General features: G+C 39.4%; 2 protein-coding genes across 4 annotated transcripts; one reads left to right on the top strand and one right to left on the bottom strand.

Annotated features, from left to right (window-relative positions):
* The first annotated feature begins 43,772 nt into the window (after nt 1-43,772).
* RNF32 (ring finger protein 32) lies at nt 43,773-59,128 on the top strand. Of its 2 annotated transcripts, XM_065832222.2 has the most exons (9): nt 43,773-43,858; nt 44,876-44,937; nt 45,458-45,728; nt 49,922-50,064; nt 51,804-51,836; nt 52,285-52,409; nt 52,640-52,748; nt 57,599-57,757; nt 58,113-59,128. In XM_065832222.2, exons 2-9 carry the CDS (start codon nt 44,914-44,916, stop codon nt 58,353-58,355), a joined length of 1,107 nt encoding a protein of 368 aa, XP_065688294.1. In that variant the 5' UTR covers nt 43,773-43,858; nt 44,876-44,913; the 3' UTR covers nt 58,356-59,128. The 2 variants fall into 2 exon arrangements, with proteins under 2 accessions (XP_065688294.1, XP_071661422.1); XM_071805321.1 differs by lacking the exon at nt 51,804-51,836.
* Nucleotides 59,129-61,510: 2,382 nt separating this feature from the next.
* LMBR1 (limb development membrane protein 1) lies at nt 61,511-134,622 on the bottom strand. 2 transcript variants are annotated; one of them, XM_065830714.2, is made up of 17 exons: nt 134,326-134,622; nt 118,222-118,294; nt 114,750-114,789; nt 112,238-112,377; nt 104,874-104,977; nt 86,429-86,555; nt 85,924-85,992; nt 83,501-83,565; nt 82,278-82,350; nt 75,895-75,975; nt 74,892-74,968; nt 74,587-74,664; nt 73,650-73,723; nt 73,356-73,446; nt 71,869-71,935; nt 67,544-67,705; nt 61,511-64,885 (listed from the first exon to the last, which is right to left on the bottom strand). In XM_065830714.2, the coding sequence occupies exons 1-17, from the start codon at nt 134,386-134,388 to the stop codon at nt 64,803-64,805; spliced, it is 1,467 nt and encodes a 488-aa protein (XP_065686786.1). In that variant the 5' UTR covers nt 134,389-134,622; the 3' UTR covers nt 61,511-64,802. The 2 variants fall into 2 exon arrangements, with proteins under 2 accessions (XP_065686786.1, XP_071661421.1); XM_071805320.1 differs by lacking the exon at nt 112,238-112,377 and having other exon boundaries at nt 134,326-134,386.
* Between the last annotated feature and the right edge of the window lie 9,557 nt (nt 134,623-144,179).

Genomic DNA, 144,179 nt, shown 5'->3' with positions numbered 1-144,179 from the left:
TAGGACTGTCCAAAAGCAGACATTGTGAAATTTTGAATCATGGAATTTATTTTTACTCCATACGAGGAGGAAGATGCAAACATATTAAGATTTTCCTTTAAAAATGGCAGGCAAGAGATTCTAAAATAGCCTATAGCTCCGTAAAGCAGTTACTTCTCTGGGATATAGGAAACCTCCCCTCAAGGATAGGCTCAGCATTTATCCAAGCAAGGCTTGTGTCCTTCCTTACCTTTCTCCAGATAAACCTGGCAAGCAAGCTGCAGTATTCCTGTTCTTTATGATAATGCTGATACTGCTTGTATTAGAAAAGCTTTGTCATTAAGTTAAAATATGAGAGGAAACTTCCCAGGCTGTATCTGAAATGAAGCAGCTGAATATCTGGCAAAACCCATATATCATAAACTGTGCCTTTAAAAGTGATACTCACTTTTTCTCCTTATGCCAGAAACCTTAGAATTCCTTCCTTCTACCAAATTGCAGGAAACATCTTGTCTCATTAATGCCACTCTTTCTTGGAATCTTTTAAATATGTATTTTTCATTAAAATTCTAATTCTTGATAAACTGAAAGCAAGATCTGGTGACAAAGAGGTTATAATTAATCTAGCAAGAGCAGTCAGAGAAATCCATGTAATTGAAGGCGAATGTATGAATGAGGAGACTAATGCTACAGAACTTCCAAAGTCTTTTCTGTGGAATTAATACTACAGAGACCCATAAAAGATTAATCAAGATAAGCAATCAATAACTTCTCAAGTGCTAATAAGCACTGCCATGTTCAATGATATGTTGAGCAGTTTATCATGTTTAACCATATGAAGATTTATGGAAAATCCATTGTTAAAACCGAAGGATGAGGTAATGCACCACTTAGTAAATGAAGTGCAATTAAAATTTATGCTTGATATTACACATTCAAAAGATCTGTAAAAATCATTTTGATTTCCTCTTTTGAAAGAAAAGAAATTAAGTTACTAGTTGTGCTGTTCAGCCAGTAGTCCTGGGAGAACAGTGGAGACAGCAATGGTATTCTTCAAGATAATATCTGCTTTCAACTGAAAGGTGATGAAATAGCCTTAAAAATTGTTAAGCTCTCTTCTCACTTCATTTTACTCAGTGAGCAAACATTGCTCGAAGATTTTGAAAGTTAAATAGAATACCTATTAGGAACATAAAGGTCTCTGCTATCCATCAATCTGATAGATTTGCAGGTCAGATGAGCAAATGACTTAATGGCTAATTAATAGTCCATAAACTACAGGTCTTGACCTTAGGGTCACGGTGACAGAACTCCACGCTACAGTGTATTATTAATTAAAACCATCAAATTATGTATTTAGTAAATCAATTCTTTAACAATATTAAGATCTCTCTAATGTATTGACATGATTTGATGTTTATTTATGTGTTACCAGGCAGCAAGTATATTCTGACAATATATCATAAGCACCCTTAGTAAACTTGACAAAGTTACAGTACTGGAATGTATACCAATACTTTTCCTTGATACGTAGCTGTTGTTTGTCTGGTTTTAGTTTTGCTGGGGTAAGTACTTTGTGAGATTCCCCTCCAAAGCTCAGCAAAACTTTCAATTCGAGAATCTTTATGATTATAGACATTTCATACAAAAAATAAAAGGGGGTTGTATTTAGAATAGTAACACTGTGGACATCACTTTGTCTTTGCAATGTTCTGTACAATATATTTAAGCTTATACCTAGATGCATAAACACACACACACACATACATGTATATATATACCAAATAATTTCTATGCCCTCGTTATGGCCATTCCTAAAGCACAGGTGATTCATGTTTTCCTATGGCATGCAGAGAATGACACAGGGGAGAAAATACGCAAACTATACATTGTGCCAAAGAGCATACAAAATGGTAATCAAACTTTAGCAAGCAAGAATCAGATTTTCAAGACAAAGACGACTGTCACCTTGTAGGACTGAGGACAGTCACATCGCTAATAGAAGCTGGATGCAGAGAGAGAGAGAGGATTAACTTGGGTGTCTTCATGGACACATAGAAATACTCGGATGCGAAGGAATTGAATCCAAGGCTCTGGCAACTGATGGGATTAGTACTCTACTGATTAGTACTCATCCTATTTAATTTCATCACTATTGCTCACAAGAATGAGTGTATTCATATGTCCAGATAGACGTATATGCTTTGAATCATTCTCTGGAGGTACCTGCCACTCTCCCCTAACACAGGAAACTGAGGTTCCAACTCCTGGTGTCCTAAATCACACCTAAATTAGATGCCTTAAATAAACAGCGTGATTTACCTCCCTCCCTGGACAATAAATTATCCAGACAAATGTATCACTATAAATTAAATCATTATGATAGATACACAAAATTGAGGGTGTGTAGCACCTAATTAATTAAGTGGCATATTCATCTGCAATTAGCAAATAAGCTCTCAAGTCTTGGCATGGGTACTGTAAAGTGTATAAGGCCTGGCTGTGTAATTACAATGAAGTATGACTCTTTTTCATGATAGTTTCTTCAGGAAAACATATTCACTCTAACCTACATACACACATTGCTCTGGCTCACTCAAAACAACATTTTTCAAACAAATATATTATTCAGATGGCAGTGAAAGGATTATTAAGGTTATACTAGAGACATACTTTGCTGCAACATAACTTTTTATTCAGCTTTTATTACTAGCATTAGCTGGTTGTTTTTAACCAGCTTTGCTTCAGAGTGGTGTAAATGTTATACCACCTGTAACTGAATATATAATACTCACTTCAGGAAGAAAGAATTCCATAAACATTAACAGCCAAGGCAAGTTTGTTTGCAAAATGGGACCATTTCCTTCCCTGATAGCATAGCATGAGTAAAATATTCTATAAAGCATCACTCTCCCTGACACAGAAGCCCAGGTTCAATAGTGACAACTTATCAGTAGACTATGACAAATTGGCCTAGGATCTCCCAAAAGCTGTGATCAAACTGACTGGAAAAAGAAAACAAAAAAATACTCTGCAACTCTTCTATTGACTGGTATAGAGTTGGTTAAACTGCTTCTAAAGCAGCCTGCTTCATCCAGCATATTTTTTGCAATATCGACTTCTTAGCAGAACTCTCCTACCCAGCCAGCACAGCTTAAGCAAGGAACCATCTAAAGTTATAAAGTCAAAACATGATGCCAACATTTTCACTCTGAGCTTCACTGATTGTTCAGTTCTTTATCTGCAAGTCACACATGAATATGGAAGCCCACCACACACCACCTTGCTGAACCAAAGTGAAAATCACACTTGAATACCATGCAATCAGCGATAATAAAAAGAAATTCAGTGACATTTATATGTCATGCTGGATGTACGATCTTCAAAAGAAACGCTGCATCCAGAGCAACCAGAATTACCTGTGGCAAACACATTCCTTCCTGGCATCTCTAGAGCATAGGGTTCACTGTGTTTATAGTGATTGTCTTCATGTATCATTATATTAAATGTTTCAGGCACTTTCACTTACCTTTCAGAATTAAAGATTAATCAATTCCATGACTGTGGACATCTAAACAAAATCTATTGATCCCATTCATTTTTAAAAGCAAGACACCATGTTGCATTTCAATATATCATATTTTAAGGCTCATTTATCAATCACATTTTGAGAACTCTTGATATTCCATTGGAATTTAGGATACAGACTAAGTGTAAGGTTTTTGTTATGATGATGAGTCTATGGAAGCCACTATCTTGTGTATTGACAAGCTGTTGTTTGCATTGCGATCCACTCATGACTCTCATTATAAGCAGAGGCTCAACCTGAGAACCATTATCCATTTTAGTGTTCCTGCCAATTTCACTGGGACTGCACCCACTCTTTGGAAGTACTTTCACATGCAAGGAACATGAATTTCACATTATACATAGTCTTATGCTGCAAGTCTGCAGAAAACACGTTTCTGGGAGCAATTTTACTAAACTCAGTTATTGACTTTCCCATTTATAGCGGTTAACTTCTCCAAACCAAGACCCACACCTTGGTTTTGCTTCCTTAGTACTTAGTGTTGGTCTAGTTGGTTAATCGACAATATATTTCATGGAGCACCAACAGTTTATGGGATCTACACACTACATCGAGGGTCTCAGTAAGGGACAAATATACAATCAAATCAGGAATCTGGAGGCATTAAGCAAGGAGTTGCCACTCATTGGTTCTATTTTCAAGATTTACAGTGACATATTACTCGGTCCTGGAATGTTTACAAAGCAGCAAATGGAACTTTTAGAAAGTGAGTCTGTTCACCAATATCACCAATATTTCCAGCAATATCGAACATATTCCCACATTGTACCATTTTCTTGTATATGTATTCTAAATGGATTGGACAGAAATTGAGCCATAGTCCAAATGTTAAATAGACATACAGAGAGTATGCTGAAAACATGCCATTTATGTAGTAGTTTGCTGAAATAGGAATAGACTGAGTTAGAAGAAAGGAATGAATCATTTCTGGATGCTGCTTGGAACCACCAGCTTGGCAAGATGATCTCAAAGGAGGTGGCACATACCTTGAAACCACTCTTCTGTGCATGCATTCCATGCTTTTGCTCTTCAGCATTACCACTGAAGTGTCTTTCATAAGTACGAAATATGTCATGTAAATAAAAACACACATAAATAAATTACAGAGCTCCAGGCAAAAAGGAGCTTATATTATAATATCATAAATTATGAAGACTGTAATTGCTACAGCCAATAATGTTTTAAAACAGAACCATGCTGATAAATATGTGTGATGAGGCTGAGTAAGGCTTACTTAGTTTCAGAGTGGAGTAAATCAGTTGATTTAAGTCAATGTAATTATAGAAACAAGGAAACATGGTGAAGTCCTCAAAAAATCACCGGCTTTCTCCCAGGCCTTTTTTTAATACTGACAAAGAGCAATGTCAATGAGATCTGTGCAAAGGGCTAAGAAAATTTATTGAGAACCCAAAGGATACTGAACATCTACACTTCTTTTAAGTACCTTTACTATCTAGCTACTTCTAAGAAATCAATAACGTCTCACAAAAAAACAGAGTCAATGATTTCCTATTTATAAAATGCAAAGGAAAACAGAAACTATGGGCTTTATGCTAGATCATTTCCTGCAACGTGGTGGTTTAGATTAAATATAAAGTCTATCTGAACATACCTACCACAAATAAACACACTTTGTAAAACAAAAGAAAAATACAGTCCTGCCTGCCTAGATATGGAGTTTCTCGAAATTTATGCTGGTTCATCAAAACAGAGTTGAGGAAAATTAAAATCAAATAAAAATAATTTTAAAAAATTCTAAAATCCTACAGCATTGATAAAGTGAGATCAGGATTCAACTTGTTTCTGCTTTAATGGAAGACGTAAATTGATTTAATTAAATTTTAAATCCAAACTTCAAAGTGTAGACCATCACCCATTTTTCTCAGGAGGCAATTTCATCTGTTCTAAACATCAGTCTTTCTGTTTCTGTATCTCTCCTCCGCTGGCATAGTGGCAACTGCTTGGTGCAATAAATGTCTCTTATAAATCTTTAGAAAAGACAGAACTGATAAAAAACAGTGACACTTCTCAGTTTGTATTCTGAAGTTCTTCATTTGATTTTCTGTCAGACAATTTCCTCCAGGCTAATTACCTCTCTCAGTCTCTTTGTTGACCTTCTCTGCCGTACCCTAAAGGTTTGTCTCTCTACCTTCTACAGGTCCTGTTATGCCTAAGACATCTATATTTTTATGATATCATTAATCCTCAGGATCACTTAGTAGTGCACCTCAGTAGGTAAACTCTCTTTGGTAAAGGCCATTTAACTCAAAGAGAATATGACTGAATATGAATAATATCACATTTCTTTTCCTTATTACTTGTTTGATGACACCAGCCTTTTTATTGCTGAAATCCCCATCATTTTGCCTTGTGGAGCCCTCATATCCAGATCCTGAACCTTCTCCACTTTCTACATCTCCAGCTGTGTCCTGTATTTTCATCCTCACTGCTAAGACTCAATGTTCCATTTTCCATAACACATTCTCACTCTCAACCCTTCCAGCTCAGTTGCACTTGAAATTCAGATCCCTATGGCTTTGCTCTTTCACTGTGTCTCCTCAAATCTCCCACATCCATGTTTCTTCCTCTTTCTTTCAAAGCTTTCTTTCAAAGCCACATCTCTACTTTCATCTCCTCCTACACTTCTTAGCTCTGGCAAATCCATCCTTTTCCCCACCTTTCATGTATATTCCTCACTTTGTGCCACCCAATTTGTTTGGAACAAACTCAATTATTTATCAAATTCTCTCCCTCCCCTTCTTCATCTATGGAATAAAAACTTCACCATTACTAGAAATACATGCCTCTTGGGTTAGCATGGGTGCATAAAATCATCGGTATCTCTTGTCTTACTCATAACATGCCATTGATGTTTGGGAAAGTATCTATGGCTGATGTTGTGTTAAACAGGGTAAATCACAGTCCTGTTTTAAGAAATATTGATCTTTGGAATAAAATGATATCTAAGAAATAATCAGTCTTACCTCTAAGCACAGCTATGGAGTCCCTCACATTCCCAGCAACATTTAAAACCAGATACATTTAAAATTAACTTCCATATATAATACTTTATCAGAACTGAGAATTCTACCTATTCATATTTGTAAAAATGAATGTCTAATTCTCCCATGCAATTTACTCTTAGGGAACCAAAAGAATGCCTTAGGTATGCCAGACTCATTGAACACATGATACTTGTTAGATTTCTTTAGCTTTCTGCAAGTATCATGCTATGTGGTAATACCAAGAAGTTGTCCTAAGGGTTTGACATTAGTTCAAATCTCAGAGCTTTGATTGCCATCCAGACTAAAAGCATTCTGTAAGCATGCCAAATTAATAAAAATGCCTCCATGATACAATTCACCTGGCCTTGCATTACCTGTCTATACCCATTTACACCCAAAGAACAATGCAATTTCAATTTTGAGATTCCAGAGAGAGTTCAAAAGACATTTCACTTGGGAACACTCGTTTATCTCTACTACATAAAAAACCATAAAATTAGGGTAAGAAACAGCCCCTCTCCTGTCACCTGTCTACACAGGTAATGGTTTGTTTGCTACTAAGCCTAAATGTAATCACATTGTAGATTCCACATATCTGCAACATATGGGTCCAAATTGGCTCTTCCTACCACTATGCTTTAGCATTTCGTGTTTACTCAGCCCAAACTGAACTATGGATTTTGCACACTTTTATTTATTACTTTATTTAAATCAATAATGTGTTCTAGAAGATAGGTATTTGAATTACATTATTTGTCTCTTAAAACACATCCTGTATTTATTACCACAAAAAAAAAAAAAAAAAAAAAAAAGATTGCATATGGAAATGCAAATACAGCAAAACATATTGGGACCATCTAATTATACAAGGAAATGAAGGAGAATGCAAGTTAAGGAATAGTAGGGTTATACCGGTCAATCTAAAAATAAATCTGCAGAGGAAATCAGTCTAAAGGCAATGTGGTTTGTTGGTTTATTTTAAAGCAGGAAGAGAAGGGAAATTAAATAGGTTTCAAAGACAGAGAAAAGAAAATCCCACAGTGTATAGTGGGTCAAAATTTAAATGTTGGCTGAATCGAAATGTGCCATGGAAAATCTAAAATATCTTCTGTTCTCAAGTGCATTAAATATTGAAATCACTAGTGCAGAGTTGAATTAGCAGACCCATAAACCCCCTAATTCTGCAATGGCCTCATCCCTAAAACTCCAAAGACAGAATGAACAGAAGCAACAATAAAGTATTGCCAGAACCGAAACTAAATCATTTCCAAAAACAAAAGCTCTGATATTATAGACTATATCACCTGTATCTCATACATATTCTTGAACTATCATAAGTAGACATCACCACTCCACTCAGTCAAATGCTTTCTCCTTTTCCAGGTGTAGCTTACAATGGGATACCTGAGTTGCAGCTCTATAATTTCCACAGAAAAGCTTATCTAGTATCAAGCAAGTTCTTTCTATTCAAAATATTCCCCTATAAAATATATAGCCAAAGATAATACTATCAACTTTGTGTGTTGGTAGTCTGGTATAAATCTTAATGCATAGAATGGAGAAATAGAAGCCTGCTGTCAGGACACTGCATGCTATTGCAGATACGAATCTGCTTCAACTTCCAGCTTATCCCCAGAGTTCATTAACATATGAAATTGAAAATGTTGTGTAGGTTCTTATGCATGGCGGATAATCTTCTAATAATATTATTAATGTGTTGATATTAATAATATTGGCATATGGTCAGAAACACCTGGTTGCAAATATCACATGCGTTCCTTCTGAAGGCGAAAGATAAAAGTCTGTTTTTGAAAGGGGAGCATGACAACTTGAATGGAATGCTGATCTGCTTTCATAGAGTGCCAAATTTATCTAATATCAACTCCAGAGCTTCACTAAATATCATCTAGTCCCACTTCTAAGGGCACCTCTGCCTCTTCTTGGAGATTTTTCCCCATTTATGTTGCAGTCAATAAAAATTAATTAATCCTATTTCCATATGCATAGCTTGCTCTAAATCTTACTAAATCAATTTAATGTTCCACTAATTTTATTCATTTCAATAGGTTTTGGAGTCATCCTGTATTTTATTAATTTAAGACAAACATTCATTGGTATCAAAGATCTAAAATGATCTTATACTGCAATGCTATTACAAAAGATGTATAATGGCATCTCAAGAAGCCAAAATGTTTAAGTAAGACTGGAGACATCATTGTCTACCCATCAATTTAAAATGAGAGCGAACATTGGTTAGTTAAGAAAGAGTTGCAGAAGGCAAGGGGACAGTATAAACTCCTGATAGTGGAAAAAACAAATGTTTGTGTTGTATAGAAGTTTCTCTTGGCTGTTCCTATGTTGTCTACTACAGTATATTTTAGTATTCAGCAGCAACAGATATTTCTTTACATAGCTCACAAATCATACAGTTTCAATTCCATCATTTCTAATAAGGTCATAAAAAAAAAACCTTAAACACATATCAGAGCTAATGAGCTGCTTCAAGAGCACACTATATCGGTATAATGTGCTGATATTTCACTACCACTACAAACCAGAGATAAGCAAAGCTGAGTTTAACTTTCCTAACTTTTCCCCTGTTGACTTTCAGGGCTTGATTCAGCTGCCCAGACACAAGCATCTGGTGCCATTTGAGATATCATAGAGCCTCTGAAGCATCCACCTGACACCCGGTGCAGGATTTGAGAGACCTGCAGTCTTCAGGAATGGCAGCTGAAGGCCACCCATGTTATCCTAAGGCATCTCAAAAGGCACTGGACACCTATGGTTAGGGAACTGAATCCCACCTCTTGTGATTTTAGCCATATATTTACTAGGAGAAAGCTCTTGGGACATAGCGTGAGCTGTTATAGGCTACTGCATTGCACTCTTTTATAAACTGAGTACAGTCCATCATTAAGCTATTTAAATTTTTATCTCCCCACAGTTTGTAATGGGAGGTGGCTCCAGAACTTTAACTGCTCTTTCTGATACTTACAAATGTTGTTCGTGTTGCCAGCCTTACTCATGGATGATTACACCCATTTGTTTTAATGCCAACATTATCCTTTAGCTTCAATAGCAGGAGTGTTTTTCCTCCCTTGATTGGTTTACAGAGAGAAGCCATATACACTTAGAGCACAGTGGTTGCTAGGCTAAACAATGCTAGGCTTTAACAATGCTTTTTGCGATGACATTAATGCTCTTTATCACTACTGGAAATACCGTGTCTGAGACTTTCTGTTTGCCTTTTCTGCAGGCACTTTGGTGAATCACAGTCATCCTGTTGTTAACTAGTAGACTGCAACCTTTCTTCCCCCTTTGTCATTGTGAGTGGGTGAGCTTCCAGGTTACAGCAGATTTGTCTTTTTATTAACCCTAATTTATACTAAGATGCTTTATTTCATTTCTTTGTCTTCTTTCTCATATAGCCAGATAGGTTATCTTTTTACCACCATTCGATATATTCTTGTTTTGATAAAACATGAGCCCTCACCTTGACATTTAATCATTGCAAGCTCTCCATTCTTTCACGTAACTGAGGAAGGTCTTTATTAGTTCAGATTTACATCTTAGGCCAAAAAGAAAACAAGGTCACTTTCTGCTGAGAGGATATGAGCAAGAAATAAGCAGATGAAAACAGCTGATTATTTGCAGACAGACAATCTAGCTTCTTCTACTTGGGTATTTAAATCAGGTATCTAGATGAAGGTTTTGTGAACAGCATCTAGACTGGGCAGGGAACAATGCTAAAAGCTTTGACGAGATTCATAACAGTGGCATTTACCACAGCCTTGCATGTACTCCAGTATCTAAAGATGTATATATATGATAAACTGACCTTCCACTGTAAACTTCCATTTGTGTTATAGTTTTCCAAGGAGCTAATGTATAGTACTGGTTTTCCCCTTAGAACGAGACTATTTCCAAAACTTTCATCAAAATTAGTAGATTAAAAATATTGTGGGGAAGAAGATCCAGTACTGCAAGTTCCTTTTTCCAGCACATGGCAATAGCAGTTGCCTGCTGTTTAGTTTCTGGACCACAAGTCCAAGGAAGCCAAAGATGTCAGCAAAAGAATCTCAGAACCTGAGTTCTTGACCTCTCTTACTGACCTCGCAGCTTTTAAACACCCTGCCTTGCCCTTTAATCCTCCACCCCAATTATTTTATTTCATTTTTTTTTCTCGATCAATATTAACCTGTGAAGGTCGATTTTTAAGTCAAAATAAAATTATTCAAAATAATTACTGTTTTACTTTATTTTGTATCATTTGAAGCCTCACCTCAGTTCACAGGAATGTGATGGAGCAAATAATCCTGGGAACCATTTCCACTGATCTGAAGGTCAAGAAAGTGATTTGGATTAGTCAGTAGGCATTTATGAAGAAGAAATGCCTGACCAGACTGACAGCCTTCTACCACGAGATATCTGGCTGGTGGACAAAAGGACAGCAGTGCAGGTGAGTGGTGGATCATGTTCATCCTGACTCCAGGATGGCTTTCAGTGGTGTCACCCACATCCTTTCTACAGAGAAACTGATGAAGTACAGGCTAGATAAGTAAACTGTGAGATTAACTAAAAGCTTGCTGAACTGCTGGGCTCCAACGGTTGTGATCACTGGCATGAAGTCCAGCTGGAGGCCAACCACCAGTGGTGAACCCCAGGGATGGATGCTGGGGCCAATACTGTTTACCATCTTCATTGATTAATTAGAAGATGGGACATAGTGCACCCTCAGCAAGTTTACAGATAATAAAAAACTAGGAGGAGTGTTTAGTAAACCAGATGTTTGTGCTGTCATTCAGACAGACCTGCACATGCTGGAGTAATGGGCAAAGAGGACTTTCATGGAGTTTGACAAAATTCTGTCCATTGGAAGGAATAACCTCATCATAACCTGGCTGACAAGCTGGAAAGCAGCAGAAAAAGTCCTGGAGGGTCCTGGTGGACACCAGGTTTAACATGATCCAGCAATGAACCCTTGCAGTAAAGGCCAACAGCATCGTGAGCTGCACTAGTAAGAGCATTGCCAGCAGATCAAGAGAGATGATCCTTCCCCTCTACTCAGCACTAGTGAGGGCAGATCTGGAGTGCCAGTTGTAGTGCTGGGCTTCCCAGTAGGAGACATGGACACACTGGAGCCAGTCCAGCAAAGGGCCATAAAGTTAATTAAGATATTGGACCCTATGTCATTTAAAGTGAACTGGGATTGTTCAGTATGGAGAAAAGACTTGGGGTGATCTTATTGATGTGCATAAATACCTGATGAGATGGTGTACTCAAGGCAGAGCCAGACTCTTCTCAGTGGTATCCAGGGAAAGGACAAGAGACAATGGGCACAAACTGAAATATAAGGAATTCCATTCAAAAATAAGAAAAAACTTTACCATAAGGGTGACTGAACACTGAAACACGTTGCCCAGAGGTGTTGTGAAGTCTCCATCCTTGGATATATTCAAAATCAGACTGGATATTGCCCTGAGCAACTTGCTCTAGCTGACCCTGCTTTGAGCAGGAGGGGTTGCACAAGACAAACTCCAAAGGTACCTTCCAAGCTCAGTCATTCTGTGATTCTGTAACTCTGGAAAGTAAATACAAAGCCAAACATAACTTTTGACCAAATTTTGCTAAACAATAAAAATCGTAAAGCCAGAATTCCTTGAACTAGTGAAATCCCTACTTCTCAAAAGTCTACATCTTTCACTTCAGCCATACTGACAAGCCCCTTGGGAAGGATCAAACCCCTGTGGTTTCTATGTGCCCTTTTATTCAGATCTTACAGACATTTTAAAATGCAGATCTTCAAGACTATTCTGTGTAACTGAAGCATTTGACATATTATATTCTACATCACTGCTGAGATGTGACTGGCTCTACCTATCAGCTTGGAGATGACCCTGACAGAGCTGTTTGTTCCCTCCCAGCTACTTCCCTTCCACCAATAAGGTTAGAACACCCAGTCCAAAACCCACTAGAGGAGAATCCAAGCTAATTAAATGGACCCTTAGGTCTCTCACTGGTTACAATCAAGAAAAGAAAAAATTAACAAACATAGGAAATAACAAAATTTGGATTCATCTCTTCTAATTTCAGATGAGGCACCTCATCCGAGCTAGGTCTTTAGGTCCATCTAAAGTAAGTGGGATAGAGCAGCACCTTCACAAGAGGATGCAATTTGTCCCCAGGACAGGAGGCACAAGTTGCTATCTGAAGAAGCCTCCCCTTGCCCTTTCACTCTGTTACTCCTAAACGAGAATTTCAGGCAACAAAGCAGGTGAGCTGGACTCCCTATGCCATTTCCTACATGTTACCTTTGCCCATTTCCACATTGATATTACTGCTCTTCCCCCTTCCTCAGCCAAACACAAGTCCATTTGAATTTGCTTCCACTAGATCTCCTGACTTAGTAAATCAAATCCATTGTAAGGCACAAAAGCAAAGGCTTTCTTCAAATCCAAATAAATTATGTTCAATGTCTCAGGATTGCCTCTCAATCTGCTAGTGTATATAATGCATTTAAATGAAACGTATGCATATGAATGGTGATTGCTCCTTATTGAAACGCACATCTCTAAACACCCTGTAATCTTGTTCCTTACCAGGGTCTCCCAGAAATTATTCCAGCATAAAAGGCTTTCTTCTTCATCCTCAAACCAGTTTTAAAGCCATACAACACAAACCGTGACTCAAGCTCTTATAATGTCATTGTATTTATTATTTATTTCCTATGCTCACACACACAGAGTTTTAAGTGTTTTCCAAATGTATAAAGGAAATTCTTGAGACTGGAATTTGGTCACCGATTAAGAGAACAAGCAATATATGAGAGACGGAGAAGTGCATCCTAATATTCTTGTCAAAAATGAGCAATTATTTAGGGACTTCATCTGATGTTTATTGCCAAGAGTATGAGAGTTTTTCTTTTCACAATGATTTTTTTCGCAGCCAGAATTCTTCTCCCATCAGGCAGTCCCCTGGAACCATCTGATCTCCTAAATGAGCAAAGTAAATGAGTTGCCCTTTCTCTGTCTGTGTCTTATGCATTCAGATTCTCTATCCACTGATTAAGGCTCCGATTGACTCAAAGAGGCATTAAATCAGGACACATTGTCTTTGCAAAATATATAAAGGCTTTCCTAGAAGATTTCAATCATACCTAGGGACACATTTTTACTGAATTTCAACTGCTGTCAAACTGCAGTTGTTCCAATTTGCCGACTATCCCCGTGTCCAGAGGTAAATTTCACAATCCTATCGAAATGACTTAAAAACCTAAACTTTATTTCCCAGCTGATATAGGTATTTCAGACTCAAATCACATTGAAAACCTCCTGCCTCCCTAAATCCCTTTTGAAAATTGACTACTTCATAGCCCTTTCCCAAAGAAACCTACGCTTTCACTGTTAAATTACAGATCTCACTACAGTGTGTTTCAAACAGATGGACCAAATTTCAAAACCACAGGTTTTTCAAATTGGGTCCATCTTTTTGAAACACCCTGTTTTTATTTCCTTTCAAGTAACAAGGTGATATTTTTATTCAGAAAATAGAGAATTCATCACCAGGGGGGTGGATAAACATCATCTTCTAGAATGATGACACTTAAAATATGCTAGTTGCAGTATGATTCTTGCATGAACGGCTGATGAAAGAAATGCATTCTTTCCTGCCAAAACTAACAGCTGTATTATTAAAAATATTGTTAGGATTGTGCAAAAATCCAGTCAGATTACTATTGTGAAAAAATACCTCATCTGCTGCTTCTTTTTAATACAGTAGCAAATATACTGCCTGGTTTGGCTTCACGCCAGGATTAATTTTAAATTGGACCTCATGAAATATTTATGAGGTCCAATTTAATGGGATTGCTTTCCCTGGCATTAAGCCTGTGTGGATAGCATCTTAAACACTGGTGTTTTTAACAGAACCTCAAGACACACACACAAAAAATCCTTGGGTATTAATAGGCTTATTAATAAATTGTTTAACACTATGACAGTTCATTTGAGAAGTATTTTGACAGGCCCTTTGTAGTGAATCTTTACCTGTTTTTTCTCTGAGCCTGCACTTTGCACTCTGTCAAACAAAAACTGCTTAGCATTTAGCAAAATGGTAAATCATCATTAGTTGGAATCAAGCTGAAGTAAGTGCATAAAGAGCTAATCACCCTTAGATAGGTTTCGTGGGGAACTGACAGTGCCCAGAAAGGTACAGACACCACTCAGCTCCTCTGTTACTTCCTTGACTCGCTGAGACACCATTCACCTTTGCTTTCTAATTACATTTAATCGTTCAATAAAAACACTATATTGAGACATGTATCCTTACAAAAAACCTCACTGTTTTGTACAAAGAAAACATCTTGAATAATTGATAAATCATTTTCCTTCCCTTTTTCAATTAAGAGCATGGACCTAATCTCTAGAGCCAATTATTTCAACTGCATTTGAACCCATTTCTGAATAGCTGCTTCACTGCTTCTCCTCCATCAGTGCTCACAGCAGACCTCCAGCAACCAAAAATCACTGTGGACTATAAGAGTAAAGTCAGTACAGACCACAGCCAAATTCAATCTGTCTGTTGCTACTCAACAACACCATTGATGTGTGACCCCTGTTAAGTGTGAAAACAATACTGCAGATACCAAATGCCACCTAACTTTAGAACTTTAGAACCAAGTATAGAACTCACCTTTCTCCTACAGACAACTTTGAGAGGTCTGACCAAACAAAGGTGTATCTGGAGTGGGGGGCAATTGTATTCTGCACCACCAAATGGAAAATATATTCATATAATAGAATTGTTTTGGTTGGAAGAGGCCCTCAGGATCATCGAGTCCAACCATAACCTAACTCTGGCACTAACCCATGTCCCTGAGAACTTTGTCTAAAGGCCTTTTAAACCCCTCCAGGGATGGTGACCCCATCACTGTCCTGGGCAGCCTGTTCCAATGCGTGACAACCCTTTCTGTGAAGAATTTTTTCCTAATATCCAATCTAAACCTCCCTTGGCACAACTTGAGGCCATTTCCTCTTGTCCTATCACTTGGTACTCGGGAGAAGAGACCAACCCCCTCCATGCTGCAACCTCCTTTCAAGTAGTCGTAGACAGTGATAACGTCTCCCCTCAGCTCCTGTTCTCCAGGCTGAACCGCCCCAGTTCCCTCAGCTGCTCCTCATCACACTTGTGCTCCAGCCCCTCACCAACCTCGTCGCCTCCTCTGCACTCTCTGTAGTACCTCAATGTCCTTCTTATGATGAGGGGCCCAAAACTGAACACAGGATTTGAGGTGGGGCCTCACCAGTGCTGAGTACAGGGGCACAATGACTCCTCTAGTCTTGCTGGCCACACTATTCCTGATACAAGCCATGATGCTGTTGGTCTTTTTGGCCACCTGGGCACATGCTGGCTCATGTTCAGCTGCTGTCAATCAACACCCCCAGATCCCTCTATGCCAGGCACTTTCCAGCCACCCTTCCCTGCGCCTGTAGCGTTGCCTGGGGTTGTTGTGACCCAAGTGTAGGTCCTGACACTTGGCCTTGTTGAACTTCATATGATTGGCTGCAGCCCAATGATCCAGCTGGTCCAGATCCCTTTGTATGGCCTTCCTACCCTCCAGCAGATCAACACTCACACCCAATCTGGCGTCATCTGCAAACTAAGGGTTTGCCAGCATGATCCCTTTAGAATGGCCACAGATAGCTCACACGTCTTTGCAAGAAGCAACTGGTATGAGAAAAGCAGCAAAAAGAGATTGTCTATCTGACCTGCTTGGCTCAATGGACCTTTGCAAAGAAAGGGTGCTTGCCAGAAGGGTAGAAAGTATCAGGCAGGCAGGAGTAAGTAGCATGAAATTAAAAAAATGAAAGAGTTGGGGGAAAAATGCATCAAATGATGTGTTTAGATAACTGGAAGAAAACAGCAAAAATATACATGCCTGCGCCATCTGATTCAAGTACAGCAAATGGCAGCCACAGTGTGACATGGCATTGTAAAACATGCCTCAGTTGCTTTTTACTGGAGCGAGATTCCCAGTTAAATCACATATCTATATCATTGATATTGCGTTCTAATAGTCAGAAAGTTGGCTTCACCATTTACCTTCTGATGAACCAACATGACCAACAGCTCTTTAACACAAATGAAGCTGTGCTACTAAGAGTTTGGAACAAAATACAAAGAGCTAACGATCTAAATAATGAAACTACATGGGAATTTTAGGAAGGCAGATTGTAATTAGCCAACTGGAATTTAGCCAGGACACCATAGCTAACACCTCTGTGACCTTCAATCAACACTCCTTTAATATGCATGAAGTTACGTTTCTTTATCATTAATAAACTGAATGAAAATCCAATTGGAGCAATTGGTTGATTTTCATTGCCACAGAGCTGCTGGAATGCTGAAACTCATAGGGGAAAAAGTAGTGAATAGTCAGTCTTAGATGCTTAGCCAGCTAGCAATCTGTCCCCCTTCTAATACTTCCAATGCTGACAGCTGTTGGATGCACATAGAAAATGTTTTCACACTCACAGCTGGGACGTTCACCACGTGTTCACCTCAGATCTCTTCTTGTCAGAACCCAAATCCCCACTGTAGTCCATTGGGTGCAAGAAGAAACCTCAGAACGACATCTTGAATTCACTTCCGCGCTCCTACGAGGCCACCTCAGCTCTTGGTATCTTTTCTGAATTGCATGCTGCACCCACCACCTTATTTATTAAGCCATAAAAGTGCCAGGTCAGAGCAGCACAAAACCTGCTCATTTTGTTGTCCCCACACAGATCAACACCCTCTGGACTAAAGAAAAGTGAATCATGATTCACAGGCAGCCCTTTCTAATGAAGGAATCCCACCCCACACAAAGCAGCTCCATGGAATAAAACTTTGAACTAGCTACCCCTGTTTAGGAGTGTTGATAGCAAGATAAATTATCCTTCTGTTGAGAGGCAGAAGCTGCCACAATGATGTGTCACCAGCACTTATCGAGCAAGGATGTATTCATCACAAGTGACAAGATTGCAGAGAAGTGAAATTCTTGTTTAATATTTGTCTGTATGCTAATACAGTTTGAAAACAAAGTTCTCTAAAGCTGGATAAGAAGAAAAAAAGAAAAGAAGAAAAATGCTTTAGCCAAAGTAAACAATTGGGAAGAAGTAAAGCAATTTAATTTTTTTACCCATTTTACAGACCTTTTGAGATTTAATCTGCACAGCCATTAGGGATTTAAAGAAGACTGATGTTTAACTTGTTTGCCCATTTGACTTAAGACAAATCCAACTGACAACAACAAAGCACTTTCTTTGTCTTCACCACCACTTAATTTAAAGGGGACATGTTTACTAACAGCTTAATCTGTTTAGTACAAATAATCCTTTACATTCTTTAATCCTGTCCAAAAAAGAAAAAAAAAAAAGCAAACCAAAACCTCCAGAAACCATTTGGTCCCTTCCAAAGCCCAAAGCTGGACTTTGGGGCAACCTGATATAGATAAAATATCCTAGCTGTACAAACACACTGCACTGAATAATTTACATCTTCATAAAAGAAGAAAAAATGTTAGTCCTAAAGTGTCTGTTGAACACTACACACTTCTTTGTAACAAAAGCTGTTGGTCTGCAGGAATTTTATGGCAAATGCACCTATTTCTTTAATGTAGCTCCATGCACAAAACTTCAGTTAGCATTAGTGAGAACTGATGTCAAAGAGCATAATAACCATATCATCTCTCAATGTCACACTACTACTAAAGACTTTACTCGTGGTCTTTCTTCTTGTATATCAAAAATTCCAATAGCATACATCTTTCTTCCCCGTTCTCCAAATACGAAGGAGAAAACACATATCTGTAAAATACACTCAGGGCTTAGTATTTTTAAAAGATACTATAAAAATTGTGTACTGTTTTACTTACTAATGTCAGTGTTGCTTCAGGAATTAGACAGTTATTAAAATAAAGCCTTTTATCTTCAGATTCAAAAAGAAATGGAACTTAAAGACACCTCTGACAAAATACTCATAGAAAAAACATTCACGAGTAAACTCAGCCATACAAAAGCTAAGTGATTATTAGTCCCTGGTTAAACAAGGAGCCAGTAGAAGAAATGAGAACAAGCCAATAGTGAGCATTTACATTGGCCTTTCACACAAGTATTTAAAACATTTTACAATGAAAACAACAAAAAAAGCAGCACTTGATTCCTGAAACTCAGTCTTCTGCCATATCTACTGCACATCAATCTTTCCAAGAAAATGCTGGTTCTAACATTTACTTTGTTACACATATTTTCACCCCACCTAAGTACCAGGTATATAGAGTAAACTACAGACTTATACCAACACACGTGCTTTTGAATTCAGATAAATATTTGAACTTCACTATAGAGACTTTTATGAAACCAAATCACACCCAATCCTGTAAAATCAAGACAATCTTTAATCATAATAATCATACCACAATAATGGTGTTTTCAAGTTAATGGCACAATAAAAACCTGCTAAAAGGCAGTCTCGATCAAATAACTATACTATTTTTAAAACAGACCATGGCCATCAAATAGGTTAGATTTTCAGAGGGTTCTCTGCAAGTTTGCTCCTTAAGAGAATATTTAAGATTTGAAGTTCTTTTGGAGGGAGGTTGTCTTTTTATTTCACGTTTGTATAGCACCTGGAGGAAAGAAGGCCTCACTCTATATGTCAACACTGTAGGAATAATAAATAAAACTAGTAATATTTTCATTAGTATTGTGTTCATTGATTGATGATGGTCTCAGAAGTCCTACAGTTTTAATAGGAGACACATCTTTCCCCTCCAAAAAACCCCATGCTGTCCCATGGCATTTGTGAGAGCAAGATTAGGGGAACAGCTTGACCGTACGTGTAAAAAGTGCACCCAGTTTTACAGACCTCTTTTGAAAGCCTCACTGGGCTGTTTTTGAAAGTATGAAGATAGCAACTGAGAGGCTGCCTTTTCCTTCAACTGCAAAGAAATACACGGGGGGTAATTAAATTGCAATTAACTTTTAACCATCTTGTCTCTCAACAAAGCAATTCTCTCCTGTGGGAAAGGAGAAAGTAAAGGGGATTTGGAGGTGTGGTGTCCTTCCCCCCCTTGCTTTCCCAGAGCTGAGGAATGCCCGCTCCAGCTGGAAAAATATAAATAGCGCCAGTGGATCATGAAGATCGCACATCTTGCTCAGTTACTTGATGCCGGATATCTGATAATGCATTAACTCACTAATCCCGCACGTACCTGGTGTTTTTGGAGTAAGACAGAGTGTGAATAGTCAGGTAGGGAAGATGGGGACTTTAATTAGCCTTACTTTGTAGGGATTTACGTTTTTAGACTACGCAAGTGGTGGTACTTAAACCTTCTGCCTGATCTCTCTTCACGTTTTCATGTATATAAACAGAAAGAAAAGCCTTGGGGGTCCTCCTTTCTCAGACGAAGGCCAAAAAAAACTCCTTGGAGTCAACCTCAGTGAAGGAAAATAGATATGGTCAAATAAATCTAAAAAGCAGGTTAAACTTTAAGAATTCTATGGTACGTAACCATCCCATGGGAGCAACTGGGTGTTTTCCAAACCGAGCTCTCCCAGGAGCAGTGGGATGTCATGCTGGGAAATGGGGCAACCTGAAGAGAAGGCGTATGTTTTATTGGTTTTTAATTAATAATGATCACTTCAGCTGTGCAGGCGAACAGATATGCCATAGGAGTAAACACAGGTGAAAGAAAACAGCTTTTTACTACAAATTTTCTAGTGCAAGAATCTTCTGTGTTTATGCTATCCCTGTAATGTCTCGCTGCTACTTAAAGACAAATGAAACTGGGCAGGTTTGTGCAACGCAGGGGATGTCACCGTAAGGAAAATCTCTCTTACAGCCAAGACGTACCAAATCTCTGATGCATTTTGCTGTGTGTTGCTTCAGTTTCACTCCAGATGACCAGTAAATCTGTTGCAGGAATGAAAAATGCTGCTTCTCTGAAAAGAATCCCCACTTCTCCAATTGCTATGGGGCCAGTAAGTTTTGTTGGTGTATTTTCGGTTGCCTTTTGTGTTTATATTCTTTCTTCATTTAATATTGAGAGTGTACATGGACATTATAGAGACCAAAGACTCTACATTGCTCTTTAATGTGCCACTGTGAATAGAAAAAGAAGACTCCCAAACCTTGTGACATGTAATAGAGAGTTAGGCATTTGGCAGGATAGTATGGGTTGGAATTTCAAAGTTTCCACTTTGTGTGCATCTCCTTGTGTCAAAATTCATTTCATATTCAAAATATCCAGACAAACTGCGTATCACAAGTGATTCCTATTCTTAAGAAGCTTTCCATTGCTTTCAAGACTGTTGCCAGTGCAGTCAGAAACTAGATCAGAATCAAGAGAACACTGATAGGAATTAAGGGAAAGATTATTCATTTATTCATACCCATTGCGTCATGAACCTGCTACCACCTACAAGGCAAACACTGTATGTCTGATTTACAACTGCTGACCTGAGCATGGCATTTCAACCAAGCAATATAAGATACATTAGAACAAAGTTAGCTCACTGAAAAACAGCAAAAAGTCAACAATGCAGCTTGTTACTATAGCAAATAAAAAACAAATGACTCAAGGTTCCTCTTGTACACATCGTTCTGCTAAAAGTTTGCAGGACACAGGAGGGGTATTTGCAAGTGTAGTGAACAGACCATAAAAATGGATGACAAAGATAATAAACTTTGAAGATATCAGGGCTCTCGGTCAGGCATTCACTGCGAGCCTGAGCGTACAGGCCCAGAACAACAGCCACAAAGGTGCTGAGGCCTCTCAGCTCCTGACGATTTTGTCTCTAAAGGAATATTTCATTGAGCGTGTTGCCTGTGGGATCACATTTTAGTTAATTGTGCTCACTGTAACTATTTATTAATAGCAGAAGAGAACTCTGCTTGCACATGCTTATTGAAGAATATTATACAAAAGCACCCAGAGTAAGATATGGAAGCCTTTTACAATTTTATAAGTAATTAAATTTGGATTCATGGTAGGTCTTGTTCAATTGCAGGAAAAACTGAAAAGGTATTGCAGAAAATGTAAATTAATCATATGAGTTCCTCGTTTCAATATAAAAAAGCAGAAGACATCCTGTAGAATCTAGCTATGCATTATCTTTTATTTGGATGAAGAGCTAATCCAATTTTGATACAACTGTGTAAATGTGGCACAGTGAAAAATCAAATTATGGTTTTAGTTGCCATTTCTGCCCTCTCTATTTCACAGCTCAGCTTCTCCAACCAGCCTTCCCCTCTTGTGCTGCACCAACGTGGTTCAACCTCACCTCACTCTTGACAATTCATCTTTCAGGGAAGATACAGAACAACTGAAGAGTTTGCATTGCTGAGGAAACTCGGAGGAGGAAATGCAAAAGTGACAACCATTAAAGCCTGCGTAAGCATTTATTTACTTTTAAAAACCACATCTCCTTGTAGCAGAGGAATCTTTAATAGTTGACAAAAAAAAATATTTGGTAAAATACAAAAGTAAAATTAAAGTGGGATAATGCAAAAGGCATTTCTTTCTCAAATGTGTATAGGATAACAACTGACAGCAGCTAACATTAGTAGCCAGCTAAACCCAACCATCTGATTAAGATAGGTTATGCCACTCAAAGTTTAGGGTCAAATAATATTGTAAAGTATCAGGGGTGATGAAGAGATGGACACAGACAGCAGGATGTCAATGTCAAGTACAAGAAATGGAAGTTGCATGAAATCATGAGACAGAGATCACATGAATACTGAAAAGAAACAGATATTGGGAATATCAAAATATACCCCTGGCCTGATTCTCATTTGTATTATGGAGCCTTTATTTCTTTCTGTATATTTAAAGTGGCTTTGAATGACAAAAGAGTTTTAAAATGAAACATACAGCAAAACCATAATGCCACTGGAGTTACTGGCGTGACCTCACCTGCTTCAGTGCTAACAGGAACTTCAATCTTGCTCTCCAATAAAACTAAATTATTTAACACTAGAGCTGGTTAAACACAGTGGGGAAAAAAAAAAAAAACAACACATATTCCAAAAATGACTCAGACTAACTAGGTTTCTAATATCTTCATTCACACATACTTACCTGAACTCATTTTCATTTGCATGAATGGAGACTGTTTCAAAGACTCATCCTTGATAGGAACACCTTGGGATGCGCACCAACAGCTCTATGGAGTCTACTCAGGAAGCAAAACCATTATCATGTGTTCTAGGTAATCCATCCCAAAGGATACAGTCAAAACAAATATACAGCAGGGAAATAGCCCAGAAGCAGCCATAAAATGAAATGAAATTGCCATGAATGATTTGGTGAATACTTATGAAAAAAAATACATTCACAGAAATTGAAATCAATCTGCCAAATTATTTACAAAAAAAAAAAAAAAAATTTATTTGGATAACATTATTGCTACCAATACAATCAACTTCTTGTTGGGAAAATTTAGTTTGGGATTTAGTCTGAGCTGCTTGAAACTGGAGTGCCCTAAAATTGCACACAGACAACTGCCTTGGTTTTGTTATGGGAATAGGTATGTTTCAAACCTGTTTTAAAAAATTCAACCCAAATGAAAGAATAAAGATGTCACTTAATTGAAAATACTAGATCCAAACAAACGGTAACAAAAAGAACAAGAGATCTCCTTCTACACTGCTATCTTGCAGTGGTAAATCCAAATACCAGATGTGTTGATACACAAGTCAGTAAGTAGAAGTGCTCTACACTCGTACTACACTGACCAAACCTCTCTTAGAAAGAAAGGAAACAGAAAATTGTTTTCCTCATACGAATCTCACTGTCAACTGAGTATCAACTGCTAATGAAAGGTTCCTTCAGCCTGCCTTATGCTTTACTCTGAATCAAAGTACCATGGCCGCTTTCACCTGCTCAGGATAATCATCTGAAAGTTGATCAAACATATCTGAACCAGTACAAGAGCAATAACTGATGGAGACGGATGCTGTCAGCTAGGAAGACGTCTTCACGCGCTATTTGTTCAGCACTTGTCACCTTTGGATCGCAGTACCTCTGTGTGCACCTTTCTTTTTATTATGACAACACTGCAGTCCAGTAGCTTTAATTCCTGAAAGCTTGACAAAAATACGTGATGATTTTTTGAAATATGAGAAGAAGCTGCTTATCTTTGGAAAGACGTTTTCTTTGATGCTGGTGTTAAAATGAATGGAATGCATCTAAACTCAATTAAGGAATAGTTGTAGAATCACTTAACCTTTTATAAATGCTTCCTGGCTAATTGTAAAGAGATCTGACATTTTCTTTGAACAGAAGAAAAAAGGATCAGGGAGATCCATATTAAAACATATTTCTTGTGAGAACATAGTCTGGGAAATTTCTTCCCAGAAGAGAAACGTTTTAGGGCTGTCAACAAAATACAACATTATGTAACATCATGTAATTGCTTAAGGGTGGGATCTGGAATACCATTCATTACCCAAGCCAAATCCATCTGAAGGTACTGGACAGGTTGCAAAGACATCAATAAATATGTCTGTATTTTATTTCAGAATGTTACTACCTAGAAACACCATTCCTTAGCTCATCTGTACTGTACAGTATTAAAGTGGGGTTTGAATGTAAAAAGAGCTCTTTTCCCACTTAACAACGAAAACATAAAGCGTTTTCCCACTCTTGGAATCTTAGAGCTGGGCACTCAAGAAAACTGGCTATGTGTGCTGGTTTGACTGAAAGCAAGTTAATTTCCTTCATGCAGTTAGAAATCCTTCATAGCTAGCAAGGTCATCATTTGGATTTAGTTTGAGAACAAGAAGATAACCTGGGACAGAGTTACAGCTTTCAATTGCTGTTGCCTGGGAGCCAAGGCCTTTCTGAGCACTCTGCCCACATGTGTGAGGCAACCAGGAAGGGGGGAAAGGATGGGACAGACCTTGATTGACACCCGGACTGATCAGTAAGAATATTCCACACCAATAGCATCATGTTTCATATTTAAGAGTTGTGATCTTCTGGATAGAGTCAGGACAGACAGGGATGAAGATCTGTTTTGGTTCTGCTCCATCTGAGGAGAATCCTGTTTGGGAGTTTCTTTATTTTGGCCTTTTGCCATCCTGCTGTTTGCAGAGGCCTCTGAGCCTTTCTGCCTTTTTCTGCCTTCTCTCTCTCTGGGATCGGCTGCTCAAGACCAGGGTGCTGCTTCCTGGGACTGGCTGCTCGGTGCGGAGTGAGTTTGTGAGGAATTGCATTGAGTATCTTATTATATATTCTATTTCCATCTTATATATATTAGTACCAGTAGTATTCATGTTATTTTGTTATTAAACTGTGTTTATCTCAATCCATGAGTTTCTCCCTTCGCTTTCAATTCTCTTCCCTGTTCAGGGGTAGGAGGGTGGTAAGCAAGCAAGTGGCGATCGTGGTTATATCACTAGCTCGGGTTAAACCACAACACTATGTTTTTCAGAGATGGCTTCCACTGAATTTAAATCATTTAAGAGCTTCATTATGACAGATAAAACAGGGAAATAGTGGCAAAGATCTGAGGATGACTGTGTTAATAACAGAAAACTCTGGGATCCCCAAGTCTGAAGGAATACAGACCTTGTCACTTCTAAGCTGGCCATTCCAATCTAAAGTCAGTCACAAGATGCTGCAAGGTGCTGTTACTATCTTACTATTCAGTTATTTTACATCTCTAAAGTCATTAACAAAAACCAGCTCCTTCCGCCTCTGATTGTTCACATCAGTATCTCTAAGAAACACACTAATGGTCATTCTTCAGCCCTTCATCTGTCATGTTCCAGACTCTTACAGCCCAAAGCCCATCCGAATCCTAACTCCCACTGCTTGCTGCCTTTAGGCTTTCAAGGATTCTCAAGCAACAGAAAGCACCAAATGAGTGCAGATTTGGCTGTGTGAAGCACGTCCAGATCCATACCGTGTCTCTCCAGAGCTGCTGGTTTTAACATCCAGCCTTGGAGGAAGAGGGGAGGGACAATAGAAGGAAACACAGATCATTTGCTTCCCCTACCTGTGCCAATATTAGTCATTCACCTGAGACTGAAAACAGACATCAGTCTCCAGGAAAGTAATTCTGACAGGTTCACCAAGTGCTAAATAAAAAGATAACAGAAGCTGAATGCAGAAGAACAAGGAAAAATGAACATCAAAACACTCCATGCTTCTGAACTTCAAATCTCAGCTATGTTCTTTCACTTATGTGGATGATACAAATGTGACATCAACACACTCTTCAAAGAACGATAGTGGGTAACTACAGACAGAATAACTGAAATGCAAGAAAATTCTACGACTTCTAAAAATGCTTACAAAGGAAGGATGTGTATTTATTCAGCCAGCACTAGGATAAGGTTGAAGGTGACACAAGAGGAATTAAGCAGCAACCTGATAACATCAGCATTATGAAATACTATTCACACTGACAAAGTGTCAGCCCTTCTTGATTAACATTCAAGAATAGTAATGGAATTGCTAGTGTACTGTGGACAACTTTCTCCACCACATTTTTCCACATTAGAGAAATGTGGCCAGTAAATAAGTGAGTGGAGTTAATGCTGGCAAACATCTACTCAAACTTTATGTGCACTGGCACAGTATCTACACCACTGTCACTGCCATGCACAAAGCCATACCCAAGCTACCCTCGATGACGTTACCTCAAATAATCACACTAAATACCCAAGTATTTGCCAGATTTCCTGGGAGGGATTTACAATCCATACTCCCAGGACAGTATTGTTAGTACTGCCCATTATCTACTTTTTGTACAAAGGGTAGAAGCTGTTGACCAAAAGCTATTGTATCATGAGATAAATGACTTCCTGGAATGCCCAGGATAAAGGCACTGGGAGATAATGCAATACATAATGACCTCAGGTGGCCTTTAAGTCTAAGCTTCCATAAGCAGGAGAAACTGAAATTTCCTATGCTGTTTATTGATTGGGGGTGTATTTTGGTAGTTCCCAGTCAGTCTGCCTTTAGCATCAATGAAGCAGCAGATGGGTGGGATTTGGAATTTTAAGTCCCAGTTCCTTATAAGTCTTTATTACAAAACTAGGAACAATCACTATATATGTCTAACATATATATGCAGGGAGCCCTATTTTGCCTGGTTCCTCCTGACAAAACCTGGCAAGGTAACTAACAAACACACTAAATCACATGAAGAAAAACCTTACACATTTTTTTTCAGATTTTTTTCAAAATTGTTTTTCCAATTTGTTTTTTATTTGCGAAGTGTTTACTCATAAAGATCTCTCAGAGGATGAGCACCCACTTTTGCACTTCTCCCAATTCACACTGTAAGTGCTCTGCTCTCTGAACAGGCCTCTTGAATTTGTTATCTCAATGACTCAGTCTGGAAAGATCTGCCCCCCTGCAGGTTTTGGACCATCATGAACAAAATATTCCAGGTCACTTTGGTGTTCAAGCCAAAATCCAGATGTACTGATATCTAATAAATACTTCACAAGTAACACCTTAGATATTGTACACTGCCCTGGAAAAAGGATATTACATCGCATTTATAATGTAATGAAGGAACAAATAGATTCCTTATACATGGAGCTCTGACTTCTAATTATAAACCGTATCTGTGCAGTAGATCAATATCTACAGCTCTCTGCTTTCTCTTTTCTTCTTTTGGTCTTCCAGTTACCTCATTCACATAAGTTTTCCCTTCTGTGGTGCCTCCTATTCCCATCAATGTTGATATTAAATAGGTTTGGATATAACTTGCCTAAGACTTAGGAAGACCAAAGATTTAAGAAGGCCCTTTGATACCCTAATCTGAAAGTTAAACATCCCCAGCACTGGGAAGGAGCTGTTTATTGGACTGGGGGGATATCAAAGAGAGAAGGCGCTTGTGAATGGAAAAGCGTATGGCAAGGGAAGTGATTAGCTGGTCACCACAAGGATCGATATGAGGACAGCTTCTGCTCATATTGGATATAATGTAAAATAAAAATACACCTCGTGGCAGAAGAGCTTAGCAACAATTAAAGAAAATGAAGGAGCAGTATCAAGTTTGGTGCCAATAATTTTGCAAGTGATCTGAACAAACAAGGAAAGCATAAGGCAAAATTGTTGGCTTCCTTATTGTAACCTGCAGAAATGCAGAATGCACGTTAAAGAGACTTTCACAACAGTAAAAAATAATAAACAAAATAATTTTCTACGCTACAGAACTTTGCAAGAAAGCTACTCCTGATGAGCAAGTACAGTTGTAACAGTTTACTCCGTCCTGACTGCTTCTGCTTCAGCGCTCAGCAAATCTTAAAGAGAATTAAAACAGTAATAAAATCAGATACATATCCTAATACTTACATCCAATGAAAGATCTCCATCTTCACTTAACTTTCTCAATGGGTATAAGAAAAATAGCCTACAAAGTGGTCTCAGTATACAAAATTAAATTACAAGAAAACACTGCCTTCACTGGTGCAGGGACCAGTCCTTTATTTGTAAAAAAAATTCATAGGCCTTATCAACAAAAAGTTATCACATATCTGAAAATATGTACCTATAGATAACATTTCCTCTTAGAATTACTAATTTTAAAATGGTTTGAGAAGCTGAGGTTTGGTTTAGAGCCTTTGGAAACAGAAAACACATACATAATATTTGAATAATAAAATAATTTGGGATGTCTCCAAGCTTCAGTTGGGTGACCTCTAAAGATATAACACTGAATAAACTGTCACAATCCACCATTGAAAGCTCCCAGCAAAGACTGGACAAGTGATATCTCTTTGCAGGGAACCTGTCCTGATGGCACAGGGTCAAACCTGGAAGTGAATCTTACTGACACTCACGTGTTCATGTTACATCAACAGGCTGGAAGTTCAGCACACGCTCAGGCATTTTTTCAGATCAGGTCCTGAGTGACAATGGGACGTTACACAGGAAATGTTAAGGAAACAAAAAGCATAGGTCAGGGCCTAAGAAAAGTTTTCTTAAAAGCATAACCAAATCTGACCGCTCTCTCTTCCACCACTGAAGTGTGGATACAGACATGATTTGAATAGCTTTGTTTTCTACTCAAATGATGATGGGCTTGGTCACTGATGGCATTTTACTATTCCCTTCAGGATGAATGATCTAAGGGGGTAAGAGATTTGCTAGGAAATCTTCTAAGGTTCAATTCTTTCCCTTAGCCTTTCTCTGTATCCGTTTTGTTCTAGTACAGATCACCACTTAAAATCCTCTTCCAGTTCACTGAATATAAGCAAATAAATAATAAGCCAAATATTTTCCACTAGTACTAGGTTGTATTATATCATTTTTCCTAAATGCCTACCTAAATACAAACATTCTTCATTTCTGTACTTAAAAGCTGTGTCACAGTAATAATATCATTAATAATAACATCCTTATTCCTTAGAGCTGGAAGGGAAGACCACCTTCTAGAGACCAGGAAGACAGAATGACATTAACTTCACCTACAAGAAAATTCTATTATTGGAATCACTAAGAATACAACTGTAAAGTAAAATTTCCAGTTAAATACCCTTGGAAGTGAAGCACACTGATTACTAAGTGTCAAACAAAAAAGATGGAGAGTCTTCAGTTTAGAAAGCCTTTATATATATATTATTACAAGCATTTTTTTGGAACTCATCATCTTACACCATTTCTAGCAGTAGCTTCAAAGCCACCTTTGGATTTCCAACTGCTATTTAAAAAACCCAAACATAAGAAGGATGCCACAGGAAACCAAATTTCCATCTGGAGCAGAACTAACAAGGACTGGACCAAATCGAACTATGCATTTCTAAGGGGGCTAGGAGACAATTCAAAAGTAATGAACAAAACATGCTCAGCACCAGAAGATTATGGTTTACAGTAGAGAAGACGCTGCCTGCAGAGGACAGCGCTCTTAAACAAGGCTGTGTCTGCCAGACTTGCCATTAAAAGACCATCTTTCCAGGAGTTCAACAGCTTCCCTCAAATTGTAATGGTTTAGGCTGAAATTTTTGAAAATAGCTCTGACTAAGGCTGAAATTTTAGAGAAATGTTGACCTAAAACAATTCTGCTCTTTCTCGGGGATGAAAGGGTGAACACTTTGCTTCCCCCATTCCCTCCCCTCCTCTTTTCTTTTAAATAAAAACCACCTTTTACAGCTGTTTGGTGGAGATGCTACAGCTCCCTGCATGACTCAGATCAGGCTTTGGAAACATGGCACAGTAGTTGCCATAGTGTCAACATTCTGTTGTTTGTGTGAAAATGTCCTCAAATCCAGCCAAGTTGCGAGCTTCTACAGATCTGCCCACGCGGACTGAGTGGAGATTTTGACCGTATAGCAGACAATAAGCAGCTTCACCCACTCAGACCTGTTGGGCCAGCTGCAGCAACCGCACTATGTCCTCCCGAATTACTGGTCCATCCCCTGGCAGAGCCTCGCAAGCCCTTTGGCCTGTCTGCAGCCACCAGGCTCACCACCTCGGAACGAAAGCTGTAAATCTGCTCCCTCCTGTGTTTTTTATTGCCTCTGTCTGTTATCCTTCCTCTCCTCGGTCACAGCTAGAAGGGAAAATTGCAAATTATCCCAGTGGAATGAGGAACAGGCAGAAAGGTTTGGGGATGACTGGATGAAGCAGTAGCTGGGCCACATAACGAAGAACAACAAATGGCCGCAGATTGCCCAGTGCTTCCAAGGATTTTGGCCTTGCCAGTGTCTCAGGAAATCCGTATGTTTTTTAAGTTCAGATTTCCAACAACCTTTCCGTTAATTTTGAAGTTTTATTTCCCTCCACAGGCTGACATTATAAATATTTAGGCTGAAAAACAAAAAAACACAACACACCAAACACATACCAACCCAACACTCTGAATCCCTCCATAACTTTACTTCAGCACCTCAGCCGTTTTTAACTATTAGATGTCCATCCACATGGAGCCGTTTCATTCTGTGTACCAAGAAGCCAAACATTTGGGAACCCATGACAGCTCTGCAGGAAAGTAGACTGTCATCTTCAAGATCCTCTCTTATTTACAGCACGAATTGAAAGACAGGCAGTGCATTAAGAAAGGAAAAAACATGGGCTTAAGGTTAAAAAATGTCATCCTCAAGTACTGGAGTCTGCTCAGCTTTGACCACAGCCTATATGATGCTGAAAAGATCACCCTGAACTTTTCATTGCTGAATTCTGTCTGGCCCTTGCTTTCTGAAAATGTGGGTTTTCTGAGATGGCAGAATATGGTTTATGAAAGGGCTGAGAATTCAGAGCTGCACAGGAGACAGCGACACATCTGCTTTCGCTACACGAAGTGCAAAGTATTCTGAAATGTAGCAGCTTTAAGGAATCCCAAATCGGACTGATAAAACTCGTGATCACTTTTACCTCGCACTTCACCATTTTTTCTGTCCCTGTGTGTTAAACAGCAAAAATACATTAAACAGTGATTAATCGAAGGATTAATAAACTCCCGTTTTATGGTAGCACTATAGAAAGGTACTTGAGGAAGTCGATAATTGTGCATTCAATGCTGGACGGAATGGTGTGCAGCAAATAACACTGAGCAATTTGAATAAAAAGAAACATTTCATAAACTTCCTATTCAGTGGTGTCTATTGTATACGTTAAAGGTGCAGATGTCTCATAGCAAAAAGTAGGTATGCAATCATGTAGTTTAATATCCCTGTCAGGATGTGGATGAACAATTGGAAAAATTACCAGAATTAAGATTGCCTATGTATTTTCTGTTTTCTCTACACTTGACTTTACAACCTTCACACTCTTCTAACAAAGCATAGGATATACTGGTTTACCAAAACCCATTTTTCCACTTTTGAGTATTTCCACATCAGGGATTTGTAAACACCTTTTTGTATTAAATTCCTACTAATATTTTTTTTAAAAAAGAAAAAGGGAACTTTAAAAAGTCGCTGAACTTTATATTCAAAAATATTAGTTCATTATAGATTTCTAGTAACTTGGAATACTGAATCTGCATTTTGAAAATACATGAAAACGCTATCATTTATCACGTAAGGGTATAAGACCACGTTCAGTGACCCATTTAGGAGGCTATGGGGGTAGAGGCCAGGAATCTGAAACTATCCACTTTAAAATGTCTCCCTTCTTAACTTGGATCAATTAAGGAAATGGTTTTCCATTAAATTATGGCTCTCCCACACACCATTTAAATACACACTTGACTCCCATTGAAATGGTCAGTTCAACTTAAATTCGATTGAACTGTGCATAAACAAAAGGCTACTGGAGAGCACAAAACTCCCATAGCACCCTCTGCTGATAAAGAGGGAATGGGATTAACATTCATACAGAGCAACTCCACAGAACAGGCAAAGTAACAGGGAAAACTGAAAATGGGTTTTCATTGCAGTTCAGAATTTAAGCTGCTGCTTCATAAAGGGACCTTTTCAAGACATTTACACTCAAAGGCCCAATCCTGTCGTCCTCACTCTGGCAAAATTCCAGCTGAAGTCAATGGGAATATTGCCTGTGTAAGGACTATTCAAAATTAGTCAAACTGTCTGAATATCATTCAATCAGCTCTAATCACTGCATTGAGAATAAAGGCCGTAATTTTGGCATTTTTTGTCACTTTAAATTCTTCAACAAATACTTGCATTATTCTCTGTAAATCATCTTGCCAAGCAGTATTTGTCAAATAATTGGACAATTTTTTTCCATCAACCATTGAATAAATTATGAATAACAAGCACTGATTTAACCATGTGACTCCCATCAGTCAATTCTTAAGTTTCCTCTGAAGGGTTTAACTGGGGGTTTTATTGGTGGCTTAAACATTAGAGAAAATCTCATTCAACAAGAGCTACTCAGCTACCTTTCCACTAGTATTGACAGTGTAAAGGCTAAACCTAAATTGCGATTTACTTTTTTAATTGTATGGCCTACCACAAATGCTAGAGTATTTTTGACAGAATGTCTGATTTTGCTCATTCTTCCAAATCCAAAGTCTAACTTTTATTAAAAATAGAAAAAAAATTGCAAATCTCTAGGAGAGATGACACACATAAAGCAGTTTCATAACTTTTGTTAACAGAAATACTTGGAACAAATACTTATTTTCTCTCAGACGCATAGGCTAATAGGCAAAATAGCTTCAATACTACCACATTATTAGCAAAAGCGTTTGTGTTTCCTGTACAACAAATCTTTCAGCGGTTCTTCAACCTTGGAGATAAGCTCTAATCAGAAATATCAGAGTCATTAGGAAATGTTAAAGGGAGGATAAAGATGCAGCTTTGCTATCATCTTTTAACTTGGTTTTAATAAGATATTTAAATAGTAATTAAACAGACATTAAATAGGCATTTAATAGGCATTCAAAACATAAAATTTCTCTTAAAAATAAATTAATAGAGAGGAAAAATAATTTAAAATCAGAAATACTAGGGCATCACAGAGCACCAATAGCCCACTGACCAGTGTCTGAAATACTAAGTTAATTCTGTTTTAGAAGAAGAAACAATCCCTTCAAAATGCCTATTACTGTGCAATACAGTATGTAGAGAAAAATCTTGGGTTGATGCAAACTTGTATAGCAGCTGAAGTTACTATTACTGGAAACAAATCATTCTGGATACTAGCAATGTCAGCTGAAATTGTTCTTTAATAACACCTATCACCACAAAAACAGCTCGCACCCTGCCAAGCTGGACATGCACACGAGGCAATGACGGCCACAAATAACATCAAGCAAACACAGAGCCGGGGTCTGAGATGTCCCGCTCCTCTCAAAGCCAAGCACATTGAATCCATGAACAAATTTCCACTCAGGCCAAAACAAAATTAACTAATCATAAGGTGAGGAGGTGAGGGCAAAGGAGAAGATGAGCAAGAAAGATTGTGATGAGAGTTTATAAAGCAATGGTGATCAGTAAAACAAATTGCAAACTTACAGGGAAAAAATTAATTCTAGAAGGAATTACTAGTCCATGCAGCAGCTTGCCCTACAGAAGCAACACAGATTCCCTCTCTCTCCCCCATGTGGATGTATCTATATGCACGTTTTCTTGTCTCTTATTAACTCTCATTAACTTTGTGTTTCCCTCTCATTACTTCACCTTTCATTTCAGGTTGTATCAGGAAGTGCAATTAGCTGCATCAAGCACATCTCCGCTATGCAAATTATTTAGCTGGTAACTATGTTTATAATTAAGTGGTTTAACACCACTTTATTACATCTTCTCAGTTGCTTACAACCTTGCCAAACTTCAATTGTTTTCCTTGCCAGGATTCTGTCTCAGGAAGAAAATTTTCTGGAAAGTTTCTGTAAAAAACTTCTATGTCAGTGGAAAAAGTGTTTTGTTGACCTTCAAAAACTTGTGGTTTTCACTGATATTGTTGGTGTGACAATTGCAGAAAAGAGATAAAATTTGGGCACGTCCTTCTACGTGTGCTCAAGGGAGTCTTGTGAGAGTTGGCAGATTTAAAGCCTCTGTCTACTACTAATATGTTCCATCCGCCCAGAGCTCTGAAAACAAAACCACATCGACCATATTTTAACCCCAGCAGTTGGCTGTTCTTATCCTAGAAGTCTACGCAGGACTTTTTCTGCAACTGAGAGCTATCAGTGTAAGGAGCACAGGGATCAAAATCAGAAAAGCCGTGGCTTTTAGTCTTACACTGCAGCCTAAAATTCATGGACACACAGCTGGGTGATACAACCCAGGCACTTTAACAACACATTCAAGTCTGCCTTAAGCTCAGTGTGCCCAATCACCTAGGTGTTAATTCAGTTTTCCAAGATTTTACAGCTCCCACTGAGCTGTATGTTGCAGAGACTTAGAGGCAGGAGGCGAGTTCCCCTCCTTAAACCTAATTTGGGTAAGATGACAAACGAGCAGACACATCTTCCCAGCAATATGGGCACTTGAGCTGCCTCCTGTGCTCCCACTGTTCCTCTTTTCGCTCTGTGGCGCCTAAACAGAATAGTTAAAAAAACTTCCTGATGCCAATGGAGTATAGAATAGGAACTGGGGAAAGGCAGGAGAAAGGGTTAGACTGGAGCAGACTGAGACGACAGGAGAAATCTGCATTCTACAGCAAAAAGTAGAAAGCAACTTCACATTGACCGTAAAAATGGATCCTAACCAACACTCAAAAAACCCCCACATCTCTAAAGACGCACGGAGCATTAATTCTGGCACGTCCTAACCTTCAGAGCCTTGCTTTTGTAATTATGTTGGTCTTTTACTGTAGGTCTCTGCTGTAATCACCCTGGTTTTCCATATTAAAAAAGCATTGGGGTGGATTCTCGGCTGGCGTAAATTGGCATAGTGCCATTGATTCTAGTGGAACAGTGCCAATTTTCATCAGCTGCAAATCTGGACCATTCTTGTTAATTTACTTGTAAAGAAGCTCCCCACATGCCTCTAATCATTCCTATTTTCCCCCTTGACCCTTCTTGTGTTGGAGGTTGGGTTTTTATCTTAGAAATGTAGTGACAAAATGCTTTATTTTGTTTCATCAGCAAATTAGGATGTCGTTAGTCACCACTTCCAGCCTCTCCTCAGAGCACAGATTCACAATAGGGTGCAGCACTGAAGCCCTGCAGCAGTGCTGTCCCAGGCTGGTGTACCCCTGGGTTTGGCATGGGGCAGGGGGCAGCACGTGGGGCAGGGGGGAGCACATCACAGAATCACAGACTGATGGGGTTGGAAGTGACCTCTGGAGATCATGCAGTCCAACCCAGCTGATAAAGCAGGTTCAACAGAGCAGATCGCACAGGAAGGTGTCCAGGCAGGTTTGAATGTCTCCAGAGAACGAGACTCCACAGCCTCTCTGGGCAGCCTGGTCCAGGGCTCTGGCACCTCCAAGAGGTTTCTCCTCATATTCAGATGGAACCTCCTGTGTTTCAGTCTGTGCCCATTGCCCCCCATCCTGTCGCTGGGCACCACTCAAAAGAATCTGGTCCATCCTCTTGACACCCACCCTTGAGATATTCATCAGCATTGATAAGCTCCCCTCTCAGCTTCTCTTCTCCAGGCTGAACAGACCCAGCTCTCTCAGTCTCTCCTCATAAGAAAGATGCTTCAGACCCTTAAGCATCTTTGTACCCTGCCACTGGACTCCGTCCAGTAATTCCTTGTCCTTGTTAAACTGGGGAGCCCAGAACTGGACACAGAACTCCAGATGTGGCCTCACCAGGGCAGTACAGGGGGAAGACAACCTCCCATGACCTGCTGGTCACACTTTTACTAATGCACCCCAGGTGCCATTGGTCTTCTTGGCCACAAGGACACATTGTTGACTCATGGTCAGCCTATTGTCAACCAGAACTGGCATCAGGAGGGGAGCAGACAGTGCAGGGGGGCAGCACACAGGGCAGCCTGCGTGGCCTCTCAGGCAACGGGATGCGCTGACTGGGCTGTTTCACAACAAGAGGTGGCACGTGCTTTGACTCGATGGCAATTTAAATGCACCCACAATGATCTGTGGACATTCCAATGACTAATTTATTTTTATGATGAAATCTTTTGCTTTCTATCACCACCGCTTTCCCACATTGGCTTCATTTGTGTCATCTTACTTATCGAGTTCTTTTTTTATGATTAGCTACTGTCTAAAAATATTGTCTTTTTTTTTTTTTTTGTGGAACTCATGTCTTTTTGATAAAATTATATATGTACTTGCATTGCCAACTTTCTCCGTCAGATCATTAACCTTTAAAATACACTATAAGGCCAGAGCGGCAAGATATACTCTTGTAACAGTCACTGTTATTTCTCCTTAGGATTATACTCTAAAAAGGTTTTTTTATCATTAACAATTTTATCAATTAAGTTTCCTGACACCAAAGAAAAGTTCACCATTCTAATTCCTGGAATCATTCTCGGAACCATTTCCGCCAAAACACTTTTGTATGAAGCTGTCTACCTTCAGTTTTCCTCTATTGTATCACATTTTGCTGATTAATTACCTAAGTTTTAATAGGAATTCAGTTAGCAATTCTTTAGCTCCTTGAGATTCCTTGGATGAATGCCACACGTTCTGACTTTCACTGTCATTTAATTCCATGGGTTGCTGAAAACCTTGTACATACATCACCACTTTTGGCAACACCTGCTGTTTGTAAATAGCAAATGCGAGGGCAGGTAGTTTCTTACGATCTGCTCTGCTGAAGTTTTAAGCAACCAAAATACTTTGTTTCTGCATGAGCTCTTTGTCCTCTCAGTTTGTTGCCTTTGTTCCCTGGTGACTCCTCATGTGTTTCCAGCACATTATCACCATAACTCTAAACATCCTGCAGCTTTCCTTCAACTTATGAGATTAATTAGACTTTAATTGCAGGGATGCAGCTTTGAAACAACAGCAGATACCCATTATTTAGAATACACACCAAAAGTCACATTCCAAGTTTTAGATGAGTTACAAACCTTAGGTTTATAAGATGTTTAGTTTATATTGTGTTGTGTATCACATTTTGACATAAAATTGATTATGTCATCTATCTCTACTCACATTCTCCTTAAAATCAAACTGGAGAAGAAAACAGTCTTTGCTATGAGCTCTTTACTGTCATACTTACTCTATGCAAGGTGGTATTTACCCTAGATATTCTCACATGATCCTATCCACTCTTCCATTTTCTTGCCCCAGAAAAACCCTATGAATTTTATGGAATTCACCTCCCACTTCCACTGTCTTTCCTACGCGGTCTACAAAAATGAATTATTGTACCTCATTGTTTTCATGAGCACCATATTTCACAAGTGATAAATCATGCCTGTACTATCTTAAAGCCAGGTATCAAGCCCTACCTAGAGTTTCCTTTAAGCTCTTTATAACAGTACTTACAACTTTTATTACTTTATTGAAATGTTCCTCTTTAAAGGTGTCTCTACACCTCTGCTGCACCACAGATGCAGTTGCTTAATGTATCTCCTGTTCTCAGGTATATTTTGCAAAGATGAGAGGTCTGAACAGCAGTTAAGGAATGGAATATTTTCATCTGAAAATGCCAAGAAACACCAAGAGGAGAAAAACAAAATTGTGGAAAAATACTTTTTCTTGTGACAAACACAAGAACACTTTTGTTCTATCAAGAAATGTATAGTACTAAGCAAGAATCAGAAATATTTTTGCTTTGTACAATTTGTCAATATTAAAAAAACAGAATATTATATTGTTCAGGCACCTTAATTCTTTAAAGTTGAAAATTTATATAATGCACAGGGAGGAAGAAAGACAGGAAAATATTCCAGGCCTAGGCAAATGTCTCAAGAGTGGTCTGGCAATCCAAATCTATTCAGATTAGCAGCAAAAATTGAGGGATGACTTGATGACATTGTTAATGTGTCTTTTCAAAGAGAAAATACCAGTTAATAAAGAGCTCTTCAGCCTAGCTGAGAAAGGCATAAAGAGAGCAAATGGCTAGAAGCTGATGCCAGACAAATTCAAATGAGATATAATAAAGGGTAACAGTCACGACGATTAACCACTTGAACAAACAACCTCCCCTGAGTTATGACATTTTTAGGTGGAAACTGAATGGCTTTCTGAAAGATACAATTTAAACAAATGGTTTAGGTTCTAAACTTTGCTAACTGCATAAAATTCCTTGCACAATCTTAGCAGGTCAGACTGGATCTAATCGCACCTCAAACCTGGAAGTTCTACCATGTGGCAAGATAAAACTTCCAGAACCACACAACCATTCAGAACAAATGCTCGTTATAATGGACTTCTCTGCATTCTCTTAAAATGGTAATTTTGTGAAACAGTTTTCTAACCCTCTATCTCGCTAGACAAAAGGTTAATTTCCCTACGGACAAATCAGGTAAAAAGCAGGTGAAAGTTGCATTAAAAAAAAATACCCATTTCAAATACCATTTAATGTAAAAAGAAAGAGAGAGGGAGAAACACAAATGCCAGTGCTGGATGTATTAAAAGCATGCCCTGAAAACCCCTGTGATGACAGTTTGAAGAAAGCAGCTTTTATGTGCGACTGAGCCCATCTCTACAATGTCTTTTAAATGCAACTGTTTACCTAGAAAATATAAGCACGGGCCAGAATCTGCACGAGAAGAGGCACCTTTTGATTGCAGACACTGAACTGAATCCTTAACTAATAAATTGTTCCACACCTTTGTCTGAAACAAGAAAAGCAAAGGTCTGCATTTTCTCACAAGAATGCACAAGCCCCCTCCAAAGCAGTATGGTTTTCTACATCTAAGTCTCAGTATTTGTTGACTTAAAGAGTTTGTATGAATGACAATGCACATCACTGGTTTGTTACTTCTGTCATCTGTGCTACTGAGTGTACCTTGACTCAGATCAAAGTTGAAAGCTTCTTAAAAGATACACAAACCACAACGTGACAAATAGCATGCTTTGTTTGACACAGCAAACAAGAACTTACTTTCATCAACCCAGGAAAAGAATCCCGTGTTTTCAGTGCTAATTCTGAAGACCGCAGTGATGGAACCAGAGCTTTATTTCATCCTCGAGGAATGAGGACCTCTCCAAAGACAAACAGAGAGCAAGAAACAATATCAGTGCATTAAATGCTGACAACAGGATGAACTCAAGGCTTGTACTCTACAGTACGCATTTGGAGAAATTTCACCCTTCACGTAATTAAATGGATTTCCCACAAAGTGAAAATGTCTCCATTAAGCAAATATTAATCTAACTGGAAATTACAGTTCAGAACATAACACAGCACCTTCACAGAGTGGTACATCCAAAACTAAACATTCATACATCTACAGCATTACACAACGTAGTACCAGACACAGTTCATACAGAGGCACCAGGAGTATTGCAAACCAGGTGTCTCGGTTTCAGTCTTTTTACAGTAATATTACCTAAGTAACTAGTAATATTACCTAAGTAACGCATTCTTATAAAATATTTGAATTTTTTTTACAAAAATAAAGCACTTCAGATCTATAAATCCTTATTATGTGTATCAGTGGAGTTAAAAAAAATTCACTATGACATATGCTCAATAAAAATCAATGGTCATGCATTAAATCACATCTGGCTTGGAATCTAAATTGTTCCAAAAATGTACATATACAAATTTCCCCCTTAAATTAAGTTTTTCCTCCCTGAAAGAGAAATAATATTTACTTTACAGAACATATTTTTAATTCAACTGTAAACCAGTATGGCCTTTTCACTGACTTGAAAGGGCTTTAAATGGGACCTAATAGCATCTCTACTACCCTTACAAACTAAAACTGTGCAGCTTTCCTACTGAGCTGGAAGCACATGCCTGAGTTAGCAGAAAGTGACAGAAAATACCAACATTAAACAAACAGCACAATGAAAAACACATCATATGTGTGTGTAGACATAAGTATAAACAAATCTGTATATTTAATATATACGTGAACAAACAGTAAATGATGTAAAACATTTCCAAACTTGTGAGAAGAAAGAGCAGACGCTGTACTTTTATAATTAAGGATGTCTGACTCAGTTCTCTTAAAAAAAACCTTTAACTGGGCAACTACAAAGCTCTGCAACATGGTGTTCCTTGCTGAGTCAAAGGCACGGCTCACATGTGCAGATTTGCCAAAACCTGCCTTCTTCAGACAGCAGAAACATTTCAAGCTGGAATTCCTTGCTCACGCATTCAGACTCAGCTCTCACCATCTGTGACAGCAGTGCACTTGATTGTTAGAAGAATTAGTGGCTTGCACACTTGCAGCAGCATGAATGTCCATATTTCCTGTGAAAAATTAATCTGTATATTTTCACATGTAAAGGTCATTCCTCATCCTATTCACTGTCCACACCCTGGAGTGTGATTTGGAGACAGTCACACAGCCCAATATCACTGTGACAAAACTACGTAACCCACCTTCCAGGGATAAGCCTACAAAAGGTTTAGCTTACATAAGGTATTCTACTCACCCTTCCTGCTGTTTGCAACACAGGCTTTACTTATCATGTCAATATATGTTTTTATAACATGTTATTTTAAAACCACCATTCAACCGTTGTTCATTGAAGTAAACTCCACAGAACTACCACATTGCTTTCAAATATATTAATATTTTTATTACACTTCTCTAATATGGCAAAGCACAAAAACATATTACAGACAATACCACAGTATGAAGACACAGTTTCAGCAAAGCTCATTGCAGTCGCTATACTAGAAAGCTTACTTCAAACCTTTGCCCTGTCATCACTGTTTCTGTATCAAATTTATTCAACGCACATCATTTATCAGCTCTTCCTGAAAAGTTACTCTCCTGCCACCGACAGCAGAATGCAGTATCACACTTGCAGCTCTACAAGAAAGAAAACAGATTGGCTTTTCCGCTAGTGTATTTTGTGCTAGAAGACCAGAAGCCGTTGCTTCTATGTCTTACTCCCCCCAAAAGGCCTTAAATCTTAATACACTGTGTGGTACCTCGGATGTGTGCTGTTAACCTGTGGCTAAAATTCTCATTTTTCATAAATCTTCTTAAAAAGAATTCTGTAAAACTCAACCACTCTAGACAGACCCATGACTTCAGTACAATTTAAACATTTTTACATTATACACATGGATAAAACCAAGTAACATTAGTCACTTATTAGTCACTTTCAAAACAGGCTGCATGTTCATTATGTTAATGTCCTCCGAGTGTTTAAAGCAACTTTTTGCATTTGAAGTGGGGGCTCTTGGTAAAAGGTGGCACATACTAAGAAAAGGCAATTACTGAGGAACGTTACTCTCCAGAAGACTGCAGTATGAATTTTAATTTCTTCCTGACCACATATCAGCTAAGGCTAATACAGACATTTTAGTTTAGAAGCAGTAGGAAGCACAGTAAAAGTGAAAACCAAAATAAGAGACAACACTAATCTTCTCTGAGTTTCAATTAAGGCCCAGCACCTTTGGATTAAAGGCTTATTTTAATGAAAAGCCTTAATTAAGCATACATGTGTACAGGATCACCTTAATGAGGTATGACAGAAACAGAAGAGAAGGAAATGTTATTTTAAAAGGAGCTTACTAGCAACATTGAAAAAACACAAAATGCTGGACCAAGTTTGAGCATGAAATGAGAGAGGTATTTTTCAGTATCTTTGTATTAAAACTGATACATATTAATGATTATCCTACAAAGTAATGGCTTTATTTTCACAAATATTATAGCATTTACATTTTCATTTAAATTTTAGACCGCAGAAAATCAAGTTTTCTACTTTATTTGCTAACTAAAATGTATTACTAAAAATCTTTGAAAGTTTATATTGTAAAATATCCCTTTACGGTATTATCGAGTCAGGTTTAGTGTGAGGCAAGTTCACTTTAAAAACCATTATTCTATCTTTTTATTCCTGTCTTTAGAAACAATCAGTGATTTAATGGCATTTTGAAGATAGCCACTTCAGTTGCTTTTTTACATCTTCCCCTACAGTAGATAAAGGTATTCTCATTTGCAGATTTGACTCTAAAGTAATTATTTATAATTACAGACAAGCAGTGCATCCAGTGGATTAATCACTCCATTTATATGCTGCTCAAAGGATTACTCTCAGGACAGCCTCATTTCTTTTGCTCGGAAAATGTCGGTTCCACAAGAAAACACATCTCTCAAACCAGTAGCAGATGAGAAGGACTCTGACAACCTATTTAAACCCAAAAGATTAAAGAAATGGCACACCTGGACTTGAGGCAGCATCTGCACCTGTCCTTTTGGGAAATACAGGGCCTCCAAGTGAGAATAACCAGGCAAATGGCCAGAGGAAACCTACACTCCTACTAGAGGCTAAAGGTACCTTTGCACAGGTCTGGATCTGGAAGAAATACAACGTGGTTATTGAAAACAAGGGTTGTGGCTCAGAAAGTCCTGAAGGAGCTGTCACTGCACCTGACCCGGGTCTTACAGAGACCCCCGAGACAGGCACGTTTTATCATGGCCAAAGATGGGACACTAGTTAACGAGCATCTTTGGTTTCACCCATGTGGATACCACTCAACTGTTCTCTTGGTATAGATTTTTCTCTTTCAATGGTGACAACAGAATTGCCAAAAAACACAGGTCATCCAGAATGGTAGTGATGTAGCTTCCTTTAACATTTAAATCCACCAGTGCATAATTTCAAATGGGCCACCCTGACATTGTTATATGGAGGAGAAAAAGTAAACCCCCTCCCAGCCATGCTTGGAAAGAGGCGTAGTCACAACTATGGAAATAATCACCTTAAAGGTGTGTTTCAGGCCAGAGCCACCCATGACTAAACTGATCCCCAGTGATCACAGATCAACTACAACTAATGCAGCACACAGAGTGGCTCAGCATCCATCGCTCACCAGGGAAGCTACTGGAGCAAATGGCCCAAGACTGCGCATCCCTGCCACCACTGCTGGAAAGGTTTGAGAAGCCAGAGAGCTCTGCTCAACGGCCACTGCTGAGGGAAGTCCTTCCACGCGATAATCACAGGGCCTCTCTCTCATCTTACCGCCTACCAGGTTAAAAATGGCCCTGAGGTCAAAAATACACATTAAAAATTGAAAAATGCCAAGTGAAAAAACAGTCTGCTAGTCAAAAAGCACATGGAGGGCTGCCATTAGTGTGCACTGCCAACCTTCACGTTATGACACAGGCCTAATGGAGAAAACAGTGACCAGCGAGGGGCAGAAGGCTGAGAGGGGATCTTATTTATGCTGATAAATATCTCAAGGATGCATCTCAAGAGGACGGACCAGACTCTTTTCAGTGGTGCCCAACAACAGGATGAGGGGCAATGGGCATAGACTGAAGCACAGGAGGTTCCATCTGAATATGAGGAGAAACTTCTTTACTTGGAGGGTGCCAGAGCCCTGGACCAGGCTGCTCAGAGAGGTTGTGGAGTCTCCTTCTCTGGAGACATTCAAATCCACCTGCTCACGTTCCTCTGTGACCTGTGTGACCCTGCTTTAGCAGGTGGGTTGGACTGGATGATCTCGAGAGGTCCCTTCCAACCCCAACGAGTCTGTGACTCTGCGACACAGAGGAAAGGGAGCAGCCTCGGTGCACGGGGAAAGCCCCTACAAGCCATTCGCACCGACGTCCCTACGAGCAGCCACTCGTGCCCCGCCAGGAGAAGGGACACCCGACACCTCTCCGAGCAACCGCCGTGCGCGCCCTTCCCCACCACGCCTTCCCGCGCACCCACCGCGCCTGCGCAGCAGCCCCGCCCGCCGCCTTGCCGGGCCGGGAGCTGCGTTGCCTGGCAACGCGGGCCCTGCCGCTAGGGGCGGGGAGGTGGCGGCTCCGGCGGCTGAGTGAGGCGGCCCGTGGGGCCGAGGTCTGTGAGGTAAGAAAACGTACGAGAGGTAAAAAAGAGCAACGGGGCGACGGGCAGAGGCTGGAGAGGGGTCAGCGCTGCCCCGTGTGAGGGGCCGCGGCCGGTCACCCGGCAGGGGAAGGCAGCCCCGGGCCCGTCCTCGGGGGGCACAGGGTTGGCTGTGGTAGCAGGAGGAGCAACTACACAGAGCAACACAACAGCGTTGTAAGCAGTGGCTCCTGTTTGCCACAGCTTTGAAGGGAGCACCTCACCGTCTGCCAGCCTCCTCCCACCACAGAGCCTTGCCGCAGGTTTTGCTGTTGTGCCAGTGTGGATGCAGCTTTGAGCACACAGTGGTTGCCAACATCATAGAATCATAGAATAGTCTGGGTTGGAAGGGACCTCCAAAGCTCATCCAGTCCAACCCCCCTGCCATGAGCAGGGACATCTTCACCAGCTCAGGTTGCTCAGAGCCCTGTCCAGCCTGGCCTGGGATGTCTCCAGGGATGGGGCATCCACCACCTCTCTGGGCAACCTGGGCCAGTGTTTCATCCTCCTCATTGTAAGAAATTTCTTCCTCATGTCCAGCCTGAATCTCCCCTCCTTTGGTTTAAAACCATCACCCCTTCCCCTATCAGACCCTGCTAAAAAGTCTGTCCCCATCTTTCTTATAGAACCATCCTTGCTCACTGTATCACAGGCTTCCTTATCTACAATAAACTAGTCTGGCAAGAACAGTTCAATGGGGTTTATTGCTACAGCCATATTTTTTCCTTGGTTCAGCTTGAAATTTGCAATTACCACCACTCATTTTGAAGCTGTTCTGTGTATGGTGTGGACATTCCACTGAGAGGAAGATGAGGCTGACAGGAGATGGGCACGGTGTTTAGGGATCCAGAGGTAACTTTTATGCCTGGAATATATATTAAGCCATCTCAAATGGCAGGCCTAGGAGAAAATGAGTGAAACTGTAGGTTTTATTTCTGCTATTAATGAGGGCTTTTCTGCTGAGAAATATTATTCACATTCTTGTACATGTGTTTGTAGAGCCACATGACTCTTGTAAAATCAACTAAAAATTATCAATGGACCATCAGGATTTTTACAAGGTATGATTTCACATATTTTAAAACTAAGGCAAAAGGGTGGGGAGAAATGGAGGAATAGATAGATAAACTCATTCCCTGTATAAAAAGGAATATATTTTTGTTTATATTCAGTGTTCTGGAAGGCAAGGTTAGCCTTTGGGATTGTTTTTAATTGAAGTAAAATGTGTTTGGGCATGCCAAACTTTTATAGTCCATAACGAGTTTATTGCATACAATAATTATGGACTCGGTAATTAAAACTTTGAAATTACTGCTATTTTATTTAATATAAATAATAAATCAAATATTTTGTTTGACTTTTTATAAGTTAAAACTAGGATATGTCAGAAACATCAGTCTTAAATTTCATCTTATGGTAATTGTATGTTAAGCTTCAAGTACGGGAGTTGCATGTGTGTAAAAGCCTTTGACAAGTCAAAAACATTGGCTAAGAGCAGAATTTCTTTTAATTTTTAAAAAGTGAATAATTTATAACTATAATTATTCACTTTTTTTTTTCCACTTCTTTTTTTCTTTTTAGGGCCGCTCCTCCAAACGAGAGGCAATAGCAGTTTCTGCAGTTGCTCTACAGGATCATATAATACACAGTCATCAGCTCCAGGATCTTTCATTAGCAAATCCTTTTAAATCAAGGACAAGGAATATCAAGAACATTTTCAAACCCGCGAACAAAGAAATGGTCAGAGCAGTCGTAGATACTGGACTAAGAAAAAAGAGCACTCACTACAAAAACAAGGAAGATGCAGAAAAGGAGTATGTTCTTGATTCCAGTCCTCCGCAGCTAACATTAGGTAAACTGTTATATTCTAATTTGTGAATTTTTCTTCTTATTTAAAATAAACTAAAATGAGGAAGGTAACCTTTCCGTTCAGGAAGATAATTTAATGCTAAACAGCATAAAGTCTTGTCTTAAAATCTGTAAAAAAATCAGCAGCTTATGCCATCAGGTAAACAGTCATTTAAACAATGGAATTGCCATCAGTGACTTGCAAGTGTCTTTTCATATCTGAAATGCATTAGAAATATTATCCTTGTGACAATGAAGGTAAAAATGAAGAAGCTAGTGCATCTTGATGAAGAAGAATTCTTCATAAAAAGGTGGGAAGTCTTACACTTTTCTAATATGTTTTGTATATTGAGGGTCATATTCTTAAGCAAGCATCAGTGACTTAGACGTATTTATTTGAGGGAGTGTTTTGTTGTGATTTTTTTTAGTCTATTTGAAATGGTTTGTTTTATTACTTAGTCAGTAAAGAGACATTTACTAGTGCTGCATTAAATGTATTCTTTATTAATATATACCCACCTTTACTCAAAGTTTAAAAGGTTTGTTTTTACAATGGTCCTGAGGCTAAACCCGGGAAGAATTAACACCTGTAGTTAGATACCTTTTTTTTCAAATTTAGAAGCAAACATGCAACAAGATAAAAGTCACAGATGTGAGGACTTGGAATGATGCCTGGTGAGAAAACTCACTTTTAAATAGTATTATAATAATACAGTTGTAGAGCAGCAACAGACAATATTGCTTAAAAAAACAAAGCCAGGGAGCATCTTATCAGACCAGGCATCCAAATGTGCTTCCCACCTACCAGACTCAGGCTTGTATCTCCCTTTTCTAAAGATTTCTACAGTGTTCTTGCCATGAACATCTTGTCCTTTCAATTGTCTTGATTAGGCTTTTCTTAAAGGACCTTCCAGCTCAACAGTTTGCAGTTCGAAGCATAATAAACTTCCATCATCATTAATATTGTTTTATTTATTCTTCTTCATACAAATGCCCTTAGGCCTCTCTGCAGATCATGTTGCCTTTGCTGCAGTAACTGTCACAGTAGTCCCAGCTCTAAAGAGAACCATGTAAATCAATGAGGCTCTGTACAAGCACAGGCATCTGCCTCTTGGAATCAGCTGAAGGTTAAGAGGGTAACTTAAGATAATACACAACAAGTGATGGGACAAAGGTAGTAAGACAAGGTGAATATTACTATGTTTACATGCTTGGAGTTCTAAAGATGGGAGGGTTTTTTCTTTGGTTCATTTTGAAGAGGAATTTGAAAGAAGATAGGATAGAGAGGGAAAAAAATGAGAGGTACTGAGGTTAATGCAAATATAAATAATTAGTGATTGTGGAAGCTAAAAGGTTGTGGTGAAAAAATGCAGCCCAAGTGTAAGCATGTTCTCTGCAATTATAAGAGAGACGTAGTATATTCTCTTTAAATCACAGCATTGCCTGAAATGTCCCATTTGAATGCTTGTGCAAGTGATTACAAAGAATGTGCTGAAAGATTTTTAAAAATTGCAATTGTTTCTGGGTTTTGTTTATTAGTATTTTCACCTATAGTCTCAGATTATTTTAAAATGCTTGTGGCTGGCTTCCTCTTCTTAATAAGAATTGTGTGGTTTAAACCTTACAGCTGTGAAACAATTTTGAAAGTGTGATTTAATGCAACTTTTTCTTCTTGAGTTTGTGGATAATCAAACAAAATTTCATAGGCCTCTATCATTACACTTTTCTCAATAGGCACTTAAGTCCTAAAATCAAATAATAATAGTTTAAAGGTTAATTTGTGGAATCACTTTGCTAATGTTAATTTTAGTATAAATACCTCACTCGGTTGTAAATGGGTGTGTCAGTAAATGGGTTTGGTTTGTGAACTTGATGCATAAGGATGAAAACTCTTGGATGTCTTGAGCTGTGATAAATGTAGGCTTTCAGTGCTTGTATTTAATCAAAGTGCTGCTTTGACAATACCTTCATAGAGCCTTTTGCTTCAACCACATAACCCTTCTTGTGTGTCCTGCTGCCAGTTTTCCTTCATCAGCCATGTGGTACAAAATCTTCCCATCTAAACACCTGTATAACCTGTTTCTCACAAATATCCTGTCTGGTTTATATTATTTAGTAGTTAGGTTTTGCTGCCAGTCTCTTCCTATTTGCAGCTTTAATCAGCCATTTGGGAAAGTTTTAAATAAGTATTTTTTCTTACCACTGGGGTATACAAAGGGCTTTCCACAAAGTCATCTCATTGTCTTCCTTGGAACAGTTTCTGACCACAGTGCTTGGAAGAAAATCAAGGGTAGGCAGTTTTTAGGTTGTGATACTGCCTTTCATGTTGTGACTGGATGGCTCTCTTCTTCACTCCCTGCTTATCCAGATTTTCTCATCGTAAAGACTGCTTGTGTATACTGCACTATCAAAATGGGATCTTGTATCCTTACTCATTCTATTATACTCTTGGGTTTTACTGTCAGATAAACTTGGTGTGTGTTTTTACTGAAACTTTTATCATGTATTTTATAACTTGATTCTTCTACTGTAGCAGAAACACTGTTCTGTGCAATGTATGCTCTTCAAGAGTTGAGTGCTCAAGATGGAAAGTGCTCCTGGTTAGGAAAACTTGCTTGTCACTCAGCTACCAATTCCAGCAATTTGTAGAATCATAGAACCATTTTGGCTGGAAAAGACCTTTAAGATCATTAAGTCCAACTGTCAACATAGAACTGTCAAGTCCCCTGCTAAACCATGTCCCTAAGAACCTATGTGTCTTTGAAACACCTTCTGTGATGGTGACTCAACCACTTCCCAGGTGTAAGCTTTAAGCAAAATATATGTTCTGAACTAGTTTTTAAACTCTAAATGCAGGATCCTTCATGTTTTTCTTAACACTCATATTTTTCACCATCAGGAGCACCAGATAAAAGCATTTTTCGGCACCAAAATTGATAGACAATGCTATTTTAAATGCAAATTTTAAATTATTATTGATGTACATCTGTAGATGGATGAGCTGAGGAGCAGAATTTTTGTCTCAAAGATTAACAAATCCTATCCTAGAATAAGAGCGAGTAGATCACCAAAACCCCATTATTTGCCTTCTTTGGTTGTTTTTCTCCTCGTGACTAAGTAGTATCGTGGGTTTGGATACACAGTCTGCGCGATGGAGTTTTGAAAGCTTATACAGAACAAATAAGTGCTGCGTATTAATGTCTGGTTTATGCAAGGATTTTGCTATGAACGAAAGAGTTGACCCTTTCCTTCCCATTTAGAACTAAAACTCTCATCTATGTGCCATCAGCTTGTGTTCTGCCTGTTGCCTGTCCCTCTTCCTTTTGGGTTTTATCAAATACCATTGAGGCCTCATCATGGACTCATGTTATTGGCTTATTACACATACCTTGGACATTCCTCCTCCAGTCCACACAAGCTGCTTCCTCTGGTCTTCAAAGATGACAAAAGTCTGTTCTTTGCTGTACCTACTAGCATCTTTTTTACTACTGAGATACTGACTCTGGATTTTATCTGCCATTTGTGGGGGAGGGAGGGAATACTCTGAACTATTTGCACTGATTCCTTTTTTGAGAAGGCTGAGATTTCCCAAGGACATGCAGCAAGGCACATCGCAGTTATCAGTTGAGATCGAGAAGCTCAGCTATCACAGTGACACTCGCTGCTGTCTTGTACCCTCCTCTTTGTTTCTTTATGCTCTTTATATCTCTTGCATCATCACAGTGTCATTACAGTTCAGTATGTTGCACCAGCAACTGTTTTTTATTATACCTCTTTGTTTATTTTTGACAATAGAAAAATGTAACGTTGCAGAAACCTTCACAAATTAATTCTAACAGAGATTTTGTTTTTACAGACAAAATTATGTTAATGTGCATTGTTACACTGGCTGCTTAATATTCCCTATCATAATGGTAGTGAAAAGATATAAATTCAAATTACTTGGCAAATAAAAGTTTGCATTTAAAAATTTCTCATATAAATCCTGTATGTAAAAGAGGTTCTGATAATTACTGAACAGCTAACTAATAGTAAGAAGTATGTTGCTTGTCAGTGGTTTGTCTGATTACAGATTTATGTGAAGTATCTGTGTGTTCTTAATAAGTGCATCATCAATGAGTTTCACATGAAGACCATCCATTGTCTGCACCTGCCAATGGGTTTTATTCAGTGATTTGTTGTTGTTATTGTCTACAGCTCAGAAATTAGGCCTAGTTGAGCCTCCTTCCTCACCGCTGACTGCTGAAGAGTGGGTAAAAATAAAGCAGAGATCCATACAGCATGGAGACTCCATACAGCCTTGTGCAATATGCAGGGAAGAATTTGCACTTCAGCCTCAGGTATGTGTAGTACTGTATAATTGTGGGGACCACAGAATTGTATTTAAAAAAAAAAAACTTCCAGAGTTACTGCTAAAAATCATTAGCTGGAGATAGAAAGGAAAGAAATGAAAGATTCTGCTTTAAGACACCATTTGGCTTTTAATCGCTGGACCCAGCTATGAGTGGCCAACTCTGAAAGTATTTGGACATGACATGGTAGAGAAAGGTCGGTGGGGCTTGTGCAGTTCCGAAGTTATCACAGTAGAGGAGAAGGTCATCAGCCTTTTTATCTGTTCCTGCAAAGCAGGTATAGGCTATTTTTTGCTTCATTTAAACTCCTGTTAGATATGATGCTAGCCTTCATTCATCAGAATGGTGAATATTCACTAATCATAAATTTTAAGATATATTTTGTTTTCAAACAGTTTTTGTTACTTTACAGTTTAGTTCCATGGTTGTTTCTATTTGGAAAATGGAAGTAGGTGTGCTCTCAGTGCCAGTCAGTCACTTCCTAAGGTTATCAGAAGAAATGCTTGCGTTTTACCTTGATGGCTTTATTCAATTCATGTGTGTAGCATAAGCATAAATACATCATGCTCTATTAGATTCTCTCATCTATCATCTTGAAAATGTTAAGCAAAAGGGACAAGTGACTGATTGAAGAGGAGGGCTGCTTCATAGAGGTGAGGGTGGTAATTAGAAGAATTAGCTCAACTGCTTGCAAGTTTCTTGCCGTGCTACATTTCGGGTGTTTTTTTCTGACTGTTCCCTCTTTTAATTTTTCGTGAAAACATTTTACAGCCAAGTTTGTGATGTGAATCAAGGTCTTGCAATAACTTTAGATACAGGGCATTTGCTTCCTTTTAGGTCAACGTTAACCAAAGGCGTACGATTGTCCATGGACAGGTGGGATGGATCTGGCAAAAGACCATTCTGCCAGTTTCTGGCTACCCTGAAAGTCTAAAGCTTGACAAGAGAGACCAAAAGACAGCACTCATTAAAAAGGTTACTTAAGATTTGGCACAAAAAGGGAAATACCTCTGGAATTCTTTTTGTCCTTAGTGCTCTGTTAGCTTTCCTCCCTCAAGGGAAAAAAGCCACTGTATCTGAAAGCTTTCCCTTCAGCTGGCTGCCAGCCATTAATCCTTTTGTGTCTGCCAGTTCAATAGTGCACACTACTTGTTCTGGTTTTCACTCCTTTCCCAGTTTTTCCTTCCTCTGAGAGCCAACTGCTTTTTTTGTCCAACTCTGTATCTTTTGTCAGGATGGAGATCGTCAGCATTTGGTGGGAATTTAGGTCAGATAAAGGTGAAGTTTTCTTGTAGCCTGTGAACATGCTTTCTCTTTTCTTTTTTTTTTTTTTTTGTATGTGTGTATGAAATGCTGAATTTGATGTATATCACTTCTTGAAATTTAACATCTCTGTGGGGAAGCGGTGAAAAAGAAATAATCAGCTTTGATTTTAAGTACTTGTTTATAACCTTTTCCTCCAGTCAATCGCAGTTGGCATTTCCTACTTTCTGCTGCACCATGTGTTTTTAATACAAAATTCACTTATTGGTTTAAGGTGTAATATATTAAGTAATTTCTACAGAAGGCTAATTTTATTTTCACTGGAAAGACTGCAGTAGTAACAGAAAGAAACTGATGACCTCTCAGGCAGTCAGAATTTTTCTTGTCAGCGTTTTTTGCGTTTCAGCTTTTAGAATGGCTTAAAGTCAGGTTGGATTTGATTTTCGTTTTCCTTTGAAAAACAGGTGCTGCTTTCATGTTCCCATGTATTCCATAAAGTGAGTACATTTTCATACAACTATTCAAGCACATAATGATGAGTATTTTAATTAAACTACTGAAGTGAATATCTTAATGAATTAAATGTAGTCATCTTGAACAGTAATTTTGATTCCAGATTTTTATGGTAAGAAATATAATTTAAGGCTATTTTATGATGAGGTACTTTATTCCATTTTATTACCATTTTAATAAACCATATGGGAAAACACAGTTTGTACCTGAGCTATACATTTGTATACTAAGTGGGAGTAGTTTAATTAATGAAATTTCATGTGAATATATGAGATTTACAAAATTCTCTTGATATTTTAGCTATAAAAATATGCTTCTTGCATAGTGTTCATGGATTGGTTAATAAACTGTTTTTGCATTCTGCCATCTATCCTGTTTTATCTGTTCTGATGATATGAAATATATTGTAAGTAATGGCAATTATTTTTGCAGGCATGCCTGAAAGCCTTTGAAAAATGCACAGGTAGAAAGTGTTGTCCGATGTGTAGAAAAGAGCAGTATCAGACCAGAGTAATCCATGATGGGGCACGCTTGTTTAAAATAAAGTGCGCTATTAGGTAAGCCTTGCTTCTGCTACAGGTGTTGTCACTGGACAATATTTATTTCTAAATAATGTTCCAAATAAATGTGTTAAAACTGTAATATTACAAGAAACCAGACAGAATGAGTGCACTACAAAAGTCAAAGTACAAAAAAAAAGAAACAGGTGTAAAATGATTGTTTCGTATGAAGAGTAAAAACATATACATTTTATTTTCCTCTTATTGGGTAAAATTGTGTATTACAGAATTCAAGCTTCCTGGAGGGGATATATTGTTAGAAAATGGTATAAAAACTTGAGAAGAACAGTGCCTCCTAAAGATAGCAAATTAAGAAAGCAGTTCCTTGAGCAAAAGGTATGTTGCATTTGCTTCTTTGATCTAATTCAGCTCCCTTAAATCAAAACTCCTGAATATCTGTTCTCTACCTCTTCATTTGTTCCTTCTTATTCATATCAAACAGGCAGCACTGGAGGCACTTGGTTGTTTTGTTAGTTTGTTTGTTCCATCCTCTTCACAATGTAAAGTAAGGAAAATAATTTAAATGCTTAATTTTAAGGTCTGCCTTTTGCCTAGGCCAGCAATAGTGGGGCTTTATGTAAGGCTCCGTATTTCTCTTCTGGTTTTGGTAAAGCAAAATAACTAGTTCCCTATAGAACCATATAGAGGGGAGAAACAAAGATAGCCATAAACAATCATTACTTCTTTTCACTGTCCTTGTTCCCTCTCTGAACACCAAACTGGATAGTTCCATTCCATAGCTTTGCCTTTCTCTAACTTCTGCTCAGATATAAGTCCAACTGCAATAAACTGGGGTCCTGACCCCATAGAAATGAGGCCAGATCAGGTGCAAGCGTTTTGCAATGATCCTGCTTGCCTCTAAACCCACAGCTGCTGCAGAATCCCTGTGCCATCCTCAAGTCCTTCTTCACCAGCTTCCAGTCTTCTCCCAGTTTAGTCATGGCCAGCCCATCTCAGCTTTTGAATAACAAAAAGTGCTCTGATGCAGTTTGGTTCTGCTCCCTCCAGGAGCACCAGATGCCATCTTCCAGTCCAGGTTACCGAACCGGCTGGCTAACAAGGATGGACAAATCCACACAAGATGACTATTCAAGGTAGCTAGTGCATGCAACTCCGTAAATACTCATACCCAGGTTGCAAGCTACATCAGTGATAGATTTAAACCAAGATTTAAATAGGTGGTTTGGGGTTTTTTAAATCACTGTTTTAGTTAAACAGGAGAGTGCTTGTATAAAAGGCTTGTTACTTTCTCATTATTTCTCACACTTATTTGGTTATATCCTGTTAGAGGAGAGCTTTGGAGGCAAAGACCTCTCCCTTGCTATGTTATGCATTTATGTATGATAGTGAGATTGGTACCCTGGATGTGATCTTGCAAAATGTTGCAACAAAACTGGTACCAGAGAGGAAATACGGTTCTGAGCCTTAATGTTGGGACAGCTTGCCGGTTGCTGTGCTTCCTTTGTAACCCATGCAAAGTCCTGCCCTGTAACAGAAAAAATGAATACGAAATTGTAGACTAGTTTGACTTGGAAAGGACCTCCAAACTCATCTAGTGTAACCCCCCTGCCATGAGCGGGGACATCTTCACCCAGCTCAGGTTGCTCAGAGCCCTGTCCAGCCTGGCCTGGGATGCCTCCAGGGATGGGGCATCCACCACCTCTCTGGGCAACCTGGGCCAGTGTTTCACCACCCTCAGTGTAAAAACTTTCTTCCTCATGTCCAGCCTGAATCTCCCCTCCTTTGGTTTAAACCATCACCCCTTGTCCGGTCAAAACAGGACTTTCTAAAAAGTTTGTCCCCATCTTATCAGCCCCTTTTAAGTACTGAAAGGCCACAATAAGGTCTCCACGGAGCCTTCTCTTCTCCAGGCTGAACACCCCAACTCTCTCAGCCTGTTCTCCCAGCAGAGCTGTTCCAGCCTGCGATCATCTTGGTGGCCTCCTCTGGCCCCTCTCCAACAGGTCCATGTCTGTCCTGTGCTGAGGGCTCCAGAGGGGGTCTCACCGGAGCAGAGGGGCAGAATCACCTCCCTCCACCTGCTAGCCAAAAGGTAGCTGAGGAAAGGCAGCGTTACACCTGACAGTGCACAAACACTGACATTTGGAAGAAGGGAATCCTTTGCTGGATTGTGACTGGCCTCAAGCAGCGTGATGAGAACAGACACCAGAAACCCCTTGATTTTTCTGCCTGGAAGACTGGGGAAGCAGTCGTATGCTTCTTTCCCTTAGCTATAACCAGGGGCTCAGCAAAGGGAAGTTGAAGGCAGCTTCTAAATGTGCTAAAAGTTGCAGCTGAGCATCATTCGTTCAAATTTATCTCATGGGACTTCAGGTGACTACAGTAGCTGTCTACCAGGTTACCCACAGAATGGTCAGATTTCATTACAAGATTATCAGCAATGGGAAGGTCCTCATGTAACGTAGTTTCCATATGTAGCCCCAGCACTAGAAAATGTTTCTCCCATCTAACACCTCAGGGTTTTGCAGGGAACAAAATGGGCACTACTTTTTCACCTTCAGCTAGAATAAATTTATAAAGTCTTCTTATATGGATTAGCCAGGTTTAAATGGATTCAGTACCAATTATGATTAAAGGATATATACTTATTTTTCTTAGTAGCTTTCACGTGGGAATTGTAGATGAGTTTTCATGTTGTTTGCTCTTATGCTTTTAAGTGTTGGTTAATGAAAACACTAAAGAAATTTTTCCACAAGAGATGCTAAAAAGCTTTTCTAAAATACGTTTTGCCTTTCAAACTTGCGCTGTGCTTTTAGAATGTCACTCCCTAAACATTAGCATAAGCAAACGGCATCACAATTGGAAAATCAGATCTGATTTTTAATAACCGTGCCTTCTCTGAAAGGATCACAAAGGTTAAACATTAAGTTTCATACTCTTAGATAAATATCACAAAATGAAAAGCAAGGTCTGAAATATTAGTACCAGGCAGGACACATATTACTTGTTTCGGGACACTGCAGTAGCCCGTATTACACCTATCATTAAAATTTTTAATAATTTCGATCAAAGGAGATAAGGAAGGTCACTGCAACCAAAGCAGGCTACTTTTTAGCGCTGCTTTGCACAGAAAGTAGGGTGTTGCTTCAGCGTGTTAGGTAGTGAATTTCTTTGATCCTTCCTATAAGCGCCACTCTTGTATGTCATTTAATTGTGGTGTAGTCCTTTATTAGTGCAATTAAATCTTTTCAAATGCCTTGCATTATCTCTAGCTTTGCTAAAAATCTTGCTGTCATTTAGGAAGCAAGGTAAGTCCTTGTGAAACGATGGAGTTGACTTTAGTTTCTTCCTCCCCCCTCCACATGATTTCTTTAATTTAAATCTCACCAAACAGTATAATGGTCCTGGAATTTGTTTAGCCGTTTGACTTTATCACATGGAGATGGTAAACATTCTGTTGCTAGCTTGAAGTGGCTCCAAGCAGCAAAACTAGGAGGATATTAAACCAGTAAAAGCTTATCAACTGATTCATTGATACGCTGTAAATTCCAGCCTTTTCATTTTACTTTTGAGGGCTGCCATAAGTCAACACATTAGTAAGCAATTTGCTGACACTGGATCACTTAAAAAGGCTTCCCTGTGGACAAAGTTCACCTCAGGGCTTTGTTTCATCCTTTTATTTTATCAGTCTTGTGCTGCTGTACAGATGACTGATGTAGTTTTGCATACTGAGAGACTATTTCAAATACTCAGTTTGGGCCATTCTGTTCAAGTGTTAAAAAATCACAGACATAAAATATAGAGGTATGGTGCTCTTCAGACATAAATTCAATTAATCAGTTTCAGTTGTCCAGAGGAAAAAAGGTCATTCAGCACTATGCATTAAAACACAGCAGGATTTAATATTTAAATCCTATAACACATTAGCAATTTATATAAAATGTTTATTTCTTTCCTGCTCACATTGATAGTTTGCACTGATTTGCCTGTTAGCATGAGTTTGGGGATAAATTTCAGTTGCACTTTTTTTTCTTCCTATCTTTAGAGTTTTAATTTGCTGATTGATGGGTATGGGTTGGGTCAGGTCATACTGCGGGAAAGACAGGAGTAGCTCAAAGCAGATAGTATCTTAGCAGCAGGGGAACTTAACAGATCACTGTCTCGGGCAGAAGAAGTTTTCCTCAATTTTTACAGTTTCTGATCAAGGAGCATCATGAGAGGAGTTTCAGGATCACTTAGTGATTCAAGTTTCATACCAGTAGAACTCAAGACCAAGCATAAATCAGAACCAAAAGTCTTTTGAAATGTATCAACCTTTACTTGTTGTTGAACAGAAACCATGAATTAGTCAAGGTTTAGGTGTAATCTTACCCTGTTCTTCCTGAAGTCAGATTTCAAAATTAAATCGCTACAAGCAGCTAAAATTGCAATGTGGAGTAGATTCAGTTCTAGAACCTGGGTGACAAATTCAGATAAAGCTTACTAGGACTGTCACTACTTAGTTAAACACATAATCACATTAAAATGTTACAGACTTAACTTGATTGAGTCATGGTACATTAGTGTTTCATACCTTATTGAGGAAGCCCACAGTGTCATCGCTTGGGACTGTTTGGAGACCACAAAGTGTAAATATTGAAGGAGGCCTGTGGTGGGATTCTTATTTGTTTGGGTTTTTTTGTTTTACACATACCAATGAAGGTCAGTGTGCATGTTTACATGGGACAGAATCAGATTCTTTTTTCTGTTTTGTCAGTGAACAGTCATGAGGGGAGCACAAGTTCACCCATCTGCTCTTTGCTAGACGCAGAATTCTCACAGAGTACAGAAGAGGTTGCTGCTTTTCCTAGCCCATCGTGATTTAGATACACATGCTATACGAAGGCCCTAGGGGGATTTTTATTTGGTTTATTATTATTCTTTTTTAAGTTAAGTTGATACATCAGCAGCCTCTGAGCTGCACCCGTAGGGGTTCAGAGCAGTCCCTCTCTCTTGGGAAAGGGACCAAAGTCCCGTGTTCTGTCTGAAGGACAATGGTCCATCAGGGCATGCTGGGGACCTGACACTTTTGACCTCTAAGCCAGCGCTGGACACCAGCTGCAAACGGGAATGAGGTTCCATAGATGATGCACCTAATCAGGCCCACTTGTCCAGTCACAATTCGTCCCCATGCAGACTGCCTATGAGGAACTCCAAGCCTGACAGCAGATAATTCTTTTCTTCAGGTTCAAGAGATCAGCAATCGACTGCTGAGTTCTTATGACATCAACCTAGATGAATTTTTTTCTGAGATAGATTCTTCTATAGCTGCAAGTCGAGATGTGTTTGAGCAATTGGAAGAAATAGTAATAAGTGAAGCTGACTGGGAGAAGATCCAGATACAGGTGGGTTGGCTTTGTTTGTTTGTTTTTAAAGTAGTTTTGCATTTTTAAGCTCTTTTATGCTCTTTTGAGGCATGGCGGTCTTTTCAGCACAATTCAGTGTTTTCTGTTTTCTTAAATTTTAGTCCATCTGTTGCAAATCAGAACTATTAAAAAGTTTTTACAGTTGAGAGATTTACCTCAGCAGCATTGCTTTTCTACTCAGTTAAAGAGCCCAAAGAGGTTATAGGAAAAATTGAGAATCAAAGTGTTAATAGTTTGTCAAAGTAATTACAGTCATAACATTTGGATTGGCATATTGCTGATATATTTACCTTCCATTGTGTCACTACAGGTTGGTTTGTTTCTTTTTCCTCAGGCATTTCGGCAAGAGATCTCTGACTGTCCCATCTGCATCATGCCGCTCAGTCCTGCAGTCCAGCCCGCCGGTCTCTCTCCTGGTAACTGCAAACAGTCTGTTTCACGACAGACTGTTCTGCTTTCTTGTTCACATTTGTTTCATCATACATGTCTTCAAGCATTTGAAGAGTTTTCCTTGGGGGAGCGACATCTTTGTCCGTTATGTCGCTCATATTATCAAAAGAAAATCCTTAAATGTTGATAATATATAACTCATAATGAACTACCTTGTCAAATGCAGCGGGCACCACGCGTACGTGGGAGATTTTTCAGATCCAGAACTTCTAAAACCAAATTATTTTATATGGACAATGGTAGTCACCTTGTATTTAGAGAAATAAAACCTAGAAGGGTGCTCTTGCTTCGCTTTTATATTCAGTTTCACCTTTGGTTTTCCAGCATTTTTAATTTTCCTCCCTCTGTCACTCCCACCTTCCTCTGGTATCATTTCCCTTTCCCAAAGATGAGCCAGGGCTGTTTCATGCCTTGTGCTCCCTCAGCAGTACCCGTTGCCACCCCTCACCTGGGTTTTTACACCTGATTCATTGCGGCACAGGTTCCCACTCACAAAGGCTGATAGTGCTGCAACTGGTAGTTGTAGCAAGAAACCTTTTTTCCCCCGTTTTCCTTCAGCCACATTTACTAACTAGAACCCTGGCTGCTGCTTCTCCTGCTCCAGAGCGCTGTGGGTAGATATAAGTGGCCCTCGAAGATGCAGGATCATTTTAGAGAGAACCATGGAACCAGTAAGCACCGACTACTTTCAAGAGAAATAAAACATGATTATGACTTTCCAGCTGTGCATTGCTGAAACTAAGGTCACCACAGATAGCTTATAAGAAAAGTGTGAGCACATAAAAAGACAAAAGCCAGAAGCTGAAACAAAATGAAGCAGAAACATATCAAGGTAACAAGAAAATTAATTTTGCATAAAAAGGCAATAACTTCAACTGAGGGTGGTGAAGCACTGGCCCAGGTTCCCAGAGAGGTGGTGGATGCCCCATCCCTGGAGACATCCCAGGCCAGGCTGGACAGGGCTCTGAGCAACCTGAGCTGGTGAAGATGTCCCTGCTCATGGCAGGGGTGGCACTGGATGAGCTTTGGAGGTTCCTTCCAACCTGTCCTAGTTTTATTAACCCAAACTGTTCTATGACTCTATGATAAACGGGCTGAACAAGCACGTTACTCTCTCACTGAGGAACAGGCTGGTGGCCTCACAGTACTGAAAGTTAACAGCACGTATCTATGCAATGACTAAAGCATTTCCATCTCTCTGCAAATTCAAACTTACGTGAGCTCTTGGCAATTTGTCAGAGGACCCGCTGTAATGACAGGACTGTTTTAATGGAATCTAGTTGTAAAAATCAGATCCAGTGCAAATGAATGAATAAATATTAACATTTTCGAAATAGAAGAATATTTCTAACTAGGGAAGGAATCTCTCTTTATGTTGATGGGAAAAGAAATATATTAAGATCAAAGCCAAGTGCCCTGCTACATATATCCATGCAATCACTGAATACAATAGGAATGCAAAATACAGCGTTGCTCATGAAAGGAGCTTCATCCCATGACGCGGAATATCAAACGTATGTATGGGGGTAGGAGGGGGAAGCAACAGCCACGCTTGGGGTTAAGATACAACAAACATTTAGAAGCCATATCCCAAAGTGCTCATGTAGATACAAGTGAATAGTTGGATACCTAAAGCCTTTAAGAACTGGGATTTCCTATTTTCTATGATTATGTGAGGCCTTCAGACATACACAGCTTTAAAATAGCTTGGATTTAGATATGTTAGGATTGCCAACACTTACAGGGCATTTCTGACATTATCCCTTTGTTTGGAGTCACCTGTATTTGTTTAAACATTTAATGCTATGTATATATAAAAAAAAACTGAGAAAGAAACTGGAAAAGTTGCTTAGAAAAATATGGTCATCAATACAGAACCTAGCATTCTGTATTTTAAAATTGCTCTTTTAAAGATCAGAGTGTATGTAAAATAACAGGATTTAGCTATTTTCCTGTATTTGGTGTTTCTAAACTGCAGATCCTAGTCTGCTGAGCATACGGCTCAGCTGCTGTACATACACCTGTGGAGCCCATCCCGCTTCTGGAGGAGGGGGAAATGAAAGGAAAATAACCTAGAACATTCTTACAACACTGGAGGAAAGTCAGATGCATGAAGCAGCCAAGTGCTCTTTGTTTCTACCTTATTCTTGCTATTTCAGACTGTAAGTTCTTTAAGAAAAGGGCCGGTTTGTCTGACAGCACAGCAGCAGGAACAGGTGAGCACCCCAAGGAGCAGCAGCTCCCACAGAGACATTGGGCAGGAGGGAGCTGGTGGGACAGGCAAGGGCACTCATCACTCCCAGTGGCACATTAGGCTCTGCAGAGGGATCTGGACCAGCTGGATCATTGGGCTGAGGACAATCACTGAGGTTCAACAAGGCCAAGTGCCAGGTCCTGCACTTGGGTCACAACAACCCCAGGCAGCACTACAGGCTCAGGGAAGAGTGGCTGGTAAGTGCCTGGGGAAAGGGATCTGGGAGTGTTGAATGACAGCAGCTGAACATGAACCAGCATGTGCCCAGGTGGCCAAAAAGGCCAACAGCATCCTGGCTTGTACCAGCACCAGTGTGGCCAACAGGACTAGGGCAGTGACCATCCACCTGTACTTGGCACTGGGGAGGCCAAACCTCGAATCCTGGGGTCAGTTTTGGGCCCCTCACAAGAAAGACATCGAGGAGCTGGAGCGAGTTCAGAGAAGGGAACAGAGCAGGAGAAGGGGCTGGAGCACAAGTGTGATGGGAGCAGCTGAGGGACCTGGAGGGGTTCAGCCTGGAGAACAAAAGCTGAGGGGAGACCTTCTGATCTCTGAACTGCCTGAAAGGAGCCTGGAGCATGGAGGGGGTTGGTCTCTTCTCCCAAGTAAAAAGTGATGGGACAAGAGGAAATGGCCTCAAGTTGTGCCAGGGGAGGTTCAGATTGAACACTGGGAAAAAATTCTTTATGGAAAAGGTTTTCAGGCATTGGAACAGGCTGCCCAGGGCAGTGGTGGAGTCACCATCCCTGGAGGGGTTTAGAAGATGTGTAGATGAAGTTCTTAGGGACACAGTTTAGCACCAGAGTCAGATTATGGTTGGACTCAATGATCTTGAGGGTCTCTTCCCACCAAAACAATTCTATGATTTGCCAGGTGACGCGCTGGAGGGAACGTCACATCCACCTGCAGCTCCAGCTCACACGTCCATCCCTGTCAGCACATGAGCTGCCGGCTGCAGGGGCTCGACACTGGCACACGGCTGCACCTCTGTGGTACCCGAGGTGGCACTTCAGAACCAGACGAGGAAAACAATTTGTGAAATCCTTTAATTTCTATGACACTGTAAAACAGTCAACAGGGTAAAAGGTATCGGAACAACAGGGCCAAAGATAAACATCACATTACAGACAGTAAACAAAGCTTCCTATGAATGCAGAAACTGTTACCTATACAGTAACCAATACGATTATCTTTTAGCTTAAAGTGATAATTATGTGTGCTTTACACTTCAAAAGCCCAAAACATTACAGTTCTGCCACTGCATCTAATATTGTGCTACCAACACAGAATAAAGCCAGGAGACGGCTAACTCAAAACACTCAGGTTACATCTGTTTTTTGGTCTTGTGTGGTATCTAGTCGAAGATGGAAGCATTTATGTGCTTTTTGCCTCATAAGAAGTGAGGCAGATGTTAATGTTACTAAGATCAGCTGTATATACCTTGAAGGTATAGACCACCTGACTCTACATGAGTCAAAATACTAGGAATGTGTCATCAACATCCATTAATGAATTACCAGTTGCTTGTACTTAAGTGACCATATGCTTCTGTGAAAAGTATATAGTGACCTGTATCTTACACACAGTATATCTGAAAGTAGCGCTGTATCTCTAAAGGAGTTTTGCATAAGCGTGTCATTTCAAAGGCCAAAGGCGTATTTTAGTGTGGACAGTGTCACAATATCAGGAGCTCACTTTAAAACAAAACGCTGTCAGGAGTTGCACAGGGTAGTTCTGACTGTCTCATCCACCACGGAAACCACGCAGCATCTTCACCATCTCCATACTGTGTGTAAAATCGTGGCTAACGCAGCCTTAACCCGCACGTCTCTGACTGCAGGACCCAGCAGGTGGGGTGGACCAGCTGAGGCTGGAACATCTTTGAAAGATTTTTATAGTCTGGCCTGAAACTTGTGTGCTTATCATCAGGAACCGCCTCTGCTCAGTTTAATTGCCCAACTCGCTTTCAGAAACCCCATCTGAATTATAATCCCACCTTTTTCTATGGTCTTGGGTCACCAACGCCAGGACAAACGTCTCCGCAAACCCTCGGGCAGTCTAATGACTGAGAAAAGCATGAAGAGCGAGACCTACGCTGGTTCACACTCCCTAGGTTTATTCCTTAAATCCATTTATTCAGTTTCACAGAGCATATTTAAATAACTGTCTTAAAGTTGTACCAGAATACTTTAACCAAGCTAACTAGCCTCCCACACACCACAATTCACCAGCCCCATTAAGACATGAGGACAATTTTGGTCACAATCACTTGCATGGACAAGTGGATACATTTCAGTTATTTTTAACTATAACCCTAATAGATAAGGCTACAAGTTCTGAGAATACCCAAATGACACCCCTAATAATAAATCTCCCACTATTTTAAATGTAAACACATTTTAAACCAACTTTTAACTACAGTTCCCTGTTCTTGGTTGCAGAACTTGGACTTAAAGATCTGTCACTAAAATGTCAACGTGAAACTCAAACAACAAAAAAGATGCTTGTACATCTTAGTGAAATCAAGCAATTTTACTTTAAGTCTTCCAAGACTCAGCACAACACATCAATAGTCAGTTTAATAAGCCTTGAACTTATACTAATCACACACACACACAAAAAGTAACTCTCTAGCATCATATTTACTACAGTAGTATTTACATTATGCCCCAGTTCAAGTCAGAAAAGGCAGCCTGCACAAAATAATAAAGGAAGGAGAAATTCTCCGGGTTTTTTTAAACATTCCAGGGGTAAGGACAAAATAAAATAGGAAAGAAACCCTCACATTCACACCCGCAGCAATAAGGTCTACAGTGCAGAACAGTCGTCTCAGGAGATGTCCAGAAAGGTTTATCTCATTTCAGAGCCACGCTGGAGAGCCAGTTGTCACTGCTTGATCACATGAAACACCTCGAACTCCAGCCAGACCTGCTTGTTTTACAGAAATAGGAACATTATCTGAGTTGCTACACGGCGGGCACACACTGACCGTGTCCCCAGCCCAATCTGTTTGCAGATGCGTGTGGCAGAGCAGGACAGAAATGCAGCCAGATTCTGAATACTTACTTGGAGCTTGGTTGGTGGGTTTTTTCTTTACTCTAAAGGATTCCTAAGGCTGCAGTAATTCTAGAAAAAAGGACGTTACAACCCACCAATGCCATCCTGAATCTAAGGCCTCTGAGCAGTTCAACTGTAACACCACAGAAATTCATCCTACCAAGACTCAACACAAAAGCCTGACTTACCAAACCACCTACGTCAGCTCTATAATCTTAGAATTTAATTTATGATATCTACACATATAGGTCTATATACATGTTCATGTGTCCATTAAAAAACAGGCTAGTGAAAGATACTGGATTATGCCACTGAATGGAAATCCTCATAACTATAGTATAAATTCAGAGAAATAATTTACTTCAAATTAAAGAAGATCGTAAAAAACTGCAATTGCAGCCTCCTAGGCCTGTGCTACTTGCATTGATTACAAGTACAGCTTATACACAGTAGTTCATAAAGAATTTTACAGGGATGTACTTGGTGACCTCCGTGGCACAATAGCTTACAGAACTGTAAGAGCTGTGACAGGGGGTCTACACAGCTTTTTACAAAGCATACTAGGCTCAGATTGAACACTGAAGTTAATCTTCATCTTGCACTTTATTTGATAAGACATTGTCTGGCTACCAGTAAAGCAACTGGCATTTATAGCTGAGAACAAAGCTGAAAACGCTGCCCTGCCAGGAAAGCTTTGGGACATTAGATGGTGAACAGCCCACCGAATCCAGCAGGAAAGGAATTGTGAGCCACACCAGTTCCCTTCATTTTTAAGGTGTTCTTAGTTGGAACTGTTTATCTCCTGTCAAGGATTCCTACTCCAGGTAGTTTGCATTCCCAGCATGGGTCATCTAGGGCTTCAAGCGTATCTTTGTTTTCTTTTTTAACCAAGTCCCAAAGTTATTCTTTACAGCTGTGTCTGTAAAACACAGGAGGTACTGTGCATTCAAACAGTACTGGGTTTATATCTAAAGGTGTGAGACGGTCAAAAAATAAAAAGGAATGCATTATTCTCTTCAGCTTCCAGTCTTCAAAGGCACCTCCTGCATCAACTTACTGGGCAATGAACCAGTAGACCAGAAGTTCACTGGAAAGAGAAGAATCTGATATACTTAACTTCCACACAAGCACACAGCATGAAAAAATGAGACAAGGTTGGACCCAAATTATCAACAAATAAAACCAATATAAAACTGCTGATGAGATGAGGGGAATGCCACGCAGCTGATGTTTTCAGCTCTGTTGATTGCAGGTGGTTGTTCATCACAGTGTTTTCTGATGCCCATTTGCAGACGGCTTTGTCTCCGAGTCTCTTGGGTTGTTCGACAGATGAAGTTTATCTAATCCTGCAAAACATTACACGACAAAGGAAAAAACTGAGATCCTCCCATATTTTGTGCATACAGGTATTCAAAAGAACACATACAAATCAAATTCTACTCTGTGATTAAAGACTTTGAATTGGCTGAAGAGCAGAACTGATGTTCCAGCTCAGGTAAGAATTGCTGCTGGGAAATTCTCTCAGTTGTGTTTGAAGCAAGAAAAGTCCATTACAATGGACAGGGATGGGAGCGAGAGAAGCCAAACTTCACATCACTTAAACCACACACTTAGATGGTAAGAGCTGAGAAGGACTCACAACCCTTTACTCTGTCAGTCTACAAAGACCAAAATAAACCTAAATATTACCTAAAATATTTCTTTTAAACTACAGCATCTTTCTCAAAAGCATCCACTGCTGATCTTAAGATCACTGGTGATGACCGCATCACCTCTCCATACTGTCTAATGATACTTTTAGGCCTACATTATTACTAATTTATCTCCATTTCCAGCCATTTGTTCTTATTGCATGCATTATGAGTGCTGATTAAAGTCGCCTATCCTGCCACAGGCAAGTAAACTTTTCTTGTGGGGGAGATGGGGAAATACAGTAAATTTAATATTTTATTGACACGAGGCACAATGTCAGCCCTTCCTTGCTGGCTACAACTTCTCTCTGAAATCTCCTATCAAGTCTCTAAAATTAAGGGTCAAAAATGGAAAGTTTCTTATTCATATAGTGTAGAGGAAACTGACTGTGTTACTAAAAAGCTATGACATATGAAGTTAAATTTCTTTTATCATTGGAATTCTCAAACTGACTGCACTACTACAAAACCCCAAATCTACTCAACACTCTATTATTTTTAAGTGCCGGTATTACATGAATTCCTTTGATCACAACCTGCAGCAGGAATTTACCTTCCACTCCTTAACTATGATGCTCCACCAGCCTCTAACTCTCAGTGTCACTGTTTTCAGCACAGGGAAGAAATAAACACACAAATTTTGGTTCTCATCCTGTAAATCCCATGTGACAGTTTTTAACAGGCACTGTTTGTTACGTACAGCATCAAAATCAAACCCAGTTTGTGGCAGGGATTTATAACTCTCTGATTGTGCCAAATGCAAACCTCTTACCCATTACTCTGTTTCTCCGTTTTGATCACAGTATTTACACAAAAATCACACAATTTGTGACAGCAAGAGGCCAAACATCCTTAAAAAATCCACTAGAACAATGATCATTATCCTACTACACCTGCAAGTTGGTTAATCTGCTTTCAACACAATTTTTATTAAACACTATTTAATGAAGTGCTATGAATGATGAAGATAAATCTTTTAGATCATTTGCTTTAAGACAGAAGCTTTAAAGTTTCACCAGACGTGTTGCTATGAGCCCATGGTGACTGATGTTCTTTCCTTCGGAGCTCTACAACAGCCATTACATTATACAAAATAATCCCTTTACAGTCCGAACAGTTGCACACACACAAAAAAAATAGAGGATTATGCAAGGTTTTACTCATGCTACAAAGACTTAATGAACATGCAGAGCTCAAAAGAAAGCATCACAACAAAGCAGTTAAGGCTTCCACTAAACTATTTCCAGGGAACTAAGAGAGATGAATCAAGGTCTTCTCATAAAATGACCTTAAAGCTGGCTGATAACATCAGATACATCATGTTCACACCATACATCTGTCTCACTCAATAATGGAACTTTTCTGAAAATAGCATAAAAATCAATGCACAGATTTACACCCCCTTGGCCCACTAACCTGTTCCCTTGGAGCTTCAAAACTCAAACCCACCACAGAATGGCTTGTTTTAATCCTACACTATCAGTGATCTTCTATTTCCCTTTTCCCATAGGTCTGATTTAACTTAATTGGCACCAGTAGCGTTTGGATGTCATTTACCAGGGTCACAACTCTGGAAAGCATTAATTGGTAGCAACTAACCCACGTTCCTTTTAGACACTACAAACTGAATCCACGGTGACAAATAAACACTGAAGTTTCACCATTAGTCCTCTCGGTTTAAGCAAATACTACTGGAGGGTTCCAAAGAGGTAGGAGCTTCATTAAATAGTAAAGATGTAGTAACAATTACTAAATATGTACATTGTATCCTCCTAGTATCAAGTATGTTTTCAAGCCTTCTAGAGCTGAGAAACATGAATACACAATTGGAGCAAAATTTTGATTATATCGAGTAGAGGTTTTACTCATGCTATATATTCTGTACAAAGCCTTCATGAACATGCAGAGCTCAAAAGAAAGCATCACAAAGCAGTTAAGGCTTCCACTAAACTATTTTTAGGGAACTAATAGGTTACTTGAAACAAAAAGAAAGAAGTCAACCCACACACAAGTTGAAGATCGATTTTGGAATAATTTCTCAGTAGCAATGAGAATGTTTCTGTGCTCTCTAAAGGCTGAAAAATCTAACTGCGGATCAATAAGTTCACAGATGTATCATTAAGATCGACATTGTACTTTAGCTCCCGACTCTTAAAGAAAATAACACAAAGCAATGCATTCTCACCTTAACTTACAGAAATTTCCACCAAAAAAAAATTGCTGTAAGTTGTAACAGAACTTTAGTGTTTTACCTTGATGTGCTACTGTTAAAGAAATGTTCAAGTACAAACTCGATTTTCAGTGCTATTTTACCTAACGCCTTCAGGAGCTCTTCTCGCACAGCAGACGTGAACTTTCTGACCAGACACAACGTTGTCATGATAGCGAAGAGCAGGTTGTAAGATAACACAATATAGAAGTTTCCCAGCCAGTTAAACCTTCCGAAGTCTCCAAGCAGATCAAATCTGGTGATTCCTGTTAAAATTGCATTGCAGATTTACAGCAAAATCTTGATTACATCTCTTAAGAAACACAGAAATTCCATTTATTACTTTGGACATATGGAAGCAAAATTCCTTCAAACACCACACAAGACACATGGTTGAACACAAGACAGTGTTCAAGATCTTTTCCCCCTTCATTGACCACTATAAAACTGCAAGACACCCTTATCAAAATGTTTTAGTTTCCCAGTAAAACGTTTGAATAATGTTAAAATTGTTTATTCTAGAAAGGAATTCTGCTTTTATAATTTCAGAGAAAAAAAAAATCAGTTTTAGTATGAAAACTGCATGAAATCTCCATTTCTACAAAATGCTTAACTATGCCAGAAAAGGCTGAAATGCACTGTGCAGTTTCTTATTAAAAAGTATAGGTGGTAAAAAGCCTTTCCACAAGCACCACTATAACTTACAGCAAACACAAAGCCTTTAGAAGTGTTTTTTTAGAGCCACTGCTTTTGAAACCAAAGTTTAATGACATCTTTCAAGTGGCAGCTTTTCTCCTGGGTCTCCCCACCAGCACAGAACATTTGCACAGAAGGAGATTTTGGGTGAAAGATGGTGCTGACAGGTCTTCTCCACCAACACTCAACTCTGTGCTGATGGAAAGCTACTCAATCCCTAACACTATAGCTAAGTTTTCCCAAGGGGTGGAAGCATCTCCAAGCTACAGGGTCATCCCAGGAGGTAGAAGAACCACAGGTTGTTCCTCTGCCAGTTCTCCACCAAAAGCTGCACTGAATAAAGGGCAAAATATTGAGACGCTACCCAACTGACAGTTGTCTGAATTGCTGACCATTAAACTCCCAAAAAACCTTGTGGCACAGATGGTGTTGTGATGTGCGCTGTTGAGGAGATCAACACTATGAAGGAAGCTTAGCTCACCCCAAAGCTCAAATGGCAGCAGAAGACTATTAATACTATTAGAACTCTCAATAGGCAAGCAGAAAATAACCCTGGCTCTGAAGTTCTGGGAAACAAGTTTTCTAGCATCTTATTTTAAATGAGTTTGAGGGTTTTTAAGAATCGTGACTTCAACAGTGATAATAAATGAAGGAAGGCAGAATGAAAAGTCAGTTGAGGGGAAACCTGGCACTTGCAAACCTCCCTGCACCTGGATCCCCAAGGCTCACAGCCGGCTGTCTCAATGCTAAAAGTTACACACGCTTCTTGTATGCAGCAGTCAATTAAAAAAAATAGGGGATTCAGATTTAATATGTAAGAAAATAATGTCAAAATTAAGACAATTAAAAGGAGAACTGTCAAAAGATAAAGTGAGAAAAAAATCCTGAAGCTGATCAAAATAGCAAAAGAGGCAGGGCAGAATATCACGAAAGCATAGGAGGACTGAATGAGCCATAAACAGATGAAGGATCGTAAACACCAGTTGCTTTCACACTTGAAGCTGAACACACGGTGTCCTTCAGAATAATATTTTCAAAGGAGCAGAGAGTGGTTTAATCAGAGTGCAGAGATACATGAAAATGGATAAAGTTGATTCTGAACATACAGGCTTCCAGGCACTTAAAAACAAAACAGGTAGAGCACTGAGTGAAGCGTTCTCTGGAAAAGCAAAAATGCTCCTTGACAAAAGCGGGTTCAGAAGTCACTGGCAATGGAGCGGGTGTTACTGTGACAAACAAAAACAAAGCTTGACACTTCTGTTAGAGAAGGTGGAAAAAAATATTGTCTACAAGTTGCATTCATTTGCCTCTTACAAATAAAAATGTCACTGCTCATCAGAAAAATAAAACCTGACACGGTATCATTTTATAAGACTATGGGAGAAAAGCGTTAAAAAGCTTTTGGAGACTTTTTGTTACAGAAGTTCCTACTTACCCACAGAAAAAAATCCCCAAGACTGCAATTTGAAAGACAACTCGGTAACTGAACAGAAAGCTGCATCTCTCATGGACAAATATAGATCCCATAATGCTGGTGACAACTTACCAAATAAAATACTAAAGAATTGTTTGGTTGAAAGAAAATATACTGTATAAATACTGTATATACAAATAAGTTTCAACTCCCTGTTTACTTAGCCATAATGAGAGAAGAATTCTAGGAGTACTTTTGTACATTAGAAAATTCAACTTCGTTGGCAATTCCTTGTATCTGTATTCCTGGCTATGAAGTGCTCTGTTCCCGATTTGTTTCACAGTGGTCAGCAATGTGGTGCTGGTGGGAAACTTCTTCCAAGGCTGAAAAGTTCTGCAGAAGGTGGCTTAACTGATTCTAATAAAAATAACTTATTTTAGTCAAAACTTTCTCACAGAATGACAGATTAGAGACATCCACCACCTACATATTTAATGAGAATGCCAAGAAACAAAAAAATGCTCATATTTCTATTGTGAAACTTGAAAAGGGTCAGTACATGTATTAGGTAACTTGCTTTTTTACCTTACCCATAATGACAAAGTCTTCTGGATAGCCTAGAAACTCGCCTTTTTAATAAAGCAAACCCACTATGAACCTGCTTAACATATTTATTTCTTTTCATCTATTCGGTGCCCGGGGCGGGAACATGTAGCGCAACGCATGTCGATATTCTTGCAAAGCGCCACATGACTCACTGTACTCCAATGTGCTCTATTAATCCTGTTTGGACAGCTGTGACTCTGCATTTGTTGGCTGTGTGTTAATTGTTCCATCTTTTTTCTTCTTTTATTTATCTCTATGGCAAACTATTCAGGAATTTCATTTGTTAGTCCTTTATTTTAAAGTGAGTTTTACCATTAATCTGTTTCCTATGAGACAACAATGCACCCAGCATGTGTACTTATTTCCACAGGATCCGTTCATTATCAACTGTTAATCTCATATATTATTAACAATTATCTTTTTATTTTTAAACAAATGGTGAAGGCAGTAACTCAGTGGTCACAATACTCATGTTAAAATTCTATTCTAAAGCACTAATTTTTCAACTTAACATCTTGCTCTAAGTGCTAGAACTGTTTTACTTCTTAGATCTTTATCGCACTGCACTACTTTAAATAGTAGAATTATTCTTTTGCATTTTTGTGAGGTTTTACAACAGACTTTTAAAACATGAGCTCTAGAATGTGCATTTTAAGATTCGACCCTTCAAAATGCATTACAGGGGTTTTTAGTTTGTTGTAGATATGATCAATAAATCTGATAAAACCTCTCATCTGTACATGTACACAGCACAAAAATATACAGTAGAGTTTACTGGAAAATATGAACTACTCTTGATTTGACAGTATCCTGGTTGAAAAGAAAATCAGCTACAGAGCTATTGGGAACAACATCAATGGTCTGTGGGCCTGAGCTTAAACTCTTAAGCTTGTACTTAAGACTCATGCAGCCCAAGGTGAAAATTTCTGCTTTATTCTGTTTAATGTTCCCAAAGAAATTCACATTTGCTATGAGTATTCTGCACTAAATATATAATAACCTTGCAATCTAAGAAGCTGAAGATTACCTCATTAAAAAAACTGAAGATACAAAACGTTTTGTTTTTCCAACTGGTTAAAATCCATGCTACTGCAAGTTCTTAACAATAAAATCAGAACTTTGAGTTCCACTATGCGAAATACCAATTTTTTGTATTTGAAAACTGAAGTAACAAAGAATGCAAGCAGGTCATATTAAGGAAAACAGAAGCAGCCCAGTATCATTGCCAATAAAGATGCTTAAAAATGAAGAGTCATTAACTGGTTTTAAAAAGCCATTTGCCCTCAATTTTATCTCAAATTTTGTACCTGAAATCCCCAAATATATTTCTTTTTCCACAAAAACTGAGCATTGTGATTTCAAAGTGAACACAAAACTCTCTTATACTGCCCTGAACAAGCAGTCTCCAGATCTATTCTCACCATCTCCTGTTTCAAGTAGTTTAAAATCTGACCTGCCTTCTTAAAATAACAGATTCTCTAGAAAATGTTCAGCATCTTTTTTGTTTAGAATGGATGTTCTGGAGTTCATGTATTTAGAATGTATGTTCAACAGTTCATGTTGGTACAGAAAAGGCCCAAAACACATGGCATTTCTATTGAAAGCGACAGCAAATTACATACATACTATGAAGGGTACAGCTACAGGCTGATTTCTTTTTTTACTCAATTAAACATCCTTTATTACAACGTTGTACATTTCCATGTCACTTACCCAGTGTCCTTGACATGACTGGCAAAGCAGAGCTCAGCACCAAGATTGAGACACAGTTTCCAATGATCTGTTCCAAAATGACAAACAGCATTTAAATTATAAATGTGATTATGGAAGAAAAAGAAAAGAAAAACAATGGTCAAGATGAAAAAGGAGTCCCTAGAAGTTACATTCTTCAAATTGAAGTTAAAGCAATTTACAATAACATATTGTTAGTCTCACTTACTTGTGTCATGCTTTTCTATACAGTGTTATACAAGATGAAGATGATCCAACAGGAGAGTTAAAAAATAAAATAAGCAATTGTTTCCTTTTAATTAGTGTTATATGTGCTTAGATTCAAAATTCAAAACTACCACATTGCAAAGCGTCGACTGTTTACTTAATTCCTGCAAACTTTGTATGAAAGGACCATTCCATGGGTTCCCAAGAGATGACTGATATATCAGCTTAAGCTATGTATGTAACTGCTTGCAGGATTAGCATTATTGAAAAAATTACAAAGAGCTTCCTTTCAACTGAACGCCTGTTGACTACTTCAAATAGCAGAAAAAATTCACAGCTGTTAAGATTTTATTCTAGTTCATGTGAAGCCTTTATAAAGAGTAATTGAAGCTCTCTCGCATAAGGGATCATTTTCTTCAGCTCTTATTCTCCATAATTCAAAAGAAAATAAACAGAAAACTTCTTAAAAGTAGATAGGTATCTGTGCAATCTGTACTTATTTCTATGCTATTCTCGGTGTACTGTAAACAAACAAGAGAAAACATTAGGAACATTACAACTCTCTACTAGCTACTTACTATAACCATTCTGTGTGTTTACCTACTTTATCACTTTCAGCAATTTATGCTAAAAATGTCTTTAAAAAAAGCCACACAATGAAACACTGAAAAATTACATTCAACATCTGTTCCTTGGGTACTGATCACGGTCCCTTGTCAGCTGTGGGAATCTTTTGCCACAAACCTCAGTGTGTTCCTCCCCATTAGGTAACAGCATTTGTTATTCTGAAGCCAAAGTCAAATTAGCCTCAGACTGCACAATGTTGCTGAATAGACCTCCTCAGTCTTAGTTTAATTATTCAAATTTGAATTACTCTGTCTGTATTACTTCTAGGGACTGAGTTCTTCAGATTTCAAACCAGTTCCCTGAAGTACAGTTGCCACAATCCCAGTTACTCATTAGCAATAGGTTTCCTTTGAAAAAAGTTCTTTCACTGGCTTTTCTATAGCTGGGTAACAAGCTCTGCTATTCCCGGCTTTTCACAAGTGAATGGATGCCATCCAAACCAAACAGAGCACATCCTTTTTCCCACTCATTCAGCATTTTGAAAATCTTCCAGTTTGTGTTTACGCAGCAGCTACAAACAAATACCCATCACTGCAAATGAGCCATTCAGGGCAATTACTGACTCAAAGAGTCAGTTTGTCTTCGGTGGCAAGAAATTGAGGAGGGGGCTGTGGCCAGCACAGACTTGAGCTCACCTTTGTCATAGTTGTGTCATCCTTCCTGGGAGTGAAATCTTCAAAAAAACGAAGACTATAGAAGCCGACGACAGAGGATACCATCAGATAGCTGTGAGAATCAAGGAAAAAGGAACCTCCGAGGAACGCAAGTTTCACTCAAGGCTTAAGAACTAAAGAAAAACACTTAAAATGCTTGAGAAGGGCCGACCTGTCTCTTTCTTCTTTCCAGGCAAGTGTCTTAGTAAATTACCAGTGTCCCAGAAAACTGGAGAGAATATTTGTTAACAGACAGAATTCTTAAAGAAAGGATACAAAATCAAAATTATTTCAATTGCTGCTCCCACAAAACCGAAGGTGGACAGGGAAGCGTTTCCTATTCCAGGCCCCTACGAAAACAAAAAAAAACCATACTTGACATAATTTAAGAAGATACACGTGGATGTTTATAAAGTTAACTTCTACCAGGACCAAAAAAACTAACATCTCACATGAAATACAGCCCTCAATTCCGAATTTAAGGGGCATTCTGATGGGCTGACCTGCAAGTCTCCCATCCTGTGCAACTGCACCAGGCAGCTTTCAAACACCAGTTGCATGTATTACTAAGACAGACAGTCTAATGATTCACACTTCATAGACACTGCATCTACCCATCACGCTGCACGTTACACTCAATTACTTTGGAAACCAAAATAAGATGTCTCAAAAATAAACACTTCAGTTGTTCACAATACCACAGGCAGAGCGGCCACCACCGCTAAACACCTCTTCCAGCTCTGCCAGATCGTGCACGGCTACACGCAGAGGAAGGCAACACCGAGCTAATAAAACCCTCCTCATCATTAAAGACTCTTCTTCTCAATCTGCTGTTCTTTAATTTCTTGAAGTACTTTTATCGTAAAGGGGGAAAAATATCATGTTTTGTAAAAGGAACACACACACAAGACAGGCTTTCCATATTTGTTTTTGACACAGTCTCCTAAACGGAACATTTCTAGACCGTATAAAAGCAGATGATTAAAATGCAAGCTCCAAATTAATGATTTACTCTAGTGAATCACTGCATCTTCATAAAGATTCTGGACTAGTTTTATTAAGAACTCGCACTAAACGTTCATGTGTGCACAAGACCAAAACCTAGAAGGTTAAGGCTCATTAGTTTCAGTGTTAAAGCAAAAGTTCTCACATGCACTTCTGTTCGAGCTCCAAAGCGTTACTAAAGTTATAAAATGATAAGAGTTTACTTTACCCCTGATCCCTTTGGCATTGCAGTCTCATCAACCAAGAGGTAAAGAATGTTGAGAGCAACTAAGAGGACTGAGATGGACTATAAAGAAGCAGAAACAGTCTCGTTATTTAAAAGTATTCCACATCTTAAAAGTGTATACATCTATCCTTAGATTCCATAATGTTATTTTAAAATAGTCAAGCAAAAAATATCAAGTTTGTTGCTCAAACACACACCACTCAAAAATTTTAAAACTACTTCCCCAAACGACCATATATTTCTTTATACTTTTTTTTTGGGGGGGGGGGGGAAATAAAAATTCTTACCGTCCCAATCAGTAGCAATATCATAACAGCTGGATAAACTAAATTCCTTTCCCAAGCAGAAGCTTTTTTCCGACGTTCTGTTCAGAAGAGAAAAACAGCAGCTTAATACCACAGGTCACCTCAGAAGAAAACAAAGTATAAGCCGTTCAGATATCTATAAGCTCTTGTTATAACTACAGGTAAGAAAAAGTGATCTTGTCTTGAACCAGAACCATAAAAACGTCCACCCTGAACAGCTGTATAAAGCAGCTCCGAATATATGAAGCCTCTTCAGGCCTGTTTCATCATAACATTTTTTCCCCTGGCATACAGCAGTTCTGCAAAGTTTAAAACATGATGAATTTGAAAATAAACTGTTTACATGTATACTTTAGTAAGACCTAAAGGGACAGAAGGGAATTGCAAATATTTAAGCAGTATTTTCCTCTAATAAAGCAGGAAAGGTAAGACTAACTCACTGCACATCACTAGTATGTCTAAAAAGAAAACCCAATGCATTTGTCTTACCAGTCTGAGTTTTGCACATAACACACTGATACAAGCAACATCCTGTAAGCTTTTGAATAAGTAGGTAGATGTCTGTTGAGCAGCTGCCACTGTCAAAAGTATCACTTACAGGTTTTAAAAGACAAACCAGCTAAGAATTATTCTACCGTTCTTAAGAATAATTTGACTTTTACAGAAATAATTCAAGAGCAAAGAAAAAAATAATGTCTTAGATTATACCAATGTCAGGATGTCAAGAGCGTTGCAATTTCTCTAAAAGTATGTTAAAAATAAGATCCAAATCAGACTCCCTACTTAAATTTGTTTGTTAGAGGGGCACAATGATCTCATGTGATACATTTATAGCAACTATGACAATTTGAAAGGACTGCAAATGCACAAATACGGTTCAGAACACAACTGGAATTAAGGTGCTGAGTTTAGCTTGTAGCAGTCATTTGATTAAGGTCACTTACTAAACCGCAATCCACATGAAACAGTAGAAAATAAAAATTACCTAGATTAGTTTTCTTGCTTTTCACTTTTTCAAGCTCCCGTTCCAACTCCACTGTCTGGTATTCCACCGTGGAGGATACACCTGTAAAACAGAAGACAGTGTTTTCTTTTGGATGAGAATCACTATAGTACTGTAAGAGACAGGGTGATGATTCAGATTTAGGAAACCTCACATCCACACCTGTGACTTTAAACTGCAGGTTTGTTTTTGAGACTCTTCAACTTCTTTTCAAAAATAAAAGTAGAGGCTTCGGCAAGAACCCTCTAATTGTGTCTAACCAGAAGGGTTCAACACAGGTTTCAGAGTGATCTTCTCTGATCCCTGGCTATTCTGTTGAGCAGCTGCTTCAAGAACTAAGAGAACAGCTATTGCTGAACCACTGCAGGGGTCCAAAAAACAGTTGTGGTATGGCAGCCTGACACAGGATGGCTCAAATTCCTTATTGTATCTCAATATGATTCATATATAAGGATATAAAGAACCTCTGGACACCCTTCAAGGGCATCATTATTTAGCAACTTAAAGTCAGAGTGGACCTTTGCCTCCCAACAAAGTAAGCTGGTGGCTGGACCTCCAGTTTCAGCTTCGGCCCCCCTCCCTTTCACCAGGACTTTTTACTCAAACACGGTTTCCACACTGCTGACCTACTTGTGGACATGTTTTCTGCTCACATCAGTTTGCCCAATTTTGTCAGTCTCTTTGTATCATAAAGCTCCCTCTGACAACACGATCAGATCTTTCTTGCAACCACCCACAAGACCATATTCTTCCACTTTTCACAGTTTACAGCACGTGCAGGTCACACAGAATCACAGAATGTGAGGGATTGGAAGGGACCTCGAAAGTTCATCCAGTCCAATCCCCCCGCCGGAGCAGGAACACCCAGCTGAGGTTCCACAGGAAGGTGTCCAGGCGGGTTTGAATGTCTGCAGAGAAGGAGACTCCACAACCTCCCTGGGCAGCCTGGGCCAGGCTCTGGCACCCTCACTGAGAAGAAGTTTCTTCTCAAATTTAAGTGGAACCTCCTGTGTTCCAGTTTGAACCCATTACCCCTTGTCTTATCATTGGTTGTCACTGAGAAGAGCCTGGCTCCATCCTCGTGACACTCACCCTTTACATATTTATAAACATTAATGAAGTCACCCCTCAGTCTCCTCCAAGCTAAAGAGCCCCAGCTCCCTCAGCCTTTCCTCACACAGGAGATGCTCCACTCCCTTCATCATCTTTGTTGCCCTGCACTGGACTCTCTCCAGCAGTTCCCTGTCCTTCTGGAACTGAGAAGCCCAGAACTGGGCACAATATTCCAGATGTGGTCTCACCAGGGCAGAGTAGAGGGAAAGGAGAACCTCCCTGGACCTACTGACCACCCCCCTTCTAATCCACCCCATGTACCATTGGCCTTCCTGGCCACAAGGGCACAGGGCTGGCTCATGGTCATCCTGCTGTCCCCAGGACCCCCAGGTCCCTTTCCTTACACTGCTCCTCCAAATCTCTCCTCTACACCTGCTGAAAACTGGCAACCATAATTTTAATTCCTCCCTCCCTTGCTAATTATTCTCTGCCTAAAAGTCGCTCAGCAACTCTTCCTCCTACCCCTACAGGGGCTCTAGGCAATGCAGACCATTTTCCCTCTCCATCCTTTTCCCTTCAACCTCCCATCTCTTCTCCAGTTCAAGCACACTGTGGCTTCTCTCCTTGTCTCCAGTTCCTCTACAAACACTGCCCAGCATTCAGGCACCGACACAGTTCTGAAATGCTGACTAGAGATCTGCTGCTTCAGTTCTGATGTCATTACTTCTGCTTTACTCCCTGCAATCACAAACTGGAAACATTCTGCCTGGGATAAGTTGACAACACTCTCCAGTTGCATCCCTTTTATGTCTGAATAACATCACTTCAAAATAAGTTAAGAGGGCTGGTATTTTCCCTGCCTGTTCCGGACCAATCTCATTCTGCTGCAGCAACAGTTCAAGGTCTTAATAAACCCAAAGTCCTCTCTGTTACCTTATTTCTTTATTTACACTGACACCCTTCACCTGTTGGCCGTTCCCCACCCTGGGCCTCACCTTCCATTGTGAGCTAACCTGTAATAGCACCATCCTCCAGATACGTTTTTAAACACTCTCTAATAAATTTCTAAAGCACAAATAGTCTTGTCCAGGTTCTTATCTCATATCTTGATCATTTGCCTACAAAAACTAAATAGCACTTAGGTTGCTGGCACACTAACGCTACTTCACAGTCAAATCTCATCATTTCCTTATTTTCCATCCAGCAATCTCAGTACAAGATAAGGTAAATTTCTTTTCCCACCCAACCTCACATTCCTACCTGAAAACCACCATATTAAAGAGTATTTCTCGAATTTTCAAACTTTTAATAGTTTCATTTTGGAGTATTAATACTGATTTGTTCAGTGCAGTCAAATTATCAGTGAGGCATCCAAGTGTTTCAAAAACTGAGTTTCAAATGTTTAACTGCATGCTTCTTTCACACACATTTTTGCATATAAGACATCCCCACTGTGCTACGCCTAAACTTTTATCTTTGATAGCAGTGCCATAATGTGCATGTGGTAATATTTACATGTCTTCAAACATATAAATATCTCAAATCCCGAGATTAACCACTATAGACCTACAAACACTGTTTTGTGACAACTTCTACTTACTTCAAGTGCCTACATTATGCACGTCAGTTTAATTTCTCAGTGTCTTTTAAATAAGTCATCACAATACAGGGGTTTTGAGAAAAAAAAAAATCTCATCATTAGAAAAATAAGCTTTTGTCTGATGCATTCCTGCCAAAAATGTCTAAAACATCTGTTTTACAGAATGACTAATGACTATGACTTAAGAAAAGGGATTGCTATAGAGCTCAGTGGAAAAAGTCTCAAGAACTTCAATGGAAGCAGTTGAAAAACTAAGAAAACTTGAGTTAATCTGATATTTTCTTCTTTTCCATAACTGATTTAGGGGTCTCTGAGGAAAAGCTTTATTCAAGATATATGTTGTTTCCTTCCCTCGGTATAAAAATCCCAAGCTCAAAACGCTGAGATTCGTGGAAACCTTCCCAACAAAGTCAGTGCGATCACATTAGGTCCCTGACACTTCAGTAGAAATTGTGAATCATATTTAAGTGCTGTTGTAGTTCCTCCTTAAAAGTAGTAGCAAACAACAGGTTGCTACACAAAAGGGTATTTTACAAGAGGGGAAGGCAAAGTTTCAGATCAGTCAAAAGAGTATTTGAAAAGGATGCAGCCAAATTCTTAAAAGCTCTATAACATTAGCTTTATTTCAAACACACACAAAGTTCAATGTCAGTGCTGTCTAGCCAATAAATCAAATTGGGAGACGAGACTTGTTTGGACTAGCAATGAAAAGTTAGAAGGGATTCTCCGAGAAAGCCACAAAGCAGCTCATTTAAGGTCAATTTAACGGTATTATTCTGTTTTTCTTCCAGCCCCGACATAAGATTTCAGTACCTCAAAGGAAATTGTAAGAGTATCTATTTGCATTCCCCCTAGGTGATTGGCAGTTCAACACCAATTAGTTCAAAATTACACTGTTACTAGCGTGCAATAAAAACAACACCTTTCATCTTTCTTACATAGGTAAGGATACCTTCAGAGCCAATAACTTTGATCAAGTAAGTATTTTTGATCCTACTCCACCCCTCTCTTTGGATTCAGGAAAACTAATAGCCGAAGGCAACTTTTTTCTTCTAATATAAAAAAGTCCCGGCTTTATTCTTCGACTGTAGGAGTGATGTGGGTACTGAAATATAATACACTGGAAACAAACATTTTCCCAAAGCCCAATATCTCTTCAATAGATAAAAATACTGGGGTAGATAACACGATCAAACTTTCCACCCCCCTCTCTGATTTTTTGTTATAAACTGTAGACAAGGGAGAAGAAAGAAAATCCATTTCCAAAAGGAGATATACACTTTCACACCTAGAGTTATTTTCAAATATGAAGAGTTTCAAAAAACACTATCAATTGCATCACTGTCACAACAGTTACATCTATATTAATCAGTATATGAATCAAGAAGGGCACCAGCTCACACAACTGAACATTTTTCCTCGTCTGAAAGGACGGGCTTTGCCCAGCCTGTTCAGGGGGAACAGTGATTGATGCTACACCCCTCCTGTGTCCAGGCATTGTCAGACAAAACATTAATTAGGACAGAGCAAAGCAGTGTTAGGATTGTGAGAGCCATTATTCCACCAAGAAAAAAAGACAATCCCCAAGTATTGCTTAAGCCTGTGCTCCACTCCTCTTCGGTTCTAATAAAAATTCAGCTCTTTGCACATGTAAATAGTGTACGTATTTCAGAAATGTAATAACATGATAAGCATGAGTCTTTCTAGTTCTGGCTAAAATGGTATCTATTTTTCTAATATGTACAGATTATGGCAGAAAGACTTCTGGCAGAGAAGATGAAGCTTTCCACACTTACCACATAAGAACCATACTTAAAATTACTTTAATTACTCAGAAGTCTTGCGTAGTATCATCTTATGCATATAACACATTGCCCCCCACCTACATGCTATATCCAAGTTTAGCTTTTTATCTGCTTTTCAGCTTAAGTCTATTAATTTTCTCTGTACACCAAACTATGGGTTTTCAAGCATTCCTTCAGATAGTGGTGTCAATACCATTCCCTCAACATGCAAAACAGCAGAATTCCGACCCCTCTCCTGTCCGGACAGTTAATCCCCACGTCTTTCCCCTCTCAAGGACCAGCTGGCGAGAGCTGGGTGTAACACGGGTGCGTTGCACTTCCACTTCACATTCAACACTAACCCATTCGCAGAAAGAGAACCCAGTCTTTTGGCTACAGGTTAGGGGAGCCACCTGCACATCCGAAATCCAGATCCCATTAGTAGATGCCTCCAAACAATGTCCACCTCACAACTAACTTGTAATATAAACAACTGTTGCACAGACTTCTACTCAGAAAAACAGCAACTATCACCTAAATAATCACGTTATCCACCTGAACAGTGGAAACCACTCCGTACTACTTCTAACAGATACTTGAATAAACTATGGGGTCATTTTTCTGTATTGCTTTTCTTGTACATATGCACAATCTCCATGACAACTTATAATATTCAGTAGCAAATATTGTACAGTTGCTAGCTAACATCAAACACACAGAACAATTATAATTACCCCATCACAGCTTCAAAGACATTCACTGCATGCACCTCTTTGTGTGTGTGCGTTTGTATATATACATGTGTCAGCATAAAAACCTAAGCTTCCAAAATACCAAAGGTGAACATTACTTTAAAACTGAAACCACGGCTGATTTTAGCACAAAGAAGTCACTACTCCTCCACAAATTTTAAAGGCTGAAATAAAGACGACCACCATGATCTGCTGTTATCAGAAGCACTTTTCCTGACCAAGCAACTTTGAAAGGAGACTTACTGAGATTTGAAAGAAGAAAGGATTGAGACATATGACAGAAGACTGAAGAATAAGAGAGAAAGGCAGGAAATGGAGAAAATTAAGACTAAAATACGTCAAAAGACAACACAACAATGGATATGTCATGACATGAATATTCTTTGGTTTTCCAACCTGAAGCATTTGTGTAAATTGTGGATGGATGGCTTATCCATGCAGTCAAAAGCAATTCAGAGGAGAAGGTGGACAACATAACTTCCAGGTTTAGAGAATTGATGATGTTCATAATTGGTGCCTGCCATGCTGCAATACTCACTCTCTTGGAAGCCAAAACTTCCTACTGCTTTTAAAATACTTCAAAACAGAAACACCTTATCAAGAAGTGCAAAATTGCAATACTAAATACAAGAAGTCTAAAACATTTGTATAATAATTCATTAATGGAATTATTAAAATTATAAAACTCAACAAATAGCTCCTAGAATATAAAGGGCTGCTTTGATGTTTAGTGAATTATTACTCTAAGATTCTAAATAATAATGAAACAGAAAAAAATCATCGAAATAAAAACCCAAAACTCCTAATGCAGGAAGTTGAGCCTCTTGCTAATATAATTCCATAGTTCTTCAGACAAGGCTAAAATAGCCATTTACCAATCCAAACTATTTTGTAGTAAGGGTGGTGGGTCTGGGTCAACTATTCAATTTGTTTTCTCAGTCTCAGAATATTCACATAGTAGAGCTGATGAACACATTAAAAACCAAGCCACACACACGAGCCAATCTTGAACAGCACACCGAGCAACAAAATGTAAACCTATAATGCTTGTTACATACTAAGATGATGAAATTTTGTATTCTGAGGGCAAATGTTCTGTAACAGTGAGATTAATACTCGTGACCAGAACCACTCTACTCCAAATACTGCATTTGAAGCAGTGTCAGAACAACATACCATTGAGCTTCCTCTGAATCGCTTCTTCCTCTAAAGTGATGATATACATCTGCTCATCCAGGTCTTCAAGGATCTGTATTTGGAAACAGAAACACCATCTGAGCATCAATCACTTGTTTTACTGACTGCACTGATCTAGTCAGGTTTGTTCTGTTCTAGTAACCTCTATTTTAAATATATATAGTCTACAGCTTTACAACACTGATACTTAAAAGAGCGCCACAAAAAGTTATTCCATTTTGTTACAGATCTATGTCTTTACTGTAGGTAAATTTTTGTTAAGCTGTCATTTCAGGTTAAAGCTCTTATGTTCAGTTTCAGTCTAAAGAGACTTAAGGAACAGGGGAAGGGACCACACATCTGACCTATATTCAAACCATTCAAAACATTCAAATATTTTCTAGGGAAAAAAAATTAATAACCTATCAACCTTCACACTCAATTTGATTTAAACAAAAAATAACCGCAGATTTTGGAAAAGTATGTTAAAAAGTGACTTCTTAATGTAAACCAATATTTCAAGGAAATATAAATTCCTGTTGGAAGTTAAAACCAACTAAATGAAGCCTGTCTACCTTAGTATCAGGTGCTTTGAGTTTAAAGCTTACAAAGACCAAAACACTAAATATTTTCTATGTATTTTCAGAGGTGAGCTGACTAATGAAAAGCAATGCTAGGATTAAGTGCACACAAATTTTACTAATGCGAACCAGGAAACATGACAGCAAAGTCACCAGAGCACTTGCACATGGTGCAAACTTCTCCCTGTCCTCACAGCACTCAGTACAGGACCAGCAGAGCATCTCTGGGTAAGAAGTTCTCACAGATCCCACTACCGAAATCTCACCCACCTGAGTGCACCCCCAGGTCCCTCCCTTGTTATCCAGCCTTAGTTTACCTTGAATCCTTTGCTCTCAAATTCAGAACAAGCCCACACTTTTGGGGCATTTGTAAAACAAACACCAGAGGCAACACTGGCAATTTATATAGCATTTATATAAATTGGAAAAATCAGAGGAAGTCTACGCTATTAAAAAACTTCTGTGGAAAAAGCAGGCTCTTGTGCTACACAAAGGATTTTTAACAAGTACATAAATATTGACTATAGAAATTCTGAACTGAAGAGAATTCTGTAGAAGTGCAAGCATTTTGAAAGAAAGTACCCTAATGCCATTCTGCCTTCTAACAGGTGGCACACGAGGACAGATTCATGTCACACTTACCGTTGGCTTCACCAGCAACTGACCCATGACTGTAAACATCCGTGAAAGTCCCACTGGCGTGCATACTGCAGAGGAAGAAAAATTTTGCAAAACTGGGATTTGTATGTCAAATACCAATTTATTTGGATGTTCAATATGCTGTTCCACACATAACCAAGTTTAAGAGAACTGCAAGAGATTCAAACTCCAACAGGAACTTTAAAACATGTTGCTATCACATGAATTTTGAACATGAGAAGTATCTCTCCAAATGCATGACTGAATTTTTTTGTCAACAAGGAACACCCTATAATCAGGTAGCTTAATCTTACTCAAGTAATTATTTATTCAAAGCATGTGGCACCAGAGGCTATGTCTACACTAGTAAATTTAGTAGTGCCAGGATACATTCCTGGGCATTAAGACTTCATTGTGTACACCGGTAAATTCCTAGAACTATCCTGCATGAGTTGCCTTGGGCCAGTTCACACTTTCCAAACAATTCCCAGGTGCAGTTCTGGAGCTTATGCAGCCCAGGAACCGTTGTCACGAAGCAATTCATACACAGCCACCTCCTGCTAACTGCAATAGCACAGACAGAATGACACCAGTTGGCCACAGCATTGGAGAACATCTTGGGCACATTTAATCTTTTAGCACAGGTGTAACTGTAAGGGCAAGAGATGATCAAACTGCTTTGCTCTGAAGCCTATTCTGTAACTTCAGTTGATAGTAGGCTCACCTACCAAATTTTAAGCTGCTTTTCTATGAAATAATAATCGGCCCTTTTTGGCCATATCCTGTGATGGTTTCCAGGTGAGGTGCAAAGGTTCAAACCGTGATAATCAAAAATTATTAGTGGAAGTTAACAGTTTAGGGAAAACAGCTTTAAAATACCAAAGTGTGTAGGAAATGGAATTTGTAACATCATGGATGAGGATATACTTTTGTAGTTTCCATTATAATAAAGCAGTGTTGTCAAAAAAATTGAGGATTACAAACGGAGTGAGGATTACAGTTATTTGTATTAACTGGTGTTTCACTATGACTACTATGTACTACAAGAAAAACACAAGAATATTCAAAAAGGCTAACGTTTAAGCCAGTCTTCCTTTATGACAGTGGGAGGCTGCAGGAAAAAGAGAAAATAGAAAGGAAATGATGCTCCAAATCACCACTGTAATGAGCCTTTCAGCAATTAAGCCAGCTGAAGATCTAATGATGCTCGACCTCCACATCTACCACTTTGCCACTGCTATACACTGGCATTTCAGCTACACATACAACAGCTCAGAGGGCCTTAAAGAACTTCAGTGATTTGCCTGTAAAAATTACAAATAACTCTTCTAAAAATTGGCATTGAATCCCAATTATTTGGGTGAAGTGGTTCACAGTAGCCCCAGAACACACACTGCATTTTCAGCTCAGCTGAAACAAACCACAAGGCAGATGTAGGGAGTTTGTAAACCAACTTCCCTGTTAAAACAGCCAGCAGCTGTTGTGAATCACACTCCTGAACAGCCCGTATGAGACATTCAGAATCACTTTTTCACTTCTGTGTTAAACTGGATGTAAGAATCTCCACACAGATTCAGTGAGGTCTTTGTGAGCAGCACCTTCCATAGACAGATCTGCTTCATTTTGAGGAATTTTCAAAGCACCATTCCACACCCTTTCTCCACAGCGACATCCCTGTGTTAATTGTAAACCTGTAAAGCCTGGAGAACAGGTGAAATCACAATAATCTAGAATAGGAGATATTCTGTCCCCTCTCAGCAATTTTCTACAAATTATCTGGGGAGGGCAGGGGGAGCTGAAATTATAAGCGGGATTTAGAGCCTTCCATCATCTTCTCATTCCCCTAAACATGGACCACTGAACTTTGGCTGAGACCAGTTGGTATAAGGCTGGTTTTGTTTGTTTTGGGGTTTTTTACTGCATTTATTTTATATACAACCATATAACTGACCTCCAGACTGGCCACATACCAGTTTTGCAGTTACACAAGCTAATTGCACTGTGTGCCAACTTCTGTCTATACAGGAACATTTTCAATTAAAAAAAGGAACGCTTGTTTACTGAATATAGGACAAACTAAGTGTTCCAAAATAACTTTCTCTCCATACTACTGATCTCCTCCAGACATTTCATTTAAAAATTGTGTTTTTCTCTGTAGAACAGAGTTCCTATTTTTCAAATACCTGCTCCAAAAAGTTAAAAATGTAAGTTATTTTGGGTGAGGCGTGCAGTTCACCAAAATCTGTAAGATAGCGTTTGTTCACAAATTTAAGAACCCAAACCTAACAAATTTCCTTCTACATTAAAACCAACATTTTTCACACTCTCGACTTTCACAATCTTCATTTTCACAATGAAAAACACTTTCCTTTAGCCTTTAATAAATAAAAACATGCACCTTTTGGAATAATCAGGAAAATACTTACACAGAAGTAACAAGCATCCCATCAGTGATATACAGGAATATAAATACGGGAGGTAGAATTCCCAGAGATCTGTCAAGAAAATATTGAGCACAGTCTTATCTAGTTACAAATACACTACTTAACTCAAACACAACTGAATTAACTTAATTTCTTAAGCATCAAGGATTGAACAACTGTATTTTCAAGTAGAAAGTAAGAATTATTCAGTAAATGCAGGCAACTAAATCCCCAAGTATTTTAGCTTGAAAAATCATCTTCGGCTTTTACTTCCATCCCACTTAAGACATTTTTAACATACATCATGTTCACACGAGCATGGAAATTCTCAATACGCTAAAAACAGATTTAACAGAAAAAAACTTTATTGACTAAATTAATACAGCTTCTTCACAACCTGTGCGATACTCACATAGCATTTACTAGAAATATGTATAATTGAAAACATCCATTTCAGTATTTAAAATTACACTAGTGTGTTGTGTTTGTTGTTTTTTAAATTCCATACCATACAGAGACTCCATACTGGCAGCATCATTGTCTATGAGTGCTGAAGCCACCCACACGATTCCAAGGATGAGCAGTGCAAGAAGAATCAGCATTACAAGGGTTTCCAAAATGCGCGCCCTGATGCCCTGTGGACAGAAGAGGGGAGAGGGAGGACAGAACACAGCCAGCAACTTTGAATCAGGTATTTTCAATCGTAAAAAATACAAATAAATAGCAGTTCCTTCGTCCTCCATATACATTCGCATTTTATCATATAGGCAAAAGCAGAGCGTGTAATGCACACTTAAAAGGTAGTGCATAAAAAAGGAAGTACTTATGGCTTGATAGTGCCCAGATTACTTTTTTCCCCCTAAAAACCACAAAAAAAAAGTGTTTTAAATTGCATATGCCTTACAGTTCTCATTAATCTCATTATTCCATAAAGTATTCTTTATACCGTATGATTTTGCCGGAGCATTTTTAAAAGATGGATTACTTTCCTAATACTCTCAGCACAGAAAGTGGATTAGCAAATTTTTATCTATGATTCCAATCAAGGGAATGGAAAGCCAATTATGGCAAATAGCCAAATGGCCCGGCGAGCATTAAACTCCACACAGGTACAATGCACCAATTTAGTTAAAATACATTTTTCAAGCGCAACGGCTCCTGCCCGGTTCCTCACAGTCTTCAGAGCCCTCAAGTGCGTGGCCGCAGAACTGCCGGCTCCGGGGTGCCCGGGGCTGCCGCAGCCCCCACCTCCCGTCCTCGCCCCATCCAACACGGACATCTCACTCCCAACACACACAGATCACAGCTCTCCAAAGTTATAATACAGTATTTGCTCCTGCGTATAAAAATTTAACAGTCTAATAGATGAGTGTTAGGCTTGCAAATGTAAGTATATCAAAAAATAGAGCCACAAAGATGCTGAAGGGAGTGGAGCATCTCCCTTATGAGGAAAGGCTGAGGGAGCTGGGGCTCTTTAGCTTGGAGGAGACTGAGGGGTGACTTCATTAATGTTTATAAAAATATAAAGGGTGAGCGTCACGAGGATGGAGCCAGGCTCTTCTCGGTGACAACCAATGATAGGACAAGGGGCAGTGGGTACAAACTGGAACATAGGAGGTTCCACTTAAATTTGAGAAGAAATTTCTTCTCAGTGAGGGTGCCAGAGCCTGGCCGAGGCTGCCCAGGGGGGTTGTGGAGTCTCCTTCTCTGCAGACATTCAAACCCGCCTGGACACCTTCCTGTGGAACCTCAGCTGGGTGTTCCTGCTCTGGCAGGGGGATTGGACTGGATGAGCTTTTGAGATCCCTTCCAATCCCTGACATTCTGTGATTCTGCGAAACAGACAAAATTATTTCTTTTCTACTAGTGTTTTTAACCCTAATGTTACTAATTTCAAGCAACAGCACTATTGGGACACTTTCTTCAGATAACCTTGCCATTAGGGTACCATCAGATTGCTGTTCACATCACCATCTGACTTTTGTTTTTCTTCATTTGCCAGCACACACCTCCACAAGCAAACTCAACCTCTTTGTTTCTCACCCCAGCTTGGGCATATTCCACTGAGAACTCTACTTCACAGTTCAAAGCAGAAAGCTTGTTTTACTTTCTTTTTTGTCTACTTTTACTTCCCCTCACTGCTTAACACAAAATTGATTTTAAAAACTACATTTACCCTGAAAATTTTGCTCCCTACATAAGCCCTGCACCCGGCCATGGGTGAGGACCTCAGGCATCCCGACCAGGAGCTCCGATCCTCTCCATCCTCAGCCCTCTCCAGAACAGCTGAGCAAACACAGTCAAAATGGGACCTTCACAAAACTCCCCTTAAGGCTTAATTGTGTAGATTATATCCAACTCCACAAAGGATCTCAAACATCAAATTTCAAACTAAAGGTAGTATGGATAGGATATGGATTTACTTCTATAACGTATTTTGTGTACAATACAAGCAGCTTTAAGTTTGCTTAAAGATATTAAATCATCATTTTTGTAGTGCTCAGAAACTAGCTTTCAGTCTTCCATGAGTTATTTTGGAGGTGAGCATCTAAGTCAAGTAGATGTATTTGAAGATTAAACAGCCATATATTTCATGTTAAAGTTTCAAACTTGAGCAATACATCACCAGGAAACAAACAGATTCCAGTCTAATACTGAGCTCCAATATAAAGCCTTCACTTTACAACAGAAGAAAGTCAGGATCAGAAGAAAACCCAAAACATTCAGGGACACATCAACACAGATCCGCTTCAAGCTTTCCAAAACCCTTAAGGATTCCTTTCCTCTCCCAGGCAGAGGAAAACAAATCTCCCTTCTGGGTTTCCAAAAGCCCAAGCCCCATAAAGCCAACTCCTCCCTTCCCTTCTGTGAGACACAGACACAGATTTCAGCCTCTTTGACTTCAAGTTTTACAGCAACAGATTCTTCTGGACAAACCTGGAAAATACTTCATTTTACATAGCAACCTGAACACCAAATCTTCCTCCCTTGGATGGAGTAACACAGTTGTCAAAACAGAGAAACAAGAACTACATTGCGATGGAGAAATTCAAGTATAAATAATTTTTTTTTATTTCCTCCAAGTGTTGTCTGAAAACAGGTAACATCAAGATGACACAAATAATACTCTCAAATAAAGGGAGACAACCACAGCAAGGACCAGTGCTTTTGGCCAAAAGTACTATTTGCACAAATTTCAGATTTTTTATATGAATATTATTATATTTTTAAGATGCTTAAGCATGCAGGTAAATACTTAATCTCAATTAGGTGCCCATAAGGCTGCACCCTATTCAAACATTAATGTTCAAGGCACATTAGTTCATACTTACATTAGTGTCCCTGTCAAAAAGCTGGTATTTGTAAGGAATGAAAGTACAGAATTTCACACACACACACAAGAAAATTCTGCAGAATCACCAAAGGGTTGAGGTTGGCAGAGATCTCAGCAGTTCACCTGGTCCAACCCCCCTGCTCCAGCAGGGCCACCCAGGACCATGTCCAGGTTGCTTTTGAGAACCTCCAAGGATGGAGACTCCACAACCTGCCTGGTAACCTGTGCCAGCACCCCGGCATCCTCACAGGTTAAAAAAAAAACAACATAAAACCAAAAGTGAGACATAGACACCCTTACCACTTTTTTTTTTTTTGCTGAAGGTTGTTTTGTTTGTTCAAATGAAAAATGTAAAGCTGGAACATTATAATTAGTAACATCACTCATTTAAGGGCTGGGCTGACTTGAGAACAGAGGGAAAAACTGGGTAAATACAAAGAACATTTAACTTTACTTCAACGAAAGCAAAACTACACAAATCTTGAAATTCAATGCTGAATATAATTTTTTCTCTGAGCAGAAACCGCTTCACTGACATTTTGGGTTTGGCTTAACATTTCTTCTTTGAGTCATTTCAGTTCTCCCCCACAGCCCCATTGTATTACTCAGACTTCTCAGATGAACCAAATGTCACAGTGTATCTTCATGGCACAGAAGACATCCCTGCTTTTATTTCACATCATGCTTGTTGCACTTTTGAACGCATTTACTCCTCACGACTTTCTGTGCGAAAAAGAACATTCAGTTTAGAGTGTGTCGTCTTCAAAACCAGCAACAACCCCATCTAAACCTGGAGATTTCAAACCAGCTTGTAAGAGTATGTTTAGTGTTCAATGCTCAGTCCACACCACAGTGGCTGCCTTGAGTACAGAGGAAACAAAAGTACTATATGAAAAAACATGTAGTTTTGGTACACAGGATTCCTTCAAATTAACATTCTAAGTAAGCAAGGAAAAAGCCTTACAGCACTACATCTTAACGTCAAAACCAGCGATTGCCTTTCAGTCACTTGTTGATTCCTTTTACAGAGCTTTCCAATGGATTGATTAATCAGGAGAAATTGTCTCATGAGATCCTATGATCACTGCTTAACATTCCTATGGAAACTAAACTGACTGTAAGAGGAATGAGAAAATACTTTCTATTTTTAATTTTTTCTATTGTATTCAAGAAGGAAAATGAAGATGTTCAAGTCTTCCTCTAGTTTTCCTTTCCTGATGGTTCTGGCAAGTAAGAACAAGAAAAGGACACATACAACCAACCAACTCACATCAAGTTTTGCAGAAAGTTGTTCAGATCACAGCTTTGAAACCTGCATTTGACAACACAAATACTACTGCACTCCTGAGATGTCCTTCATTACAAACAGAATGCATACACCGCAATTAATTCAGTGCTTTATGACTTATTTTAATGAAATTAAGCCTGCAGTTTAGCCTGTCTTAAGGGAGCGGGGATTTTGTTTTACATCTCCAAACAAAGCGCAGATTGCGCAGGGAAGCACCAAAAGGAAACCACCGGCACAGATGGGAAAGATTTTTGTATCAAATGTCATAAAACACTGAATTAAGTGTGGTATATACAATCTACTTTAGGTGACTCTGCTTTAGCAGGTGGGTTGGACTGGATGATCTCCAGAGGTCACTTCCAACCCCAACCAGCTTGTGATCCTGTGGTCTGTCCTATTTCTTGTATTTCAGGAAGAATTCAGAAGATACAGACTGAAACAAGTTGTAAGTGTCTATACAGCTGATTAAGCTGGGGGGGATAAGGAGAACAATCTTGACACCACTATCAGTTAAAACATCACACTGAGTTTTCACTACAGCATTAACTACACAGCCATAAGTAATTCTCCCATGCTCTAAGAGCTGAGATGAACACAACCATAACCTTTAGAAATACAATTAAAAGCGATCCCCTCCACTTCGGGCTACTTTGTGTTGGTTTTAAATATGATGATACAAAAAAAAAAAATCTAAAAAAAGTGGACTCAGGCAACACAGTTGCTTTGTTTTCAGTAAGAAAAACAGCTGAAAAGCCCAGTGAAGCACAAATGACAACAACAGTCCTGAAGGGATGACAGATATCATATGGGTCAAAAAGTGTAATTATCAAGGAAAACTGTGTTAAGCAGGATGAATATTATGCCATTTGCAAGACATTTAAGACTTTTCCCACTATGTGTGTTCACATATACAACCTAGATGCTGGTTTTTAGTTTATAAGAGAACATATTTGGCAATAGTTTCTTACAGCTTTTCAATAAGGAAATTGGACATTTCTTGATAAAGGAGACAATAAGAAGTATTGGGGTATTTTCCCATTTGAAATTCTATAACTGTTTGGAATTATATAAACGTATCAGTACAAAATGCTTCACCATTAAGGCAGCACAGGTGACAAATGAAGCCCTTGCTCCACACACAGGTCCCCAAGGTTTCAGGTAGCACAGGGACCCTCCCTGGTTACAAGACTCCCAAGGACAGCACACAGCCCAGGAACCTGCTGATGCTCCTCTCGCCATCACAAGTCGAGCAAAACCTGGAAAGACTTAACACGAAATCTCCGACAACCGCCGTTCTTGCAAAGCTACAGTAAAACATGCATCACATTGTGGGAGACACGGTTCTATCTTCCAAGCAGTGACACAACCCTGTGCCAGAAACTCACAAGTTTTTTACCTTTTAGGGAAAGAATCACTAGGTAAATGAAAGCAATCAAACCATTTTTTTTGCCAATATTTGTTCTGCCGGTTGTGATTACGAGCACAAATATTATTTTCTAGCAATTTAAGCATAATTTGTAATGCTTTCTAACACTACAAGGACTTCAACATATATGTACAGATAATATTTACCAAGAGTTCTTATGTTTTAACACTGACAGAGAGAAAAACTTGGAACATGTTATTCCCTCAGACACACGGTGTGAACTGTGGGGTTGTCACATGCAAGGACAGGAGTTGGACTCGATGATCCTTGTGGGTCCTTTCCAACTTAAGATGTTCTATGATTTTCTCTTTCCGTAAGAGACAAAACTGCTGGTAAAACCAAAGAACTACAGCCTAATGCCTAACGCTAGAAAAAGCATCTATTTGCTGGAATATTACCTGGCTATAGTGGTTTTGATAAATTATTAGCTCCTACAAAATGGACCTTCTTGGAACTACATCTCTAATGTACAACATGGTGTGGCTTTTGTTAATTCTACATTTAAATATAGTTGCAAATTGTACAGGAAAAACATTTTAAAAACTATCAATAAAGCCAAAATTATAACATATATACAAAGTTTCTATGGTGCTGGATATTTGGACACAGCTCTGCTTGGACATCTTGACCTCTTGCAAGGTAGGTAAATATCACTTTTTACACCGTGCCCTGACCCACGGGGAAAGCCTGGGAAACATTTCTGCAATCACAGCACATTTAAAGTACACACGGAGCCCATTGTTTTCATGTGACAAAAAGGAGTCTTAGTAACCTTAAGATTTGTTCAGCAAGAGGCCAACTACAACAAACACACATGGCAACTTCTGCAGAAAACAAATGAGGACACCAAAAAAAGAACAAGAATTATAGCAGGTATGAGGTTGGGGATGTAACAATAACATCAATTACATTTTTAGCATGCAATACCTCCTCTTAGTTTGTGAGCATTAGTGAATAGATCAGCTTCAAGCTTTCTAACCATTCCTATGGTTAGAAACTGCATGTTCAGCAATCTTCGCTCTGGCATATGCAAGACAGTGTAGAAATAACTATTTTTAATAGGGAGACTTATTTTTCATCAGGTAACATGAAAACATGTACTACATTTAACACACTGATATTTAGTCACGGTGTCATTACCTTATGACACAAATGACTGAGTCAAAAACAGAAGCTGTAGTTTTAGGAAAACTCAGTCCATTTTAAAAATGTAGAAGTCAATGACTCAGAACAAGCTAAATAACTTTAATCAATAAATAATATATTCAGGCATCAGATTCAGGCAATTGTGAAGAAAAGATTCCTTGCCCATACAAGAACCAAAGGCTTCAGAGTGTAACCAGTGCTGTGTTTTCTCCCACATCACCTCTTCCCTCGATGAACCTTTCAAGCTCACACAACACAATAAGTGCATTTTAAAGTTTATATTTTCCACACAATACAAATGTTAAAAAAAATCATAGTCACAAAACATTCCCAGCAACTTTCAGCTGATTTTTCTGCTAGTATCTTTTCCCAAATGATTTCACAGTGGTTATCATTCTGTCATTGGAGCAAGAAGAGGCAGTAGAAATCACTTAACTGTATAGAATTTAATAGTTACACAGTCTAAGTAACAAAACCCAGACATTTCAAAGAGAAACTGAGAACTGGAGGAAAACAAAATGAAAGTTAAAGGAACTTGATGGAAAAAAACCATGATGAATTTTTGGGTCCTAGCTAGAAACATGTACTAATAAGCATCAGAGCTACACCTGCCCAGTTGGAAATGAAGGACCAAAAATCACTCAACTAGAGGTCAAAAAACGATGTGAGCAGGTGGGCGAACAGGCCATCTAACCAGGATACAGGACACTCCTCTGCCAAAGAAAACTCCAGCTTTCATCTCCAGTGTCCCACAAGAGCATCCGAACCACAGTGTTCTAGGATGTTTTGGGGTACAGATCGGTCAAACTTTCCTGTCAATGTCACCATACGCAAATAACTCACTGAAATAACCTAAGAACCAAGCTGGACTTCTTGCACACTTGCATTGCTGAGATTTGGATTTTAAAAAAATGAGTTATTTCTCACTTTTTATCCTAGGTTCTATTTAATTACCCAGTACAAGATGGGCTTCAGTGGGACTGGTGTGAGATTCAGTTATTGCCTAGCAGCTAAGATATTGTTTCAAATACTTGGATTCAAATTACTTCAGGAAAGAGCATACACCTGGCTCTTCCACATCTGGGCATCACTCTCATACAATTAACAAAGAAATAGTATATTAGAAAAACATTCCCTCCAAATTTCGTAACAGAAGTCATACCAGTTTTTCAAAATGAGGAAAAGCTTGACAGAGTATCAGCAAAAATGCAAAATAATTACAACCTATTGTTGTCAATGTGTTGTTGCTGCAGACTGTCCCTCCCTCCTTCACAGAAAGAAACTATTGCAAAAAAATACCTAATTAATTATTATATCCCTTATTAAAAAGGGCGGACGCGGATCTACCAACACTACAGTAAAAGCGCACAACCCAAAGCTTGTGGGAAGAAGGGAAGGAAGAAATGAAAGATACACATAGTAAAAAGATAACTGTCCCAACACTTCCCTTTTCTCCCACAAGTTTTCTCCCTTGTTTGGTTCGTTAGCTCAGCCCTCGTTAATCAACTCAACTCCTAGATGCTCCACTCCCTCCACCCACCCGGTTTCCCAGACTCTCTGCAGCCACCTGCACCAACACGGGAGCTCTGGGATTTCGGACACCATGAGTCTCCCTCTCATCATTGACTTTTGGATCTAAAAGAACCTTTCCTGCTAGACGGGAGTGACAGGAAGATAAAGAGATATTTTCCAACTTCTTAGTAGCTTGGCAGAGTATTAAGATAAGTAATGCGAAATTATAAAGAAACACTTGGAATTTGTGATTGTGTTTCTGGCAAAAAAAAAAGGCTCAAAAACAGAATATGACACATAGAAGCACACAGGTCACTAATAAAGTTCTAAAATCAAGGAAAATCTTAAGGCTTCTTTGGTGTCAATGTCCGTTACTAACCCATTGCAAAGGTGAATAAGTTCGAGAAGAAAGGACACTTCTAGGAATTGGCCAAAGCACCAGACTGCTGGAAATTCCTTTTAATAAGCTGGGAAATCCTTCAAAAAGCAACACAAACAAAAATACCAAAACACACACACACACAAAAACACACACACAACTCCATGGCCATAGATGGGAGACAAAATCATCTTCTTTCCTCCCCTCCTTTGTAACTGAAGCTGTTGGCTGCCTTACAAATCCTCACTAAAAACAGAATAGCTCCTTCTTGCTGTTGTCAGTTCAGAGTAACCAATTCTTAATATTGAGTAATCCTTAATGTGGAGTATTTCTAGTAATAGTAAGTAATAGACTCAAGGTCTAAATATCACACTGCTGGTTATCAGTACTAATGAAAAACCTGTTGGGTTTAGAGAGGGAATCAGAAGTGGTATTCACCTAGTTAAGCTTTATTTAATAAAGGAAGCCTGTTAGAAAATTGTTTCATGTCTTTTTATGATCAAGATACTTGTATAAAGACTTGCCACTATCAATATAAAATTATATGGCAATTTTCCTCTCTGTGAATTAAAATGACGCTTCCATTAAATCTGTAAAGTCTGGTTTTATTTTTATAAAAAGTAACTAAAGTGCATAAAGAGTCTTCAAATAATTACAATGTTTTTGCTTGTCCTGAAAGGTCACTATTTGAGATCAATGGCCACTCAAAACACCGGCTAATGTGAAAATATTAAAATATTCAAATCTTCATAAAATATTCCTCATAAACCAGCCATTTTTATACAACAAATCACCACGTTCAAATAAAAAGAGCTGCAGACCATGTTTCTTATCATTTAATAACACAGAAACCCAAACAGTGAGCTGGAAAGATGTTCACGTTGTCCTCTTGAAGAAGCCTCTAACTCAGACTTGCCAAACTCTTAGAGGCATTTGCCTTTTTCCATTGACTAAGAGAGGGGTCTACAAAGGGCATTAAGAACACTTAATCCAAACAAAATCTGAAAACTACTCATTTCTGCCTGAGAAAAGAAAATCGGGGAGGGGGGGGAAGTATTTTAGAACCCAGTGCTTCAGTTTACATCAATGATAATATGAAGAGAGCCAAGCTTAGTATTGGTAGCTGGTCCACCTGCGTCCTTACAAGTTGTAGAAGTATTTAGCATGTCTATTTTTACTCATACACAAGTTAGCACTAAAACAAAAACTGGAACATCAAAAAAAAAGAAAGCACGCTCAATTTATTCAGCAGGGAAAAATATTCACAACTTATTCCAGTTGCAGGCTTCCACCTACATGTTAAAGCTTTTAGCAAAGAGCTATGGAAATTCCACCGAACACAAGGGTGTGAGATGCAGCAGAGATGTGCGAGTTCAGAACAACGTAGGAACAGGGAGAGCAAAGTTCAGCGATGGGTTTTCTTCCTGGCTCAGATGAGGGGGAATAACTAACGCTCCAGCACTCTAATACTAATTAGTTTTACAGATTACCTACTCATATTAAGTCATATACTACACTTTCTCACAATACGCTGGAGAAGTGATGGTCAGAGAATCACATTTTGAAAAAACACCAAGCACATCTGGGATTTCTTTGCAGTGTTTTACCAATAATTACCAATAATTCCTGTTCCATCTTGTCACTCTACTAGTTTCCGTATCTCAAATAAATGAAAATGTTGCAATAACAAAGGCTAACCCAACACAATTTGCTTTTCTATCTACGTTAGTCGGTCAAAAAAATAGTAATCATAATCTCAACCCCATAAACTACAGCAGAAAGGCTCAATGATTGCTCAGCTAATGAAGCTGCAGTGAGGCAGGTAGCGCAGAAAAGCTACACTTCTCTCCTGTTAGCCCATTTTATTTCTTTTTGTAACTTACTCTGAGGCCTCTTTAAAAGGAGGACATTCTAATTTATGGAAGTGACCAACTGACATTTAAACTACTTCAATGAAACGGAGCACAGATCACATCTCATCACATCTTGATCCAATGTGTGTAACAACCAACAGCCACTTATTTCCCTCTCAGCTGTCCCCAGATACAAAACTGTTACATACAGTCAAACCATACATCTCCCCATGGTAAAATAAAAAGGACAAATTTTGCATATAATGTCCTCACAAAATGCTTCATATGCCTACAGAACCAAATTGACATTGAACCATTATTCCTCAGCAGCCACCAGTTTCTCTCTCAGAGTCACTGCTTCTTGAACTTCTTTTTATCCTGCCCTCACTGAAACATGACATGGCCCAAAGCTGAACAATATATGCCTGTTATTTACCTGTCCTGCACAGCCTTTGTTCCTAAATGTCTAAATACAGACATAAAAATGAATGCTGAAGTCTAGGCTTTGTAATACACAAACTAATAAAACCAACATTCCCAACTTCGCCTTGACCTACCTGTAGTAATTTTCACATTCTGTCTTTAACTTAATGAGTGTAAGACAAAGGTGTGAAAGGACAGAAAAACAGACATCCCTGCAATACCTTTATAGACAAATGTATTTTTGTCTTATACTGATCTACAGAACAGTTACATATTCCAATCACAGGTCCTCAAACACAGGCCATACACTTGTATAACTCTTTCCAGACTCACTTGCTGAAATATACCTGTTAGGTAAGAAATTTCTTTTTCTTCTGCAGAACTACAAATAAATGACCTGGTAGCATAAAGCTGTATTTTTAACATGTTTTCAGAGTTTCATGTAGACACTTGTCAAGGCAGCATGCTAAACCTTCTCATCTTTATTTCCTGCCGTTTTATAAGCTCGTCTCAAATTTAATATTAGACTTGCCTGTCTTCTACGTTACAAGTTATAAACACACTCTACATTTAGCTGTGTACATACCATTTCTGCGATTTCAGCATGCAAAGAGTCAAGATATGCACCATGCTTAATAGAAGACTTACTAATAAATATAGTCTTTGACTATACACCTTACATCTTACAGATTATGTTATGGGTTTGTGTAACTGTCAGTTAAGTATACTCTTATTTTAATAGAGAGAAGAAATATCCTGATGGAGCTACTTGCCAAATCAGAAGCCCAGAAGAATCAGGATTTGCTTCTAAACAACAACAACAAAAAGTCTAATAAATTTTAAGCGGTGTCATTTTAAATGACTTCAATTTAAAGAACTGGACTTCATATCTGAACTTCAGATGTTATCTTCTGTCAAAAATACAAAACTAAGCAGCAGCCTTTGATGTGACTGATTAAACAACTTTTGTCTCTGGTATTACTAAGGGAATGAGTAAATGGGTTGTAATAGAATGTACAATAATTCAGTTACATACTAGTAAATATTTCATGGACATCAGATCATTAAAGTCTCTGTTCATGCTGAATGATTTTGTAGACGAATAAATAGGAGTTTAAATGCCAAATAAACACACAATGTTCGCAGGGTAGCTCAAGACTCTTTGGTGAGCCATTACAAATGGCCAATGGGTGCCGTGGTCAGAGGTGCAAACAAGCACAACACATGAACTCAAATGCTGTTTCTGAATAAGGTTCAAGACTCTTGCACCCTCCAAATCCCTTTCCCAGAAAAATCAAGACAAATTCAGAAAACTGACTAGTTTTAATTAGCAATAATCTCATATTGGAAAGGCTTTCCAAGCCACCTTCCCCAGTATTTTGTGTTATAGAAACAGTTGCTTTCTATGGAATGCTGCTTGAGATTAGTGAAGGAGTTTCTAACAGTAAATATTCCAACACTAACATTGAGCATATGCCTGCATTGGCTTTGTCACATGCTGAAAATGTATTTTACAGTGCTCTACAGCTACAGTTTACCAGACTTCTACTGGCACACATAGCAGAACTGAGGAGTACAGTATTCCTGAAAAAATACAGAAATTAGAATTTCCATACCCACCAAGAAATGAAAAAGTGGCAGGTTTACTTTTTACTTGTTTATTACTATGTTTAGTTACCTAGAGTTTGCAAAGACAGTGCACTCGACACAACACATTAGAAACTTTAGCTTAGCTCAGTCATTACATAGTAACTGGACTAAGAAAAGGAGTGTATCAAATTAACTCAAATCTTGAGGCGATGTGGGTGCTCAGTAATGAAAAAAGACATTTCAAAAAATGCCATTAAGTGTATTTTTGCAAAGCCTCAACATTCCGCTTCCTCCCCAAATAAGTAATATTATTTTAATAAAACACATTTAAAATCCACGCTTCAACGAAAGAAGGGATCTGCCTTTGAAAGCAGAAATCACTGTATTTCACTATTAATATTTGGAAGGGAAGCTAGAAAGCATGTTTTATTTGCATGGACGAAGCTGCAACTGCACACACAGGCAGGACTGTGCAGTCCCGACAGACAAATCTTTATACAGTAGCCGAGCGCCACGCAATGAACTATTCTGGACACCGGCCCATCTCACCTGCCTTAAGTGTATGAATAAACTGCTACATTTTTAAGTGGTGTTTTTATTAAAATAAACTCAAGGAGAATTTGGGAAGAGGTATCGAGGAAAGGCAAGCAGATGGAGGGTCTAGCTGACACATAACAATAGCTGGTGAAATATTACTCTTATTTTCTGTAATAAACACCAAGATCAAAACATTATGCAAGTTAAATTTCCTTGAAAGGTTCCCAGCAGGAGTTTTCCTTTTTGTTTGTGCAGTACGCGATTTCCTCTCACCCACAAAAAACATACCAAGAATGTGCATGTGCCACTAACACTAAGCAGCACTTCCTTAATCACTCATTTCCAACAATTTATGGATGATCAGTGGCAAAAACGAGCAAAAATAATGAAAGCATGCAATGAAACCTCATTGAGACAAACCGGCTTGGACTTCCTACTCATTTCTGTGTCTCTTTAAGATGGGGGTCTGATACAAATTAGCCACTGGGAAAAAAAAGTCATCTGGTCATAAAATACAGTACAGGGTCACTTTTATGTAAGTTTGCCAAAAGGGACATAAACCAGGACAATTTCAAACTGTGACACAGGATAGAAGTATATTAAAACAATCTTTGTTCCTCCTCCATTGTGCTGTCATGTTGCTCAGCTTTATAGACATTCTGAGCACCAGCTCTGGCCTCTTCGCTTCCACCTGGTCTACCTAATTAATTAAACAAGGAAGTTACCTCAAATTTTTGTACTATTTGTTTTTATTATCATGCACTTCTTTTGATGTTCCAGGAGTTAACCTCTTAATCCACAGACTCTGTGTGTTGTGTTCTGAACATTTTGGGATGTCTGGATAATTTGGATAATTGGTCAGGATGTTGCTGTCGCTCATGTTAAACTTTATGCCATGACTTCAAGTTCAAAGATCAGTACTAAGGTAAAATACTTCATAAAGCCTTTTTAAAACTCTACATTCGCGATTACGCAATACCCAGTCATTCCAGTTTCTCACAATGCTAAATTGCACTATTTGTATTTTCTTACAAGGAAATTACTCCCAAGCATCTTTATCTTTGTCAACTTCAAACAAATACAAATTTCAGTTGAAGTTATATGAAGACAAAGCGTTTTTAAGGTCAAGAAAAGGTATAGCAATTATCTCCTCAAAAAAGCTTGTCTCCTTCACACAGCAGCACACACGTAACTTTCTGTGCACTCAGTCACACGTGGAAACATCAACACTGAACTACAAATATCACAATTTTGCTTTTTTTTGAGACAGAATGATAAAGAATGAGGCTAATTCTGACATTAAGAAATGTGGTTGACACCTTTGTTTCATAACTGTACTACAACATTTGAGAAAGTCAGTGACAAAGAACTGAAGGAGCATCTAAATGAGAGAGAGAACTTCATGCATAGACTCCACAAAGGAAGGTAAGAAGAATATAGAATGATAGGAAAATGTTTTCAATAGCAATGCAGGAGACCAAAGTTACTTCAGGTTCTCCATTAGCTGAGTTAATAACAGCAGCTAAGGTGTAACATGGCACAATGAACTTCAAACACTTCAGTAGTCTTGGAAAACCTAATTCACTCATGCACGAAAATACGTGTGCATAAATACACACACTGCATGTACACATATATGCACAAAGATGCACACACATACACGCACAGGGTGTTTCAAAAAGATGGGCCCAATTTGAAATCATTCTGTCTTTGAAACTGGGTCCATCTTTTTGAAACACCCTGGATTATACACCAGCAATACTGCTTTTATAATTCTTTTCCTGATATCAGAAGTCTGCAACTGCCATTAAATGGAAATAAAACTAGCAAGGAAGAGCACTTCAGTTCTTTAAAGGGGCATGGTCAAGCCCCTTAGGCCCAAAATACCCTTTTTGAATTAACATAGTGTTTTTAATTAAAAACTAGGCAGAGAATCAGATTGACTTTCAGTCCAACACTGCATCCGTCCATGGCCAGGGCCTCATTTCCGTATTTCTCTCCCCTGCACAATATGCAAGACCTCGGTTGTTTTACACTGTTGCCTTGGGGAATCAAAAAAAGTCTATAAGAGGGGCCATGTGCCTTTTTGGAAGTATACTAGCAACCAAAAAAAAAAGCCATAGTAAATTGGAAGATGGTTAATCAAACCCATTCAGATTCATGAAACTTAAACAGTTAAGGGTGAAACACTTCCTCACATAAACATGGAAAGAAAGTTATACGTACTTCATAATAGTAACCTATGAGCTATCTGAAATATACCTTGCAACAAGTCCTCATTAGAGTGAGTAGATAAAAATCAACTTTTATAGCATAAGCTATGATAAAGACTCACGCAGAAGGCTAAAAACTTAGGCATTATCAAAAATGGGCCTAAGCCCCCTAACACTGTTCGCAATTAAAGCTGAACAAAGGAATCCATCCCATTTCAGAACTGAGCCTCTTTTAGTCATTTAAACATTTTCAGAACTTAGGAAAAAACCCAACAAATAATTCGTACATTAACACCTTCAAATTGACATCTTGACTGTGCACACCTAAATCTCAGGTGACCTATTTATTCATTATAGTGAAGGTAATTCCACAGCAAATTAAAGATGATCTGCAAAAAAACTTCCACTGCAACAGTCTTTTTATCCAAGTTTTGAGCTGACCTGGCTATCTGGAACCAACTGCTTTCCCAACTCCCTGGTATTCAGCTCCCAGCTGAAAAATTAAAGACCACATACCCTGTGCCAAACCTCCCATTTATAACAGATCACTCCTCTCTTCAATCCTGCAAGTTTTGCCAAACGTGTGAAATGTTCTTTTAAACTGAGATCACTAAAATCTGATTTTGCCAGTTAGTCGTAGCATATTAATGATTTTTTACCTCTCCAGCCCATTAGTTTGATGTGATGAATGACAAAATACAACTTTTCCTTAAACTTGCATGCATAGAGTCAAAATCAAAAGTATTTGTTAAAGTATCAGAATTCTACAAGGTAATCATGGTCTCAAAATCTTCTCAGAAGAGATAAGCAACGTGTCAAAATTTAAGCAAAGTAAAAAAGATGTGAAGTATCCTTCACAGATTCTAGAACTGAAAAGCTTATATGTAATCCTGAGTTCAATCAAGGAGAAATTTCACCAGATTCCCATTGCCCTATTATACGATGCAATTATTTTATAAAATATATGTATTTAGTACTTACTGCAAGTAGAATCATTTATCTCCATCAGAATTTGATCGTAACAGCACACTCAATTTTAAATATCAACTTAGTCCAGAAGTGGCATTTGCCACTTAATTTGTCTTCGGTCACCTCTCTTAGAAAGTATGTTCGTATTTAAATGGGTTTAATTTCTGCACCTTCACAAGCAGTTTTAGGGCTTACTCTAAGCTGGTAAAACAATTCAGTAAACACTTGCATCCATTCTGGATACTTGTAAACAGAGCAGCCAGGTAGAACAGACCTTGGACAAAGGCCTCAAGCACCTGTAGTAGGAACCACACTTGGCTTCTGGGATGTACCAGAAACACCCAAGAGAAGTCAAAGTAACAAAACATCACAAAAATTGGGTTGTGCATCCCCCCCACAACAGGCGAGTTTTGATACTAAAATCTGATCTTTTCTACCCCCATGAAGAAGCAAAACAATGCTAAAGCACCAACAATCATCTTTTTCCTGACATCTGCCAACAGATCATGGTTCTGTCTCATTTGGAATTACAAACGCTTCCAAGTGTAAACACACAGAGGTGATTCTAATGATCCTGAATGGTATTTATTGGATCATAAGTTTAAAAGTTCACTGTAACTAGTAAAGTTTTACGTAAAGCAGGAACTTACAGCTGTAATACATGATACATCTGTTAGAGTCAACATAAATCTACAAGTCAAGGGGACCCACCAGCAGCACTGTACATGGTAAACTAACAGAGAGATTCCTTGGGCTTGGCTGGATTGCAAGAGACATAAACCCCACTAAAATCAGTAAACAATTCTTTTTTAGAAAAAAATATATACATTAGCTGTATATATTTTGAAAACTGAAAGGACAAGATGATTTGCCAAAAGTTTTCCTAGCCCTACAGATACCTGACATGAAGGAAGAAGAAGAAAATATTTTCTAGCCAAGTTGGGTAAGTCAAGTTAAACACAGTAGTATGAACAATACTACGCCCATTACCAAACTTCTTTAAAGCCAAACTCATTAGCTTAGTCATCCAGACTTATAAATGCAGTAACTTGGATACATCTACTGTTTGGTCAATACAAATCAACGCCGCGGTAGCATCAAGGAGCGCAGAAGAGGCTCCACCAAACACGTATTCACACACCACCTTGGCTGGGTCCTGCAGGTCCCTTCTGACACCGCTGTTATTGCTCAGGCTACGTAATCTCTCGGTAGCTTTACCTATAGAATTAAAATCTGTTTCTTCACATTACCATCTCCGAATAAAAATTTTTCATCATGCTGTACTTGAAGTATCTCACATCCTCTGCTATCCTCCATTTTCCCTCTTAACTGTCCCCATGAACCCTCAAATTCCAAGCTGGATGCAGAACTCGCTTCAGTTTTGCTTAATTCCACCAAGAACAAAAACGGCAACTTCACTGCCACCACACCACGTTCCTCTCAATGCAAATGGGAATTGTGTTTTCCTTCCCACCACAGCCCTCCCCTTGTTGATTTACGTTACATGTGACCAAGAAATTACTCAGTCTTTCACATCCCTCTTTAATGCATTTCGTTTTCCTGATTTCAGAGCACTCTTCAAGATCCTTCGCTTTCTAATAACCATCATCCAAAAAGCACGGAATCCCCTCAAGTGTAGTAACGCTAAAAACAAAAGTGTAATCCTTCAGATGAGAAAGATCAATGAAAACGTGCTACAACTGGTCCCCAGACAGTCATTCCAGCTTAATTTAGTTGATATTTATGATTTGAAATCCATTTTACTGTGCCTCCTATTACAGTAATTCTTCATTTCTTTAGTTCCCATATTAATATATCAGTTATCTTATTGTTCAGAAATTCCTTTGTGAAATTCCATGCTGAGCCCAAATACTCAGCCCTCACAACTTGAATATATTCAACTAAGTTGAATATTCTCAGTTATTCTCTATCAATTTAAGACAGGTTTTTAACATATTGTTAATACTGACCACATTTGAACCTTTTTGGGGATATCTGTAATATTTTAAAATTGAAAAATGAAGCTTGTTTTCTCTGAGTCATCTGTTATTTAGTCTGTGTTATCTATTTAATCACCCTTCCGATTAGTACTAAGCCTGTACTTCTTTCCCTTGTTACTTTATTTCTAAGTGCATTTATTGAACCTTCTCTTTTAGCATCCCAACAAAACCATTTTCAAAAAAAAAAAAAAAAAAAACACCTTGATTAAAACATTTCATTATTAAAAGAAAGAAAAGTCTTTTATCGATCTCAGTACACATGTAATTAATGGTAGTTTCCTACCTTTTTTAAGCCAGCAAATCCTTCTGATTCCAGGAAGAAAAAGGCAAAGGGCATCAACACAAACAAACATAAATTTGAAAAAAGAGAAGCAAGGTTCCATAGACCTGCAATAAACAAGAAAAAGTTCACATTATAAGTTTCTCAGCTTTAAAAGTTGAAGATGTTACATTTTCTTCCCTTATATATAAGAATGTAGTATACATACAAGTACTAGCAGACGCCAGATTTTTATGGATACATAATTATTTACCCGTAATTGCTGAAAAATACCCATTCATCTGCATAATGATCTTCAAATAAAAACTGGATACCAACTTGAACAGCAGCAACTGTCTGAGCTCTTGGAAGACAGGCTGCAAACTCAAGTGGGCTGTTCCCACAACATCCCACTCACCGCTCTTCAGATAACTGTTTCAAAATTTTTCAGGACAAAAGTATTTTATTACTACCAGTGAATCTCACAAAAGTCAGTTCTGTGTACTTACTTCCTCCCGTATTTTTTTCCTCAAGAGAAACTCAGTCAAATCATGGATTGTAACATCAGCAACACGCAAATGCTATCATGACCTCCAAATTAAAAGATGATACCATGATAAGAGCAGCAGCAGCCTTCCACGATGAGATGACAGCATCAGTGGGCAAGAGGAGAGCAGTCAATGTTGTTTTTCTCAGTTCAGTAAGGCTTTCAACATGATCTCCCATACATCTCCTCATAGTCTAATTAATGAAGTATGGGCTACGTAAGCAGACTCTGAGGTGGACTGAAAACTGGCCAAGCTTCTGGGCTCAATGGGTTGTGACCAGCAGTACAACGTCAGGCTGGAAACCAATCACCAGCGGTATAGCCCAGTGGGTTGATACTGGGTTTAACGTCTTCATTAATGACCTGGTTGATGTGAGAGTGTGCTTCCTCAGCAAGTTTGCTGGAGATGCAAGATCACCGAATCATAGAATCATTTTGGTTGGAAGAGACCTTTAAGGCCATTGAGTCCAACCATAACCCAACTCTGGCACTAAACCATGTCCCTACGACTTTCATCTATACATCTTTTAAACACCTCCAGGGATGGTGACTCCACCACTTCCCTGGGCAGCCTACTCCAGCACTTCACAACCCTTTCCAGGAAGAAATTTTTCCTAATATCCAATCTGAACCTTCCCTGGCACAACTTGAGGCCCTTTCCTCTTGTCCTATCACTTGGTACCTGGGAAAAGAGACCAACCCCCTCCATGCTCCAACCTCCTTTCAGGTAGTTGCAGAGAGCAATAAGGTCTCCTCTTAGCTCCTGTTCTCCAGCTGAACCCCCCAGGTCCCTCAGCCGCTCCCTAGACTTGTGCTCCAGACCCCTCAACAGTTCGATTGCCCTTCTCTGAACTCAATCCAGCACTTCAATGTCTGTCTTGCCATGAGGGGCCCAAAACTGAACACAGGATTCAAGGCAGATCTTCACCAGCGCCAAGCACAAGGGGACAATCACTTCCCCAGCCCTGCTGGCCACACTATTCTTGGTGCACAAAATGGAGAGGAGCAGTGGCCTGCCACTCAAAAGAACCTGAAGAAGGTATTCAAACAATCAGAGAGCACCCTGGGGACCGGGTAGCCCAAAAGCAGCTTTGCAGAAAAGGCCTTAGAGGTTCTGTTAGATACCAAGTTGAACACAAGCCAGCAATGGGCCCTTGCAGCAAAGGCGGCCAACAGCACCCCAGGCTGCATTAGAAGTGTTGTCAGCAGGTCAAGAGAGGTGATCCTGCCTCTCTGCTCAGCACTGGTGGCACATCTGGAGCACCACATCCAGTTGTGGGCTCCTCCATTCAAGACAGACACAGCCATACTACAGCAACTCCAGCAAAGGGCCACAAAACTGATTAAAGGATTGGAGTCACTGTCATACAAGGAAAGGCTATGAAAGCTGGACTTGTTTGGCCTTGAGAAGAGAGGAAATTGTATCAGTGTGTATGGAGGGAGCAAGGAAAACAGTCAGACTTTTCACAGTGGTATCCAGTGAATGGAGAAGAGACAATGAGCATGAATTTAAAAACTGGAAAGCCTACTTACACATGGCGGGGGGTGGGGAAGCAACAGCACATTGTCCCACTGTGAGTGCAGTCAAACACTGCAACAGGTTGCACAAGGAAGTTTTGGGGTTTGTAATCTGCATCCCCCAACACGCTCAAAGCCTAACAGGGCAGTGCCTTGAGCAGCCTCTTCCAACCGACTCTGCTTTGCACAGGGGTTCTCAAAGCAGACGATTTCCAGAGGTCCCTTCCAACCACAACCATTCTGTATCTAGCTGAAAAATCAACAACTGACTAAAACTAAGACATCTGTAAGACACATGTGACATCTGCAGGAAGGGAAAAGCTTTAGGGAACAACCTGAAGTGATAACTGATCTCCATTAAGTGTATCTGCTCTATTAAGATTATCTAAGGTCAGCTCTTGCTGAAAAGACTTGTTCCTGGGCGTAAACATGAACCCACCATCATCCCACCAAAAGGTGTGCAGGATGCTGTGTTTCTTCTTTATAAAAGCAGCAGCTTACCTGCAATTCAGTACTAGTACAGCTAACAGGTTTAACTAGTATCATACATTCTGCATCCTGAAAACGCAGCTTTTATTTTCTAGTTGTGAAAAACAGGCTCAGTCCCCCATCTTCCCCAAAACACACACATTTCCACAATCCCGCAGGACTATATTGTATCGCCTGAAAGTCAAAAAGAGAACATCCCTCATGATAAGAAAATTTGAACTAACAGCTTTGTTTATTTCTTTCTTCTCATGTACAGGCTTGTTCTTTTTCATTTTGGAAAGAATAGGGAAGGAAAGTGACATTTACTGCATGTCTGGGTAATTCATTGTTGAGAGAAATTCCTGTATTTAGTTCCAAATGTAAAATAGTTAGCACTTACCTTCATCTACAGCCCCTTACAAATGCCCTCACCATATATTTTTATTTAAATGAAATTAAATGTCAAAGAGAAATAAAAACAGGGTAGAAGGAGAGGGATGGGGGGGGCAGGCAAGAAATCTACTTCTTCAGCATCTGATAGCACCAAGACACCAAGAACCACACTCAGCCAAATCAACTACAGAAAACAAACCAAGAAAATTCCAAAAGATGCGTGAAATATAATACTAATTGCTAAGGAAAACAGACTGCCTAAAGGTGGCTAAACTCCAGTTAACAAAGAGGGGGATTTTTCCTTTTGAATCTGCTTAGCCAGGAAGCTCCTGTTACCATTCAAGGGAACATTCACGCATAGCAACATCAGCAAGAATGTCATTAACAGCCCTTACTAGAGGTACATTAACTCAAGCAGTCTGCATACTACTTTTTTCCCCAGAAAATCAAGACAGGAATACTATTAGATGGGGGTGGGGGCCTTATTTCAGCAGTTTTCTCTAACTGAAAACAGACAGGGCATTCAGTTACCTGATGCAAAGCTGAACACCTGGTTGTCCTAATTTCAGCAGCTCTATTACATGTACATCTACAATGTAAACCGGGCTTAGGAGCTGCACAGTATGTACAGAGTACTTGAAGGGAGGGCAGAGCAGTGCACATCCAGAGTGAGTTTTAACAAGTTAAAACCCAAACATTACACATTAGCAGCTGACAGGAACCACATTTACGGAATATTAAACTACAGAGCTACAATATGCATGAAAAGTTAGGAAAGGCCAGTGCTGTACTGCTGCTGACATATACACTTTCCTTAAAATAAGGAACAGAGAGCCCTCTTATTCCCCTACTGTATTTTTTATCCTAATTTGACAGTTCAGAAATAAAATCAAAATAGACCCAGAAAATTAATTATTTCCTATTACACTGACTGCACCATAAACTTGCAAGAGCTTTAAACAGTCTATGAGAATTTTTTGTTTGCATTTTTAGTGACTTAAGACTATCCCTCATAAAACAAGTCAATAAAACAAAAATTGAAAATCTCACAGCCTTTGCCAAACAGATAAGACCTCCAGCAATTTTTCTTCTTTCTTATTCAGGGCAGTTTCATTGCGTTTTACCCCCACCTGGTGGTTGTATCCAACAACAGCACAAGTGAACCTCCAGCTGGCAGAACTACTTCTGGGTTTAGTTCAACACACATTAGACAAGAGTGTTTATACTGGATCCAGGTATGGGCTTTCTGGTTAGTTTAAACAATTAAAAGCATATATTTTCTCTTTTTCTATATGCCACAACTAATGGAACAGTCTACAGAATAAAAACCCTTAATGTTACATTCGAGTTTTTCAGACTTTAATTGATGAATCTAGCAAAACCCAAGTGTTTGAAAGCAGTAAAACTTCTCCCATTTCATAACATCTGCAAAGCAGTATGCAAACCAGACACAAAGGCTATGCTAGACAGAGTAATATGGAGATAAGAACATTTTCTGAACTTGAGTGCTTGTGACAGCACTATCAGCTCTCCAATCTTGCACCGATATTTCATAATTAACCTCAAAAAGCTATTGCCACTGCATTGAAATAGGTTTTTGCAGAGCAGCGCAATGCCATTGTGCAAACCTAGCGAGTACCACAAGAGGGAGTCCTTCCCCTAGATAATCTCTGAAATTAAAGGACGCTGATTTTTGTTAATTTACAGCAACAGAAACCCGTGGTCAGATGAAAAATCTGCTGATGTTCCTGAACTGCTGGAACAACTGTAATAAATCTTGGTTAAGTTCAGCCATGTCTTACCCCTAACACAAGCTTTGCAATACACAGACTTGGAAACACCAAGATCCTGAATTTACTTCCTTGCTGGCCATCACTGTTGGACTTACTAAATATAAATTATACAGTGCACACAAAGTGGTGCTTTCTAAAGATTATCACATTAAAACAAAAAGAAGATGGTCACTAGAAAATTCAAAGGTCTTCCTATGTGACAGTCACTTTTGCCAGCAGCTTCATAATTAACCTAAGTTTTCTCAAGTATTGTAGCGACTCTGACAGAGTGAAAATTTCTGAATTGGGTATTGTCTGAGCAGCTGTATCTGCATGAAAAGTGAGAATTAGCAGTGGTATTTTTCTTCATGTAGGAAACATACTTAATTAGCGATCCCCCATTATGTGCGACAAAACAGATCATAGAATAACTGAACTAAAGTCATATACTCTGATGTCCTGGTTTCAGCTGGGATACAGTTAATTTTCTACCTAGTACCTGGTATAGTGATGCGCTTTGGGTTTAGTACAAGAAGAACATTGGTAACACACTGATGGTTTGGTTTTTGCCAAGTGGAGGACTTTTCAGCAAGAAGGTTGCAAGTGCACAAAAAGCTGGGAGGGGGCACAGCCAGGACATCTGAGCCCACCTGGCCAAAGGAATATTCCATACATCATGCTCAGTATATATTTTGGGGAAAGGAAGAACAATTTGTCTTCTCAAGTCACCATTACCTCTGATGGATCACAGCTTTCTTGAAGATGGCTGAACACCTGCCTGCTGATGGGAAGTAGTGAACAAAACCCTTGTTTTGCTTTCCTTGTATGAGCAGCTTTTGCTTTACTTACTAAACTGTCTTTAACTCAACCCAAGAGTTTGCTCACTTTTACTCTTCTGATTTTCTCCCCGATTCCACCACAAGTGAGTAATAAACTGCTGGCTGGGGTTAAACCACAACATCTGATCTGCTGCTTAAAACCCCTGAAGTGCCCCTTCAGAGCTTTAGCCGGCCAAGTTTTGGAAAACTTCCAAGGATTTAGATCTCCCAGTCTCTCTGGACAGCCTGTTCCAGTGTTCAACCACCCCCAGGGGGAAGAATTCTTGCTTTGTGCCCTGCAAACATTGCTTCTTGCCTCTCACAGCACAGTCTAGAGAAGTCGGCTCGATACAAACCCCTCACCACTCGCAAATCCAGCTGTGCCCTGGCTTTCCTAATTTCACACAGGGATATTAACCCAGGTGGTATTTCTACACCCCTCCTGGGCAGTTGACCCCTACTTCTACCTTCCATACACTTCTTTTCGGGTTTTGAGCTCAGTTTATCATTAAGCCAGGTCAACCTCCTATGACACCTGCCCATTTTCTTGGACACCGAGGTGCATGTTTCAATTCTCAAAGGTTCTTCTCGAAAGTAAGTTTCTCTCCTGGCTTCCTTTGCCTCCAGGGAATTCTCCAGTAAGGCTCCACATGCACATTTCCTGAGAAGGACCAAGTCTACTCTCTCAAAATCCAATGTCTTTATTCTATTCTTTCCCTTCCTCACTTTTCTCAGGTCTTAAACTATTGTCACCAATGTCAGGGTCACCCCTGACCACCACATCCACAGTCAGATCCTCCTTATCCACAGCTTTAAAATGTTACTGTGCAGATAACACAAAAAATACTCAGTTTCACAAATACGACAGATAATATGTATTATATCCTGTCTTCACCTATCCCCATTTAATTTGTTGCAAACATCTTTAATCTGAAAAAATACCACCCTTGCAAGTTAGGGATCTGGAAATTCATTAATTTGCTATCTATGAGTATTAGACATTCAGCAAAAAGTGTACTTTTCAGAGAAATTTCCTCCAAAGCCTGATTATTATCTTTTCACAAGAACAGAAAGAGGACAACACAGTTAACTTGTGAACTATATGTACCAGATTAAATACACTGTTTCACATCTTGAAGGTCTTATCTCGTTTCTCCAGCCAAGTCTACTAAAGAATGTCCTGTTCCCACAAGTTATTTCCCTTAGACCCATAGAACTATCAGAATTATTTTCAAATATCCATTAAATGTGTCAGACATAAGCACGTAAACCAATATCACAAAGCCTGCAAAACACATTCTGCCAGACATCAAGACATCACAGCAAGTATATGGAATATTCTTTTCTTGTATCTTCATTTCCTTGAAATAGTTTTTCTTGTGCTTCCTTACCACGCTTGATACACTTACATTCTATAATTGTCCTTGTTTACAAATAAATCACTAACAGTTGAATTTAAACTATCTAATCCTAACTGCTCATAGCTAGCAAGTTTCTTAAAACGTTTGAGAACAGATTTAAATGTATAATCATACAGAGATAGGCTTGTGAATCTTGCATTAACACATGAGAAAGAAGTTTAACAGTGTGTTTGCAAGTTAGCTTCTAGTAGCTCTTACTCTACATTAATAATCAAAGCAGTGAATTTGGTTTAATTCCATCAAGTCTGCACAATTCTTTGGAAAACTCAACAGAAGAGTTAAGACAGACTTTTGTGATACATGACACCGCAGCAAAACCAACTAGTCAGTAACACATGAACAGTTCAATTAGCACTTAAGTGAAAACATAGTTATTAGTTTGAAAATAAGAACATATCTGTGCAAGTATAATGACGACATCCCTTTTAATTACATCATGCTGAGTACTAACCATGAATTAGTGAGCCATTTAACCACTGAATATAGTAGTTTTGTGGAAAAGAAAGCAGGATCTCATTGCTGATTATTGAGAATGGTAGAAGCAGGACGGCACCAGCTGAAACTGCAAGAGTGAAGGTGCTCAAGAACAGCCTGAAAGTTAAAGAAATGTACCACTGTTACCATCAACATGCTCTGAACAGAATGAAAAAGTAATTAGCCTACCTATTAATCACTGTCTGAAGATAACACATTCTTACATTGTAAAAGAGCAGGAGAAACTGATTTCCACAATATTTCACTCCCAAAAAGCAAATTTCAAATATCAAGTAGTTTACGGAATCCAGTAAAAATAATTAGTTTTTACCAACTACCACAATTATTCTCTTGGGACTTGCATGCATTCAATTCCAATTTAACACAGGTTCAATTATTTGAGTTCACAGAGTATCTTTTCATAAATCTATTTCAGTTTTCATTTCCCACTTAGACACAGAATGAAAAAAAAGAAAATCCATTTCTATATTCTTTCTACAATTTTTAAAAGCAGAGCAGCTTTTTAATGTCTAAAAAGTGAGTACAATTACCCATAAGCAAATATTTTAACACATACAACAACAACAATATTGCTTTTTAGTTATTTGGGTATCGTCTCATATCTTGGCATTTTCTGACAACTGTAAAGTCAATACAAAGAAATTGTCAGAATTATTTAAAATATTTAAGCTTATTCTTTTTAGATCTCAAATACGACTCACATCAAATGCCATCTTGTGGCATTAAGAAGAACTGTGTTCTTCAAAAAAATAAGACTAACAAAAACATTATAACAGTACTAATCCAATGCTAGAATAAAATAAGAAATAGTTCTTAAAACCACACGACAAAAAATATACATTTCAATAGATCATTCCTACAATAGGAATGGCAGTAAGTTGCTTACAGAGATCTTACTTTAACAGTCTACAAATCCATTTTTCATTCACACAAAACTTACAGAAGAATGTGTGGGTGACTAATTTTATTTTAAAATATTCTTGTATGGTTTTGTCATTTTCTGAGGTGTTTTTCTTTCACTTATTTAAGGATGTTTAAGTATTCGAAGGCAGAATTGTGCAACCAAACACACCACAGCCTTTCAAGGTGCTACAGCAGTTTGGGTTTGTTTTCTCCCCCCACCTTCCTCTTAGGTCCTGATAATTACACAATGCAAAGCAACATCCATCTCCATATGTTTGACAGTTATGGCTTTTCAGAAAATAACATGCACACTTAAGGAAGAAGAAAGCTTAGGCTGAAGGAACAAGAAGCTTTTCATATTTATAACAACACTTTAAATGAAAGGCTATTAGTCTGATGGAAGTGCTGATCTTGTCTTACACTGTTTTTGCATGAAGAACACAGTATATGTGATTGATATTTGTTGTATTTTAAAGCTAAGCTAGAAATTAGATGCGCGGGGATAACAGTTAACATGACAAATTTTACTCTTTGAATATTGAAAAATTCAGAACCAGGCCGAGACCACCACTGCTATGAAAATAATTCCAACTAGAAGAGCCTTCATTGTTTTCTTAAAGAGCAGAGGAGAGATTCTCTTCTGCTTGAGAGGGAAGAGTTTCATGGCATTTAAAAGTACATATTTTCCTTTAGATCTGAAATAAACCTTATGGCAAGTGTGCATCTCAAATTCATAAAAAATATTGGTATCACACACCACTGGGAGAATCATCTTTGTACACCCCTGAAGCTTGCCACAAATGCACAACTAAAAGTTTGCGATGTACTCAGCGCTCTCCCAGGGTACAAAACAAATCAATCAAATACTCAATGAGCTCTCCTTCCAAGAGGCTGAAAGTACCACCATGGACAAGCTAAGAACATTGCAATAAGCAGGAAGCCCATATAGTTTAGCAAATCGTGTAACTGAGAGGGCAGCAACAGCCCACAGATAGTCCCTAAGTCTTCAGACATATTTAAATATGAGAGATTAATATTTAGCTTTATAAAGGAACAGGAAGAAGAGAGTTGCTGGCAGACCAGCAAGTCTGGCAAGTGCTTGTCTTCCATTTGTTATCCTTTTTTAAGATAATCAAATACAGATGTCTACTTCAGGGTGAGCTAACTTGCCTTCCAGGATCCACGGCCTCCCTTGACAGGACTGTCATCAACTGCAGAGGGAACTTCAACACCTACTTCCCACAAAACACCTAAACTTTAGAGACCTAAACTTAGGCACAGGTCTTGCACCAAGTTCCACCTCTTGCATCAGGTCCTTGTGCAATATCTTGGGCAACTTCATGCCTACCAGGCAAGCCAGGGGTGAAGAAAGCCCCAGACCAAAGTGCCTTGCCTCTTATCATGCCTTTCATAATACAAGGTGCCACCCAAATCTTGTTCCTCCACCTGCTAGCAACCTATTTGCTGTCACATTTTAAATGGTCTGTTATTTATTTGGAAGTATACAAGATTCCTACCATAATATATCCAGCAAAAAAAGTTCTGCAAAAAAGAGCTATACATACGATATTCTGTTAACGATGGCATCTTCATCCTCTTGCTCATCTGAAAATTAAATTACAGTAGATTATATTCAAAAGTTAGTCATTCTTCCTTAGGCTAAAACGCCTATACATAGGAATAATTTTAATTTACAATTTAGAATTACTAAAACAATTTATTAGCATCAATATTTTAAGAACATTCCTACCAAAAATGAATTTTTTTTTTTTTTTTTTTTTTTTTTTGCTAGTCTTAAACTCTTTCCAATCAATGGAACTATGAAGTTATTTCACTTTCTTTAAATATCCAGATCAAACCTTCTTGGAAACATCTTCCACAGAGCTCTATGGCAAACAAGTTCTCAGATGGCCACCACAGCTGCTGCTGGGAATGGTCCCTGTGGGCATCTCTGAAACCATAGAGAGCGGGCAAGCTTTGGGAAAGTGTTAGGGTCTGTAAATATATGTTTCGTTTTCAGTATTAATGTATTTTTAAAAACAAGAAAGCATTCCCAGAACAGTAGTGATGACCACTTAATTGCTTCCCCTTATTCCTCTTACCAACTCTGGGGAATCTGGGGGGAGAGAGGGAAGGAGAGTTGTTGTTATCAATATTTAAGTCAGAGGCCAATCACCAATATACCCTTCATTTACTCTTTACACCCTTCTCTAGACACATCTGTACACAAATGTATGCACTTCTACATTTGAAATAATTTTAGAGTCAGCTTTCTTCTTTTAAGTATCTCAGATTTTCCATGAGAGGCAACTCAACTTTATTTTTAAATCTAGGAATAAATAAAACCAGGTGTTTCAAGTTCTTAAGAGTCATGTGCATGCTTGCAATAAACATACAGCCACTAACATCACGCTATTTTGAAACTGTTCCATGAAAGTACATTGGGTTATTGTTTCTGCTTTTTGATGGGAATCTTATGGTGTTTTGAGAGACTAACTCAAGGTCCCTTATGAATCATCTTGGCTAGAGAGTTTGGTGTGGAAACAAACAATTTGTCCTGAAAGAATTCCAGACGCGTTAACTCTTCAAGCGTGTCTCATCAGGAAGATCCTAGCAGGCTACAAAGTTTGCCAAACTAAATGCTCACAAAGCTTTCATAAATCAGGACAGCTGCAGAGCAGTTCCTCTCAGTAGCTCATTGGATTAACTTCTAAAAAGGAAATAAAAGTGTCTTTACATTCAATAGCATTTGTCAAACCAGTTCCCCCTCCCTGTTCTTCCCTATCTCCAGTTTGGTAGTATCCAAAATACATATCAGGATTAGAAGACAGTACCCGGCTTACTCATTTGTTTAACTATTTCCTATGTTTAAAGAAGTGCACTTTAAAAAAAAAGTATTAAATTTCTTGAAGAGTTTACTTTTTAAACATTAATTCAATTACAAAAGCAGCTCTACCATAACACAGGTCACTACAGATCAATAAAAAGTCTCCATTAAGAGTGCTAAGATCACCATGTGTAAGAATGCTTCTCCAGCACGACTATTACCGAGGCCACAGATGAGCTGTCAAGAGTCAAAGTTTCTGCATTTTATACAGATTTTTATTCTGTTTTTAGAAGAAATGCAGAAAATGACAGGTGTTCCTGCAGACTAGTTTCAGACAGACCAAGGAAAAAATACAGTGTTATCTCCATGAATAAGACTGCAGTGGTGAGGTCATAAGGAACAGGCTAAAAGCACTGAAATAGAAGAAATCTGCTATCTGTTTTCTGTTTTACTGGCAAAATTTTCACTTCACCAGCTAAAGCTCTGAACTTGATTTTTGGTGCTAGAACACTTATTCTGGAAAAGCTGACATGAAGGGAAAACAACAGGACCTAAGGGCAAGGGAGACAGAAGCATCTACTTGAAAATCTCCCCTTTCTTCCCTCTCAACACAGTTAGGATTTAGGCTGCCACAGAGCCACAATAAAATTAATTGTGGCCACTCACTGTATCATGGAGTCCCAGATACAGCACTCACTGATCCTTTCCTGAGATGTTTCAGTGCACTCCCTCCCTTCATTAGAGATATGAGAAGGCACATTGATGGGTTTGAGAAGTGCCAGAATGGGCAAGAGGTGATGGAAACTCATGGCTCAGGGAAAAAGGGAGCAGAGAGAGGACAAGACAGCAGCACATACAATCAGATCGGTCCAGGCTGCCATGGACCAGCACAGACCAACACTTCTGGGCAGAGATCTAGTTCTTCCCCGTTCCTTGTGGAGGCGGAGAGAAAAAGAACCACCTATTCACCTGTGTGGCAGTTGAACATCCATGGATCAGTTAATGACTCTTTTAGCACCTTAATGGGACCCTGAGTCAGTTGACAGGGTCGTTAGCAGAGGAGGTGCCCAGAGGAGCTGAGAAGCTTCTGGACCATGTTGTAATGCCCACAGCCAGATCTGACCAGACTATAGATGGGGCTCCTGCCAAAGATCCCCTTTGGAGTGGTCTTCTTGGATCAGCAGATCTGTGAACTGGAGCACCCTTCTTAGACTGGGATGCCGTCTAAGGAGACTTCCTGGGATTGAGAGCGCCTTCACCTCCTCGTTTGGGTGAGTGGTTATTTACTGGATATGTCTTTGAATAAGTCCTTGCCTAACCTGGCGAGTGTGAGTCCTTGCCTAACCCAGGCGAGTGATTATTTCTTGTGGGTACTCTAGAGTCAGAGGGCTCTGGTTTGTTTCCTGTGAGTGTGTGCATGCACACTGTGGATCCTCATTATTCTCATTTTCCTGCACCCCAATAACCTCCTCAACTGATATCCAAACCTGTATTTTATGTTGTCCGAGTGCTAACTAATTGTATAAACCCTGTTTTGGTTGGTTTATTGGCTGCACCTTTCCAGTCAGAATAAGTATGTTTTGGAACTTGTCCGCCTAAAACTGACTTTGGGGTGCCTCCATCACAGAATCACAGAATGTTAGGGAGCGGAAAGGACCTTGAAAGATCATCCAGTCCAGTCCCCCCGCTGGAGCAGGAACACCCAGCTGAGGTTACACAGGAAGGTGTCCAGGCGGGTTTGAATGTCTGCAGAGAAGGAGACTCCACAACCTCCCTGGGCAACCTGGTCCAGTGTTCTGTTACCCTCACTGAGAAGAAGTTTCTTCTCAAATTTAAGTGGAACCTCCTGTGTTCCAGCTTGTACCCACTGCCCCTTGTCCTATCACTGGCCGTCACCGAGAAGAGCCTGGCTCCATCCTCCTGACACTCACCCTTTATATATCTGTAAACATTAATGAGGTCACCCCTCAGTCTCCTCTTCTCCAAGCTAAAGAACCCAGCTCCCTCAGCCTTTCCTCATATGTGAGATGCTCCACTCCCTTGCTCCACTCCATCATCTTTGCCCTGCACTGGACTCTCTCCAGCAGTTCCCTGTCCTTCTGGAACTGAGGGGCCCAGAACTGGACACAATATTCCAGATGTGACACAATATTCCATGACAATCTGAAAAACAAAATTATTTTTCAATATATTAAAGAGTCTATGCTTACCTGCTTTCCTCTTGTATCTTGTGATTATGAAGTAGGAAACTATGTAGAGAACAGCAAAGAGGAGAAAACAGATCTGGGGAAAAAAAAAAGCCTTGATTAGGTTGTGAAGAAATGCCCGGATTATAATAAGAATAAACATATAATCCAATATCGACAATTTAAAATTGAATTCAGATCAACAGAAGTGTATTCTATGTAAATGTCGCTTATGTTTTACATCTTGTCAACAGAAAGTGAAACCAATTGGAACAGTTTAATTAGAGTAAGAGGTATTGGATCAACTATATGGTCAGCAAGTTTTACTCTAAAATTAAGAATGAAAAAAAAAGCCTTATTTACAGCGTAGTCTTTTATTTCGGAGGGGATGAGTGGGATGGGCTGTTTTGGGAAGTTTGAATCCACTTGAGTTGTAAAGTTACCACGCTTTGCATCCTCTCCACTGGTAACCTAAGGGTAATCATTTTATACAGTGGGCTCTTGAAGATCTATTTTCAAGTTAGACAACCAGGATACAATTTCCCTCCTCATAAGGCAGGGAGCTTATTTAGGTCAGAAGTACCTTGAGCCCAGCATGACTTGCATCAAGTTGTTTTTAACATTTAGCACTAGAATTTCAATACAATCAGGTAAGATCAAAGCACCTACAAATACACTGGAGATCTTGGGAGGAAAGGAATCAAACAGCAAGCCAGTTTTAACCCTCCAAGCCTTTGTGGGAAACGACACAAACAAAAATAACCCCAAACAAACAAAACAAAAAAATAACGCCACACAACACCAAACACCACATTTTATCTGCTCCTGAATGAGACATCAGTGGCTCAAAACTGCTTCCTCAACCTCCTTTGTTGAGACCTATTAAAACCATGAGTCAACCAGAAATGGAACAAGAACAAAGTCTGTCACTCCACGATGCTGCAGCCCTCACCCGTACCTGAGCCATCACAGGGAACACTCTTAAATACCAACAGTGTATTTATTCTGCTTTCTGGCAGCTTGCAAGAAACACACACCACAGGCTCAGAACCTACTTGAAGTAGCCCAAAGTGTTCATATTCTTGTGCACAATACTAGTAGCCATCTGGTAAGTCTTTATACACAGCAGTAAACCAAAAACATTGGGCAAAAATTGTTGCAGCATTTTTTACCATTAATGCGAGTTTGCCTTACTACCTATACAAGGTGTTTGGGGTTTTTTGTGGGTTTTTGGTTGGCTGGTTTGGGGTTTTTTTGGTATGGTTCGGTTTTTTGTTGTTGTTTTGGTTTGGGTTTTTTGTCCTCCCTGGATCTTCAGTTCATAATATTAAGCACCCTTACTATGTTCTAGTTCAGTTTGACCTTTAAGTTCCTTTGTGATCTGAAATGGCAAAATTACTTCACTGGGCAACAGCTGATCTACTTCTTTAATCCATCATTTCAAGATTTGTTGCCTTTAAGAACTGTCTTAAAAAAAATCGGGAGCAGAAAAGCTACCCTAAGTGAAAGGAAGAAGTGAAAGCTAAGGCAGCAACAATAGCCCCTAAAAATTTACATCTAAATAAGCACGCTACATCCAAATCAGCAGAATTAGAGGGGGGAAAGAATGTATCGCTCAATCAGGAAAGACAGACTTGTTCAGATATACCAACAAAATAAACCGGGAGGGTTATTTCTTTTGTGTAGTCAGACATTTTAGATAAAAAAAGGAATAGCCGAGTGTCTGAGCGTGGCATTTGGGTGCCCACAACAGACGTGTCCCAGAAATATCACGGTGCTGCAGGTCTGAAAGCGGCAACTGAGCTCATTCTGTGCGCCAGCAGCACATGGTGGTCACACCGAAATACAGATGCTGAAAATCACATTGCAGAACTAGCTCTCCAAATTCAAATGTTTCATCTGAATAGAGTTCACCACTCCAACTTTCCAGAGCATGCTTCAAAAAAAAGGAAAAGGTTTTGATAAATCATTCTTGAAACAAATAAGTCTACTGATAAAGAATTTTATTAAGATTTAATTTAAAAATATGCGGGTATATTTTTGAACCAGGAAGAACAAAAGGAACTGAGAATAGCCTTGAGTTTTCAGAGCTCTCTGACACAGTATCAGAAAAGGCAACACCAGTGCTGAAAGAGAATCCTCCTCTAAATTTCTAGTTCCTCTGAAAACTAGACCAAGGCTACAAGTAGAGACATCTAATTTTAGGCATCCATTTTTAAAAATCAGGTATCACCTCTAAAGGGTCAGTAAAGTTCTTTAAAAATCTGTCAGACCCAAATAACACTGCCTCTGGGTAAAATAAACTTAAAGACACAGTTAAGCTCATGTATTCCAGACAGAAATAAAAACTACTGCGATCTTGTTTGTATTCTCAAATAAAATAGATGAACTTTATTCTATCTGTGATAGCAACGTCACAATGAAAATGTGGGTTTGTATTTATAAGGTACCACTGAGATAACTGAGGTATTTAGGGGGTGCAGCAGATGAAAGCTGCCCAGTAACACCAACTGCCAAGTGTATTTCCAGTTTTAAATGACAGCTACTTTGCAACTCAGCAAGAGGGTGTAACTATATATCTTGGTGTAATTATGACTCTACTTCTGTCAGAGCTGAGAATCATTTTGTAAATATTTGATAAAGTTGTTTATTGCTGAAGATTCACATTACTTTAAAAATATCGGGGAAAAAAAAATAAGTGAATTCTAATCAGTGAAAGCTTTAGGATCCTCAGAGAAAATTCATAAATCAAAAGACCTTCATACTGATCAAATCAAGTCAATAAGCAAACTCATTACTTCAGTCTCAATTTTTACTGGGTGCTTCTAACCACACATCCTGAATAGCTGTCTAAAGGGAGGAACAAAAGTCAGCATCCTAATTATTTCTAGAGTAGAACTCGGTTAAGTTGGTGAAAAGGAACATATTGCCCACGCCAGCTGAAGAACAGACTCCAGTGTCCTGTCACACTGCAATCCTGGGTTCTTACACTTCATTTCACTCTTTGTTTCAGGATGTTTTTGTACTGAAAAAAAAAAAATACCACCCTTGTTTGTACCTGTTCTAGCTTTAGTTCATGTTGAGATTCATAATTGAGATTATGAATGACAGGGGTTGTATGCAGGACTCAGAAAAGATCTTCTGGTTCTACGTAACAGCACTAAGCCTTCCTTTCTGTACTGAAAATACTTCAACACATTCATCTGAAAATCATGCCAGTAACTTAACATTATCCTCCCATCACTGAATCCATCCACTGTCCTCCCCAATTGCTTCCAGCAGAGCAGCTCTCAAGTTTCAGCAGGAACTTGTTTTTAGGGTTCAAGTTCATCACCATGTATTTTCTTTTTTCCTTTCAAAAACCACACCTTGATGTCATACCATACTTATTTTGGAGTAACTGAGCCCTTTCTGCACCAAGTTCTAACCCTCCTTTGCATTGATTGTATCTCCTAAAGATTTGGGTTTGTGCTAACAACGTTTTACATCATTTTCATCTAAGTTGAGCAAGGTTGCTCTTAGTGCTGATATCTGAGGAAATTGAACAGTAGCTTTTTTTCCCCCAAACAACACCTATTTTCATGAACACTATGGCCAGTTTTTTATTCACTTCACAGCTGTTCTATTAAGGCCACTGACCCTTATTTAAGAAATGGATTGGATTGCATTTATTGGATATACACACAAGAAACCCTCTACCCATAGTCATGTGGCTTCAGAAAATACAGTTGTTAACAACTCCTACGATGACTTAAAAAATAAAAACTTAAAGGGAAAAATCACATATGTTCCTAGTATCCTAAAACATTCATCGACTTCCATTTCTAATCACTTAGTACAAAGCATAGGCAGCCATACTGAAATAGAGCACTAATCAGAAAAAGTACACCATCCATAAAGCTACGTTGACATCCTCAGTGAAAGAAAAGCCTATATTTCTTAAATTCCATCTTTTCTTCAGAAAGTTATATGTGACAGTATTGGAACCAATAGTGGAATACAATGTTAAATCTAAATCATAGTGCAAGGCAGGTTTTCAAGCAAAAAGCAGGGGTTTCTGCCATTACCCATCCCTACAACAAGAACTGACAAGAGTTAAGGATGCTGCAAACGCAGCAAATCTAAGACAAACTATATCCCTTGTAAGCCCAAGTTCTCTGCCAGACATTTTTCACCAGAGCTCAAATGAGGCTCTTCCACGTTTGACTTGAGGAGACAGGGAAGACACTGAGGTTTTCTGACATCCTCTGACAGTGTCAACTTAACGAAAAACACGCACACACACCCCATACATAACTTCCAAGCTTAAAATTTACTTCCTTAAATTCATTCGAACTTAACGGATGGGCAAAGTAGTTGTGGATCTGTTGCCATAGTCAGACTGCTCCTGGGAAGATACTTTAAACCCAGCTACAGTACATTCCCACATGACAGCGGAAATAAGCTCAGTTCATGTTTGACCAGCTGCATCAAAATAGAAAGGCAATTAAGTCTGAAAATTTTAAACAGTTATAGCCAGTCAAGTGAAGTAATTAACAATTTTTCATGTGTTTTTTGTGAGTTTCCCCCCACTACACTCCACACCACCCAGTAACTGAAAACAAAACATATAGATTCTACTCTACATCTAGGGGCTCCCTTTTAGCAGGTGGCACATTGAGAAGTCTTCAGACTACAAGCACATAATTCATTCACAGTTCTTTGCATGGAATAAATACAACCTCTAGTAGGGCAAGCAAAAGTAATCTGTCTTCCCCTGGAGTTCATCTTCATGTGGGAAAGCAAGCGCTTTATGCTCCTGCTTATACTACACACCAGACACACCAAGAGAGGCTACGTCTGGAGATGCACTGCACACCATTCTTGGGTATCTTGTGTCCAGCTCTTCCATAGAGTCATACTTTTGGATCTGTCATCCAAGTGTGATTCAAGTCATACTTTCAGATCTGTACCAGGCAGCTCTCAGCTCCTGAGAGAAAGGAGTTGGAGATAAACTGCGTGCATTTCAGTTTGTAACTACAGGCATCTAAGGGGCTGGCACTGAAGAGTCTAGCGCTGAACACAAGCAATAACGGTCTGAACTAACTCAAATTACATTATACTTATCCCACTGACAGTTACTAAAGATCAGTTGACACTAATTTGTCTGTGGGGATGATCTTTAAAAAAAATGGCACTGAAATTCATGCCTTGGATTGGTAAAGCATCATCTACTGTTGCAAGTGCTAGAGCTGCACTTTAATGCTAAGAAAGAAAATGCTCAAAATGCACAAGATTCTTTCTTTTTTCCCTGATGTGCAAGATACAACCATCATTCGCAATTTTAATTTGTGTATATGTCTGTACATGTGTGCATTAAAAGCCACGTTTTTATGTATAGAAATATCAACAGCTATTTATACAGCGTGATATTCTTCCCAAATGTTGTGCAGGAAATATAGCTGTAGTTTACACTAGGAAAAAAAAATATACAGCTGTGTTGTTCAGTAATTGCTCAATACCTCAGTGTGCCCTAGTAGCAAACAAACCCAAGAGCATCCTGGGCTATATTACCAGAAGCAAAGCTGATAACCACAGGGACTAATTATCCCTTTCCAGCCAGCATCTATCAGATCACACGTAGCTGCTGCATCCAATTTTGAGCCTCCACTATAGGGAATATATTGGTAATCGCAGCAAGGACCATCACCAAGATGGTCAGGAAGCTGGAACATCTGCCTGGTGCAGACAGGCTGAAGGACCACAGCTTGTCCAGTCTGAGGACAACAAGGCGTCAGGAGGACGTGACAGCAGCTGGCCAGTACCCATGAGGATGTCATGAAGAAGGCAGAGATGGACTCTTGACAGTGTGTGTGGGGGAGGATGAGACTGGACGAAAGGACAAATCCCCTCCACAGTTCCAGTGGAACCAGTTGCCCAGTGAGGTTGTGCAATCTCCATCCCTGGAGGTTTTCAAGCCCTAAGTAACATCGTCTGATACCAGAGCTGACCCTCCTCTGAGCAGGAGGCTGGGGCCCAGTCAGATCTTTTTATTAGCCTGTATAAATTAGCACCAACAGAAACTTTGTCACCTCAATTTAAACCCTTCTCCAGTTCATTTATGTTTATGTGTTTAAAACTAGTGTAAGCACAGGCCTTCATATGACTGTGTCAGGGATGTCCTCCCATTATGAAAAAGCTGGACATTTTACAGAACAACAACTTTTAGCAGTAAGGAATCACCACAGAATTCCTTTGCAGAAAGAAGCCAAAAAACCTCAGTAATGTTCTTTGATTTAACACACTTCCAAACATGAAACACAGGCTCAAGATTTCCACTGAAAAAGCATCAAAGCAAACAAGTGATCATGTCCTCCCACTTGGTTGCATACTGGCGTTTAGAACAGGGAGAGTAAATCTGGAGGAGCAAAACAGACAAGTGAACAGCATTTTGCTATGCTATATGTATGAAATGAAAGATCAAGAAGCTCCAAAAATCTAAGGAATAAGAGAAGGGAAGGAATACCTTTTAAATAAAGTAGCTGTGTGACTATTAAACCAAAAAAAGCTACTGCTATTACATCCACCAGCATTTCTATACAAAGGATACACCAAAAAAATCAGCTACAGACTTAACGATGAACATCTCCACCTCTTGCTGTTACTTTACAGAACGTGTCCTAAATAGGAAAAACAGCACAGAGAGCAGGCAGAGGTCACTGTGGGTAACACCACCCTGAGAATGTGTCCAAGAACATGTTTAGGAGTTGGAAACAAAACTGAGTGGTTTGCTTGCCTGTGATTACTACCTAGAGAAAAGCACCAGTGCTGCACTTCTGGGTTTTAATTTCTATAATAGAAAACAACTAAACACCACATTGTGCACCCAGCTCTGACTGTTCTCATCCTGCTAAAATGCCACATGGTAACTAAAAAGCTTCCTCTTTCTGCCCCATTTGGCAACTCCTTTTGTTTACTTGTGGAAGGAATGACAGGAATAAACAGCAAGAAAATACATGTGGAGACAAGCAGTTCTGTTTGGTCTATTTCTAATAACCCCATTATCCCACTGACATCTAAAAAGCAAACAAGGTGTTTCCCCTGTTTTGGATGTATCAAAGGTAAGTTACCTATAACAAATTGTGCACCCTAAACAACACTAAAATGTTTAGCTATGCTCTCAGTTTGACCTTGGCATTCATATCATCTGCTATATAATTTGAAAAACTCTGCACCCTGTGGTTAGATTAAGTTCACTCTAATCCAGCAGCCTTATACACTTAGCATGACACATTAAATTCAAGCTTAAAAGTCAAATACATCTTATGACTACAGGTTAATTTTATTCATTAACACAGCCCTCCATACTTATGATTTCCCTCTCAGAGCTCCTCCTTGGCTTAAGACATGTTCAAGAAGTTGACCCACTTTTGTTTGTTGGTTCAGAGGCTGGATGCCTAGATTTGCTCATTGATTAAAAACACCCAAAACCATTCTGTGTGCTAGAAATACTGCTTAGCTGAAAATAAAAAACAGGTTCTACAGCCCTTCAGAAGCAGCTTCTATATGCCATTCCCTTAAAACTATCAACTTCACCAGCAGCAGAGCCCCACTTCAAGCTAATGAAGAAATTCAAACCAATATATTAATTTGTGAGCTTTTACATTCCCTTTTATATACTTAATTGGATATATTTACATTGCTAGGTAAAGGGAAAAAAAGTTGACAACTCCAGGACCATTAGTAATAGGCACAAGATACTTTTGTTCAGGGTACTGTATTTTGCACCCAGTAATACACTCAAAACCCCTCAAAAAAATGACTACAACTAATTTTTCTTCAATCTGTATGGGCTACAGCAACATCATTAAGATCAGATTCAATAATATTTCTCAGCATTAGCACAAGGTTTAAAAACATCCTTTAGAATTAGCAACAAGAGCACCAACCTAGATCACACTAACATTGTGCCACTCAATGAAATTATTCAACATTTTACAGCCAGGCTATAATAATTGGTTATATTAAAACTTCATAGTCATTCCATTTAAAATTTCCTTTTGAAAAATAACTTTGGAAGTCTAATCAATACAAACTTGGTAAACAATTTATTTGCATTAAGACAGCTTCTGTGGCTAATATTAATGTCCAGGGCAAGACGCCTAACTATTTTAGAAGACAGAGCTAATGAATTTTCTCTTCCTATCTCATAAAAATCCTCTTCCTTGTCTTCTCGCACATACATATTGTAGAATTTTTACGTAGCACATCCTTTTTTCCACTCCCACTCCCAAAACACAAATATATTTAAACCACAATGCTTGTTAGTTTTCGTAGCTCTCACCATCTATGCAGACTCTCCACTGCAACATAAGATACCACAGTCTTAAACTGAGCAAACATTTTAGACATGTGGCTGTTGTCAAATTCAACACAAACTCATCAGCACCAATTCTTCCCATCAGCTAAATATGTTAAAATAGAAAGTACAGTTAGGTAATGGAAAAATGGGATACACAAGGCATAAACAGGCACTTAAAATCAAGAGTAAAATTGTGAAGTATCACATTTCAATGACAAGCGTGGAGCTTAACACTGGAAACCACACCACTATAAGCCAAGAAGATAAAGTGGGGGAGTGAGAGGGGGAGCAGGGGGGAAGAATCATGCACACATACTGCTTCTATCCTTTGTATATTAAACTCAGCCATATCAGACTTCAATGCCATCTATATATGTACTGTTTGCCATGGAGAACACAAGGTGACATGGAAACAGGGGAACTGAAGCAAGTATTTTCCAGCTGATCAAAATTTTAAAAGTCAAATTAAAGTGCTCAAATATTAAAACAGTATCAAGGACCAGGTTCTTTTGTGGTTAGAAACAACTTCTACTACATTCAGTTAATCAAGAAACTAGAAACCCCTGTGTGGGAAGCTGCTCAGCAACACTACAATACATATTCAACATAGAGCTGATGAAACATCAATGTGAGTTTTGTCACCGTCTTCACGAGAATAAATTGGGCCCCAAAGAGCAGGAGATCAAAGGTGCTGAAAGTACGATGCAATTTCACTTGTCACGTGAACAACTAATAAGGGAGTTACAGCAGTGACTTATTCCAGGTCACCTCTACCTGGCTGTACTCTTACCTTTGAGAGTGAGGCAACAACCCAGGCTGTTCATTATTATATGCATAAAAACAAACTATAATCACGACTTCCAAAGTCTCTCCTGTTCCTGCATTATAAGTGATGTAAATTCTTGTAAATTAATGTTACCAAGAAGTCAGTGTCCCCAGTCATTTGACAGTCCGTGTTTACAGGAAAGCTTCAGTGCTTCCCAAGGTAAAGAGGAGGGTGTGGAGAGAGTAGAGAGTGTCACAGAGGTAAAGATTTTCTCAAGAAGATTTATCACTGCCCTCCTAAATGAAGATGAACAGCAAATTAAATTGGGGAGAGTGAAAGACAGGAAAGGAGAAAGCATTGCAACTAAAAAAATACCACTTACAGAACCTTAAAATAAAAGCGATAAGCTTAAATTGAATGAAATGTTTTCTTCAGACAGTCTTGATTAACCCGAATTTCCTTCTATGTCACCAGAATTGAACTGTCACTTTATCATAACTTCACTGACAACAGGTTTCAGACCCTCTCTCTGCTGACATTACCACCATCCCCTCTGCAGCCCTGCTCTCTGCTTCACCCACCCCTCAACATCCCTGAAAACGCTTCTTTCCAGAGGGTCTTGTGCTTATACATTCCATCACACTCAGCATCTCTACACCACATCGAAACCTGAGACGATCATTACAGCCCCACCACCTCCCAGTCACCTCCTGCCATCCCATCCAGCTCCATTACAGACCCAACACTACACATCCAGCCATGCCAACAAAACCCATGGTGGATAAACTTTTCTGTGGTCTTGTAATTAATAGCAGAGCAGTGTAGGGGAAAGGGTCCTGGGGATCCTGGTGGACAGCAGGATGACCATGAGCCAGCACTGTGCCCCTGCGGCCAGGAACGCCAACGGTACCTGGGGTGTATTAGAAGGGGGGTGGTCAGTAGGTCGAGAGAGGTTCTCCTTCCCCTCTACTCCACCCTGGTGAGACCACATCTGGAATATTGTGCCCAGTGCTGGGCTTCTCAGTTCCAGAAGGACAGGGAACTGCTGGAGAGAGTCCAGCACAGGGCAACAAAGATGATGAAGAGAGTGGAGCATCTCACATATGAGGAAAGGCTGAGGGAGCTGGGGCTCTTTAGCTTGGAGAAGAGGAGACTGAGGGGTGACCTCATTAATGTTTACAAATATATATTAAGGGTGAGTGTCAGGAGGATGGAGCCAGGCTCTTCTCAGTGACAACCAACAGTAGGACAAGGGGCAATCGGTGCCAACTGGAACACAAGAGGATCCACTTAAATTTGAGAAGAAACTTCTTCTCAGAGAGGGTGACAGAGCCCAGAACAGGCTGCCCAGGGAGGTTGTGGAGTCTCCTACTCTGAAGACATTCAAAACCCACCTGGACGCCTTCCTGTGTAACCTCATCTGGGTGTTCCTGCTCCAGCGGGGGTCTGGACTAGATGATCTTTCAAGGTCCCTTCCAATCCCTAACATTCTGTGATTTGTTTGGTGTCAGTTCTTCCACTTTTCATTAGATTTTCCCAAACCTAATTTACACCTTAATCTAAATTTTCTTAAACAGATGTCTGTACCTTCCAGGAAGCGTGTCACCCCTTTGGTCAACTGCTACCACAAAAAAAACAAATCACTGTTCCAAAGGAATTATTTTGAACTGTAACTAACAGCAACTTCTTACACTTCAGCCTTTCATGCTTCTTTTATGTAAACAGAAAAAGTAGAACTCTCCAAAAGTTGTTCCTGCTTTGGGAATAAGCATCTCTTTATCCATTTGCCTACTCCAAGTGTTTGGAGATGCCTATTGATTCCAGATGGATGCACCAGCGCTGACCCTAAGGACCAGCAGCCAGAAGATGATTCATCACTCCTTAAAGTTCAGAACATCACCCATGTTTACAAGTAAAGGTGTATTTTCTATATGACAGAATTATGCTAACATTTTGCAATTACCTTAAATGTGCACTAATCTTTCTGCTTTATATCTCATGCCACTACCACAAATACTCCTTTCTTCAATTATTTTCCAAAACATTAAAAAAGGCAATACTGAGAAACCTAGTTATTTTTGAGATATAAGAAGCTGTTTACTATACAAATTACTCAGATTTTCAGCATATGAATAAAAAATGAAAGGCATAAATTTTTTTAAATAAAAGATACACTTGCATAAACACTCAAAGATTTCAGTATTTGTAATAAGTTTGTTCTTAAAAAAAATCACCTATGTTTCTAATCAGCATTTCCTTCCTGGCCCACTGTCAGAATATCATCACTTCTGGAATGAAAAAAAGGATCTGTGAAGACTACAGTTTTTGTCTGAGGTATAAAGTTAAGGGGGCAGAACTGGTCAGGAACAAGACCGCGGTATCAATAGGGCAGTGCTCACATCAGCTTTCCCATCTGACAGGCCTATAGGGGACAAATGCCAGCAGAGACAAGACAGAAGGATCCTAAACACCTCTCCACCCCAAAGATTAGAAGAAAAAAGGTACAAAGAGAAACCAGAGGAAAAAAACCAAAGCCAGTGGTATTAGTCTGAAGTTGCAAACAAAAATCAAAGATGTGACAGTTGCAACTACCTAAAAAGGCTTTTCTAAGCTGCTGGAAATTATCTTCAGATTCAGATTTACACAGACTGAATAAATATCATATCACCTGTAACAAAAAAAAACCCTTAATATTAAAGAGTGTTGGTTTTTTGTTTGTTTGTTTTAAAGGCATTCTTGTAGAGCAAATCATATTAAGAAGTAGATAAACTAAGTTACTCTGAATATGTAGCAACTGAGACCTACATCTCTACCTACACTTACACCACATTCAGTCCTTCAAATGGAAGCATCTGACAATCATCAAATTACATATTACACCAGTTTCAACATCTGCCTGGACTTGCACGAAGCAATTAGAGTTATAATAGCACTTTTGCCTGTGACCCTATTCTACCAGGACTGATTCTGTTCATGACATATTTAATACAATTAAGCCATTTCCAAATATACTACATTTGTTCTTAAGCTTCCTAACTAATAATTCTGTGATCACCAAATTGTTTTCTTCTGCAGTTTTCCCCACACTACAAATGCACACACAGTGTATTTCGCCAAGGAAAACTCACAACCAAACAGATGTGTATATTTTCCATTTTGTAAACAGAAACACAACATTTTGTAAATGGAAAAATAACACCAAAAAGTAGGTATAAATTTTAAATATATAAACTAATATTGCAGAATAGACTCAAACTGGAAAAAAGGAGTGTAAGAATATTCTAAAAAGTAAATATAGTGGAACACATAGAGACCAAACAATTGCACTTAATTTGCATTTGAAATAAACAGTTCAAGACAATACTAGTTTATAATTATGCTGTATAAACAGACATAATAACAGGACAGAAGGGAAAAGCAGTTCCCTAAACACTTAAATATCTTCCATGGATGTGCAAGATCTCAGCAAATTATAAATTAATCTAAAGGCTCAAGAAAGGTAAACTAAATAAGTACACAAAAATAACAGTATCAGGCTAGCACGGAACATTATCCAGCCTTTACAACTCTTTCCTACAAATGCTGATCAAGTACAGAACACCGATGCTCTTCTATATTTCGAAACCAAGTAAAGCTGCTTTTCAGAAAGATGCCTCTTGTAGGTAGAACCAAGTGTGACTCCAGCTTTATCGAAGTCAAGGCTCTCACCCACAGCAAACACATGCTTGTGTCATGTCTCTTATATTGGGTCACTTCTCAATCTCTGTGTTCACTGAATCTGAATTTTCAAGTTGTACAAGTCTGAAGTAATCAGGGTGTTTTCAAGCAACTGTTTCAAGGAACACAGCAAATTCATATTTGAAGAGCCATGCCAAAACTAGGCTGGGCAGTTCATCGCCTGTTAGTAAAAGGTCATCCTCATGAAGTAACAAAATACAATGCAGATTATTTTCTTGCAAACAGGCACCCTCTTAAAAAAAACAGTACCATACAGACAATCCAAACGAGGTCAACAGTGAATGGGCCAAGTTAAATTAAGCATTAAATCACGGAGACAATCACCTCAAAGGCAGATGAAGGTTTTATTAAAAAAAAAAAAATCTTTTACTATCTATACTTTTACTACTACAATCTATAAACGCGTTGTGAGAACCATTTGTCTTTTCAAGGCAGAATTAGAAGTTGGCACCTGCAGAATGAGGCACCACCAGCAGGATAACAAGCCTTTAATTTCTGTTACATAACACAACTTTATGGAAAACTTTGTAGCTTGCCAGTTCAGAGAACAGATGAAACAGAAGTCAAGCATTACACTGAAGTGAAGCCTAGTGTGCCCTTAGGACTCCATCAGAAAGCACAATCTAAAAATTCTGTATCTATTCAAAGAAAACAAAACAAAGTAAAAGAAAAGTGGAAAGGCTTTTCTTTTCAACTACATCAACTTACTTTGATTTCTTTTCTCTCATGAATGTATCGGTTTAGCTTCCATTAAAGATTGTACCACACAACTTAGGTCTCCAAAGACAATACCACCAGATTCCATAAATTTGACTTCTTACAAACATATAGAGGTTTCCTCCACTGTAATATTACACAACAAACATCAAATCCTTCTATTAATAGTTTCACTGCCCCCAGCCCACCTGCAGCTGGCATGAAAGTCTTGTGTGTGTGTGAGAAAGTGGAATATGTTCCCTCCTCCAGCTGAGAGGCTGATGATTACACTCACTACCCAAACAACAACTGCCTATTTGCAGATGTTGAAAAAATTATATTCACTACATAAATGCATGACTAGGAAAGGCAGGAATGATTAGGAGGGGATGTTAACATAATGGTACATGTTAACAACATCCTCCACGTACATGGTTATGTTTAAACTAACCACAAGTGTCTTCATACTTGCAAGATGCTTCTGCAGCCATACGAGAGCCACAGGGAGACTGCAGACCCAGCTGTCGACAGCAGCAGCTCATGCACTCATAAACACTGTGGTCTTCCAAGATAAATTAAAGACAAGATCACAACCATAGCAATGCATGATCTAAAAGGCAAAACTGGTATTATTCTCACTGATTAAACAGTAACATAGATGGCCTGTAATCTAATATTAAAGCCTAAAGTACGGTTTCGAGAGCAAGAATATTCTGCCTCCATGGTCCAACGAAAGCAACACCACCCCTCTAAAATATGAGTTATTGATGTTTTAAGCAATTTCTTACATGACTACACCAATAGGAAGAGTTACTAACTGTTCTGGAGGGGTTAATAAAATCTTCAGTGAAGTAGTTGCACTATAGATGAGCTTGTTCTTTAAAAACTTAATAGACTTTCACTATTTGTAAGAGTGCCTGGAGAGACTGCACACAACCATTCCTTCAGACTCAAAGTTTGTGCATCCTGCTAGGTACAAAAGCACAATAGGTAGCATATGATGTATCACGAGACTCTGGTGGATGTAGGCAGGAGATAATTAAGACACAAAGAAATACAAATGGAAAAATGGACACTAGGGAAAAGATGAATGCCAGCATCCAAAAGAGATGCACGATTTGTATATATAGTTGTGTTTTCATAGCACAAAGGAGATTAAGATAATTCTTAAAGACTCTTCTTCTTATGCCCCTCCACAGGTCACAGGTCTCGTAACATACGCTGCATCCACTTACAGAAAAAAAGAATATCCAGAAAATCTCCTAAAGTAACAGTTCTCTTCATAGACTTGTTTTGAAGCCTTCAGAAAAAAATAGCCGAGAAATATAATACTTCACCAGAAAAAATAAGGTCTTCACATATGGATTGAGAAAATATGGAACAGAAATTAATGCACTAAGGGCAGAAGTCTCTTTTATCAAATAACTATAGGCCTACATATATCAGTTAACAGTGATATATTTAATGTTGTCTCCAAATAAAAAATATTTAAAGCTAAATTATGAAATCTTAATTCAATAAATCCATTCTTTCTTAGCAGTAACTTAAGCAAGAATGCAATTACCCAGCTGAGTTAGAATACCCTGTGCACAAAAGACACCACCACACATCTCCCATGGGCGGTGTATACTTCCTCCCTTGAACTGAAGCAGAAAAGAGATAAGCCTCATCAAAACACTTCTATCAGCTTTGAGCAGTCCTGAAAACAATTACAAGGTAGTTGAAGGAGGAAACCACAAGAGCTCTCTCCACCTGCACACTGGTGACAACCAATGATAGGACAAGGGGCAATGGGTACAAACTGGAACACAAGAGGTTCCACTTAAATTTGAGAAGAAACTTCTTCACGGTGAGGGTGGCAGAGCCTGGCCCAGGCTGCCCAGGGGGGTTGTGGAGTCTCCTTCTCTGCAGACATTCAAACCCGCCTGGACACCTTCCTGTGTAACCTCATCTGGGTGTTCCTGCTCCGGCGGGGGGATTGCACTGCATGAGCTTTCGAGGTCCCTTCCAATCCCTGACATTCTGTGATTCCGTAAGGTGCAGGGCTGCACCTGCCCACAGGAGGCTGAGGAAGACGGGACAGCACAGGCACTGCTGATGTGCTCTGCATCACTCCCCACGGAGAGACACCGACACGACGGGTTAGGGAAAACAGGAAGGTTACAAACAGGGCAGCAAAAATTATCTTAGTGCCACAAGCAATAACACGAAATCCCATGCACAGCTTACAGTAGCGAGGCTGCACTGGAGGGGTGAGGCTGCCCCGTTGCGCTGAGGGCACAGGAAGAAGACCCTCACCGGCCGTTCCTCAGCCCTAAGCGACAGCGGCACACACGGTTCTGCCCACATGCGACAGGCCACCCCAGCTGCTCTGGACACAGGAGCTCTGGCGAGGGGCAAAGAGGCGAAGGGCGGGTAACGAAGGAGGGAAAGAGCGGGACGAGCGCAGGGCCGCCCGCGGGCGGAGCGGACAGCACGGCCGGCGGGTCCGGGGCAGCGCGGCCTCCGGGACACCGCAACGCCAGGTCAGGGAGAAGGGGGATCGCGCAGCCCGGGGGGCGGCGGCCGCGGGAGGGCTGTCGCCTACCGTGTACTCCCGCACTTGGCTGTGGAAGTTCTGCTCGCGGATCGTCACCTCGTCCGCTTCCATCCTTCATAGTCCCACGGCCCCCGCGCGCAATGGCGGCCGCCGCCGCCGCGCCTGCTCCTGCCCCCCCGGCGGCAGACGGGCCACCATGGCCAGCGGCAGCGCCGGCTGCTCCCCGCGGGCCCAGGCAGCGGCTAAGGGGCCCCTGCGACAGTGCTGGCGGCTGGTTCCGCCGCTCTGTCAGCGACCGGCGGGCGCGCAGCGGCAGGAAGGGCGGGCAGCACCGCCCCGGCTCCGCCTGCTGCGTCACCACGCAGCGTCTCCGCGCACACCGCGGCTCCGCCCCAACCGCCCGGGGGCCAGGCGGTGGCGATAGGAGGCGTGGTTTATCTTTAAGGGGTGTGGCTAAAAGGAAGGCGGGTAGATAGGCTGGAAGGGGCGTGGCCGTGATGGGGCGGAGCCAGATCGGGCGGGGTGCGAAAGGGGCGAGGCTTGAGGCGCGGGGTGGCGGGTTCGCTGGTTTGACCCGAAAAGGGCCGGTCTGTGCCCGTTTTGCGGCTGCTTGGGGCCAGACAGAGCCCGAGTGTGTCGCACGGGACGGAAGAGGCACCCGTGCTGTCCTCAGGGGAGGGGACAGGAGGCTCCTGAGGCGCTGCCGGCACAGAGCCCGGCGGGGACTCCGTTCCCGGGAGGGCACCAGAGCAGCCCCCACCCCGGGGCCGCCTGCACCACTCATCCAGTCTTGCCCACGAAGCCCCTCAGGACGTGGGTGTGCGCAGGGGCTACGCTCCCCGCAGGGAAGGGGACAGGCACCGACCTCACAGGGGGACCCAGGGGGGTTCTGGTCCAACTGATCCTCCTCGAATTCAGCCTTCCCTGTAAATGTGTCAGAATTTCAAAACCACGCTTAAAACTTTAGTTAAACCTTGTGTTCCACTTGTCTGGAGCAGGTTTTTGTCTTTGAGTGATTACTGTTGACAAATTGCTGCATTGTTTTTTGGCCAAGTGCTGCAGTAGTCTCCCAGTTGCTCCCTCCACACAAAGGTAGTTTTCTGTGTTTCTGAGTTTGCAAGTAGATCAACTGGCTAAATCTACACAAAAAAACTATTAATCTAGGACACACTATAAATTATAGAAGGTGATTTTGCAAATTAAACACTGATTTCTTTCCAAATAAGTAACATTATTCCAAGGAAGTTTCAAAAATAACGCTCATCACTTTCTGCCTATTTGCATCTATTGCTACATTATACATGTCATCTGTGCCAATTATAATCCAGATTACATTCGCTTCCTAGCCTTTGGCCTGTTTTCTTGTTTAAAAGCAGATGGTGAAGTATCTATTAAATTTTAGAATTAGCAAAAGCAATCTTTGACTGTCTAATGTATTTCTGGTTGTGCTGAATGGTGCAGATCATCTTCCAGCTTTAGTATGGCCGCAGTTTCACTCTTGTTCTGCTGCTTGTGAAGATACAGACATGGGATTTGCAGCTGGAATCACACCATGGGTGTGAGAGGTCAGATATGTCCCCACTCTGTCTCCTCCTGAAGTCCATTGCTTGGGGAAGAAGAGTTTCTATGTATTCACTGAGGTTGTAGGAACAGGCGAGGACCATTAAAGACAGACCTGAGGGAGCACAGCATCTTTGAGATGCTTCTTGGGAGAAACTGTCCTGCTTCACAGCTATTCCCTGCACAGCCCTGGGTTGCATCTGATCGACAATATTATTACTCATCTGCTTTTTTCTTGAACTATTCCCACTTATCTTCAGTCACCTTTTCTTCTTGGGATGCTCAAAGTGGTGAAAGCATCCGTAACTGCGAAGAGGAACTTCACATGAGACTTTAGCTTGTGAGCGTGGCGGCTGCTGTTCCCCTCTCAGGAGCTAGTCTAGAGAGAACAGTATCACTGAAGACAAGGTTTATAGGTTGAAGTAATATATTTAGTATTTTATTATAATGACAAACACAGCTGGAGAAAGTAGATAACTGGTGTGCAAGAACCTGTTCCCGGAGTAATCAAATTCTCTCAGAGCTGCTTGTAGAAATTATCTCAGGGGACTCAAAGGCAAACCCTGCTCTTGCAAAGTGTTGTGCTTAACATCTGTACAGAACAGATAGGTTCTCAGCTTTTGTCATCTTATACAACAGACCTACGCAATAAATTACAACGGCATTACAACAAGGACGCAAGGAACCTTGTGTTTAGACCTTCAGTAGATCAGCAATGAAGACAGAAGTGTTGTAGCCAGAACAAACCAGATCTAAGAATTGCGGAGTCCAGCAGGTCTAGTCAAAGAGGGAAAATGGAAACAATCAGCGATCAATATGTTAAAATATACATGCAAGTACCACGACAAAGGAGCAGCACAGCTGGATTTCAGGCCATAGTCAAGCAGCAAGTTGATGCAGGCAAGAAGGGTGACCCACAAGATGCAGATGGAAGAGTGAAGTGGTTTGGGGGAAGAGAGACAGCAAAAGCCATGGTTGGGAGTCAACAGAAGGAACTAAGCTTAAGGCAGAGCAATCCATAGGCTCCTAGGGTATATCTGCCAGTAAATACCAATACCTAGTTGGTTAAGAATCTAGGCCTGAGGTGAGATTTAGTGGCCAAGCTACCTGGGAAATGATCCACCCACTGCTAAAGAACAGCTCATTGAATCTCAAACTAGGTTTATTTCATTAAGGAGGTCCAAGGGTTGTATCTAGGTGCCAAGGATTTCATATATTTCTAATGTTATGTGCAGATATATTAAACGCTGCTCTGAAATAGAAGGTTGTAAGGAAAATGAGCTGTACTTTTGTAACTGTTATAGAAATAAAATTAAGATTTAGCAAAACTGAACCTTCTGTTTCCACTTGGGCTGAATGTTTTCTTTTTAATCTATTTAATTTGAAATATACCTGAGGAAGAGATACAGGAGATAATTTGTCACACACTATGGACTGGCAAGTTCTGTCTTCCATTTCTAGCAAATGAATCAGCAGAAACATGATCCACATTTATATTTGCTAAAAAGACAGGGTGGGGGAGGAAATAGCTTTGGTCCTTTCCAGGGCAGTAGTTATTGCTCAGTTCCCAGGTGCCTACACCACAGGAGGTCATTGTAGCCACCACAGCAAAATCTATTTATATCAAAGGAAATGCAGTCCAGCTCTTGCAAACTGATAAGGAGGCTGACTGATAAATTCGTTGCTTTTTGATGGGAATACAAATACAAAAATACAAAAGTAAACAAATTAAGCCTGAGGTACCTTGCACCAGAGCGTGGTTAAAAGGCCTCTACGTGTTTTTGTTCATGCTTCAGATAAAACAAAGACAGTTCTGGAGGGACTGTCCTATGCAATTCTTAGGACCTCCTCACTAACCCTAGGGAGCCTGGTGTAAGTTTAACCAAGACATTATTCAAGTGTAAACAGAAAATTTCTCAAGCTGGTAATGTAGAGATCTACACACACAAAGGAAGTAATGAAGAACAGACTTCTATTAAACTTACATTTAGGGGTGTCTAACTCCTCAGCGTAAAAGTTGAGAGGATCCAATAGATTTTGCTCAGTTTATTCCTTTTCAGCCTAGATTTAAAACAACAGTTTTCCAACTTCAGGATAACCCAGTAAGTATCTGGTATCCTCAATCCCCAAGGGCGGTTTTATGTGCATTGAGTTAACTCTGAGACTCTCCAGAAAAAAAAATGTTGGGATATTCAAGCTAATCGGCTAAAATTGAAGTTGCTCAAGTTGGAACTGTTTCACTGGGAAGGTTCCCGCAGAGTTTGTCAATGGATTTTAGATCACCCTCTTTAACTGTAAATGTGAAATGGGCACCACGCCTTTAAACTGAAATTTATCTAGCAGCATTTGAATAGGTGATGCCATCTTTTCCAGGCATCATTCGGCCAAATGCAGCTTGGACTAAACGGAAAATAAGAAGTTATTCTCTCAGTTAACATGGCTATTTAGATTATTGCATTCAAGATATTGCCTAAGAATTGTCCAGATTGAAGCCTGAAGATATGTTGCTGAGAGTGACCACTGATTTTAAGAGAACTTTGGGTACACACACACCACAGATGATACCCAGCACTTTACATACTCAAAAGCCAATTGTGGAAGACAAAAAGAAAGATGGAAAACTTAAAATAACTTGGTCATGGTACAAAATTTTACACTATCATAATTATGTACATCAAGATTATTTATTAGGTCATTGTTTCGATGTCTTACATTTTGTAAGCTAAAGCATAGCAAGAATTGCATTATAACTTGAGAAAGCCAGATCATCCCTCATAGCTTCTTTTTATTTTCTATTTGTTTGCTTTTTTGAAATAAAAAAGCATAATTTTTTTTGGTTCCAAATGCTTCCAGCCTATATCTTTATTGTGTCAATCCAGTAACACTAACTTCCCAGCTAAATGCTACATTATGGCATAATACATATATTTTTTGAAACACCCAAGGGAAAGAAATTTAAATTGAAAATGAGAATGTTGGCACCAAAAAAATGGATATAAACTAGTTCAGTATAGACCCACTGTGGCAGAATGCAAACCCCCCTCTCTCCCCACTCCTCCTTCAGTATGGAGGGAGTAGGCACATCTCCCTCTCTCTGCTACTTGAAGCTAACAGCTTCTTTTGTTTGGCCCAGAGCACCCCAGCCAGGGCCATTAGGAGAAGGGAGTGCCGAGGCACCAGTGAGTCGCTGGGCACCTGTGACCAGTGTGGGGGATCTTTGGAGGCTTCAGGGGCACCCCACACACGGTGTGGGGGTGCAGAGAAGCTTCTAGAATGCCTACAGTCAGGTCTGATCAGCCAGTATAAAAACGGGACTCTCTCGTCGAGACTGGGCCCATTGTCGCTGGTCTCTCGGAGCTGCGAGCTGAAGATGCTGCCGCCGAGAACCCCCCTCCCCGGGATGGAGACTCCGCTTGCCTTGCCACCACGTGTGTGAGTAAAACCCCTCGCAGGATTGCGAGTATATTTATCCTTTCCATGCACATATGCACGTGTAACTTCCCGTGCTTAATACAAGCACGTATAAAATTATTTCCTCGCACAATCGCGAGTGTATTTATATTCCGTGCACATTTGCACACGTACTTTAAATTATTTCCTCGCACAATCGTGAGTGTAACTTTATTTCCTCACACAATTGCGAGTGTATTATAAATTTACCCTCGCAGAATCGCGAGTGTACGCTTTACCTGTATCTCTTTAAGAATAATCCCGCACCGTGTTCAGGCAAGTGTGTACTCCTCTGGGACTCGGGGGTGGTTCCGGCATTGTTTTGGTGAAGCCACATGCATGCACTCTGTGGACCGCCTGTTGTATTAGTTGCTGCCCCTTAATAATTTTCCTCAACTGATACCCGAACCTATATTTAAGTCACTTTTGGATTGCTAAAACCCTGTTTCTCACCGGTTTAATAAAAGTTGTTTTGGACCCTGTTGTCCCTTAAATCAGCCTCGGGGTGCCTCTGTGACACCCACATAGGTATGTGCTGGATTTTAGATGTATATATTTGTCAATATTCGATGAATCTATACCCCCAAAAATAGAAGGAACAAAACGCATCATCAGAGTAATACAGTTTTGAATGGGCTTTTGAAATGAACACTGGAGTAAAGTATCTCCACTACTTTTAACTTAGAGCTGGGTGCATTTATATAAAGTTTAGTGAGATTGCTTTCAATAACCAAGGGACTGGATTCAGTGATGAATAAAACCCTTTCTGGTCCTTAGGTAGGAGCCCAGCGTCAGAAGACATCTGCAGTTTGTAGTCAGAGGCATAAACTCTGTAGGACCTTGGTGTTGTTAAGCAAAGGAAGCATAAGTCAAGTCACGAAGCTGAACAGTTTGCATTCCACATCTAGGCAGCACGAGAAGACTTACTTTGCTTCCATTCACCTTTACCATGTGTTTCATGTCCCACTGTGAGGATTCAAAACACTCCTCAAAACAAAACAAAACCCAACAAAACAACAACAAAATATACCCACCACATTGCAGCTTAAACTTGGTTAGGAATGAGATAAAAGGAAATATTCAAAGATCTATGTCTGCCTATAAAAATCAAAGCTCACCTGCTATACGGATGTGAACAAGACCACTGACATCTCACAGAATCACAGAATGTTAAGGATTGGAAGGGACCTCATAAGCTCATCCAGTCCAATCCCCCCACCGGAGCAGGAACACCCAGATGAGGTTACACAGGAAGGTGTCCAGGCGGGTTTGAATGTCTGCAGAGAAGGAGACTCCACAACCTCCCTGGGCAGCCTGATCCAGTGTTCTGTCACCCTTACTGAGAAGAAGTTCCTTCTCAAATTTAAGTGGAACCTCTTGTGTTCCAGTTTGAACCTCTCACCCCTTGTCCTATCATTGGTTGTCACTGAGAAGAGCCTGGCTCCATCCTCCTGACACTCACCCTTTATATATTTGTAAACATTAATAAGGTCACCCCTCAGTCTCCTCCAAGCTAAAGAGCCCCATCTCCTTCAGCCTTTCCTCACACGGGAGATGCTCCACTCCCTTCATCATCTTTGTTGCCCTGCGCTGGACTCTCTCCAGGAGTTCCCTGTCCTTCTGGAACTGAGGGGCCAGAACTGGGCACAATATTCCAGATGTGGTCTCACCAGGGCAGAGTAGAGGGGCAGGAGAACCTCTATCTGCTCCATGCTGTTTACTCCCGGCTGATTTGGTTGATCCTTCAAGTAGGTAGTTATTGCTAGAACTCCTAGACTCCTGCCAGGGTCAATATTGCTACAGAGTTGAAGAATAAAAAAAGAAAAATAAAAAATAATGATAATATTTTTTAAAAGCCTTACTGTCAGCAGCCCATGTCTGCTTTGAGCCCAGAAATTAGTGTTTGATTCAATCAGTCTCTGAAAGGTGTTCAGCTACAGTGGATGGATCAAGAGGGTGAAAAGTCACTACATCTCTAGATGCTGTGTTCAATAATCAATTACCATCTCTATTAAAAATCATGCCTTATTTCTGATGTGAATTTTACTACCTTCAGCTTCTAACTATGGTTCTTGTTCTGCCCCTCCCCACTACAGCTAAGAACTTTAATACTTGATATTTCCTGCTAATCACAATTCACCTCAAAATCTCCTTTTCAGTCAGTTAAAAAGATTTACTCTGAGTAAATTTGCTCATTAAAGATTTTTCTCAACTATGAACTCATTTTTTTCTCTTTCTTCCCTGAACTCTCACCAAACTTTTAACATACTTATTAAAACACACACAAAAGAACTGAAAGCAGTATTCTGGCCTCACTTTCAGCAATTCTATGAACAGATGTAAAATCACCTCCTTAGTTTATGGTCTGTATTACAGACCATTTTAGTCATTACGGAGGAAAACAGCACACAGCTTCAGAGGTGAAAAACATGATTACTTGCTAGAAGCAAATGGGATGTGCTACTGAAGAAACTCGTATCTCCTGTCTTCCTGCTCTCAGATGTCTGGCTGGATGGAAAAGGTTCCCTGTGGCAGACCTGAAGTCAGAATAATGGCTCTTTATCTTTGTTTCGGGTTGCCATGTCCATTTATATGCTTATACAGGGTTAAAGTCAGTTGTAGGGACAGTTTAATCCAAATGCTATAGCAATCATTTCCTTGAGGTAGAAAATAGTGTCTACCTCTGAACTCTGCCCACATCAGCCAGCAGCAATCCATAATTTCTACTCTGAATCATCATTCGGCAGATACAGCCATGGTTCTGTAGACAGGGCCTTGATTCCTTGTTCCTGGTGCATCCATGGATGTTTGACTGAATTCAAACCTCTTCTGCTTCCCAAACATTTCACATTGGTCTGTATGATTACCTCATGTTTGTAATTTACCACTGTTATTTCTAGTATTTGTCAACTTTTTTGTCATCTGCCAGTAGTGCTAGCAGTGATTTGTTGACCAGAATAAATACATCCTTAAAAAAAAGATTCCATGCTTGGTTTTTTATCCAAATCAATTTTTCTTATAATTTTTCTCGTCTTTGGGAACTTCCTGACATACTAAGCAATAATTTTACTGGTTGTGAGTGTTATGTTTGCCCATATGGAATATGATCTTGCCAATATCACGGGTTGGTTCCATGGCAACATCATAATGGGATCCACAAGAGTTATTTGAGAATGAAGCCAATAATTTCTTGTGTTAGCAAATAATCATTAGAAGCTTTAATCTTGTTGTACCACTGGTTGAATAGCATCAGCATATGTCTCTGAAATCAAAGTGTCTCAAATAATTCTCTGTTCGTACCAAACAGATGCTTTCTTCACCCCTGTGCTTTCCCTGCAGCCGCTGTTTAGTTCCCATTCTTGAAGTGCTGACATGGTACCAGTGAAAATGGCTTCTGCTCCTGCTCCACTTTGGATTGTTGTGTACGTAGCGCTATGGAATTACATCTACACAACGTGCTGCACAGACTCTGGAGTCTCACCCATCGCCACATCTGTGCTTTCTCTGTGAGTTTTGCTGAGTGTTTACCTCTCGTTGTCTCTCTGTCCTTCCTGAATATTCTCCTTTGATTTGTGGGCCCTTCAACATCTTCCATTAGACACCTTAGTCTGCCAGTTTACTATTGATTCTAAAACATGTGACCATGCATTAGCTGTATTATAAATGATGAAAATGCAAATATCCGCCCATATTAGTTCCTGACTACATAACATGGCTGTACTCATTGTCCTTTTAAAAAACCAAAAAGAAACTGAATCAATTATCTGCTGGACCATCTGTGCTCATTCTAAACTATCCTGAAGTTATTATTTGTTAGTTATATAGTTTTGAGAAATCAAATCTGACAGTTTTTTGGAGCAGATGGGTTGCACTGCCAAGCCCTCAAACAATAAAAACCGAAAAAACATTTTTGGTATTAGTTAAATCATTTTCTTTTTCTCTCTTAAACTCAGTATCTGACTCATCGTGACTAAGATAACTGTACTGTTAAATACCACATGGAAGGCATTTCAGAAATGTATCCAGTCTTAAACTACAACCATTTTTCAGTCTGTTTGACAAACCACATTGTATAAATTTAGTATTTGAAAGTAAGCCATGCACCTTTTATGAAGGACTTCTATCCAAAATGCTAGAAATTTTAAAGGAAATTAATCATCTTAATTTCTAAAATTAATAGGGGCAAGATTTATTCTTAAATCATGGATACTCCTTTCTAATTAAATTCAAATGTGTTTAATGCATCTCAGGAGTGTTAAGATAATAAGTAGTCCTTTTCTGGAACTTAACATCCTCGATCCCTGTCAATAATTATATTGGGTGACTAATAAAATATGATGCCAGGCTTTTTTAAAAATCTTTATCTTCCTCCTCTGTCTCATTAGCAAAATGAATAGGTTTGCTCCACAGGCACCACCTAATCTGAAGAATTCAATGTTGTTCAAGGACATTGCAAATAAATTTCAGCAGGAATTCCTTCATGCAACAGTCACGTATAAAGTGCACTTTTATAATATCTGCTAAAGTTTCTCATTGCTGTATAAGCTTATTGCTGGCATCAAAGGCTCGAAGTCCAAAAAGGGCCACTGCAACTGTCAAGTCTGATGTCCTGACGAGAACTTTCTGCAATTATCCCATCAAAACTACACTCTAAGTAGCGCTCCGGTGATCAGAACTTGATCCACAGAACTCATAGCACTCATCCATCACACCAGTGGCCTGGCAGAAAATGCTGACACCATGAGAACAGACTGGACACAGGACAATACCTATTTTCAGAAACTGGGCTCAAATCTAGCAGGCCTTTTTAACAAAAATCATGCCAGTAATGTGAAATTAGCTAATTTGTTCTTGAGCATTTAGCTTCCTTTCTCAAATAGACATCCTATTAC

Source organism: Patagioenas fasciata, chromosome 2 (assembly GCF_037038585.1).
Source record: "Patagioenas fasciata isolate bPatFas1 chromosome 2, bPatFas1.hap1, whole genome shotgun sequence".
Lineage (NCBI taxonomy): Eukaryota > Metazoa > Chordata > Aves > Columbiformes > Columbidae > Patagioenas > Patagioenas fasciata.
The sequence above is the reverse complement of the archived record's forward strand: the minus strand, read 5'-3'. Positions and strand labels throughout refer to the sequence as shown.

Coding starts and splice junctions, on each gene's coding strand:
- RNF32 (XM_065832222.2), top strand. CDS start 44,914: ATGGACCATCAGGATTTTTACAAG. Junction 52,410..52,639: donor AAAATAAAGTGCGCTATTAG/GTAAGCCTTGCT, acceptor TGTGTATTACAG/AATTCAAGCTTCCTGGAGGG. Junction 57,758..58,112: donor GGGAGAAGATCCAGATACAG/GTGGGTTGGCTT, acceptor CTTTTTCCTCAG/GCATTTCGGCAAGAGATCTC.
- LMBR1 (XM_065830714.2), bottom strand. CDS start 134,388: ATGGAAGCGGACGAGGTGACGATCCGCGAGCAGAACTTCCACAGCCAA. Junction 75,976..82,277: donor GATTCAGAGGAAGCTCAATG/GTATGTTGTTCT, acceptor TCTGTTTTACAG/GTGTATCCTCCACGGTGGAA. Junction 67,706..71,868: donor AGTCATGTCAAGGACACTGG/GTAAGTGACATG, acceptor CAATTTTAACAG/GAATCACCAGATTTGATCTG.